Source organism: Oncorhynchus mykiss, chromosome 21, assembly GCF_057628025.1.
Source record: "Oncorhynchus mykiss isolate SJ-2025 chromosome 21, ASM5762802v1, whole genome shotgun sequence".
Taxonomy (NCBI): domain Eukaryota; kingdom Metazoa; phylum Chordata; class Actinopteri; order Salmoniformes; family Salmonidae; genus Oncorhynchus; species Oncorhynchus mykiss.
The window spans coordinates 19,616,765-19,760,943 of NC_143042.1; the positions used below are offsets into that span (position 1 = coordinate 19,616,765).

The following is a 144,179-nucleotide window of genomic DNA, read 5'->3' on the forward strand; positions in this document are numbered from 1 at the left end:
CTGTGAAAAAGAATTTGCCCCCTTTCTAATTTTCTCTACTATATTTAATTAATACGGAATGTGTATCAGATCTTCAACCAAAACCTAGTAATTAGATAAAGGGAACCTGAGTGAACAAATGACAACAATTACATATTTTATAAACAGTTATGCAACATCCAATGCCCCTGTGTGAAAAAGTAATTGCAGTGCTTGGTTTTCGCCGGACATAATGGGACTCATGTCGTCCAAAAAGTTACTTTTTTTGCTGCTCATCTGTCCGTAGAACATTCTTCCAAGAGTTTTGATGATCATCCAGGTGCATCCACATGCTTTTTTGGCAAACTAGAATCAACTTTTTGGATGACGTGTCCCAATATGTCTGGCGAAAACCAAACAATGCATTCCACAGTAAGAACCTCATACCAACGGTCAAGCATGGTGGTGGTAGTGTGATGGTTTGGGGATGCTTTACTGCCTCAGGACCTGGACGACTTGTCTTAATAGAAGGAACCATGAATTCTGCTCTGTGTCAGAGAATTCTATAGGAGAATGTCAGGCCATCTGTCTGTGAGCTGAAGCGCAGCTGGGTCATGCAGCAGGACAATGATCCAAAACACACAATCACAATCAATATTAGCAGGCTAGTAATTGGTTTGGTAACAACATGGCCTGCTATCCTGGTTTTCCACACAGTTTGACACTTTCAGTGTAGGTCAATGGGATTGGGAGATACCAGGGCCTCTCTCTCTCTTCTTCCTCTCTCACATTCTCTCTTCCTCTCTCTCTCTTTCTTCCTCTCTCTCTCTTTCTTCCCCTCTCTCTCTTTGCTTCCTCTTTCCCGTTCCTGTCGGACTCTGTAAGGTCACTGTAAGCCCCCAGCCCCCATGGGAAGGTGTTTCGTCGATATGAAGCAGGGAGGACAGGGGAAGAGTGAGGAGAGCGAGAGAGGGGGAGGATCGAGGGTGAAGACGGCGAAGACAGAGAGAGAGCGAGGGAGGAAGGGAGAAAGGGGAACATGGTGAAACAGCTGAGTCCAGTGTTCTACTCTCTTTATTCCTGATGACTCCCAGATGTTTCATGAAACTCCACTGATACTCTGTCTTGCTCTCTGGCCCTGGATGGGCTTGCAGTACCATTCTCAGGACATGTCCTCTTATTTAATCAGATATTCCCTCTTCCCCTCCTTCTCCTTCCCTCTTTCATCCTCTCAATAATATCCCTTGGATGACAGGCATGCGTTGAAATTCTTGTGGACTTTTATACATTCTTAAAGCAGAGTCTTCGCTTGAACAGAATAGATGGATGCAATGGACAGTGTGTTAGTTATTTTGTCACATTGTTGAAGCTGACCCCAGTACCGGATCATGCTCTACTGGGAGTGTGTAGTGACTGGGCTGTGATGAGTCTGCTTTGTGTGTCATGCAGTTCTCTACTCTTGTGTGTATGATGGGGCTTAGTTAAGCATACTGTATTTTTCCCCTGGAGGAACAACAGGAGGAAAAGAGGAGGTTATGGAACATATTTTGGCCCCATCACAGCTCTCATCAGGGGCCGATTCCATGTAAATGAAAACAGCTTGTCTGAAGTCTCCTGGGGTTTGAGTACAATTCCCAAAAAGCATGTACCCACACACACACACACACACACACAGACGTCACATTCTGAGGTAGCTTGTTAATATTGAAGAACACAGTCGAAGTGCTCTGCCTTTGTTTTTTTGTCAACCACCTTAAAAAAACAAAACTTCTTTCCACTATTTCTAGTTGTAGTTGTTTTTTTGGGAGCCGTATCACTAACATTTTCTCATAAACCAGCGCTGTTGAGGAATGTTTATTTCTCTGTTTCCACTGTATTGTCCAGGAGCCATTTCACAGAGCAGAAAGAGCGTTTGTCAGTACTGAGGGAGGGAGTGGGACTATAATTGTTTTCATTTTGGTAGAGGTCCGGCTCTCTAATGCTTCAGACAGTAAAAGCTCTTCTTTCCCCTCTTTTTAACAGTGGCTGCAGTTTCTGGCTCACAGCAAATTCACAAATCTGCTTTTATGAGCTTGGGGGCCTCCCGGTTTCACAGTCCTGCTCTGGAAAGCAGAGTGCACTGCCAAATGATGTTGGAGGGATCGAGGTGGTGTGTGTTTGCATGTGCGCGTGTGTTTCTTGACCTGCCTCATTATTCAAACCCCATGATGAGACATCAAGTGGATACATAAAACCAGGCAATGTGGATCAGAACTCACCTACTGCTCTTTTAATTAGTACAGTTAAGTGTGCTGTCAGAGCCAGTTGGCCCAGACCTGAGGTCATTGTCTTCTGAACGCTGTGTTTTATTATTTATTTATTTATTCATTTATTTTTTACATTCTCCACAGTCAGTAATATGCTCTGTCCCCTCATGTTACTGTTGTTGTTCTTCTTCACCATAACATGGCACTAATAGGGGAAAACAAGATGGTGGCTACCATCCCACATGGAAATACTACAGTTTACTATATAATACTACAGTACTTAGTATAGACTTCTATAGTAAACTGTAGTATACTTTAGAATACTATACTACACACGGTAGTATCCCTTGATCATGTATAGTACTTTCTATAGAATGGAATGTTGCACTATACTATAATAAGTACTACAGTATTATCCAGAAGACAAAAAATACCGTAGTAAATACTACAGTAATGTCCACAGAAACAAAACACTTCTTTAACTATAGTAAATACTACAGTATTTCATTAGCATATACCCTTCCCATTCCCCTCCCCCATATCGCAATTTGTGCCACCCATAAGTGAGAAACCTACATGCCAAGTATATACCATATATTGTGTTCCCTACAGGTTATAGAAAAGAGCAAGCTCTTTTCAATGCTATGGATAATGGCAAATTTGTAGGTGTACTATTTTTAGATTTCAGTGCAGCATTTGATTTAGTGGATCATTAAATAATTTTGACAAAATTAATGCATTATGGTTTTAAGGAGGTAACATTGAATTGGGTACAGTCATATGTAACTGACAGGAAACAGTCCACCTATATCAATGGTTATTTTTCTTCCCCTAATGTGTTAAACTGTGGAATACCGCAGGGCAGCTGCCTTGGGCCACTTCTTTATTTAATATATACCAACGACCTTCCCTATGCCTAGGTTGAAACTCAATCTACTATATTTGCAGATGATACTACAATTTATGCAGCAAGACAATCGGTTCAACAGGTACAGCAGGCTTTACAAGGAGATTTGGAGAATATCAGGAAGTGGTTTTGCCAAAACAAACTTGTTTTAAACACCAAGAAAACCAAAGTTATGTTGGTCTGTTCAACTAGTAAAAAAGGCCAAAACAGCATGGGATACAATTAAGTATGGGAGGAGTACAAATTGAAGAAGTGGCAGAAACCAAACCATTGGGAGTGCAGCTAGACAACTGCTTATCATGGTAGTCTCAAATAACTAATCTATGTAAGTAAAAAAAAAATATTAAAACAGCATGCATAATCAGAAGGATAGCTAAATATTTACCAGGAAAAATTCTTCAGCAAATAACACAAGCATTAATTGAGAGTCAGGTGAACTACTGTTCGGTGGTCTGGGGAAATGCATCATCAGGTGAAGTTAGGAGACTGCAGAATGCACAGAACAAAGCAGCAAGGATGGTTTTAAGGTGGAGATATGGTTCTTCTGTTGTAGTCATGCGCAGTGTTCTTGGTTGGTCATCAATCGACAAGGTACTGTATATAAATATAAACATTATTTTAAAACAATTTAAATATAGTATATAGAAATGTTGTGGGACTATAGTAGATGAAGAATCAATATTTTTTTAGATTGAGTATTTATTGGGTCATTATGCTAGTATTACGTATGTTTGTAATAGTGTGTAATATGTGAAAGTGTGTTTGTATTATAAATTGTATTTTAATGTTTAAGGACTCTTGGAAGATTAGTCCAAATGGGGACTAAAAGAGATCCAAATCAAATCAAAGCTCTGAGTTATCTGTTCAGACCCAAGTCATACCTACAGGTTATGGAAAATGTGTTATTTTAGTATTTCTCCAGTAGATTTCCTGAAGGAGAAAGCCCCCACTTCTATGCCAAAGATAATAAAAGAGAAACACTACAGTAATGTCTGCAAAAACTCTACTGTAAATACTACAGTCTGCAAAACTACTACAGTAAAGTCTGCCAAAACACTACATTGAATACTATAGGTTTATACCATAGTATAATATAGTATTCTTTCATTTGGGATGCAGCTGCACTTATCAAGCAAAAGAGACACACTGATCATGTTGGATTGACTGACTGACTGACAATACGCTCCAATTCTTTCTCATTGTCCCATCACATAATGCAACTCTGATGTAACATAACATACAAAAAACACCTACTCAACATCCATCAGGATTCTATTAGAAGCTCATTGACAACCCTATTACCTATGGATAGAACTACTTAGAGCCTCATATTTGGATATTCTCAATATAATGCTACCCTGTATGAATCCTGTCCACACACCCTGTCCCATTAAATGAGCTCTTACAGATCCAGAACAATCCCTAGAATTGCTGGGGACTTAGTTCGGTGAAAAGCCCCGAGGCTTTTATCCAGGACATGGTGAACACTGCTGGGTCCATCCATTACGAATCAAGGCCATTTGATCGGTTTCACCTGGTTCTGGCAGGGTCTGTGTCCCAAATGGCACCCTATTCCCCACATAGTGCACTACTTTTTAAAGATGTGTGCTATATAGGGAATAGGGTGGCATTTTGGTGGCAGCGAGAGACAGTGCTCTGGGTGGAGTGTGGCAGTAATGGCTGTGCCACAGATTCGCTCGATAAGGATGATGACTAAATGGACCAGGCTTTTCCTATCCTCCTGCCCGCTGTGCCGTGTGTGTGTCAGAGTGGGGTGGTATTTTGGAACAGGGTATGGTGTCTCTCTTCCAGCTGTGTCCTTGTAGTATTTATGGTACTCCAAAAGAACCTCATCCACCTTCCCCTCGATTTCCATCTCCTTCACCATCCCTGACTTCTCCTTCTCCTCACACCTGCACCTCTCCATAGCCGCGGGAAGTAAGGGGGCTAAGAGTTCACCCCTAAAAAATATATATACATTTTGTACTATTTTCTACATTGTAAAATAATAGTGAAGACATCAAAACTATGAAATAACACACTTGGCATTCTCTCAACTAGCTTCATAATGTAGTCACCTGGAATGCAGGACATTTTTGCAGATATATTAAAAATAATTAACAGTAATACCTTATTTACATAAGTATTCAGATCCTTTGCTATGACACTCAAAATTGAGCTCAGGTGTTTTCTGTTTCCATTAATAATCCTTGAGATGTTTCTACAACTTGATTGGATTCCACCTGTCGTTGATTCAATTGATTGGACATGATTTGGAAAGGCATGCACCTGTCTATATAACGTCCCACAGTTGACAGTGCTACCATCTCTGCAGCACTACACCAATCAGGCCTTTATGGTAGAGTGGCCAGACGGAAGCCACTTCTCAGTAAAAGGCACATGACAGCCCGTTTGTGCTTTTTGACAAACTCCATTCTCAGAACATGAGAAACAAGATGCTCTGGTCTGATGAAACTAAGATTGAACTCTTTGACCTGAATGCCAAGCGTCACATCTGGAGGAAGTCTGGCACCATCCCTACGGTGAAACATGGTGGTGGTAGCATAATGGTGTGGGGATATTATTCAGAGGCAGGGACTGGGAGACTAGTCAGGCTTGAGGGAAAGATGAACGGAGCTAAGTACAGAGATACTTGATGAAAACCTGCTCCAGAGTGCTTAGGACATCAGACTGGGGTGAAGGTTCACCTTCCAACAGAACAACGACCCTAAGCACACACCAAGACAACACAGGAGTTGCTTCGGGACAAGTCTCTGAATGTCCTTGAGTGGCCCAGCCAGAGCCCGGACTTGAACCTGATCGAACATGTCTGGAGAGACCTGAAAATAGCTGTGAAGTAACACTCCCCATCCAACCTGACAGAGCTTGAGATGATCTGCAGAGAAGAATGGGAGTAACTCCCCAAATACAGGTGTGCCAAGCTTGTAGCATCATACCCAAGAATTCTCTATGCAATAATCGCTGCCAAAGGTGCTTCAACAAAGTACTGACTAAATGGTCTGAAAACCTATGTAAATATGATATTTATTTTTTATTTGTAATGAATTTGCAAAAATGATGGAGTAACGTGTGTAAGTTGAGGGGGGGGGGGGGGGACGATTCAGTGAATTTTAGAATAAGGCTGTAACGTAATAAAATGTGAAAATGTTGAGGGGTCTGAATACTTTCCGAAGGTGTTGTGTATATATTAATAAATAAATAAAGCTTTACTAGTCCTGTGTTAGCAGACCGCCATCTGTAGCACGGGCAACAAAAATAATTGCTACCCACAGTGAAAATAAGCACCTAATATTTCTCCTTCCTCCACCACTTCCTCTTCCTCCTCCCCTTCATCTTCGTCCTCCTTCACTCTCATGAGTTATGTAAATGCTTCAGGTCCATCAAAGATTTGTGGAGGGCTCAACTCATGAGACGGGTGTGGAAACTGTTTACTTGTGTGATTGTGATCCCCGAAGATCCCTCCAGTGAGAACGAGTTCTGCTGACAGAGAAGAGAGGCAGTCTAATCCTCATGCAACCGGTGTGCACGTGACACAGAGGCCGAGTACTTATATTTAGAAGACATTGTGAATAACATACAGATAGACCTTTAAGTCTATAATGGTGTGTTGATAATGAAGGAAGAGTGGTGTGGCTCGTTGTACTGTAAATGGGAATAATTTAAGTTTAGATAATTGCATTTCTGCGTCACATTTAAGAGAACAGTTCGTTTAAGGTTGTCCTGCTGTTGTAGAGGAGATAACTATGTTAAGTGTACGTTTATGGCTATAATTATGTATGAGGAGGTTGAGGAGGTAGGGGGCGGTTTAGAGTGATGCTGGAGAGGTCTATGTTAGGACCACACAGGTAGAAAAGTGCTCCAAGGCTCACACACACACACACACATACACACACACACACAGGGCAGTACTAAGAGCTGAGATGAAAACTAGTCCCCCCTCTATATCACTCTTCTCTCTCTTTCTCTCACTCCCCCCTCTCTCCCATCTCTATCGATCAGTCTATCTCTTTTAGTTACGTAATAAATAATGAGTCAGGATTATTATTGTGGCTCTGGACTGAAGAGGAGAGGCCTGACCTTATCTCCTCTTAGTCAGATGCCATTTCTAACCTGGGAGGAGAGTGAGGGAAACCAGCCCTGGCACCCTTGGATCTTAGGTTGTTTGCTTTGTGTCCACATACTGACTCCAACTGAACGGAGAATGTATTTTCTGTTTATTTATTATCCGTCCTTCGTCTAATCAGTAGATTCCCGTTGTGATAATATTCTGATTTGCAGGGGAGCATTGACCATTGCGTCGCGTCTCGTAGCCCTCGCAGGTTAAGATGACACCAGGCAAACCGCAGACCTTACATGCCTGTCTGTGTCCCAGGGCTCCCAACACTAACCCCTGATTACCGCCATTGATTAGGAAATTCAATTCGCATAAAAACAATCCGGTGTTACAGTCAATATGTTCCTCCGTGGGACCGGAGCTTTCATACTTAATTTCCACTTTTGGCTGCGTCACAGATGCATTTGGCTAGGGAACAGAGGCCGGACGGTTCGCAGTGTTGTTTACCTTGTGTTAAGAGCAGTCACCCAGGACTGATTTAGCCCTAGAGAGCCCACACCAAAGAGCGATACTAAGGACCCTTACAACAGCGTATAGGACTGTGTGTGCTGTAGGACCTACTGTTAGGGCTCGCCCTCCTGTGCTGAATGCTTTTAAAGAAGGCACCCAGGGAAATAGGGGAAGGGGGAGGGAGGGAGAGAAGTGTGTCAACCAGAGGAGGCTGGTGGAATGAACTATAGGAGGACGGGCTCATTGTAATGGCTGCAATGGAATAAATGGAACCGTATCAAACATCAAGTGTACGGAAACCACACGTTTGACTGCGTTCCATTGATTCTATTCCAGCCGTTATAATGAGCCCATCCTCCTACAGCTCCTTCCACCAAAACAAGTTCAGTGGCTGTGTGTCCGTGTCCATGCTTACATTAGAGCTGGGTAAGGTCAGTCAGGGACAGGAGGAGAGAGGGGAGGTGAGGGAGCAGCTGTCAGCAGAGCTGTGATGTCTGGGGAACATGCTCCCCTTCAATAACGATGAGTGTCAAAGACAGCCGTTTACTGTCCTCTGCTCTGCCTGCCTCTTTTCCCCTCCCATCCACATACGGGAGCTACTGCCTGGGGGCTACACTGACCTAATAACAGGAGCCAGGAGGATTCTGCATTCCTTTTTGTTATGCTGTGTGTGCGTGTGCGCATGGTGCATGCTCTGGGTGTTCTACAAATGCTAGAACAACCTTGTTTTAAGCATGAATGGTGAATCGCAGCCAACTGATACGTTTACTCAATCAGTTGTTAAAGCAATTTATCGTCATTGGAGTGAATGACAAGGTTTAAACCAAGTCCAAATCTATCGCTAATTAATTAGCTTGTAATATTGTTGCTCACCCTCCCTCCACTGTCACGGTTCGGCCCAAAGCTTTCCGGTTCTATTCTAGTGAAGCTGGGAGTACCGGTGCTGGATGACTTTGTGTCGTTAGCAGATTTGATTAATGTCATGGTTCATTGGGCTTTTGTGTTTTATATGATTCTCAGAGTGATCACTGTACACGGAGAGGTGATAGATGGCAGGTGCAGAGAGAGAGGTCCTATGTGGGAACCAAATGAACACTGTCTTGAGACTGAGAGCTTTATGACTTGCTATATGACTGGCGGCGGTGAGCTGGGTTTGATGTTTATCAAATCTGGCACAGTTATATTGACTCGTTTGCCTTTTCTCTCTCTCTCTCGCACTCTCTCTTGTTGTCTCCCTCTTTCTCGCTCTCTCTCTCTCTCGCCTCCCTCTTTCTCGCTCTCTCTCACTCTTGCGCTCTCTTGTGCGCGCTCTCTCCTTCTCTTGTCTCTCTCAGGTATAAACTCCTCTCTTAGTTGATTCATACAAGGACTCTGCGTTTTGCCAGTTCATGAACCTAGTTCCAGGTGAATATTGTGCATGTTTTTTCTTTAATCAAACTCTTTGCCTCCGAGCCAATCCTAGCCCTGTAGAGTGGTGTGTATGTCTAGAGGTTAATGAGTACCCTGGGTGGACAGGCTGTCCACTAGGTATGAAGTCTTTACGGCTTCATAACAGCCTGTAAATGTCCTGGGGGTTGTTTTTTATCAACTCATTACTACTGCCATCCAGGCCAGAGACTGGACTTTCTCACAGTGTTTGGATGTGGCTGAAATGGCAACCTATTTCCTTTACAGTGCATTACTTTATATAGAGATGTAGGATCTTAATTTGATCACACTTTTGTGGCTGAGAATTTTCCAAACTTGTAGTGTATTCTAAGCTTAAAAAGTCTTCTAAAGTTTGTAATTTCCACTTACATTTTTATTTTATTTTATCCTCCCCTACAAACATGTCCATTTAATTATAATTAATAATATCCAAATAATAATTCACATTTCCTGTTGCCGCAGGATTATTTTCCTGCTTTAGCAAACTGGCTCAAGTTAAGATCTTACATCTGTAGGTTATAGGATAACATTTCAGACATCCTATTTGAAGATTACAGAGATAGTAAATGAGGCTTTTGCTTTTGGGAAAGGCAGGTGAAAAGGTGATTTAGAGTGTGTTGTATATGTGTCACAAAATAGCCTGGTTTCATATACTAGCCGTAACATAGTAAAAGTACATTTGGGGCACTAATTAGTATGATATGTTACGTTTGGTAGGGTTACTAAGACAAAATCAAAAGTGTGTGGTTGATCAGGGTGGATGGGTGGGCATATAATGTTATCGTATAGCAACCCAAAGGTTGTGATTTCAAATCTCATCATGGACGACTATAGCATTTTTGGTAATTAGACATTTTTCAACTACATACTACTTTTTATCTACTTTACAACTACTTAGCATGTTAGCTAATGCTAACCCTAACCTTAACCTTTTTAGCTAACCCTTCCCCTAATCCTAACCCTAATCTTAACCTTTTAACCTAACGTAACATATATAACATTTGTCATGGACATCCACAAATTAATACATACCATAACATGTCATACTAAATGGAGCGTCATGGATTTATGTACAGAATAATATGAAATGCTGTGAGATCAGGTTGCACCAAAAAATTGTCTAAGTTTAAAGTGCTAAGGGACACAATAGTTCACTGGTATTCAAAAAGCATCTCAGAGTAAGTTTGCTGATTTAGGATCAGATCACCCCACTCCATATTATCTTATTAATTACGATCTAAAATGAAAAAAAAACATCCAAGATCAGCACTCCTAAATATGGGCCCTGTTTTTGAGTGGTTTTGACTCAAGAGTCACATCAATATGAACTAGCTATTTAAATTAGCCAGCTCTAGGGTCAGCCAATCACAACTGTGATCACTTCTCATTAGCTCAAACATTGATTAATGAGGACATCACCTAATTAATCGGGGATCTGCCAGCTCCATGGAAACTGAATCTGCCTAAAATTGTGAAATATAGAGTATATCCACACCACAGAAATCAAATGACAGTATATGTGAGGTGTCCAGGTTTGGTTATTGTCATAAGAAGCCATCAAGATGCTTTGTCAAAACATTGCATGACAAATGTCCCTCCAAACCCTTATGGTAGGTGTCCACAAGTGGCACCTCAGCTGAGATGGGATTTTTTTGACTTTATAGAATGTTTGTCTGTTTATGCTCAGGGACAATTTTGATATTCCAATACAATAAATGGAATTCAACACTTTAATTATTGCATTTTCATTTAATTTCCTGAATTGACAATAGAACTCCACATGAATGTTTTTACATTTTTGTCATGTAGCAGACACTCTTATCCAGAGCAACTTATAGTAGTGAGTGTATACATTTTCGTTCTGATTCACAATAGGAATCGAACCCACAACCCTGGCATAGCAAGCACCATGTTCTACTAACTGAGCCACATTATAAAGTGAGTATGTTGTTCTGTTTGGATCAAGCCATTTAGCAGCTGAAATCTCTGTCCCAGTCCCATTTATTATAATTATTTCACCTTAATTTAACCAGGTAGGCTAGTTGAGAACAAGTTCTCATTTACAACTGCGACCTGGACAAGATAAAGTAAAGCAGTGCGACACAAACAACAACACAGAGTTACACATGGAATAAACAAACATACAGTCAACGACACAATAGAGAAAAGTCTATATACAGTGGGTGCAAATGTGGACTAGACCATTAATTAATGTCCTGAGGGAAAGGGTAGTGTTTTTATCTGTCCCAAACCATCAACGTCCATGTCAACTGATAATGACATCACCAGTGTTAGACAACGTTGACATTTCTGGACCTTCTCTTACTGATCCTGGCTGGGGCTTGGACTGACTGTGGAAAGACTGGGAATGCCGCCCTGGGCTGGCTGTTGATGGGAAAGGAACGGAAATGTTGAACATGCCCTCTGTTGAACAGAAAGGGGACCGGAACAAAGCTTGTTTTCTTCCCAACTTTCTCAAGACACATTGAGACAATCGTCCTGGACTGTAACTACAATTTGCTACTTATTTTGACAACATACAGTGCATCTATCTGGGCCGTTTCCTGTGTTTCCCACACTAGGAGGTTACGATGGCTCAGGTATTCACGCTTCTATTCACAAAGTTAAAAAAAAAAACAACACAAGATTATACTTTCTTAACGGGTGAAATGGCAATACTGAGCATTGACACGACAATCTCTTCTTTATTCAATCAAATATTGCTATGTTTGATATTGCACAGATGAAAGTCCCATACATCCAATCTGAGGATATTTAGCTTTTGTCATATGCTGTTTTGTTATGGAACTTGGACCTGGACTTGACATAATCCATCCACAGAAGTGTCAACTTTGAGAGTAATACAAATCTATCTAGTGCCCTCTGAACTCATGATGTTGATAGTCAACAAACTGCCATTAGAGAGTGATAATCTTCATAAATCTTCTTAGCTAAAGAATAAGAACATAACAATAGATAAATATCCTTACATGTCCTTGGACCTCTGCTTTATATCTCCCAAAGCATTCTGGGATAAGGTTTTCAAACAAAATAAATCCAATTCATTCTGTGTCAGTAACCTTAGCATTTAGCCTTTTGGGCATACAACAGATTTTATATATATAAATGCAGTACCAGTCAAAAGTTTGGATACCTACTCATTCAAGGGTTTTTCTTTATTTTTACTATTTTCTACATTGTAGAATAATAGTGAAGACTTCACAACTATGAAATAACACATATGGAATCATGTAGTAACCAATTGCAACAATTTGACCATGAAGGCCTGATTCACACAGTCTCCTCTGAACAGTTGATGTTGAGATGTGTCTGTTACTTGAACTCTGTGAAGCATTTATTTGGGCTGCAATTTCTGAGGCTGGTAACTCTAATGAACTTATCCTCTGCAGCAGAAGTTACTCTGAGTCTTCCTGTCTTGTGGTGGTCCTCATGAGAGCCAGTTTCATCATAGCGCTTGATGGTTTTTGCGACTGCACTTGAAGAAACTTTCAAAGTTCTTGAAGTGTTCACTATTGACTGACCTTCATGTCTTAAAGTAATGATGGACTGTCTTTTCTCTTTGCTTATTTGACCTGTTCTTGTCAAAATATGGACTTAGCCTTATTTGGTAAAAAAACATCTTCTGTATACCACCCCTACCTTGTCACAACACAACTGATTGGCTCAAATGCATTAAGAAGGAAAGAAATTCCACTAATTAACTTTTAACAAGGTGCACCTGTTAATTGGAATGCATTCCAGGTGACTACCTCAAGAAGCTGGTTGAGAGAATGCCAAGAGTGTGCAGAGCGGCTATCAAAGCAAAGGGTGGCTACTTTTGAAGAATCTCCATATACACAATTTATTTGGATTTGTTTAACAATTTTTTGGTTTCTACATGTTTCCATATGTGTTATTTCATAGTTTTGATGTCTTCACTATTATTCTATAGTAAAAATAAAGAATAAGTAGGTGTGTCTAAACTTTTGACTGCTACTGTATATATATATATATATATATATATATATATATATATATATATATATATATATATATATATATATATATATATATATATATATATATATATATATATATATATATACTGCTCAAATAACACATCCTAGATCTGAATGAATGAAATATTCTTATTAAATACTTTTTTCTTTACATAGTTGAATGTGCTGACAACAAAATCACACAAAAATTATCAATGGAAATCAAATTTATCAGGTCTGGATTTGGAGTCACACTCAAAATTAAAGTGGAAAACCACACTACAGGCTGATCCAGCTTTGATGTAATGTCCTTAAAACAAGTCAAAATGAGGCTCAGTAGTGTGTATGGCCTCCACATGCCTGTATGACCTCCCTACAACGCCTGGGCATGCTCCTGATGAGGTGGCGGATGGTCTCCTGAGGGATCTCCTCCCAGACCTGGACTAAAGCATCCGCCAACTCTTGGACAGTCTGTGGTGCAACGTGGCGTTGGTGGATGGAGCGAGACATGATGTCCCAGATGTGCTCAATTGGATTCAGGTCTGGGGAATGGGCGGACCAGTCCATAGCATCAATGCCTTCCTCTTGCAGGAACTGCTGACACACTCCAGCCACATGAGGTCTAGCATTGTCTTGCTTTAGGAAGAACCCAGGGCCAACCGCACCAGCATATGGTCTCACAAGGGGTCTGAGGATCTCATCTCGGTACCTAATGGCAGTCAGGCTACCTCTGGCGAGCACATGGAGGGCTGTGCGGCCCCCCAAAGAAATGCCACCCCACACCATGACTGACCCACCGCCAAACCGGTCATGCTGGAGGATGTTGCAGGCAGCAGAACATTCTCCACGGCGTCTCCAGACTCTGTCACGTCTGACACATGTGCTCAGTGTGAACCTGCTTTCATCTGTGAAGAGCACAGGGCGCCAGTGGCGAATTTGCCAATCTTGGTGTTCTCTGGCAAATGCCAAACGTCCTGCACAGTGTTGGGCTGTAAGCACAACCCCCACCTGTGGATGTCGGCCCCTCATACCACCCTCATGGAGTCTGTTTCTGACCGTTTGAGCAGACACATGCACATTTGTGGCCTGCTGGAGGTCATTTTGCAGGGCTCTGGCAGTGCTCCTCCTGCTCCTCCTTGCACAAAGGCGGAGGTAGCGGTCCTGCTGCTGGGTTGTTGCCCTCCTACGGCCTCCACGTCTCCTGATGTACTGGCCTGTCTCCTGGTAGCGCCTCCATGCTCTGGACACTACGCTGACAGACACAGCAAACCTTCTTGCCACAGCTCGCATTGATGTGCCATCCTGGTTGAGCTGCACTACCTGAGCCACTTGTGTGGGTTGTAGACTCTGTCTCATGCTGCCACTAGAGTGAAAGCACCGCCAGCATTCAAAAGTGACCAAAACATCAGCCAGGAAGCATAGGAACTGAGAAGTGGTCTGTGGTCCCCACCTGCAGAACCACTCCGCTATTGGGGGTGTCTTGCTAATTGCCTATAATTTCCACCTGTTGTCTATTTCATTTGCACAACAGCATGTGCAATTTATTGTCAATCAGTGTTGCTTCCTAAGTGGACAGTTTGATTTCACAGAAGTGTGATTGACTTGGAGTTACGTTGTGTTGTTTAAGTGTTCCCTTTATTTTTTTGAGCAGTGTATATATATATATATATATATCCCCAATAGTATGTTCCTGTGATTGCTACATCCTTTTCTATAATGTAAATCTCTAGAATGCTTTTTGATAAGAACGAGTACACATACATTTACATTTTATACTTTATATCCATCGTTTGTTTAACCAGGTGAGTCCCATTGAGATAGGAATCTCCTTTTCAGAAGAGCCATCCCACTAGGCATAGATGTTAATTCAACGTCTATTCCACGTTAGTTCAACATCATTTCATTTAAATTACGTGGAAACAACATTGATTAAACCAGTGTGTGCCCAGTGGGAAATGTCGAAGAAGAATATAGGTGAATATATTAAATACATCTATTGAATAAAAGTGCAGGTCACATTTTATTTGTGGCAAGGTAAGTTCTCCTGACTGTAGAGCATGTAATCTATTCTTGTTGTTGTGGGATAAACAACAGATGATACTGAATACCAATCAGGTATTGCAATTAGCATAATGTTCAAAGCAACCAGAGAGTCGAATGATGCTGCGGCTCTATGCCAGGATGACTATAAGGGCTTTTAGTCAAACACACAATGCTGATGAGTCTTGATATCACCCTCCCCCTTCTCAAGTACAGTCTGGTTTAGTGTGTGTGTGTGTGTGTGTGTGCGTGCGCACATGAGCATGTATGTGTAAATGCTGATCAGTCTTTAAGCCGGGATCTACCCTCATTTTCTACTACCTCCCCTATCTCCTAATCCACAACTCTAATACCACCAGTTGACCCCAATCTAACCATGTTCAAAGGTTTTCGTTTTCGCCAGTTATGAAAATGTTTTGATTTACATATTGATGAATGGCATGGATGGATATTGCGGTTGTGTGTGTTTGTTTGTGCATGAGTGTGTTCTGTATGTGCACACGTGTGTGTGTGTGTGTTTTATTCATCAGTCGGCATGCCTGCTGCGTGGATGGCTCCTGCCCTTATTAGGGACTTTATTTCATGAGTTGATGGGAAAACTGATTGGGTCGTCACTCCCTTGGCAATAGCCTCTGGCTGGAAACACAGAGTGATGAAAATCAGATCATTTGGGGTTATGAACACACACCGGCGATTTGAACAGACCGTTTTCTAGCTCAGGCTTCTCTAACGTTGAGCTTCAAATAACAAGTTTGTTCTCTCCAGATCTGAAATGTTCCAGTTCATCATATGAAATAATTGAAAACATGCAGTTGACTCTCAGTTTCAAGTTTCCTCAGTGCAGACTCACTCACAGGCAGTGGCGGTTCTAGCTTGTATGGCTCCCTGGGCGAACCCCCCCTTTAGGTATAGGCTGCCCATGTCGCCTATACCTAAATCCGCCACAGCTCACAGGTGTCCACCCGCCAGCCCATGTGCAACTGCTGGCATCATTGTCCAATGTCCTCCATAATCAAAATCAGACATCTTGGCTTTGTGCATAGTTATTCATTCATTGCGTCACAATTTCACTGGCATTTGGTAAAGGATACAAGAGCAGCTAAGGCCATGATTTTTTTAATTCAAAAAATCTAAGTGACCTATCAAATAAAAGTTTATAAACTATATGCTTCGATAACAACAGGTGTGGACTAACAGTGAAATTCTTACGGGCAATTCCTAGCCATGCAGAGAGAAAGAAAGTAGAGAAATAATAGAAAAGTAAAACAGATAATAACAAAAGTATTAATAGATACACAATGAGTAACGATAACGTGGCTATATACAAGAGGTACCAGTACCGAGTCCATGTGCAGATATGAAGTAAATATGTACATATAACTACGAATAAAGTGAACAATAGTAAACAGTAGCCGCAGCGTATGTGATGAGTTAAAAAGGGCCAATGCAAATAGACCAGGTAGCTTAACTATTTAGCAGTCTTATGGCTTGGGGATATAAGCTGTTCAGGGTCCTGTTGGTTCCAGACCAGCATTGGTACAGCTTTCCGTGCGGTAGCAGAGAGAACAGTCTATGACTTGGGTGGCTGGAGTCGTTGAACAATTTTAGGGTCTTCCTCTGACACCGCCTGGTATAGAGGTCTTGGATAGCATTCTGCTTCTTTCCTCTGCGTGTTTGCCGGCGGTAGGAACCCATCCCTGGCTACTTAGGTGATCGCTATAGTCGTGATGAAGGTCAGGTGAAAATCTGCTCTATAAAGAGAGAGAGTGACCAGAAAATTGATGTGGAGGAGATGGAAGATGAGGTCCACAAGGATCCACCCGGTTCTCGCTCTCTCTCACCTCTCAGATAAATTAATGTGTGTGTCACAAAGAAACATGGACAAGGACGTTTGTATCTGCAAACACATAGACACACACACACACACACACACACACTGTCATGTTCCCAGACTCCAGACTCTCTCTCTCACCTGACCTATACGTAGTGGTCTCTGAGCAGGGACACAGACAGGGATGGAGGGTGGGGCGAGCAGCCACAATCAGCTGCTGATAACCAGCCTTTTATCCCTGGATTCCTAAAGGATTAGCAGCCCTGGCTTATCTCCTGTTGACGCAAGAGAGGTCCGCACTGCAACGCACTGGGCCGCCTGGAGGAAATGCTGTTTTTTTTCTATTTAGACCAGCTAGTGAGAATAATAGGTTTTCCTTGGATTCCCTGCAGCTGTGCAGATTAGATCACAGAGTGATTGAAACGTCTGGGCTGAGAGGGGAGATGGACGTCACTGACTGAGTGGGTTGGAAGTCTCCTATCTCACTATGGGTAGTTGGGGTTGCTGATATGCATACACAGATCTAGGATCAGCTTGGCCTACCCAAAGCCTAATTTAACCATTAGGGTAGGCTACTAAACTGACCTAAGTTCAGCGTCTAGGGACTAGGGAGTTTGGACATCTCTCTAAGGAAAGGAGCAGAAGTCTAGAATGCAACTGAGCCAGTACATGGAGGACGTGGGGCAGGAAATGACCTGTTACCAGCTGTAATACTTTAGAGGTCGGAGGTCAAAATCATTAGCGTGGGTTATATCTCAATAGTCTAAAGTATTCTAAAATAACTCCATTCCCTTTCTAACAAGCCCCTAGAGCGCACAAAGAGACATACATCATGGATCAAGAGATACAGGTATTTCAGCAATCCATGGAGGACTGTCTTGCACATTACAATGTTAACCATACTGTTGGTGTGAACAGGCCTGTCTGTGTAATTTACACTGCAGTACAGGAGAGAAAATGGGAAATTGAGAATTTCCTGCTCCACCAAAGCATAAACAAAGCCCTCTATCGTAAGGAAACAATTAGCAGAGGAGAAGAGCAGAGCAGTAAGGAAGATAATAAAACAGTAATCCAGTTTAAATGTAAATCTCTACCCTCTCCTGGGGAAAAGAGTAAGCCTTGAAGCAGGAATTACTGGTGGTAATCTTTTTAAAGTGTATAGATTTAAAATCTATAGCAATGTTGAAATTGCTCTGTGATAGGTTTTATTTTTTTGTGTGAATAGTTTGTCGTTCTTATTTTTTTGGATTTGTTGGATTGAAACACAGGACAAAGCTGTCAGGGCCATAGCTATACTGAACAAAAAATATCAGTGCAACATGCAACAATTTCAATGACTTTACTGAGTTACAGTTCCTATAAGGATATCAGTCAATTGGAATAAATTCATTAGGCCCTAATCTATGGATTTCACATGACTGGGCAGGGGCACAGCCATGGGTGGGCCTGGGAGGGCATAGTCCCAACTACTTGGGAGCCAGGCCCACCCACGGTGGAGCTGGCCCAAGCCAATCATAATGAACTTTCCCCCACAAATGGGCTTTATTACAGACAGAAATACTCCTGAGTTTCATCAGCTGTCCGGGTGAAGAAGGTGAAGAAGCCGGATGTGGAGGTTCTGGGCTGGCGTGGTTACACGTGGTCTGGGGTTGTGAGGCCAGATGTATGTGCTGCCAAATTCTCTAAAACGACGAAGGTGGCTTATGGTAGAGAAATGGACATTCAATTCTCTGTCAACAGCTCTTTTGGACAATCCTGCAGTCAGCATGTCAATTGCAGGCTCCCTCAAAACTTGAGATATCTGTGGCATTGTGTTGTGTGACAACTGCACATTTTAAAGTGACCTTTTATTGTCCCCAGCACAAGCTTCACCTATGTAATGATCATGCCGTTTAATCAGCTTCTTGATATGCCACACCTGTAAGGTGGCTGGATTATCCTGGCAAATGAGAAATGCTCACTAACAGGGATGTAAACAAATATGTGCACAACATTTCTGAGAAATAAGCTTTTTGTGCGTACGGAAGATTTCTGGGATATTTTTTTTCAGCTCATGAAACATGGGACCAACACTTTACATATTGCGTTTATATTTTTGTTCAGTATAGATATGAGCACACGGGTCATTTAAAAAAAATTAAACAAATAAATATAAGTAGAGATTTTAGGAACTCCGAGTCTCAACTGTTGAGAGTGAGAATAGTAGAATACACAAGGTGCAATTTCTGAACTTGGTTGTGCATCAGCAGTTTTCCTCGTTATACAGTATGCCACTCATTGACAGTCACTCAGTTAGCCCATGTCAGTTAAATATTTTTAGATTGGGAAATTAGTCTAGCCAGTTTTCGAAACTAGTACTAATCACGTCCGAATTACGTATGCCGTACGTGCCCAGCGGCCCAGACTTCCTGGGGGCCCCCATTGATTTTTGTCACTCTAACTCAGATATCATGTTAACATGGCTTAAGACATGAGTCATTGCAACATGTGTAGAATTGCAGGAAATTAGCTGTAAAACTGCAACAACAAAAGTGATTTGTTTACCTTTTGTTAACAAAATACTGTTTCTTCAAGCAGATCCCTTTTGTATGTATTAAATTATAATTTTTAATTCTGTTTTTCCAAAAATCCTGATTCTGGAAATCGGATTTTTGAAACCCTAAACAGGAGTGTGAGAAGTTAATTGCAGAGGATATTTTTCTTGGAATGCAATTTCTAAACCGTTGTAAAAAATACCCACCACAAATCATGTTATCAAAATTGTCTCTCATAAAAAAAAAATGAGAAAGCAATTTTACCGCTTGGATGTTAAAATCAGTTCCCTCCGTTCATCTACAGGCTGAGGAACCAGGGAGTCTTTGTAGAGGTTTAATCATCTCTGCCTGTCAGCAAAGTGATGTAAAATACATCAGTATATAAAAAATTACAAAATCATAATGTAGGGAAAGACAGACATCCTAGATCTCTGGTTAGGACCAACTTCCTCTAGCAGTAAAAACACTGAATTCTTAGCATCTCGAAAATAAACAGAGAGGGTCCACTTCCTCCAGCAGTTTGAGTGGCCTATACACAAATGCAATATCGCGTCATCTATCCACAGACCTAGGCTGGATAGACAGTGCTTTGTGACCGTTTTAGTTTTCTAGGGATATGTTTGCATGTGTGATAAAACCACAAGAGGTCAAGCAAAAGGTTGGCGGTATGTAAATGGTAAAAAGTGTTTGTTGAAGCCCTCTGTTACATTGGTCAGCTGAAGCTATAGCAGTAAGATGTTGAGGCTATACACACACACACACACACACACTTACACTACGTTTGTGAATTGAGGCAGATGAGCCTCCAGCTGGTATGTCTGCCCTCTATAATTGCTCTGTCCATTAGTATGAGTCATTGATTACAGTAATATAATAACCATGCTGTTACTGGATCATGTTCTCCTCAACAGACTGCAGCATTTGAAACCCTCCGATGGAATCTGTTATCACCCGCTATCATCAGAACCCATTCATGTTTATCCTCTCCATTTATAACAATACTTCAGGGATAATTGTAGGGATACTGTAGCATAAAGGTAGATCACGATATAAATACTCCATATATACTCATAATAATGAATGCACAAGAACAATCTCCCCTTCCACCTTAGTAATAGGGACAATCCTACTGAAAAAGTCACACAATACATTTGTTCCATTTACCAGGCTAACACTTAACAGAACAAAATGCAGCAACATCGCTCAACTGCTGATTTGAGGAAATCAGGTTGGAAAATCTACGTTTTAGAATCAGGTTGGAAAATCTACATTACAGAAAAGTCCACAGAGGCTGTTTGTGGGTGACATGGCTCAGAGAGTAAAGGTGTTCTTGGAGGTTTCTGAAGCACCTTTAAGTGTGGCCCCTTGGACCACTGAGTGAGAGCATCAGAGCAGCACCTTCTAACGACATTCCTCGAGTTTAGGAAAACATCTAATCACCCCGGCAGGAACTGAGCTGAGAATGAAGTCATCTCTTTCTGGGCCCCTGGAGGCCCCTCCTCACACAGAAACGTGCACACACACACACACACACACACACAGACATGTGCCAACACAAAGACAAACACACTAACCCAGTGTGGCGTGCCCTCTCCTAAAGAGGAGGGGGATGCTGGCTGTTTGTCCTGGCAGCCATTGAGCAAACACCCGTCCTATGACGTCGCACTGGCCAGAGTGTCAGAACATAACAAATAGTTTTATGTGGTATTATTATTATTATTGAAAAGGTTGTGGCAATAGCAGTGCATTCTGAATTGACCTGAGAAGCAGTATTCCATGTACACACAGGGAAAGTGTAAATCCTGTTATAGAATAAGTGACTTGTGACCGCGAGGCAAACAGGCGGTACTCCACTACAGCAGACTAGCCCCTCCCAGGCATTCTGGTGGGTTTCAGCCTAAAACATTTGTCCATTTAGAAACTAAAAATGTATAGATCACTAGTAATACGTAACAGCATGTTAATACAATATTTTTACTAGTGTAATTACAATGTTTCTACACAGGCATAAGTGGAATTAATGTTGAGTAAGTGTAACCAAAATATTATTTTTCATATTAAGAACATTTCATCTTAATTACGACAGCTTCTTAGGAACTGACACAGCTGGGTTGATCCATTCGGAGTATGGAGATTCAAAATGTCCTCTACTTTCTTTGCGGTAGCAAGCTGAGGCTGGGAGCAGTGTCTCAGTTCTGTAGACACACAGGGGCTGATGCTGCTGCTGCTCATTCAGCAAGCTCACAGCTCACGCCACCAGTAACTCTGGATCAGGCAATATGTGTGAACACTCACTGTGTGTGTGTGTCCACTATAATGAGGAGAGGAGGGGAAGGGGGAGGAGACCCATGGACATCAAAGGGACCCTGGTAATGTATACCTGGGAATCATCCACCTGGATATCTGCCATCAACATACTGATCTGCCCATGGGGTTGATTGAGTGCTAAACTCCATTGTGAAACATTAGTGCTTTCTGAGAGTGGATCTTTTGTCTGGTTGATGAGTCATCAGATGAACTAAAATGTTCACGTTCATAGACTACACAGAGCAAGGGTTGACTGGAGCCAGAGTAACCAGGCCTTCCTCACCTCATAATGTGTTAAATTGCCCTGTGTGACCTCCAGTTCAGCGATCCAGTCTCTACACAACTAGCCTGGTTTCCTGAATGTTTATTTTTTATTTATTGAACCTTTATTTAACGAGGCAAGTCCGTTAAGAACCAATTCTAACTTACAATGACAGCCTACCCCGGCCAAACCCGGACGATGCAATTGTGTGCCGCCCTATGGAACTCCCAATCACGGCCGGATGTGATATAACCTGGATTCGAACCAGAGACTGTAGTGACGCCTCTTGCACTGAGAAGTAGTGCCTTAGACCGCTGCACCACTCGAGAGCCTAGTGACTAAAGCCAACACATGGATAAAGAAGTGGCATCGAGGCTCCTAACTACACAACAAAGCCCACACGGAGATATAGGTACATCGCCTCAGGCCTCAGTTCAGCAGCCTCTCTGCCTGACTGCTCCCAAGGTTCAAACACAGGTCAGCCTCGCTGTCAGGAACCACGGTCTAACTCAACCGTGATATGAACTCATTATTGACCCTTAATTAAACCCTGTTATGGTTATGAATCACTGTCGTTTGGGAAGGTTAAAAATTCACCGGCTGTGTTTGGAAAAATATGGGATGTTTTTAGTAGCTTTTTGCTGCATGGATGGAGGAATCTGTATCCCCTCCAAATGCTACACTGTTCCCAGAAATGGGATGTTTGATTTGTTGATCCAGTTGGAGAGGAGGTTTGAACCTTGAGCTCTGGCTGAATAGTAGGGGTTAATTAAGGTCAAAAGTAGGCTACTATGTGCACCATAACACATGGCTCATACGGTTTAGTAGTACAGTTGTACAGTCCCTCCTCTCCTCCGTTGTCCTCTTCTCTCCTTCCCTCTAATCTCTCCTCCCCTGCTTTTTCATGTCTCTCCACCACTCTCTTCTAATTTCTTATTCTCTTCTTTTTTCTTTTTCTCTCCGCCCTGTTCTTCTCTTCCCCTCTGATCGTCTCCTCTCTGCTCTCTTTTGTTTTCCTGACACAGCTTAATCAATGCCCCCTCCATCCTCCTCTCCTCTCCCAGTATTATTTTTTTTAGAGCAACAGGACAAAGGTGTGTATATATATATATATATATATATATATATATATATATATACACACACATACAGTGGGGCAAAATAGTATTTAGTCAGCCACCAATTGTGCAAGTTCTCCCACTTAAAAAGATGAGAGAGGCCTGTAATTTTCATCATAGGTACACTATGACAGACAAAATGAGATTTAAAAAAAATCTGAAAATCACTGAACATTACTCGCCTATGGTTTTGCGTTCAGAGTGCACACTGGCCGATAAGTAGGGTTGTTCCAAAAGCTCTGACCTCACAACTACAGTCAAGCACCCAAGCTAACTGGCTAACATTGGCTAGCTACTTCCAGACACATAATGAGAACACCCCACTGACCATTTTACCCGCCCTAGCAGAGCTGGTTAGGCTTTTTTCATGTTATCCAGAGCGTTGGTGACTGTACCCGTGCTGCTGGCAACAATTGAAATACGCTTTGTTGTCGATATTTACTGACACCGGACATATTCAACCGGTGTTCAGCGTTAAAAAATGCAGTAATTATTCTGCGCTCTGGCACACTAAGACAAGAGTCTTTGGTTAAGAAATGTAGCTAGGGGCCTCCCGGGTGGCGCAGTGGTTAAGGGCGCTGCTGTGCCACCAGAGACTCTGGGTTCGTGCCCAGGCTCTGTCGTATCCGGCCGCGACCGGGAGGTCCGTGGGGCGACGCACAATTGGCCCAGCGCACCAGCGACTCCTGTGGCGGGCCAGGCGAAGTGCACGCTAACCAAGGTTGCCAGGTAAAATGTGTTTCCTCCGACACATTGGTGCGGCTGGCTTCCGGGTTGGATGCGCGCTGTGTTAAGAAGCAGTGCGGCTTGATTGGGCTGTGTATCGGAGGACGCATGACTTTCAACCTTCGTCTCTCCCGAGCCCGTACGGGAGTTGTAGCGATGAGACAAGATAGTAGCTACTAAAACAATTGGATACCACGAAATTGGGGAGAAAAATTCACAAAAGAAAAAAAATAAAAGAAATGTAGCTAGATAGCCAGCTAGGTAAACAATGAATCCCAACGCATGACGTAACGTTAGTTAGCGAGCCAGCCAGCTAACGTTAGCTAGCTAACAGTACACTTTAACTTGAAATTAAAATACTTAGAGTGTAGTCTTTTGCTAAGACATGTACAGTGCCTTGCGAAAGTATTCGGCCCCCTTGAACTTTGCGACCTTTTGCCACATTTCAGGCTTCAAACATAAAGATATAAAACTGTATTTTTTTGTGAAGAATCAACAACAAGTGGGACACAATCATGAAGTGGAACGACATTTATTGGATATTTCAAACTTTTTTAACAAATCAAAAACTGAAAAATTGGGCGTGCAAAATTATTCAGCCCCTTTATTTTCAGTGCAGCAAACTCTCTCCAGAAGTTCAGTGAGGATCTCTGAATGATCCAATGTTGACCTAAATGACTAATGATGATAAATACAATCCACCTGTGTGTAATCAAGTCTCCGTATAAATGCACCTGCACTGTGATAGTCTCAGAAGTCCGATAAAAGCGCAGAGAGCATCATGAAGAACAAGGAACACACCAGGCAGGTCCGAGATACTGTTGTGAAGAGGTTTAAAGACGGATTTGGATACAAAAAGATTTCCCAAGCTTTAAACATCCCAAGGAGCACTGTGCAAGCGATAATATTGAAATGGAAGGAGTATCAGACCACTGCAAATCTACCAAGACCTGGCCGTCCCTCTAAACTTTCAGCTCATACAAGGAGAAGACTAATCAGAGGTGCAGTCAAGAGGCCCATGATCACTCTGGATGAACTGCAGAGATCTACAGCTGAGGTGGGAGACTCTGTCCATAGGACATTCAATCAGTCGTATATTGCACAAATCTGGCCTTTATGGAAGAGTGGAAAGCCATTTCTTAAAGATATCCATAAAAAGTGTAATTTAAAGTTTGCCACAAGCCACCTGGGAGACACACCAAACATGTGGAAGAAGGTGCTCTGGTCAGATGAAACCAAAATTGAACTTTTTGGCAACAATGCAAAACGTTATGTTTGGCGTAAAAGCAACACAGCTGAACACACCATCCCCACTGTCAAACATGGTGGTGGCAGCATCATGGTTTGGGCCTGCTATTCTTCAGCAGGGACAGGGAAGATGGTTAAAATTGATGGAAAGATGGATGGAGCCAAATACAGGACCATTCTGGAAGAAAACCTGATGGAGTCTGCAAAAGACCTGAGACTGGGACAGAGATTTATCTTCCAACAAGACAATGATCCAAAACATAAAGCAAAATCTACAATGGAATGGTTCAAAAATAAACATATCCAGGTGTTAGAATGGCCAAGTCAAAGTCCAGACCTGAATCCAATCGAGAATCTGTGGAAAGAACTGAAAACTGCTGTTCACAAATGCTCTCCATCCAACCTCACTGAGCTCGAGCTGTTTTGCAAGGAGGAATGGGAAAAAATGTCACTCTCGATGTGCAAAACTGATAGAGACATACCCCAAGCGACTTACAGCTGTAATCGCAGCAAAAGGTGGCGCTACAAAGTTTTAACTTAAAGGGGCTGAATAATTTTGCACGCCCAATTTTTCAGTTTTTGATTTGTTAAAAAAGTTTGACATATCCAATGAATGTCGTTCCACTTCATGATTGTGTCCCACTTGTTGTTGATTCTTCACAAAAAAATACAGTTTTATATCTTAATGTTTGAAGCCTAAAATGTGGCAAAAGGTCGCAAAGTTCAAGGGGGCCGAATACTTTCGCAAGGCACTGTAGCTAGCTAAACAATGGACCATAATCACAATGACGTTACTACCCTGCATGAATCTGCAGGTAGCTAACCTACCGGGTTCTATGGCTATAAGTAGTCAAGCAAATGTGTCTGAGATACGAAGAATAAGATCATACACATAACGTTAGCTAGCGACCCAGCCATGTAACCTGTAAACAGCTGTATGGTGTTTCCTCTGACATATTGGTGCGGCTGACTTCCTAGGTGACAGTACACTTGAAATGAAACCACTTTCTGTCAAAATTAGAAACGTGTAATATCTGAAAATGTTACTGTTATACATCATGGTTGGACGTGTCTCCTGTCTGATGCCATGCACGGTTGTCCTTAGTTTCATGAATGTAATCCAGACTGGTGTTTTTTCCATCTCCTTAGCTATCATACTCGAATTCCACTGATTTCAAAACTCGGTCCTCCAGAAAGTGGAGAACATACACATAAAGTTAGCTAGCGAGCCAGCCAGCTAACGTTAGCTAGCTAACAGTACACTTTAACTTGATATTAGGTTTATGCAGTTTTACATTGCGATTACCTAAACATACTGACTAGCTCCAATAGACTGATGCGTGCTATATGGTAGAGCAATCCAAACTCATCTCTCGGCATGTCCGGCCCACTCATTATCTCAGCCAATCATGGCTAGCGGGAAGGTTGCTCACTTTTTCTGTGGCTAAATCAACTAGGCTCTTAATTTAACCATTTTATTCCTATTTTCAGATGGCATCCAAGTTTGATATTAAGACACATGAAAGTTCACATGTTCGAGAAGGTATTTCTGCCAAAAAAACGCATTTTCATTTTTTACGTTCAAACAGCTCTCCTGTGAAGACATACGCCTAGTTTCCTGATTGGGGTCACATATTATGGCTAGAACAGCTCAAATAAGCAAAGCGGAATGACAGTCCATTACTTTAAGACATGAAGGTCAGTCAATATGGAAAATGTCAAAAACTTTTAAAGTTTCTTCAAGTGCAGTCTCAAAAACCATCAAGCGCTATGATGAAACTGTCTCTCATGAGGACCGCCACAGGAAAGGAAGACCCAGAGTTACCTCTGCTGCAGTTACCTCTTCTGCAGAGGATAAGTTCATTTGAGTTAAGACTCAGAAATTGCAGCCCAAATAAATGCTTCATAGAGTTCAAGTAACAGACATCTGAAACTTCAAATGTTCAAAGGAGACTGCGTGAATCAGACCTTCATGGTCGAATTGCTGCAAAGAAACCACTACTAAAGGACACCAATAAGAAGAGACATGCTTGGGCCAAGAAACACGAGCAATGGACATTAGACCGGAGAAAGTCTGTCCTTTGGTCTAATGAGTCCAAAATTGAGATTTTTGGTTCCAACCACTGTGCCTTTGTGAGACTCAGTGTAGGTGAATGGATGATCTCCACATGTTTGGTTCCCACCGTGAAGCATGGAGGAGCAGGTGTGATGGTGCTTTGCTGGTGACACTGTTGGTGATTTATTTAGAATTCAAGGCACACTTAACCAGCATGTCTACCACAGCATCCTGCAGCAATACACCGTCCCATCTGGTTCGCGCTTAGTGGGATTATCATTTGTATTTCAACAGGACATTGACCCAACACACCTCCCAGGCTGTATACGGGCTATTTGACCAAGAAGGAGAGTGACGGAGTGCTGCATCACATAACCTGGCCTCAACCCGTTTGGGATGAGTTGGACAGAGTGAAGGAAAAGCAGCAGTCAGTCTTGTCCCATCGCTGCAACTCCCTTACGAATTTGCGAGAGGCCAAGGTCGAGAGCCATGCGTCCTCCGAAACACGATCCCGTCAAGCCGCACTGCTTTTTGACATACTGCTCGCTTAACCCGGAAGTCAGCCGCACCAATATGTCAGAGGAAACACCATACAGCTGTTTACAGGTTACATGGTCCAGCAGAGGCAGACAGGGCCGTCCTGCTAAGGTTATAGAGACTGGTCCTACAATGCAATACATTGACTTTGTGTAGTAATAACATTGTAATAATGTAATGTGGTGTTACCATCTAGGCGACTCTTTGGGTCGGTTTGAAATGGATTTGGTCCTACTGTGAAATGGAATTGGTCCTATTTGTGTTGATTGCTAACTATTGTGTCTCGTTAACAGGAATGCTGCACCCTTTAAAAAGGGCTCTGCCCTCTGCACCACTGAGCAAAGCACGGCTAGACACAGAGGAGAGGTACTGCGCTCCAACCAGCCATCTTTATTATAACGTTGTAATACCTATGTGTTTACAGTGTAGGTATACATAACAAGACTGTCTATGAACCATAAACAGATTACACTGGACTCGCTAAATATACAGTAGCCCTTATCCAGCTATCCAGTTAGCTAAACACTCATTCAAATAACTGGGAAGCAGGGTGCCGTTTTGGAAGTTTGCTTGAATCACGGTGTGAAACTGCAACAAACACAAAAGTACATGTTTTCAGTTACAGTAGTATAGAGCATAGACTGTCTTCCACAATAACTGAACTAAATGTATGAAATAAGGAATAAGAGTACTCAATCTAGAGCCAAATATAAAATAGAGTTACTAGAATACAACTGTATGCTTGATATTACTCAACTAGGTATCCCTAGGGAGAAATGGCATTGAAGCTAATGCAAAGTAGCTGACTCAATTATTCATATTTTACAGAAACATGAAAATGATATGTGATTAACATTTATCTTGGGTTAATAAACAAATGTACTTTCAGACATTGCGTCATACAAAGCTTATGAAGGATGTTGAAGGATTGAGACTACTCTGTCACACCTGCACATCTTACACATTGCTTCACTTCTGAAACTGCTTCCTGTCACATGACACAAACAGGTCAATTCTAGACTGCTGAACTTAAACTGCCACTAGGGTGTGGTAAACAACTAACAGGTCCAGAACACCGATGATTTCAGCCTTTGTGGTAGGGCTCCGGTGTAACACTCCTAAAACTAGGCGACCAAAACACTCACAAAATGTACAGAGGTCTGTCTGTGTGTGCACACCTCCTTGTATGTTCTGATCTGGAGTCAGTCACATGTTTATTTTAGCTTGGGTTTATTAGCGGTGGTCTCTGTTTGACACATCACACTCTCTTCATCTTGGACTGCTCGGAGCTGTTTGCTTTGAGAAAGGGTCCTTGCCATGTGAGATCCATCAGCTTAGGCCTATTCCGTTCTTTTGTCCAATAAACATGTTACGGTTAAGTTGGAGAGCAGGGCTTTGCCGTTCGTATTTTAGTGTTTTTGTATAACACCTGAGTGCCAATGTACAATGTTGCCTCTGAACCTAAGCAGGGTTGGTCCTGCTCGGGCCCTGGATGGGAGACCATATGCTGCTGGAAGTGGTGTTGGAGGACCAGTAAGAGGCACTCTTTCCTCTGGTCTAGAAAGATATTCCAATGCCCCAGTGCAAGAATTGGGAACATTGCCCTATGTAGGGTGCCGTCTTTCGAAAGGGGATGTTAAACTGGTGACCTGACTCTCAGTGGTCACTAAAGATAAAATCAAACTTTATTTGTCACATGCGCCGAATACAAGTGTAGACCTTACTGTGAAATGCTTACTTACTACAAGCCCTTAACCAACAGTGCAGTTCAAGATGAGTTAAGAAAATATTTACCAAATAAACGGAAGTAAAAGATACTAAAAGTAACACAATAAAATAACAATAACAAGGCTATATACAGGGGGCACCGGTACCGAATCAGTGTGCGGAGGTACAGGTTAGTTGAGGTAATTTGTACATGTAGGTAGGGGTGAAGTGACTATGCAAAGATAATAAACAGTGAGAAGCAGCAGCGTACAAAACAAATGGAGGGGAAGGGGTGGGTGTCGATGTAAATAGTCCGGTGGCCATTTGATTGATTGTTCAGCAGTCTTATGGCTTGGGGGTAGAAGCTATTAAGGAGCCTTTTGGTACTAGACTTGGCGCTCCAGTACCCCTTGCCGTGTGGTAGCAGAGAAAACAGTCTATGACTTGGGTCACTGGAGTCTCTGACAATTTTATGGGCTTTCCTCTGACACCGCCTATTTATATACGTCCTGGATGGCAGGAAGCTTGGCACCAGTGATGCACTGGGCCGTACGCTCTACCCTCTGTAGTGCCTTACGGTCAGATGCCGAGCAGTTGCCATACCAGGCGGTGATGCAACCGGTCAGAATGCTCTCGTTGGTGCAGCTGTAGAACTTTTTTAGGATCTGGGGACTCATGCCAAATCGTCTCCTGAGGGGGAATAGGTTTTGTCGTGCCCTCTTCTCGACTGTCTTGGTGTATTTGGACCAGATGACCTGGCACTTAGGGGGTGTTAACCCTGGTGCCCTGGATAAATTCCCAATCTGGCCCTCATACCATCATGGCCACCTAATCATCCCCAGCTTCCAATCGGCTCATTCATCGCTCTTCCTCTCCCCTGTAACTATTCCCCAGGTTGTTGCTATAAATGAGAATGTATTCTCAGTCAATTTACCTGTTAAAATAAGGGTTAAATAAAAAAAGTAAATGTAAGGTCAAGCATTAACAAGGTACAATGTGACAACACAGAGCTGGTAGGGAGGGAGGTTGGATGTGTGACTGCTACCTGTGACATACTGTAAACACAATCTGAAACACCTTCCTCTCTGACTACACTGTTTACCAAAGTTGTTCTATTCTACCAAAATAGGCGAGGAGTTTATATACAAAATCGAACTTGGGTCCCAAATTCCACATATTCCCTATGTAAAGCACTACTTTTCACTATATAGGGAATAGGGTGCCATTCTTCCCACATCACAAACCGTCAGATCCAGTCTTACATCATGTGAATTGTCCTTCAGTTGCACCTGCCTGGACTCCTCTTTGATGACAATATATTTATTTGGCTTATATCCTAAAATCAATTACTTTGATAAGATCATAAAAAGTGAAAGATAGCCTAATGGTTACCCTCTGAAGTTAATTGCTTTCATAAAATACGCTATGAGAGAAGAGGTGTAAGATGAGCTCATATTTTCAGGAAATGGATTGGATGACGTGGCCCATGATGCAAGTGAGTTTAATACGCATTATTCAACCTTCCATAGAAAAAACGTGAGATCTTCTGCCAGCGGCACTGGGAATCTCACGAGCCATTTTCGACTATCATGACATCATGGTATTTATTTCCAGCATAGCCTACAGAAAATGTTATAATTTATGTTTGTGGAAATAGGCCTAACTCTATTGCATTCATTATCATAATTATAATAAATTCCATCACCATCATCATTGATTTGTTTTGTGACGCCTCTCGAGCCACCGGACCAAGCCGGGGCTCTATTTCATCTCCTTTAAAAAATAAAAAATAAACGTCAGGAAATCTCTATGTAAACATGGTTTACGTCCGGGCAGCAGTATGCCACGCTTCGGCAAATTCCACTGTTGTTTCTTCAAGGGGAGAGGAGTAGCCTAGCCTATGATGAGCAGTAGAACCGTGAGGGATAAATAATAATACGGAGAGAGAGGAACAGACGGAGCTGCACAAAGGAGAGAGGAGAGTGTTGTGCGGGAGGGCGAGATAGAGGGAGATGCAGGCAGTGGCCTAGATGTGCGAATCGCCAAGAGTTGCTCTTTCTGGTTCACTAGATGGAGGCTGTTCTCGCGCAGGGAGGACTATAGAAAATATGGGGAGGTTTTACGTGGTTTGTTGAAGGCTACACAGTGAAACGTAACTTTTTCCAGCACGTGTTTTCGTTCATTCGTGTTCTGTATTTTTATGTGGCCTACTTTATGTGTGTTTTGGGGAGAAATGGGTCAATAATTTCGAGGCGCGCAAGCAGTAGCGCACAGTCCCACACATTGCCGCGCGTTATGACTCTCTCTGTCAAACATGGTGTATGAAAATGCGCTGAACCTTTCACATTTACACACTGTGAATATATAGTTCACGCCGCTTCCTTGTGTGATGACGATGGAAGTGGAAGTTGACAGCGGCAGAGGTATATCAAGGAGCGCTCATGATAAATGCCCGCGGGCGGTGGAGCGCAACGGCTATGTGAAAACATGTGTCACCCCTCTGTATCAGGACGCGGGCTGCCAGTCGTGGCTGAGACTCGCAGATATATGGAGTTCCCTAAGACTTTCGTCCGCGGTGTGTGTGGGCTCTGTCTCGGTTATTCTTGCTTTGCTGGTCAGATTGGTGGACTGGGACGTGGAGCAGCAGAGTTGCAGCAGCAACAGCAAGAATAACGGCGAGTCTGGTTCTCTAGTTCATTTCGTGGCGACCTGTGTGGTGGAACTGTTGTTGAACGTTTGGTACCTCGTGTCCCCCGTCTTCACTCTCGTATGTGCCTTCTTTTGGGTTGGCTTGTACCTGATCCGCTGCGGGGTGCTGATCCGGACCGCGGTGTTCCTGTTGGCAGTGTGTCACTTTGGCGAAGCAGCCGCGCAGTCTCTCCTGCACGGAGCGGAGGACCAGTTGTTGTCTTTCACCGCCACGGTGGTGGTTCTATCCTGTCTAGCCGTCGGGGCGCTGATGGTGGTCAGACTCGGACAGGGTGTTTCTGTCATCGTCTTCATCAGTATCATCAGAACTGTGTCTCTCATCTCCCTCAACAAGATCCGGGCCAGCTGGAGACCCTACCTGGCGTACCTGGTAGGAGTGCTGGGGGTCCTGCTAGCGAGGTATGCTGACCGGTTCCTGACGGGCTCAGTGCCACTCGGGGCGGGTTGTAGCTACGTGACAGCGGGGAAGGAAGAGAATATCATTCCCGTGTTTAAAAGGCGACGAAGGTCCAGTTCAGTGGTCTCTTCAGACATGGCGCACAGTCACAGCAACAGCAAGTCCCACCGAAGGACCTCGCTCCCATGCATTCCACGGGAACAGGTAAAAGCTTAGCTATAATTTGAATGTTTGGCTTTTTTTCGTTTGGGTTAGAGCAAGGGAATGACGCAAAAATGTGCCCACAATTTATGCATTGTGCCCGAATGTATTACTATTAGGATTGTGACTAGTATTGTTATTATTATTATTAGGCATATTATTATTACATTAGAGGGTCCTTTGACTTACTTTGCGGGATGCCTCAAAGCTTAGCTTCTTCTCGGACAAATATTCCTATAGGCTGCTCTGAATATAGAACACGTGTGTTTACTTGTGCCGATTCTACCATGAGCACTTTATCTACGCTATTAAAGGGAAATACTCTCTGCATGCACGTTCCCGACCCTGGCTGACTTTTTTCTGTTCTATTTTAAAGTAGGCCACTGTTTAAATGGCAAGTATGTGTTTGTGCTTTTGATAAACCAACTGTGTGCCACTGTCCAAGTGGTCCGTATAGTGTATACGCTGTGTGTCCAGTCCATCCATCTAGTGAAGGATTGCTTTGCCCTTCAGGTAGTAAGTCATACCAGGGTGGGTCACCTGAGACAGAGTCAGGGCTGATAACCAGCCCTCAAACCCGGCCTTTTGTTTGACCTGGCCGGGTGGCTCTGGCTCGGCGGAATGGCTTTCACGTCAGCTCACACCAATTGTAAAAGGTTATCAGTAGTTAGAGACTGATATCAAACACATTTCCGCATGGTTTACTGTAATTCATGCAGTTTTTTTTATACGGTAAGTTACCAGGAAATGCGTTCTACAGACCGGCTTGAATGTGGTTTATGTGAACAAGGAATGAATCTTAAATGTGAAGGTACACATTCTAGAGTATATTTTTTATTGTATTCAAGTGCATTTACTGACCTTACCTGTTTTATTCCACCTCGTGCTTTGTTTATTTTATGTCTAAGGACACTGTGTATCCTGAGGAGGGTTTCCTGTCTGTAAGAACAGATTTTGTGCAATGCTGGACTTTTTTTTATACTGCCTGAAATCTTCTCTCGTCATTGAATTGCAATCCAAAGTTAGTACAGCTGCTACATTTTAAATGCAGATGTACACGTTTTGTGCATGGGGCTCCCCAAGTATACAGCCTGTATGAGCTGTACAACAGAGAAGACATGCTGTACGGCTGGCAACGTTTTTTTTTTATCCTCCTCAGCATGTATGATGTGAATGAACACATCCATATGAAGCTGAGGTACTCTAGTATGTCAACCAGACCCGTGGGTAGTGTTCATAATGCATCATCTCAACTGTGATTTCTACAACAAAGTGAATCGACGACGACCGGTCTCATAAATGTTAGATTTGTTGTCCCTTGATCTTCACGCGTAAACGTTCACAGCAGCTCTACCTCCTCCACACCTTCTCAGCAGCCACCAACCAATGTGTTGCCTCACATTGACGTTACGCCCTCTGGTGATAGTTTAGAATAAAACCAAAATAAAAAAAAAGGTATCCAAGTTGAGATAATATCCAAGCAGACGTTTTGTGTTGGCAGACGGCATGTCCCACTATTATGTGCCAGATACCGGTCTGTCTCCGAAAGGTTTCACATTTATTCGTCCCAGAGGGAAATTGGTTTTGCAGCAAAGGAGCGTAAAAAACAACAACATTGAACATATAAAATCCACATGGATATCCACAGGGATATTGTACTTTGTACTCAGGATAAGCACGCTGTCAAAAGTCTTAAAAATAATGACTTCTTTTTAAGTAAGAGGCCCCAGCTGGCCCATAGTGTCATACGGGTGTTTATTGCAACGTGTTTAGGCCATGTGTTTTGGTGTTGACTGTGACTTTGGGCACATCCCTTCTGAACTGTACACAGTGTGTTAGCGATGGGGTCGTCTGATCGAAATCGTGTTCAATGATGCTGACCAACCTCACTAACAACACACCATGACACGAGGCCTGACAAATTGGCCCCCCTCTCTCAGAGGACTTGGTTTTCGGGAGCTTTGATACTCAAGAGGCCTTGCGATTGGTCAGGGTGAGTGCTGTGCGGAGCGAGAGGCCCAGGCAGCGTGTCCTGTCCTCCACGGGCGTCTCCTTGAAGTGAGTTGCGTAAGCCTCTTGAGAGAGAAGGCTAGCTACACCAGGAGAGGCTCACTGGCTGGATCAAAACAAGTCTGTCTGAAAAACAGGGCCTGGTCGCCGGTCACCAGGGTCACTGTATGTGCTGGACAGTATAGGAAATTATCATATGTCACCGATGATGGTAGGACATTATTCTGTATTCTCTGTAGTGAGTGGTTTTTTAATGCAATGGAAATTGATTCAGGGTATCATTTTAGAAGCAGCCTTATGTTTTTCCCAAGGGTTAAAAACAACCTAATCTTGTGTGTGTGTGTGTGTGTGTGTGTGCGTGTGTGTGTGTGTGTGCGTGTGTGTGTGCAGCTCTCCTCTGGGTGCAGTTCTCGCTCAACTCAGAGAAGCATAGATTTTCATAAACCTGTCCTCCTGCAGTATTTATGAGCCAGCCTCCTCTGACTGCCTGCCAGAATGTGTTCTTGCTTTACATTGCAGCATCAAACAGATCCAATAAGTCCTCCACTGCTACTTCAAACTCTCCTGCCGCCATTGTTTTTCTCAATGTTGCCATAATGTCACGCTTACGGTGCGTTTATAGATGTGTACGGTAGGCTTTATGAACAGTCAGCTCTTAGTAAATCATTACCATCTGTATAATATAGCGTGTATAGTTTGAGGAAGACATTGTAATGTCAGATGAAACCGTTTCAGATAGGTGACTGCTTCATAAATAGCTTTTTAATGAATTCTGGGGGATTTCTTAGAACGCTAAAGCACTTCTAATGACATATCACGATATAAATCTCCTTTTAGACTGAGTGCATGCAGAGGCAGTGTGAGTAGCTGTGTGGTAGCGCTGCAGTGGACTAGCTAGCTGCAAAAGTTGTTTGTGTTTTAGCAGAGGCTTCTAGAGGGATATGATTCGAGGAAATAGCCTTTTCTAGTAAGTTCCGGGCGGATTCAATCCAAACTTTGGCTCAGTAATAGAGACGTTGTAAGTAGGACTTTTAAAAATTCCATTTTATGAGATTAGTTTCTGCCTTGGTTCTCATTTTCATTTTACCCATCCACACACACAGAGGACTGTATATTATACAATGCCACACATTATAACAATGCTTCTGCCAAAATAGCTGAATACTTGAAAAAGAGTTGGGGCTCCAACAGTCCAAACAGTTCTGGATTTTGTTCAATTTTCTAACTGTATATTACCTAATCATCAAACGTCTAAATATTTCTATGAGCGAGAGAGAGAGAGAGAGAGAGAGAGAGAGAGAGAGAATGACAGAGAGAGAGAGAGAATGACAGAGAGAGAGAGAGAATGACAGAGAGAGAGAGAATAACAGAGAGAGAGGAAAGAGAGAGAGAGGGTGTGATTCGGTTAAATTTGAAGGAGAAAAGGGTGCAGCTAGAATCTATTTGAGGGAAACACTATTCTCTCAATGACGCACATTCATTCCCACAGAGACCCGCCACATTATGCTCTGTGCCATAGATTCCTGAATTTCTGTGCCACTGATACAAGGTTAGTAGGCTGGACTATTCTATCTGCCCTCATAGGTTTAGACTATAGTCCCCAAAAGGGCCTGGATCGTGTACAGATGTAGGATCTTATTTTGATCCCCCTGTTGCAGGAGAACGTTCCTGCAATGCAGGAAATGTAAAGCTTGTAATGTATTTGAGGTTTAAAAAGGCTTCTGGAATTTGTAAATCTCAATTTGAAATTCAACTTGATTTTCCCTTAAGAAAAATTGATCAACCCCTACAAAAATGTACATTAATTATAATCCACATAATTATTCACATTTCCTGTTGCTGCAGGATTATTTTCATGCTGTAGCAAACTGGCTCAAATTAAGATCCTACATCTGTACAAAAACAGATCAACTTAGAACCGGTTTGTACTTAACGTAGTGGCTTCTTGTGTGTGTGTCACAGCTAGGCCGCTCACTCACCAACAAAATAAGCTTGGCCGTGCCGAGCTTGTGTGTGTTGAGCATATTCCTCTACATGTTGTCATAGTGTACATTCACCTGTTTTCATCTTGTCGGAAGCAGAGAGGGTGTCTTTTCTACCTGATGACTAGACATGCTGAATGTTGACTTTATTAGTCTGCCTAGCCTTCTCTGTTTAATTGAGCTTGTCTGTGTGTGAATGGACAGAGGGATCTTTTACGTACACACACACACACACACACACACACACACACACACACACACACACACACACACACAAGCTCAGCACGGCCAACCTTATTTTGGTTGTGAGTGAGAGGGGCCTAGCTGCGACTGTGAGAGGGCGTCCGAGGAATGTGTAGCTTCAGCTGTTTGATGGGCCCGCCGGCTGCCAAACCTCATTCATTTAAAAAACCCAGCGCTGCACAGCGACCCGAGTCTCAGAGAACAGCACCACTGGTACACGGTCCTGGAGAGGAAGCGAGACGGAGAGGTTGAGGTAGGGAGGTATAGAGAGATGCAGGGGAAGAAGAGAGTGGGAGGGAGAAGCAACGAGAGAGAGGGGGAGATGCAGAGAGGGAGCGACAAAGGAAGATCTAGATTGATAGACAGAGGCAGGGGTAAAGGATAGGAGAGGTAAAGAAAGATAGACAGCGAGCAAGAGAAGAGCGAGCCGTGCCCTTTTGTCACCAGGTGTGCAGCTGTAGCTCTTATGAAGAAAAAAAAAGAATGAATGGACCCCCTCATTCAGGCCAGAGGTAGGTGGAGAAGGAGGGAGGAATGGAGGGCAGAGAGCAAGTGGGGAAGAGAAGGATGGGTGATGGAGAGTGGTGAAAGACGTGAGTGAGATGGAGAGAAAGGGAGGAGGGAGAACAGTTTCCTGCCAAGTCTACCAAAGATGTCAGTCGTAACAGGACAACAGCCTAGCTGCCCTGTGAAACCTCACCACTGTTCCTATAAACACACCACAGCGTCGCTCTGCTCACTAAAACACTAACAGACACCACACTCAAATACTAACACACACTCTCTCCGAACACTTAAACATTTCTACAGTTTCTGCCACGGCTGCCAAGGCAGTGTCTCCCATACAGACAATGCTTCTTTTCCATGTACTTGTTTTTTTCTATCCAGTACCTGAAGGTACATTAGGATTTGGGTTGTTTTCGCTTTCCATTCACTAGTGAAACATAGCAGATGCCTGTATAGTCTCTTGTGTCGGGAGTTAGAGACCAGAGTCATCCCAAAGAGAAATTCTGCCTCCGGTTGTCACAGTCTGACTTATCCTCCTCATTAGGAGTTCATTATCAGACTCACGTCAACATCACTCACATGTGAAACAGGAGGGATGGGATGTGTCTGTATGCTTGCCTGGGCAGCCGAGCGTATGCTCCATGTTTGCATGATTGTGATGGCGCGTTTATGTGTGTGTGCACATATGTTTGCGTCAGTACCATACTGGTTTGCCCACATACCGGTATGTGCAAAATGTGAATGCAGAATTGTGTACCCACATGTGGATATGTGTGTGCTTGTGCATCTGTGTGAGTGTTTGAGAATTTGTGTGTATGAGTGTACCAGCGAGAGAGAGAGAGAGAACGCTCGAGCCCCAGCTCTAGCTGACTAGCTGTAGGGCTGCTAAGCCCACTGCTGAGAGGCAGCTTGTTTATTTAACCTGGACTGGCCGCTGTCCTGATCCCATCTCCCCCGCTTCTTGCTCCCTACCCCCTCCTCCTCTCTCCCCAACTTCCTACTCCCCTCACCCTGCTCCCGGCTAGCCTCTCCTCTCTCCCCTCTCCCCTCAATGTGCTCCCCTCTCCCCATATACAGAGTTGCTACCCTGCTGGCCAGCCATATGAGCCCCTGGCCCCAGACAAGGAGCGTACTGTTACCCACTCAATGGTGTGTTTTAGTTTGAAAATATGCCCGGCAGATGGGGAGGGGGGGGAAGAAAGCCAGCCTTTAACAGAAACCAGGTCTGTACATCTGTTTGTCTGTCTGAAAATGAGTGAGAGCCAGGGAGAGCGAGGGAGAGGCTAGAAAAAAAAAAGTTGAAGGATTTTGGTGCAGGGTTTGTTTTCTCTGAGTCTATTTTAATTAGAGAGAGAAGTGGGCTAACTGCTGCCGTGTAACACCGCACAGCACAATGCCATGTTCAGGAGGAGAGGCATGGAGGAGTCTCAGTCAGCGTACGAGGAGGTGGACTGATGCGTGGTCAGATTTTTTGTTGTTGAAAGGAGGCGTTTATTAAAATAATTATGCAATGGGTGTTTTTCTCAGTTCATTGGAGGGAACAGACAGCTAATGTGATCAATTGTGTGAATTCCGATGAATCATAAGTGTAATGATAAAATATGATAGATTTCTCTAAATGTCTATAATAGCGTCCTGCTATAATGGCTCAAGCCCCTATATCAGCAGCATTGGAGAACTGTCCTTGAGAAGCCTTCCAGATGACTCGAGTCCTCATAAACCATGGAGGAGTCCTCATAAACCGTGGAGGAGTCCTCATAAACCGTGGAGGAGTCCTCATAAACCATGGAGGAGTCCTCATAAACCGTGGATGAGTCCTCATAAACAATGGAGGAGTCCTCATAAACAATGGAGGAGTCCTCATAAACAATGGAGGAGTCCTCATAAACAATGGAGGAGTCCTCATAAACAATGGAGGAGTCCTCATAAACAATGGAGGAGTCCTCATAAACCATGGAGGAGTCCTCATTAACCATGGAGGAGTCCTCATTAACCATAGAGGAGTCCTCATAAACCTTGGAGGAGTCCTCATAAACCATGGAGGAGTCCTCATAAACCATAGCTCCTGTCCATCGACCACGTTACTATGGCCCAGTTGAACATGCAGCGTTATTGGGTTCGGTGTGTGTGTTTGAGCGATGAGTGTTTTTTAAATGTTCCTACTGTATAACCAGGTCTTTATTGTAAAACATAATTAGTTCTCATTGGCTTACCTGGCCAAATAAAGGTTTGAAAAATTGACTTTGCAGATTGTTGATGCTTCAGAATAAAATCTCATACATTTCTGAATTGAGCTTTCTGTGGACCAAGAGGGTTCCAGGCTAGCCCTCTGAGTTGCCCAGTGCTTCTGCTCTGTCATCAGTCTGCTGGGCTGCAGTGTTTGCCCTGCCTGACCCCTGCCTCCTCCAAGGCTCCACAGTGCCTGGTGCTGTAGTTGTCTATCAGGTAATTGCCAGCGTAATTGCATCACATGCAGCTGGTAGTGTTTTTCCACTTCCATTACTCTCCTTGCTTGTGTAATGCTGCTTTTACGCAAAACACAATGGAGATGTGCGCAATGCAGTGAATTGCACGAAGCTGTCTGTTCCTGGAGCCAAAGAGAACCTGCTGCTGGGTTACACTAGGTTTGGATCGGATCTTTATCCTGAGAAATGGTTCTGGGATTAGATAGGGACAGTAGGCTACTTGCCTGTTTCTGCTTAAGCCAAGAAGTTGTTGTCTTGTTTTGGCAAGGCAACAATGTACTAGTATTGGATGCAGATGTCTTGGAACTATTAATGAGTCATACGTTAGCTTACGTAGCTTAGCATATGGATGAAGGGATATTGCTCAGACGCATCATCTTAAAAACAGTGAATAGTATATAGGTAAACTTTGTGATGGTATTCTTAACAGAAGCAGTTTTGACCCCGGATATCTTTAAGGTTATGGGTTCTAACTATTTCTGTGGACGCGAAAGTATATACAGTGTGTTCTGAAAATATTCAGACCCCCTTGACCTTTTAAACATTTTGTTACGTTACAGCCTTATTCTAAAATTGATTCAAATGTATTTTTCCCTCATCAATCTATACACAATACCCCATAATGACAAAGCAACAATTGGTTTGTAGAAAGGTTTGCAAATGTATTAAAAATACAATACTGAAATCACATTTACATAAGTATTCAGACCCTTTACTTAGTACTATGTTGAAGCACCTTTGGCAGCGATTACAGCCTCGAGTCTTCTTGGGTATGACGCTTGGCACCTGTATTTGGGGAGTTTCTCCCATTCTTCTCTACAGATCCTCTCAAGCTTTGTCAGGTTGGATAGCTGCACAGCTATTTTCAGGTCTCTCCAGAGATGTTCAACTGGGTTCATGTCTGGGCTCTGGCTGGCGCACTCAAGGACATTCAGAGACTTGTCCCAAAGCCACTTCTGCGTTGTCTTGGCTGTGTGCTTAGGATCGTTGTCCTGTTGGAAGGTGAACCTTCATCCCAGTCTGAGGTCCTGCTCTGCTCTGGAGCAGGTTTTCATCAAGGATTTCTCTATACTTTACTCTGTTCATCTTTCCCTCAATCTTGACTAGTCTCCCACTCCCTGCTTCTGAAAAACATCCCCACAGAATGATGCTGCCACCACCACCATGCTTCACCGTACGGATGGTGCCAGATGTCCTCCAGACGTGAGTTCAATCTTGGTTTCATCAGACCAGATAATCTTGTTTCTCATGTCCAAGTGGGCTGTCATGTGCCTTTTACTGAGGAGTGGCTTCCGTCTGGCCACTCTACCATAAAGGCCTGATTAGTGGAGTGCTCCACAGATGGTTGTCCTTCTGGAAGGTTCTCTTATCGCCACAGAGGAACTCTAGAGCTCTGTCAGAGTGACCATCTGGTTCTTGGTCACCTCCCTGACAAAGGCCCTTCTCCCCTGATTGCTCAGTTTGGACAGGCGGCCAGCTCTAGGAAGAGTCTTGGTGGTTCCAAACTTCTTCCATTTAAGAATGATGGACGCCACTGTGTTCTTGGGGACCTTCAATGCTGCAGAAAATTTTTGGTACCCTTTCCCAGATCTGTGCCTCGACACAATTCTGTCTCGGAGCTCTACGGACATTTCCTTCTACCTTGTACCACCGGTGGACTACAATCAAGTTTTAGAAACATTTCAAGGATGACAATTAATTTGTAAAAATGAAATCCATTTAAAAATAAAATTGTAACATAACAAAATATGGAATAAGGGAAGGGGCCTGAATACTTTCCGAATGCGCTGTACATGTACAGTGCCTTCAGAAAGTATTCCTACCCTTTGACTTAGTCCACATTTTGTTGTGTTACAGCCTGAATTCAAAATTGATTAAATATTTTTTTTCTCAACCATCTACACTCAATACCCCATAATGACAAAGTGAAACATCTTTTTTGAAATTTTAGCAAATGTATTGAAAATGAAATACAGAAATGTTGAATTCACATAATTATTCACACCCCTCAGTCAATACATGTTAGAATCACCTTTGGCAGTGATTACAGCTGTGCGTCTTTCTGGGCAAGTCTCTAAGAGCTTTGCACACCTGGATTGTATAATATTTGCACATTATTATTTTTAAAATTCTTCAAGCTCTATCAGGTTGGTTGTTGATCATTGCTAGACAGCCATTTTGAAGTCTTTCCATAGATTTTCAAGCCAATTTAAGTCAAAACTGTAACTAGGCCACTATTTTTATTCTATACAGGCTTCTTTCTTTTCACTCTATTTAGGTTAGTATTGTGGCATACTTCCCATGTTGTTGACCCATTCCCCATATCACAGCCATTAAACTCTGTAACTGTTTAAAAGTCACCATTGGCCTCATGGTGAAATCACTGAGCGGTTTCCTTCCTCTCTGGCAACTGAGTTGGGAAGGATGCCTGTATTTATTTATTGATGTAGTGATACACCATCCAAAGTGTAATTAAAAACAGATACTTATATGTGTGGGGTACTGAGATGAGGTAGACATAGTCATATTATTGCACACAGAAGAAGTCCATGCACCTTATTATGTGACTTGTTAAGCACATGTTTACTTCTGAACTTACTTAGGCTTGACATAACAAAGGGGTTGAATACTTATTGACTCAAGACATTTCAGCTTTTCATTTTTTATGAATTTGTAAAAATGTCTAAAAGCATAATTCAATTTTTACATTATGGGGTATGCCAGTAACACAATCTCAATGTAATCTATTTTAAATTCAGTCTGTAACACAACAAAATGTGGAATAAGTTAAGGATGTGAATACTTTCTGAAGGCCCTCTATGTGTTTTATGCAAGGCCTGAAATGCACAGAGTGAAGTAGAGAAAGCACTAAGAAAGTGGCTGTTCACTCTGCCCTATCCTTCAACCAGCCTGCCAGACCTGCTCTGTTCTGTGTTGTTGGAGAAGTAGTTATTCCCTGGTATTTGGGTGGTAATTTTGCGTACACAAGTCAAGGCATTCTGAGCACAGACGTATGCAGGGACTGAATACAGTGACTGAAGGCGCTTGAAGATGACCTCATCAGGCTGGTGAACATTTGGCCTTTTTTTATTTGTTTGTTTTTATTTGCCGACACACTGCATTTTTCAGCCAGATTTTCAGGCCAGATGAATGCTCTGTAATAACAATTGTGTGTGAGTGAGAGAGATGGCTGACTGGTGGCTCGTTACCTCACAGCTGCTGGGCTGATGACGCTGTGCAGAATTAGGAGAGAGAGAGAGAGAGAGAGAGAGAGAGAGAGAGAGAGAGAGAGAGAGAGAGAGAGAGAGAGAGAGAGAGAGAGAGAGAGAGAGAGAGAGAGAGAGAGAGAGAGAGAGAGAGAGAGAGAGAGAGAGAGAGAGAGAGAGAGAGAGAGAGAGAGAGAGAGAGAGAGAGAGAGAGAGAGAGAGAGAGAGAGAGAGAGAGAGAGAGAGAGAGAGAGAGAGAGAGAGAGAGAGAGAGAGAGAGAGAGAGAGAGAGAGAGAGAGAGAGAGAGAGAGAGAGAGAGAGAGAGAAAGAATACCTGTTGTCTGAGCAGCAAGATGTCTCTGGCAGTGACGCATGATGACGTGTTAACTCTAGTGGCACAGGGAGATTGGGACTGATATGAAATTAAGAGCCAACCATCTCTCTCCCTTGCCTTCAACCAGAGTAGGAAAGGCCCTGTACCAACCCACATAAACTGCACTGGTCATTACATAAGACTCACCCTGCATGCTTAGCGGTAGATTTGTGTCTCTCTCTCACTCTCTTTCTCTCTCTAACTCTCTCTCTGTCTATCTTTCAGAAGAGTGGCGTCCTCTGAAAGATGGAGTTAGAGAGGGAGTGGCGTCCTCAGCTGCAATCACACGCTGTTATGTAAGGCAGATCTCTACCATAGCTACCTTCTTCATCTGTGCTTTAGCTATGTGCAAAAGCATTCATCCATAAATCCTATCACAAGGTTTATCCTGTAGTCTATTTTATTACCACTACTGCTCTGATCTTATCTGAAAGGATGATTTGATGATATAAATATATGCTGTCAAAACATCTCGTTAGTCAGAACATTAGGCTATTCCAATCACTTAGTAGGTCCCCGGGCCTGGGAGGGCTCATCGTAGGGCATGTACAGGAGAGTTTGCTTTGACCCCCATCGCCCCATCTGCAGGTAGGATGTTCAGCCACAACATTCAATGCCTCTCAAATTGGTTTGGATGAAATTGTTTTCTAATACTTATTGTGTCTGTCTGACTGATGTAAGCTTTGTCCGTTAGATGAGTAAGTTCACTGGTCTGGTCTACTGTTAGACTCCATTGCTCAGTAAAAACGGTGTTGCCAAACTCTCTAAATAATGAAGGAGCCATAAAGAGCATCGTTCTCTCATAAACAAAGAGAAAGCTCTTTTCATCTAAAAGCAGGGACATTTGCTCTTTGCAGCTGTTGGTTTATGTTTCATGTCCAGCTCCGAGGCAGAACACACACACACACACACACACACACACACACCGCTCTCGTCCCTCCATCGTTTTCTGCCCATCTGACATTTCAAACAGACGTGCAGAAGAGCGAACAAGACAGGCGGGCAGCCAACGGGAGGGCTGGCCTGGTCAAATAAACACAGGAGCAGTAATCCCTACCAGACCTGCAAAACACACCCTGTGTGTGTGTTCATGTTCATGGCTCGAGTCATGATCGAACATATGCACCCAGGAGCTTTGTCCTGCCTCCGTGGGTTAAACAGTGGTCCCAGAGGATGTCAGGTTGGATAACCAGCTGTAGGTAACCTCTGCCTTTAACCCTGTATGTCAAGCATAGTGTGTGCATCCCTATGGGAAGCACAACAAGGTGGTTCAAAACGCAGCTCTCTGTGCTGGGCTATCATACTGGAGCAAATCCTAGCTTGACGTGTGCCGAGATGTTTGATCATATTTAGGGAGATCACTTGGGCCCACAGGGTTGGTGTTACGCTGTGGTTGACTCATGGTTGTTATGGTTGTCTGTGGTGTGTGAGTTTACGTTCTGCGAACACTGAACATTGACAAGTGTCAAGACCCAATCACCCAGTCCAACAAGCAACACACTTCGCACTTTCATACCCTTAAAAGGAGACACCTCTCACACTTTCTTTATCCTTAGTTACCTCTCTCTGAACTCCCTCTCTCTTCTCGCCATCTCTCTGTCTCTCTCTCTCCGTCTTTGTCTTCTCGTTTGTCTCTCCATCTTCTCTTCTCCCTTTTGCTGTTTTTGTGGCTGTGGGAAAACATTGTGAGAGGCAAGGAGCGTCATCGTTAGTGCTCATCTGTGGAACAGACCAGGGGACAGACCACGGCTCTGACGTCTGTACGGGCTATTAGGAGGGGAAGACACACAGAACACACACACCATGCGCTTTCCTCTCTCACACACACAGAACACACAAACACACACACAATCGTCAGGATCATGTGGTTAGCTGTGCTGTTTGTTGGCACTGTGGGGCCTGTTACTGTCTGTGTTTATGTCAGTGTGGTCCTCCAGGCATGAAGTCTCTCTCGTCCATTCACCAGCCATTCACTGTTTCCTCCAGCCATCCAGTCACTCCTAATTCCTCTCTCTCTCCTTCTCCCCCCCCTTATTTCTCCCTTCTCTCTTATTCTGTCTCTCCCTCTATCCCCCTCTCCCTCTCTCTCCAGTCTCATTCAGGGCAGAAGCCCTTCTTATATTGGATTATGTTGTTGTGATGGGCGTTGGGGCGTCTAGTGGTGGTATTACTCAGAAGCAAAGGATTAGGGGAGTTCAGTTTTCCTAGAAGAGCTGTTTTTATCAGGGGTTGGAACCGGTTCAGGGAACAGAACCGAAAACCGGAATATAACGTAATTTTTCTAGGAACAGAATCAGAACCGGGAAAGTGATCTACAGCGCTTTCGGAAAGGAATTAAGACCCCTTAACTTTTCCCACAATTTGATACGTTACAGCCTTATTCTAGAATTGATTAAATCGTTTTTTCCCCTCATTAATTGACACATAATACCCCATAATGACAAAGTGAAAATAGGTTTGTAGAAATGTTTGCACATTTATATATATACTTTTAAACAGAAATACCTTATTTACATAAGTATTCAAACCCTTTGCTATGAGACTCAAAATTGAGCTCAGGTGCATCCTGTTTCCATTGATCATCCTTGAGATGTTTCTAAAACTTGATTGGAGTCCACCTGTGGTAAATTCAATTGATTGGACATGATTTGAAAAGACACATACCTGTCTATATACGGTCCCACAGTTGACAGTGCATGTCAGAGCAAAAACCAAGCCATGAGGTCGAAATATTTGTCCGTAGAGCTCCGAGACATGATTGTATCGAGGCACAGATCTGGGAAAGGGTACCAAAAAATGTCTGCAGCATTGAAGGTCCCCAAGAACACAGTGGTTTGGGAACCACCAAGACTCTTCTTAGAGCTGACTGCCCAGCCAAACTGAGCAATCAGGGGAGAAGGGCTTTGGTCAGGGAGGTGACCAAGAACCCGATGATCACTCTGACAGAGCTCCAGAGTTCCTCTGTGGAGATGGGAGAACCTTCCAGAAGGACAACCTTCTTTGCAGCACTCCACTAATCAGGCCTTTATGGTAGAGTGGCCAGATGGAAGCCACTCTTCAGTAAAAGGCACATGACAGACCGCTTGGAGTTTGCCAAAAGGCACCAAATGGACTCGCAGACTATATGAGAAACAAGATTATCTTGTCTGAATACCAAGCGTCACATCTGGAGGAAACCTGAAGCATGGGGGTGGCAGCATCACACTTTGGGGATGTTTTTCAGCTGCAGGAACTGGGACTAGTCAAGATCGAGGAAAAGATGAACAGAGCAAAGTACAGAAAGATCCTTGATGAAAACCTGCTCTAGAGTGCTCAGTACCTCAGACTGGGTCGAAGGTTCACCTTCCAACAGGACAACGACTCTAAACACACAGCCAAGACAACGCAGGAGTCTCTGAATGTCCTTGAGTGGTCCAGCCAGAGCCAGGACTTGAACCCGATCGAACATCTCTGGAGAAATCGGAAAACAACTGTGCAGCGACGCTCCCCATCCAACCTGACAGAGCTTAAGAGGATCTGCAGAGAAGAATAGGACGAACTCCCCAAATGCAGGTGTGTCAAACCCAAAAAGACTCGAGGCTGTAATCGCTGTCAAAGGTACTTCAACAAAGTACTGAGTAAAGGGTCTGAATACTTTATTTATTTATATTACATTTTCTACGTTTTCTAAAAACCTTATTTTTAGCGTGGTTCCGCTTAGATTTTCAGAATATTCCTATTTCAGCTATTCTCGATAAGCTTCAGCTCGTCATGTAATATTTTTCATAGACCTTTTGTTTGTTGAGTAGATATTACTTGTCTTTGTGTGAGCCATCATTTGAATGAAAACAATAGACAACTGGATGTTCATTCATTCATGTATGCAAATGATACCGGAAAAGGAAACCTCTTCCCCACTTGAGCTCATGATGTGGGCACACTTTTACCCAGTTTTATGTGTACTCTATATACAGGTCTGCTCAAATCTTTTCACCAACATGTCTCCTGTGGTTGTGCTGTTCTTGTGCCCCCTGAGGACAACACTCTGACTCTGAAGTCGAAGCCCTGAGTTGTAGCACTCAACAAACAGGCCCCTGGAGGACAAAGACAGGCAACGTCTATGGTCTCAGCACCACAACACAAAACCTCCATTAGCGCCATTAGATCCAACCCTGCATGGGTCACATAGACACACACACACACGCACACGCATGTGCATGCAGACATACACAGTCACAGTCTAGACTCTATAGGGAGATAAATAAGTACAGTGTGTTTTGTCCAGTAGAGTGATGGTGATGATGGAGCTTCCTGGTGTGTTGACATGTGGAGAAAACCTCCTTGGTTTGGCTGAGCACTGGTTGATCCATGGTCACAGCAGGGAGAGCGAGCAGGGGTAGACCCGTAATGGCATCGAGAGAGAGAGAGAGAGAGAGAGAGAGAGACCACTATTACATGGAGAGGTCCAGGACAGCCGTAGTGGTGGTCAGGGAAGTCCGTGTACACTAGAGGTCTTCACGGGTCCACCTGAATCCGTGGGCCGGGTTTGAAATTCTGTAGTTGACCCTCGGAGCTGGATTCGGATCTGATTTGATTGTCACGGGTCTGATTTGTACGGGTAAGGACCCATACAGACCCGATTGCGACTCATGCTGCCGAAATGTGACTTTTATGCATAAGGGTTTGGGCGTCTGATTCTGCAGTGAGACTGTGAAAGCTTGTTGCTCTCCCTCCTCCTTGATGCCTGCATGTTGCGCCACTCACACACACCACACCGTCTCTACCCCGCATTCTGCTAGAACTTCTGGTTCCCTCTCCCTCTGCTTTTGCATTAACAGATTCAGTTAATAAGGCAACAAAAAAATGCTTTTCTGCAGCTTCCCTCACTCGGATAGGACCCGACTGGGTCTTTACGGAGCCGGGTCTGGTTATCCTCTGGTCCGGACCGGGTTTCCATGTTTTTTAAAAGTATTTATTCGGGTAGGGTCCGGGGAGGAAAGTACCGGGTCCATTTCGTAACGGGTCCAACTTTTTGCATCCGAGAAGACCTCTAGTGTACACACAGTTTCCAGGAAGCCTGAACACTTTCCATGAATGGCTTGGGCTTTTTGACCCACTGTCTGAGTGAAAGCATATTAGCAGAGATGATTATATGCCTGTTGTTTCATCCATGTAACAATGATCTAATCATCGAAGCTAGTGTATCATTCTATTCTCCATCTCTCCGACCAGTATGCTGCTATAATGATAAGAATTTGGTGGGTTATTATATTTGTCCTATTTCACGTAGGAATTTGAAATATGTGTTTTTTTTGCATATCCCAACTCTTCCTGAGACACCCTTGGAGAGGGGTCATGGCCAGGGTCAGCCATTATCAACGGTGACCCTGGAGCAATTAGGGTTAAGTGCCTTGCTCAAGGGCACATATATTTTTCACCTTGTCGGCTCAGGGATTCAAACCAGCGACCTTTCGGTTATTGGCCCAACACTCTAACAACGGGGTTTAAAGACACCGATTGATTGTATGCACATCAATCTGTCATATGAAACATGGGTTGGTCGTTGTCTTTTGAATACAGTTTTCCAATGCAGCCACTGCATGCGACGTGTGTACAGTCCGATTTTAAAATGACCATGAACACTGCACAGTGATCGTGCAGAAATTATGTTTATATTAGTTGTGTGTGTGTGTGTGTGTGTCTGTGTAGCTTCCAGCTGTGTCTTATTAAGCTTCTCTCAGGACTGTAAGAAAACTGAATGAGTTCACTCAGGGTTTGGTGAATTATCTCTCTTTCTCTCCATCTCCCTCCTCCTCTCTCTCCCTCTCTCTCTACCTCTTGCTCTCTCTCTCTCAGCTCTCTTCTCTCTCTCTTCTCTCTCTCTATCTCTCTCTCTCTCTCTCTCTCTCTCTCTCTCTCTCACTCCCCCTTCTGTTTCTCCCCTCTCCTCCAGCGATCTAAGAAAACAGAGGCAGAGTGTTTGTATAATGCCTGGCTAAACTCTGGCTGTTCCACCAGTAGACCCACACACCCCCAGTTAAAATGTTGACACTTCCAATCCTGCACAAATTGTCCAAGAGCCATTCTTCCTCTGAACACAGCGCATTCTGTGTTTATTTAGATAATCAAGGACATATCCTCCCCTCCACGTCGGCTAAAACAGCTGTCAGACTTCAGTGGCACTGTGTTCTTTAGAAAACAGGAACAAACAGCAGAAAGTACAGTCAGAAAGCACCCATACAACCCTGAAATACAAACTGTTATAATTGCAATAGTAAATATGCTGGATGATATTGGACTATTTTATTCATCTACTGATGGATTTTGATCATTCATAATATTATATGATTCTATACTGTTTTGCAGCAAAAGGAAACGAGGGCCTACATTATGGAATAGATTTTCATCCATTCTTCGCAGAGATGGAAGCATGCACCACATAGGCCTACAGTAGGGATAATAAAGGAAATGGAGTTCCTGTGTCTCAATCTTCACTTTACATGAAAAGTCAATTACTCCACTGACGTTCACGTCACGTACCACATCAGTCATTGGGCGCTGAAAGGGGATCGAACGTCAAGGAGGATGCCGCTTTCGCGAGCCGTGACGCACGTGATGTGATGCTCTCTGACAGTAATGGCAGTAAAGAGCTACGCGACTCCAGTATCCTGAGACTGGCTTGCCATTAGCATGGGAAACGCTCCACTTAGAGGGAACCAGTGGAAGGAACTGTTTGTGTGTGTGCGTGTGTGCGTGCGTGCGCATAAAGCCAGTGGATGCATGAAGCCATTGGATTGCCTCTTAATGCGGCTTGGCAAATGAAGTGAAGGGGTGTACGTTGCGGAAATCACACATCATGATTCTATCTCCAGTCTGGCATTTTCTATGAAAATAACACTGATTCAGGGCCAATGTTTAACAGACCTTTAATTTCTCTTAGATGGACGAGCAGGGCCTTTTCCAAATGGCAAAATTCTAACACGTACATACATCTTACACGCTAGATACAATTGAATGCATGCAGTGAGACACACAACATAAGAAATACAGGCATCCAGCTGTGATACATAGTGTACATACACTAACCGTTAAAAAGTTTGGAGTCACTTAGAAATGTCCTTGTTTTTGAAATAGGCGTACAGAGGCCCATTATCAGCAACCATCACTCCTGTGTTCCAATGGCACGGTGTGTTAGCTAATCCAAGTTTATCATTTTAAAAGGCTAATTGATCATTAGAAAACCCTTTCGCAATTATGTTAGCACAGCTGAAAACTGTTGTCCTGATTAAAGAAGCAATAAAACTGGCCTTCTTTAGACTGGTTGAGTATCTGGAGCATCAGCATTTGTCGGTTCAATTACAAGCTCAAAATGGGCAGAAACAAATAACTTCCTTCTGAAACTCATCCGTCTATTCTTGTTCTGAGAAATTAAGGCTATTCCATTCGAGAAATTGCCAAGAAACTGAAGATCTCGTACAACGATGTGTACTACTCCCTTCACAGAACAGCACCAACTGGCTCTAACCAGAATAGAAAGAGGAGTGAGAGGCCCCGGTGCACAACTGAGCAAGAGGACAAGTACATTAGATTGCCAGCATCCCGGAGTCGCCTCCTCACTGTTGACTTTGAGACTGGTGTTTTGCGGGTACTATTTAATGAAGCTGCCAGTTGAGTACTTGTGAGGCGTCCGTTTCTAAAAGTAGACACTAATGTACTTGTCCTCTTGCTCAGTTGTGCACCGGGGCCTCCCACTCCTCTTTATAACTTGGATTAGCTAACACAACGTGCCATTAGAACACAGGAGTGATGATTGCTGATAATGGGCCTCTGTAGGCCTATGTCGATATTCCATAATAAATCTGCCGTTTACAGCTACAATTGTCATTTATAACATTAACAATGTCTACACTGTATTTCTGATCAATTTGATGTTATCTTAATGGACAATTTTTTTTCTTTTTTCTTTCAAAAACAAGGACATTTCTAAGTGACCCCAATCTTTTGAACGGTAGTGTACCAATGCATGCGCAAAGACACGCAATTCACACTTAGAATGCGTAGGTCCCACTCACCCTCGGGCGACCATCGCAGCACAGTGATGACTTGTATGTAATTGTGCACAAATTCAAATCAAAGTTTGTTGGTCGCGCGCAGATGTTATTGCAGGTGCAGCGAAATTCTTATGTTTTCAGCTCCAACAATACAATATCAATATTCATGTAATCCAAAGGTAAAACAAATAACATAAAATAAAGAACAAGAAATGTCAGAGTGCAGAATATATATAAATACAGTACCAGGCAAAGTTTGGACACACCTACTCATTCAAGGGTTTTTCTTCATTTGGACTATTTTCTACATTGTAGAGGTAGTAACCAAAGTAGTGTTAAGCCAATCAAAATTATATTTTATATTTGAGATTCTTCAAATAGCCACCCTTTGCACACTCTTGGCATTCTCTCAACCAGCGTCATGAGGTAGTCACCTGGAATGCATTTCAATTAACAGGTGTGCGTTTTTAAAAGTTAATTTGTGGAATTTCTTTCCTTCTTGATAAGTTTTAGCCTATCAGTTGTGTTGTGACAAGGTAGGGGCGGTATACAGACGATGGCCCTATTTGGTAAAAGACCATGTCCACATTATGACAAGAACAGCTCCAATAAGCGAAGAGAAACAACAGCCCATCACTACTTTAAGACATGATGGCCAGTCAATGCGGAACATTTCAAGAACTTTGAAAGTTTCTTCAAGTGCAGTCGCAAAAACCACCAAGTGCTATGATCTTGCCCATAGTATGGACTTGGTCTTTTACCAAACAGTGCTATCTTCTGTATACCACCCCTACCATGTCACAACACAATTGATTGGCTCAAACGCATTAAGGAAAGAAATTCCACAAATTAATTTAACAAGGCACACCTGTTAATTATTTTAAATGCATTCCAGGTGACTACCTCATGAAGCTGGTTGAGAGAATGCCAAGAGTGTGCAAAGCTGTCATCAAGGCAAAGGGTGGCTACTTTGAAGAATCTCATATTTTAATTTGTTTAACACTTTTTATTACGACATGATTCCAAATGTGTTATTTCATAGTTGATGTCTTCACTATTATTCTACAATGTAGAATATCAACACTTGAATGAGTAGCTGTGTCCAAACGTTTGACTTGTACTGTATGTATGTGAATGGTGTATAGACAGTATGCAACGAGTGCGCTGAGACTCGGGGATTGTGTTTTAATAAATAAAACCTCATCCAAAACACGAACGCCGCACAGAAACAGAAACAATGACGCCTGGGGAAGGAACCAAGGGGAGTGACATATTTAGGGCAGGTAATCAAGGAGGTGATGGAGTCCAGGTAAGTATCATTATGCGCGTAACTAGAGGCAGGAGATGGAGCACACGTGACACAGTATGGACAGTATATGAGTAGAAAAGGTGTGTACACCAGTAGTTATATAGGATGCGCCATGACTAGAATACAGTTAATACATATAAAGTGGGTAAAACAGTATGTTAACATTATTAAAGTGACCAGTGTTCAATTACTATGTACATAGGGCAGCAGTCTCTAGGGTGCACGGTAGATTACATAATCATGTTCCATGTAAGCACGCACGGAGTTGTGTCTGAGGCTGTGACCTCGGCCCACACACATGTCATCATGGTCGGCAAACCAGGTTTCCCTAGTTTACTGAAGGTGACCTTTTCTCCCCCCTTCCTCTCCCACCTCTCAATCTCTCTCTCTCTCTCTCTCTCTCTCTCCTCAGTCTGTTTCTCTCTCTCACACTCTCTCTCTCTCTCTCCTCAGTCTGTTTCTCTCTCTCTCACACTCTCTCTCTCTCTCTCCTCAGTCTGTTTCTCTCTCTCTCTCTCCCCAGTCTGTTTCTCTCTCTCTCACACTCTCTCTCTCTCTCTCTCTCTCTCCTCAGTCTGTTTCTCTCTCTCTCTCTCTCTCTCTCTCTCTCTCTCTCTCTCCTCAGTCTGTTTCTCTCTCTCTCTCTCTATCTCTCTCTCTCTCTCCTCAGTCTGTTTCTCTCTCTCTCACTCTCTCTCTCTCCTCAGTCTGTTTCTTTCTGTTTCTGTCTGTTTCTCTCTCTCTTCATCTCCCGCTCTTTCTCTAGCAGGTTTATGTTTGCTGTCATGAATCTTGTCCTGGAAAACAAAACTGTTAGGGTTAGGCATTAGGGTTAGCAGTATGGTTAAGGTTAGGGTTAACGTTTGGGTTACTTTTAAAATCCGAGTTTGTGGCGCTGCCAGCTATTGACCACTCTGCAGAGCTGCCTCCAGAACATGACACAAAACAATAACCTGCATTTCTCTACCTTCCTCATCCTCAGTTTTTTTCTTTCTCTCTCTCTCTCTCTCTCTCTCTCTCTCTCTCTCTCTCTCTCTCTCTCTGTTTTTCAACTCCTTGCTGCATTGTGGGATTGTGTGTTTTTCATTTGGTCTGGGTAAAGATGTTTAAACTGTGATTCAGACTGTTCTGTGACAAGTGAGAAACGATCCATTGACGTATGTATGTGGTGCACCGCAGCAGATGGGGCCGACTACACCGTCCAACCTCTTTCTTTGTGTTTCTGAGGTCGGGAGGGTAATTGTTTGCATCTGATGCACAGTGGGACTGGTGTTGATGACGCAGGCAGCTTGGGAGAGGGCGGAACCATGGGAAATGTAGTTGATATATATAGGACCACAGGGAGTCTGTCTACTTTAGGTGTTTTTCAGCATTGTCATGGAAATGAATCCAAATCAAATCTGATGAAAACAGAAACCACTTTTTGAACCAGAGGGCAGAAACTCTATCTTTGGACTAAGTTTAGACCGATGTATCCGTATCTGGAGCTGAGATAATGACTGTTTGTCAATGTGTTCGTCCCTGTAGACCACTGATTCCTGCTGCTTGGGTGTCTGCTCATCCTGATGGAAGTGATTTAGGACACCAGACACGTCCCTATTACCGCTCACAATGTAATCAGTGGTGTGTCCAGGCAAGGGGTAAGAAGGGTTAATGTCGCTCCTCAATAGCCAGACCATTAGATCTGCCCTAACCCAATCACAGTCATCCAGAGCCCCTCTCTGCCCTTCTCAGTAGCCCTGCCACAGGGAATGTACCTGCCCCAGGGGACTGGACAGGGACAGAGGGCTTCCAGACACACACACACACACACACACACACACACACACACACACACACACACACACACACACACACGAGACTGATGTCACTCACACTCACTCACAGGAAGCAACAACATGAGTCATGGTCCAGAGGGGGATAGAGAGTCAGGCCAGTGTCAGAGAGTGAAGCACCTACAGTGCATCATCTTCCGTTGGTTCACCCAGCTTTGATTCTTTAACACGTCTGTTTTAGTGCATCACTATACTTCAAATGTTCCTGTGTCTTGTCTAGTGTTCCTTGCTTAAAATGGGCTTGTCCTATTCTCTGTGTACGTTTCTGCCTGTCTGTCCATGGGAGTACACTACATTCGTGTCAATCCAGGCCTTTTTCTAACTTGGTGGTTCCAATTCAGACATCAATGGGAGTAGTGCCAAATAGCAGACTTTTAACCTGCCTCTGTGTGTGTCTGTCTGTCCGTCTGTGTGTAGTGATCTGATCTGACCTCTGTCCCTGGTTCATCACGGTTCTCATGGAGCACTAAGAGCCAGTGATTTGTCTGGTTCTGTTAAATTCATCTGTGGAGTAATACCCTCTGTCATAAAAAGTGAACATTTCCCAGATGGAAAAAGGTGCCCACTTGCCCAAATATGCCTGTTTCAGGGTGGCCTCCGTCTTTACAACGTTAATGTGGGCACGAGCCCATATGTCAAATTTTGGTGCGTTTTTCCTGGATATGTTTTGAAATTAATTCATATTTTTTTAAACTTTAACCCTTATTTTACCAGGTAAGTTGACTGAGAACACATTCACATTTACAGCATTGACCTGGGGAATAGTTACATGGGAGAGGAGGGGGGTGGATGAATGAGCCAATTGGAAGCTGCCCTCTAATTTCTGCCTACTGCGTACTTTGCAGTTCACTACCTCTGAGACAATGTAACAAAGAAATGAAATGATTTTAACTGGCGGGCAAGGTCAGGAGAACACACCAGATGCACTTAGAACACAAACTTCTCTTTAATTCTGTAGAGTAAATTCGATTTATACTGTAGTACAATAGCCTTTCAATGTTCCACCTCTAGCAGCCTGTTACTGACTCTACACTAATTCAGAGCATTGATTGAGAATCATTCAAGTTTAATGGGCCTGTAGGTTGGTAAGTTTTCAAACTGTAAATACCCCCAGACAGATGACTACGATCTGATGTTCTCAGGCTCTGAGTTCAATGCCTCTTCTGACCCAACAGATGCTTTACCTAGATCCACATGCTCCTAACGTGTGTTCTACCCACTCCTCCTCCTTCCCACAACCTCTCCTCCTCCTTCTCCCGCCGTCGTACCAAGCTCACCCCTGTACCTCACCCTTCACCCTTCACATCCCATTTCCCTCTCCCTCACCTCACCCCTTCTTCCTCCCCAACCTTTCCATCTCTTTTGTCTCTTTGTCACCGTCCCCCTCACCTCTCCCCTCCCTCCCCCAGTACACAGCAGGTCTGTGAGGTACTGAGTGACGCAAGAAGATAATGTGATCAATAAGCAATCCCAGAACAGGCTCCGTGCTGATCGACGGACAGACGGACAGGCAGCCGGACACAATTAGCATCAGTAAGCACAGCTGATGGCCCATGGGGACGTAGATGAGTGGTCTCTCTCTGTCATAGTCATCAGCCTGTCCAAAGGGTCCCTTCAACGCAACCCATCAACATGACTTCCACTGTGAGTGAGAGAGTGATGGTGAGAAGGAATAGATGCAGAGTGAGGGAGGAGGAAGAGCGAGAGTGACATAAATGATGTGAAAGTGAGGTAGGGGAGTATAGATTGAGTGAGAGTGTGGGGGACAGGGAGAGTAAGAGGGAGAGGGAGGGAGGAGAGGAGTTGTGATGTAGTGAGTATGTGTTCCAGCATGATGACTGAACCCAGATCAGATGTGCAGGATCAGGTGTTTCCTCCAGGGAGAAGAATGGTTTAGATAATCCCACCGGGGACACCGCGTGCTGTCTCTCTGCAGACTCTCTCCCTTCTTCTCTCTCCCACCCTCTCCGTCTTGTCCCCTGTTCACGCTCACCCTCTCTAAGGGTGGCTGAGATATAAGATGTATTCTTCAGAAGAAGAGGTCAATGGTGATGCCAGCTTCTAGGAAGGAAGCTCCCAGTGGTCCATATTTTCTTGGGACCCCTCAGTCTCTGTCAAGAAAAATCTTGACCCTGAAATGAAACCAACAGACCACACACACACACACACACACACATGATTAGATAAGAACGCAATGCACTGAAGAATGGAGCAGGGAGACCGAGGATGGAGGAGCCCTAGACAGATGGTAAATCAAGGAGGAGGCCTGTGGCGTATAATGCTCTTAAGGTACAGAGTCAATGTGGCAGTGAATCAACGTTTTAGATTTATTCGGGTTTAGATGTTTTAGGATCCCCGTCAGCCTACGCCAATGGCGAAAGCTAGTCTTACTGGGTGCCGACACATAACGAAAAAGACATTACAGACACAGGTTCATTTGAAGTTGAGACAAATAGTTTCTTGAGACCTTAATTGGTTAACAACTGCGCTCGTGAGATGTAGCTAGCTGTCTGATGTACAGTGCCTTGCGAAAGTATTCGGCCCCCTTGAACTTTGCGACCTTTTGACACATTTCAGGCTTCAAACATAAAGATATAAAACTGTATTTTTTTGTGAAGAATCAACAACAAGTGGGACACAATCATGAAGTGGAACGACATTTATTGGATATTTCAAACTTTTTTAACAAATCAAAAACTGAAAAATTGGGCGTGCAAAATTATTCAGCCCCTTTACTTTCAGTGCAGCAAACTCTCTCCAGAAGTTCAGTGAGGATCTCTGAATGATCCAATGTTGACCTAAATGACTAATGATGATAAATACAATCCACCTGTGTGTAATCAAGTCTCCGTATAAATGCACCTGCACTGTGATAGTCTCAGAGGTCCGTTAAAAGCGCAGAGAGCATCATGAAGAACAAGGAACACACCAGGCAGGTCCGAGATACTGTTGTGAAGAAGTTTAAAGCCGGATTTGGATACAAAAAGATTTCCCAAGCTTTAAACATCCCAAGGAGCACTGTGCAAGCGATAATATTGAAATGGAAGGAGTATCAGACCACTGCAAATCTACCAAGACCTGGCCGTCCCTCTAAACTTTCAGCTCATACAAGGAGAAGACTGATCAGAGATGCAGCCAAGAGGCCCATGATCACTCTGGATGAACTGCAGAGATCTACAGCTGAGGTGGGAGACTCTGTCCATAGGACAACAATCAGTCGTATATTGCACAAATCTGGCCTTTATGGAAGAGTGGCAAGAAGAAAGACATTTCTTAAAGATATCCATAAAAAGTGTTGTTTAAAGTTTGCCACAAGCCACCTGGGAGACACACCAAACATGTGGAAGAAGGTGCTCTGGTCAGATGAAACCAAAATTAAACTTTTTGGCAACAATGCAAAACGTTATGTTTGGCGTAAAAGCAACACAGCTGAACACACCATCCCCACTGTCAAACATGGTGCTGGCAGCATCATGGTTTGGGCCTGCTTTTCTTCAGCAGGGACAGGGAAGATGGTTAAAATTGATGGGAAGATGGATGGAGCCAAATACAGGACCATTCTGGAAGAAAACCTGATGGAGTCTGCAAAAGACCTTAGACTGGGACGGAGATTTGTCTTCCAACAAGACAATGATCCAAAACATAAAGCAAAATCTACAATGGAATGGTTCAAAAATAAACATATCCAGGTGTTAGAATGGCCAAGTCAAAGTCCAGACCTGAATCCAATCGAGAATCTGTGGAAAGAACTGAAAACTGCTGTTCACAAATGCTCTCCATCCAACCTCACTGAGCTCGAGCTGTTTTGCAAGGAGGAATGGGAAAAAAATTCAGTCTCTCGATGTGCAAAACTGATAGAGACATACCCCAAGCGACTTACAGCTGTAATCGCAGCAAAAGGTGGCGCTACAAAGTATTAACTTAAGGGGGCTGAATAATTTTGCACGCCCAATTTTTCAGTTTTTGATTTGTTAAAAAAGTTTGAAATATCCAATAAATGTCGTTCCACTTCATGATTGTGTCCCACTTGTTGTTGATTCTTCACAAAAAAAATACAGTTTTATATCTTTATGTTTGAAGCCTGAAATGTGGCAAAAGGTCGCAAAGTTCAAGGGGGCCGAATACTTTCGCAAGGCACTGTACATGATGATGTAAATGTTCCCTGGCCCTGTGTCTGTTGTTTACAGCTGAGGCCACTCGTAGCAGCTGCTGGCCAGCCGGCTTTGTCTCACCTCGTTATGCAGATGAGCCCCGGGTCCTCTTCAGGCCTAGAGTGGTCCAGTCGTGACGTGCAGGGAGGGCAGAGGGGAGGGAGCGAGGGCTATCTGCCTGTCACTCAGCCAAGGGCTCTATCTGTCTATGTCTCTCTCTCCTGCTTTTTCTGTCGCTCGCTCACTCCCTCTCTCACAAACACTCTCTCTCTCTCTCTCTCTCTCTCTCTCGTTCTTCCATAATGTAGTGGTGTAGTCGTGACGTGCGGGTGCGGGGTGACGCAGGCCTGTCCGTCATGTCATTCAGCCAGGGGTCCTTTCAGAGCAGTCTAGAGACACTCCTACAGGGGCAGGCCATTCACAACATATACCCTCTTCTCCAAGGCCTTTATTCCGTACCAAGGACTTGTTTATTTGGGTGACGCACACACCTGTTCCCTTGATTTCGTCCCATCCCCTACACACCAGCCCTAGCTCCAGTCCCATACACCCCAGTTTATTTCTCCTGCTTCAGCCCCAGTCCCGACTCTGGTGCTTCCAGCAACCAGGTTTTATTGATGTGTCCATTGTAGTCCATCCGTTCTCTACAGTCGTCTGTGGGATTTCCTGTCCAGTGGCTGGTGTAACAGGGGCGGGGTTGTGCTGTTGCTGCATGTATGTCTCCTAGTGTTTCACAGCTCTGTCCGTGTATGTCTCATATCTCAGCAGGTATATCTCTCTGGTCACCCCCAAAACCAATTATTTCTTTGGCCGCCTCTCCTTCCGGTTCTCTGCTGCCAATGACTGGAACGAACTACAAAAATCTCTGAAACTGGAAAACACGTATCTCCCTCACTAGCTTTAAGCACCAACTGTCAGAGCAGCTCACAGATTACTGCACCTGTACATAGCCCACCTATAATTTAGCCCAAACAACTACCTCTTTCCCTACTGTATTTATTTTATTTATTTATTTATTTATTTATTTTGCTCCTTTGCACCCCATTATTTTTATTTCTACTTTGCACATTCTTCCACTGCAAATCTACCATTCCAGTGTTTTACTTGCTATATTGTATTTACTTCGCCACCATGGCCTTTTTTTGCCTTTACCTCCCTTATCTCACCTCATTTGCTCACATGGTATATAGACTTATTTTTCTAATGAATTATTGACTGTATGTTTGTTTTACTCCATGTGTAACTCTGTGTCGTTGTATGTGTCGAACTGCTTTGGTTTATCTTGGCCAGGTCGCAATTGTAAATGAGAACTTGTTCTCAACTTGCCTACCTGGTTAAATAAAGGTGAAAGAAAAATGTGGTCCCTCTTCCCTCAGGATTTCCATTGTTCACCCATCGCTCCAACATGTAATCATGTGGTGTGTGAATGCGGCTGTGGTGACACTGATTTTGTTGAATGGTGAAATTGAGGAAAACACATGGAGTCCCTTTCAGAGCTGCGTTTCATTGAGTGTTTTTGCATGGACATTTACGGTACAGAACCACTGGTTGGTTTCAAAGGTCTTGGTCGATACAGGATATACTAGCAGTCAGTCAGACCTGCTGGTGCTGTAAAAGATTTACACTGGGAATGTAACACACAGGCCTGTAGAGTGTGTGTGTGTGTGTGTGTGTGTGTGTGTGTGTGTGTGTGTGTGTGTGTGTGTGTATGGAAGCAGACTGTAGTAAACACCAGTGGAATGTGTCAATATTCATAACATGTATGAGAGCTGCTAAAACATCCATGGCAGACATATTGGGATCAACCTCACCTGTCATTTCTGAGACATTTATAACTGTCATTTACCAGACTGTTTTATTCAAAGGGACTCATATTAACTTGATATATATTCAGTATGTGTGACCCGTGCAGGAATCGAACCCGCAACATTGTCATCATCTTCACCAGTTGAACGTGTTACATTTTCACACAGGGAAGTGTTGGACAAGACCGATATGTGTGAATCACAGAAACACCAACCCCATGGTTGCAATTACTGTCACGCTAAGTATTTTCTATGGGCAGCACGAATGTGCCATTATTTCTTAATGGGCTTGGAAGGCCTTGAAACTCTCAGGGGGGGTAACTAGCAAAGCAGCTAGATCCTGTTTAGTAGCCAACACTGTTAAAACCACCTCCAGATTGTGTGTGTGTGCTTGTGCGTGTGCCCATGCAAACGCAGGTGCACGTGTGTGTGTGTGTGCGTGTGTGTGTGTGTGTGTGTGCACATCCGTGTGTGTCTGAATGTGAGTCTGATGATATAGCATCCAAAAGTGTTAAAAGCAAACCTCCAGCAGCCCCCCCCCCCCCCCCCCCCCCCCCCGAACAGGGTTAATGAATCTATGCCAGGAGTCTAGCAGCAACAGCCCCGTTTCTCTTCCTCCCACCTATAAAGTGTCAGGGTTTCAGGCTTCAGGCCCAATTCTCACTGGAGCAAGGAGGCCTGACGAGGGTCCAGGGGATTGACTGGCAGCGTCTGTCGTCCAATTCCGTGTCCAGTTGGCCTTTCTCCACAATAACAGGTAGTGGAGGGAGTCTGTGAGCTCTGGGTTGCATTTCATTGCAAAATGTTTTGTTGCATTGTAGATTTTGCCCTCGTTCACATCCCTATGTAGATCTAAGATGACTGTATTGGTGAAAGGGGAGGGAGTAACTATCTGGAATGAAATGCAGCCCAAGGCTCAGGTCCGTGACTGGTCTTTTCCAGAGTCCAGAGAGAGAGGAGAGGAGTGCTCAACTATCCGGCGAAGAGTTTCGCTGCAATACAGGGGTAGTTTACAGTGTCTAACGCCCTGAGAAGGAGTCTGGAAAGAGGCAGCAAATTCCCTGCTTTATGAGTTGTTTTCAAGCTGGGTCAGAGGAGCGTTTGACTGTTACACTAATATATCCCAGGGCACGTATTCATAAACCATCTCAGAGTATAAGCTGATTAATGTTATTCATAAAATGCAAAACTGATCCTAGAATACAGGCCCAGGTCAGGATAACAGCTCCACCTGCAGGTGTAAAGCAGCACCCCACATCGTTAGCAATCTCCCCCAACGAGGAGAAACTTAAAAAGTAGAGAGAAAGTCATCGCAAGTCCTGGAATGGAACTGATTGAAAAACAGAGCTTAAATGGAGAGAGCGAGACGAGCGAGTGAGTGGGTGGCAGGCAAAGTCACCAAGGGGTAGTTATCCCTGCTGGCACTAGGTCGGAAGTGAAAATGTAATCGCCATGAGTTTCGACAGTCAAGGAGCCTACATTGATATAAAGCTATCGATAGAGCATGATATTACCGTGGCCCCGGGCATCATAAAACAACTATTATGCTGGTAATGACTGAATCATAGAGCCGTGAATGGTAATCTGGCATAGCACTGCATTTAGGCCCCAGTGGTTTCCTACCCTCCCATAGTCTTTACGTTATTAAAAGTGCATTAGAGCCGTAATGAAGGCCATCTGAGGGAGCAGTGGGGCTGAGTGGAGGGCCCACATACCGGTTTGACCAGGTGGAGATGTGTGTGTTAGTGATGTGTGGGTCAGCTGTTTGTTCACCCACACCCAACTGCAATTGCTAATAACCCATCTGCAAACACCCAACTATATGTGATCAAGTGAAAATGTGATGCCCCGTCGCTATCCCGCTAATATATAAAATGCGCTGTACAGTCAGAGATGATGAAGCGCTTCGACGTGCCTTTTCAGATTCCTGACATGTCGGTAGGCTGTTTGTTAGTCAACGTGTCTATAGTTAGATGCACTGCCGCTTCTCTTCTGTCATTACTTGTTGCCCTAGAATACTAAATGAGTCCTTGCTCACCAGAATGTCATAAATCGATAGAATGAATGAATGATTCAATCTAGATGACACTGGTAAAGGTTTCCCTTTCTTCTCTGCTTGTCTCACGCTACAAAGATGTTTAGGGACCAGGGATAAAATGCAATAACCCTCAGAAAAGTAAAACATTTTCGTGCAAAATTTCCAAATGACATCAGTTTGACCCGTTTTAGAGACATTAAAAGCTGTGAAAACTACTCAACATGTTTCTGATATGATTTTGGCTTGTATGCATATTTTATGTATTTGATAGTACTATCAGCTTTTATGATGCTCATAAAGAGAGCACCTTTATAATAGACCTGTATTCTTTCAAGATGCTGAAATAAGTCAATCATATTTCTCCACTCTTGTTCCCGAGTCAAAATGTACATTTGGTCTAGAATCTTACTGCAAGAAATCCTTAATTCTGCAGGAGTTAATATTATATTAGGCTTATGTGAGGTTGTAGATCTACAGTCAACTGTCTATATTTCAGTTACTATTCCATTTAACCCATCTGAACAGTAGCCTACAGTTCCCTTGACATGTCATTGTGAAGTCCCAGTCTTGTGACTGTCGAGTTTTGTATAGCACCTCATAATTATCACACATAACATAGCCAGCACTGCTACAATCCTCTTTTACCCCTTCATTAAATCTTTCCCAAACTGTAACGACAGATCTCTTCTTCGTCTGAAGAGTAGTAAGGATCGGACCAAGATGCAGCGTGGTAAGTGTCCATAATGGTTTTAATACAGACAAATGAACACTCGAACAGAAACAATAACGTGAAATCTACAACAACCGAAACAGTACCGTGTGGCGACAAACACACACATGGAAACAAACACCCACAACCCAACAGTGAAACCCAGGCTACCTAAGTATGATTCTCAATCAGAGACAACTAACGACACCTGCCTCTGATTGAGAACCATACTAGGCTGAACACAAAAACCAACATAGAAAAACAAACGTAGACTGCCCACCCCAACTCACGCCCTGACCATACTAAAACAAATAATAAAATAACAGTACTATGGTCAGAACGTGACACAAACATTAGGCTACTGTTCTGGCCTTCCATCTATTTCTTTTCAACTCTCCATTTCGCAGCTTTTCTCTTATTGAACTCGACTCCGACATTGTCCTTTTTGTCTCTCAGTGGATCAACGTAAATCCTTTCTGCCCACGTTACCAAAAGCAATCGGCGTGTATTTGTTGAGCGTAAAGTTAGGCCGTAAAGATTAGGCTTAGGCTACGCCCTAACGCTAGATACAAATAATGAATGAAAAACCTAAATGTAACCTAATTGCGCAGAATTATACATTTATGGATTTTTAATGCATCGTTTTCTCTTTATTCAACCCGCCACCTGCCCTTCGTCCACACAATATTTCCTGACCCAATATTTTATGAGTCTAACCCCGCATCACTATAGTATATGACACCAATGAGCAGGGCGGAGATAGATAAGGAAGACACAGAGAGAAGAGGGCAAGATGAGATATATATATATATACTGAAGACAGCGAGAGAGACCGAGAGATTCCGAAGAAAGAGAGAGGTACTGAAGAGAGAGCGAGAGATACTGAAAAAAGAGAGAGCGAGATCGAGGCTGTAGATACACAGAGAGAGAGAAGAGAGAGGCATTGCCAGTGGCGGTGTTTCATTCATGGTAAATTAAACACACTGCATCATCATCCTCTTATTAGGTAGATTTCCTCATCTGTCATTTAATAACACACAGACAAACAGAGTTCTGGTTTGCAGCCCTGCCTCCCCATCGTCCGTCATCTGTCCTCCTTCTCTGTCATCCTCTTATCATGCTCCCTTCAACCTTTGTCATCCTCCCTGAGAGTTTTTACATTTTCTATTTTTCTCTTTCTATCTAAATGAACAAAACACTGAGAGAGCTAGTTAGTTAGTTAGTAGGAGGACATATCAGGCTCTCCGTTTGCTCATTAGATTTTCATGAGCTGTACACTCACCGCTTACTCACCCCCCTCTGGTTCAGTGGTGGTCCGATTCATCCTGTTCTTCTGCCCAGGGACTTATTTTTAACATTTGAGTCATTTAGCAGACGCGCTCCAGAGTCACGAGTCAATGCATACATTTTCAATACTGGTCCCCCGTGGGAATTGAACCCACAACCCTGGCTTTGCAAGGGCCCGTGCTCTCCCATTACGGGACTCAGACTGAGCCACATGGGACCCAGTTACTCTGTTACTGGTAACTTGTTCAGAACTGGATGGTTCTGATGGCTCAGTTGATTAGCGTGTAGTGACTAGCACAGTCTCTATCACCGGAGTACAGTGGGTTTGATTCCTTAGTGGGCTACCGTATCATGTGTCAACTATAAGTCACTTTGGATAAAAGTGTCTCCTAAATGACTGTTATTTATATGATACATTAAAGCTGTCCCTGGATAAAATTGTAAACAGTTTAAAATCCCGAACCATGGAAAGGAACACTGCTCGGTTTCAAATGCTACTTCTCTGATGATTTTACCAGAGAACTCAATAAAATGAAAGGTACAGCCCCGGGCCTCTATTTTTACTGAACGTTGCTCTTGCTGTACTTCTAGGAAAACAGCCCAGCCAGACCATAATATAACATATAGACCTGTAGGTTTTTAATGGAAGCCCAGGAAAATAGCCATAAACAATGTGGACGATTGAGAGAAGTCTTTGACAGATGAGAGAACCTCAAAGCTGTCGGACATAGCGTACATTGTAGACTTGGTTAACTAAATGGGTCCTTGGCCACGACTCACCATCCAACCATGGAGAAGATCAGGAGGTTCTCTCTCTGATCATTAGCCTCTCTGTATGTTTCATGGTATTAAAACCTATGTGTATATATATTGCAATGACCTACGTAGCTAACTACAGTGTGGTCAGAGGGAGAGAACGCATATGTGGACTAGAAGCAGAATATACATTAATTTTTCGGCTGTATTGAGTAGATACATCACCTGTCTAGTTAACCAGGATGTTGAGTGGTGGTAGTGGGCTTGACTGTCGTTGAGCTGTAGGGGTTAGGGTAAGGGGACTCAGGACAAAGACACAAATTGTGGTCACTGTTATTGAGGGAGGGAGACGACTACAGTACCATCCTCTGCGCTAGAGGACGAGAGAGTGGAAGAGACAACAACAACAAAAACACCCAGAGAAAAAGGATCTGAGTGATCCTTTTATAGATCATGTTTCCGTTGGCTCCCTCTCTTGCCCTCTTTGAAAAGGTTCTGTTGAAAAGAACCGTGGTTGAGTTTGTGGCTCAGTGGGAATCTGGGTGAGGACCCCACCAAGAAGTGTTACGTAATGTTACTGTATGTGACATACAGCCAGCCGTCCACAGAGTGTCAGCCAGTCAATGTAGGACTCATTCTCAACAGCTGAGTTAAGTCGCCCCATCAGATTGTAAAAGACTGGACACTTATTCTATAATACTAGGGCAGAAACTCAAATCAGAGACAATGTAACTGATTTTAGAGGGACTCTTTCACTTTGTTGTACATCGGTTCAAACCGTGAGAATATTCAAGCTACTGTACACTTCAGTCAATTTGTCGAGTCCCTCTTCTCCTGCCCCTGCCTTACCATGAAGATTATGCCAGGGTAAACTAGTCTCTGCAATGTGAGTCCAAAATGGCAATGATGCTTTAATGCCTTGATGTTGATCCTGCGTCGCTTCCTGCCTGCCGACGCGAGTGTAAACGAGCCTGCACTTAGCATGGCGTGCCTTCGGGACGGAGGTTAGTGTGTGTGCGTGCGTGTTAGTACTGTATGTTGTTTATTTGCTAATTAGAGTGATTAAAGTTGTAGCCTGGCAGAGGCCATTATGCTGTGCTGAAAGGCTCAGTACGCCCCAGCCTCACTGTGAAATTACAGCCTACATTACAGCCTAGCCTTGTTGATCAAAATAGAACAGGTTGGATAGAGGAATAGAAGGGAGGAATGAGAGGGGGATAGAGGGATGTGTAGATGAAGCCCGCAAGCGTAGGTGATGCACTCTTTTCATTCATCAGCACCGCCTCGCATGTATTTTTAGCCCTAGGCAGAGAGGGGGAGGAGGAGGAGATAGTGGGGGATGATAGAGAAGAAAGCTTAAAGATACTGTAGTAAACTGGAGGTGAATGTCCTCTAAATTGGTGTCTCCCTCTCGTCCCCAGATGATCTCACAGACTGAATGGGACCACAAGAGGGGTGCCCGGGGATCCCAGGTAGGACAGAGAAGGGGAGAAAGGGGGAACATGCTTCTTTTTCTAACCCTTTATTGAATGAACACTTCAGGTCAGTACAGAGAGGGGGCAGGAGGAGGGGGAGAAAGGATGGGGGATGCTACTTCTTTCTCTAACCGTACTGAATGAACACTGACGGAGCGAGAAATCAATAATGCTACTTCTCACTTCTCCACCTGACTGACCAATGCTTGTGTGCTTTCCCCCTCTTCCCCCCTCTCCCTCCCCCTCTCCCCTGGTCAGATGGGGCTACTGCTGTCTGTCTGAATAGGAAATACTTAAATACTTTCCTTTTAGGTGGCTGGTTTTCCTTTAAGACCCAGGCAATTATGGAGCAATATAAAATTGCATGCCTAAACAATGATCTAAGGTTGGTGGTTTTCTCCCCTAGTGGTTAAGGTTAGGGTTAGGGGAGGATAAACTCATTCTAGATCTGTGTCCTCAGTAACTACAAAGTTGGTGGTTCAAATCCCGAGCTGGCAAATTGGAAAAATCTGCCATTGAGCAAGGCAGTTAACCCCCAACAACAACTGCTCCCTTGTCACCGATGATGTTGATTATGGCAGGCCCAAACACACCTCACTGATTCAGGGGGATTGGGTTAAATGTGGAATACACATTTCGGTTGGATGCATTCAGTTGTACAACTGACTAGGTCTCCCCTTTCCCTTGTTATTATTAGAGATGATGGTGATGCTATAGGTATACACTAGGATATTACAGAACCTTTTAGACCGCAGTAAATGGTGAATAACTGGAGATTATTGTCGAGGGATTTCCATAATTGATTGTGAAAAGGACAGATCAGAATTGTGGGTAAACTACTGTAGACACACACACACACACACATACAAATACACATACACATACACATATACATACACACACACACACACACACATACATACACACACACATACACACACACACACACACACAAAACGTTTTAATTTTCTAAAGTCTCTATAGTGTACAGACATGCTGGCACTGTATGATGCATTCAGACTGATGACAGTTTGTAGGAGAAGCGAAGCCTTTACACACACGCACACACACGCACACGGACAGTCAGACATGGACACACTGATCGACCAGTCAATCACAACCTTCCACAATGTGTCGTGTCTGTGAGAGATTGTGTTGGCAGGAGGAGAATGTATTGAGCCCTTGTAGAATCTGGAGGCTTGGTACTGATAGCAGGAACAATGACACTAGCACTGGCTGAACAATGTGTGTGTGTGTGTGTGTGTGTGTGTGTGTGTGTGTGTGTGTGTGTGTGTGTGTGTGTGTGTGTGTGTATGTGTGTGTGCATGAAACATCTTGGTTGTGCACCTCTCATTGATTTTATAGAAAAATGTTTGGAATGTATCCCTATCAATGGAAATGTGTGTAAAGAGGTAAATATTAGGTTATTGACATTATTCCATTCTTGTCCCATCTGGGAATGGGAGTGTGTATATGTGTCTATTTTAGTTCAGCAAGAGTAGGTCTCAGGGGAAGAAGAGAATGTATCACTCATCCCACAGTGTCTCTTCATTCCCTGATATGAATGCTCGGCTATGAAAAGCCAACTGACATTTAGTCCTGAGGTGGTAAAAAAACTGTTGACGCTGCTGGTCATCTATGAACATTTGAACATCTTAAGCAACGATCTTGCCTAAATGACCTACTCTTATAATCACCACCCGGCACAGCCAGAAGAGGACTGGCCACCCCTCGGAGCCCGGTTCCTGCCTTTCTAGAGAATTGTTCTTAGCCACTGTGCTTCTACATCTGCGTTGCTTGCTCTTTGGTGTCTTAGGTTGGGGGTCCAGCCAGGTCACTCGAGATCCAAGGCAATATTTGACGTTCGTCCAGATCCCCAGGGCGTCGGGCAATGCCTTCAAAACCGGCCACTAGGAGCAACAGTAAGCACTATTACCATTTAAGTAGGCTTGCGGCTTGCTAGGGCATTGCGGATGGGGATAGTGGATAGGCGTAACCAATGAGCTCGGGCTCTGAGGGTTGTGTGTTCAATCCCAGTACTAGGCACTATGTTTTTTAAATACTTTAAAAACTCTTACCGTACCCATTCGGACTGAATCCCTAAACCTGGAAAAAAAGTTGAATACCGAAGTCTTATCTGCATAGACCTTTGTGACAGCTGCTGCTCGAAAAAAGGGCTTTATAAAAAACATTTGATTGATGAATGCACTGCCATGCTCTCAATAGTCTAACGTGGCTTCCTCTCCTCATCTCTTCTGCTCATATCCTCTCCGTCATCACGCCTTCCTATTCATTTTTTACTCACGAGAAAGAGTTGTACTGGTGGAAGCAAATGCCTGGTGAAAGCCTCGTCCCATTGCTCTCAGCTGTGTCTTCAGTGTCACTGCAGATGAAAGAGAGAGGACACGAGGAGAGGATGAAGCCAGTTTAGGCTGCTGAGCCTACTGTGGCGTGTGGGTAGCACTGTACTAATGCAAATAACCCACTTCCATTCTTTCTCGTCTTTTCACATCTTAATAATAAAAGGGAAACGCGTAGGACGGGATGACGCGTTGCTGCGTCCAATTGAACCCAAACAACTATATTGTGTAGGACTCACTTTGCTCTTTGCCCCTGCGTCTCCTAGCAACAGGCTATTTTCTATATAAATGCTTCCTGTCTGTCTGCCCACCTTGGCGGAGCGACGAGTGGAGGAGCACCTAGGAGCATTCTCTCACAGGATTGGCTGAGGCAGGAGCAGGCGAGGGCCAGAGGGTTATTGGGACTGACTGCATATGTGGTACAGTGGGGCAGAGGAGAGAAGGGTGTGAGGGAGGAAGGGAAAGAGAGAGGGAGAGAAGAGAGGAGTGACAGTTTACTTTCTGAAGAGGGAGGACAGGCACCATAGGAAGACTGCGGCTGAGAGGAAGAGATAGGAGTCGGGTATCGGGTGTTTGATGTTAAGCATTGGTCGCTGGTTGTGTGCATTGTGGCTGTGATGAACAAGGGGTACACATCGTGTACCATGAGACGCCATCAGGAGACCACCCATCCTCCCAAACAGGTGGGCTCATTACCACTGTGTGATGTTGTGAGGCAGCATGTATGTTTTCATCTGTGTACACAATTGTTGTTGTTGTTGATTCAACTAATTCTGATTTAGTAACTGGTTCCACAGTCTTTTATAGTTTACTAAACTTTTCAGTCAAAGTGTTACCTAAACATAACATTTTTGTTTGGCCCAAACTTAGCTCCAACTTGAGAACTTAGGTTATGGACACCCACGCATTACAATGGTGCTTTTAACATAGAATGGTTTCAACATATTTGACACACGACCCCTTGTGCCTTTTAATTTACAGACAAATGATTACTCAACACATCCTCACCTGGGATTTGAACACACAGCTGCTTGGTTCATAGCATGCCAAGCTTACTGCTACTCCACCATGTCTGTGTCAATGACTGATTTCACCTGTATTTCTATATTTCAAAGTGAATTTCAGCTCTGTTAAAAGTAAACTCAAGAAAAATGATTTTATTTATCAAAGTGATTATGGATTGTGAGTTCAAATCCCCGGTAAAGGAAACAATACTGTTTAAATGAACATAGAACAATGTCAAATTTAATTTGTCACGTGTGAAATGCTTATTCGCAAGCCCTTAACCAACAATGCAGCTCAAGAAATGGAGTTAAGAAAATATTTACTAACTAAACTAAAGTTAAAAAAAATCTAATCAAATCAGAAAGTAACACAAGAAAATTACATAACAAAAATGGTCAATGGGGTCAATGTAAGTAGTCCGTGTGGCCATTTGATTAATTGTTTAGCAGTCTTATGACTTGGGGGTAGAAGCTGTTAAGGAGTCTTTTGGACCTAGACTTGGCGCTCCGGTACCGCTTGCAGTGCGGTAGCAGAGAGAACAGTCTATGACTAGGGTGACAGGAGACTTTGACAATTTTATGGGCCTTCCTCTGACAGTGTCTAGTATATAGGTCCTGGATGTCAGGAAGCTTGGCCCCAGTGATGTACTGATGCACTGGGCCCTACGCACTACCCTCTGTAGCGCCTTACGGTCAGATGCCGAGCAGTTGCCATACCAGGCGGTGATGCAACCGGTCAGGATGCTCTTGATGGTGCAGCTGTAGAACCTTTTGAGCATCTGGGGACCCATGCCAAATCTTTTCAGTCTCCTGAGGGGGAAAATATGTTGTCGTGCCCTCTTCACGACTGTCTTGGTGTGTTTGTTGGTGATGTGGACACCAAGGAACTTGACTATTGACCTGCTCCACTTCAGCCCCGTTGATGTTAATTGGGGCCTGTTCGGCCCTCCTCTTCCTATACGTAGTCATAGACTTTTTTCTCTGCTACCACACGGCAAGCGGTACCGGAGCTCCAAGTCTAAGACCAAAAGGCTCCTTAAAAGGCTTCCGAGTGGCGTAGCAGTCTAAGGCACTGTGTCTCAGTGCTAGAGGCATCACTCCAGACACCCTGGTTCAAATCCAGGCTGTGTCATAACCGGCTGTGATTGGGAGTCCCATAGAGCGGCGCACAGCGTCGTCCTGGTTTGGCCGGTGTAGGCCGTTATTGTAAATAAGAATTTGTTCTTAACTGACTTGCCTATTTAAATAAAGGTTCAATAAAATATATATATATATATTTTTTTATAGCTTCTACCCCTAAGACTGCTGAACAATTAATGAAATGGCCACCAGATTATATACATTGACCCCATTTGTTTTTTACACTGCTGCTACTCGCTGTTTATTATCTATGCATAGTCACTTCACCCCTACCTACATGTACAAATGACCTCTAACCTGTACCCCCGCATCACTGACTCGGTACCGGTACCCCCTGTATATAGCCTCGTTATTGTTATTTTATTGTGTTACTTTTTATTATTTTTTACTTTAGTTTATTTGGTCAATACTTTCTTAACTCATCTTGAACTGCACTGCTAGTTAAGGGCTTGTAAGTAAGCATTTCACGGTAAAGTCTACACATGTTGTATTCAGCACCTATGACAAATAAAGTTTGATTTGATTTAGTTTTTGCTAGTAAGCAGGAATCAGGATAGAATTATGATCAGATTTGCGAAATGGAGGGCGAAGGAGAGCTTTGTATGCGTCTCTGTGTCTGGAGTAAAGGTGTTCTGGTGTTTTTTTCCCTCTGGTTGCACATGTGACATGTTGGTAGAAATTAGTTAAAACGGATTTAAGTTTGCCTGCATTTAAGTCCCCGGCCAATAGGAGTGCCGCTTCTGGATAAGCATTTTCTTGTTTGATTATGGCCTTATACAGCTCGTTGAGTGGGGTCTTATAGTGCCAGTATCAGTTTGTGGTGGTAAATAGACGGCTACAAAAAATATAGATGAAAACTCTCTTTGTAGATAGTGTGGTCTACAGCTTATCATGCATGAGGTGATCTACCTCAGGCGAGCAATACCTATCTTAATATTAGACATCGCACACCAGCTGTTATTGACAAATAGACACACAGCCCCACCCCTCGTCTTACCTATCTTACCTATCAGCCATAAAATGCTATTCCCTCTGAAAGTAGGCTAAACCACCCTTCGTTGGAGGATGACTTTACTACAAAGCTTTATCATTGCTCTTCTATTTGACACATTTCTTCCGATTGTAGCTGTTCTGTCCTGCCGATGCATGGAAAACCCAACCCAACTGTATGTTATCCATATCGTCGTTCAGCCACGACTCGGTGAAACATAAGATATTACAGTTTTTAACGTCCCGTTGGTAGGATAGTCTCGAACGGAGCACATCCAGTTTATTCTCCGGTGACTGCACGTTGGCCAATAGAACGGATGGTAGTGGCGGGTTACCCACTCGCCAACTAATTCTCTCAAGGCACCCTGATCTCCACCCCCTGTATTTCCTTGTTTTCTTCATGCAAATAACATGGATTTGGGCCTTGTCTGAGAGCAGCTTTATATCCTTTGCGTCAGACTCACTAAAGAAAAAAAAATCTTCATCCAGTTCGAGGTGAAAAACCGCTGTTCTGATATCCAGAAGCCCTTTTCGGTCATAAGAGACAGTAGCATCAACATTATGTACATAATAAGTTACAAACAATGCGGGGGGAAAAAACACACAAAATAACACAATTGGCAAGGAGCCTGTAAAACGCCAGCCATAAAATGCTATTCCCTCTGAAAGTAGGCTAAACCACCCGTCGTTGGAGGATGACTTTACTACAAAGCTTTATCATTGCTCTTCTATTTGACACATTTCTTCCGATTGTTTTGTAGCTATCGGAATGTGTGAGTGTTGTGCCGTAGCGTTACTGTGACGGTGAGTGTTGTTTACCATCCTGTAGGTTTTCGCTGGTTGATAAACTGCATCGGGTTAGTTACAACTGGGGTTGGATTGAAAACCTACAGGAGGGTAGCTCTCCAGGAGCAGGGTTGGAAAACCCTGGTGTAGAGTACTGTGATCATACTGTTTTAGAGTATTGTTGACTGTAGTAATACTGTATTAGAGTAATATTTACTGTAGTTGTAGTGTAGACTTGAGTGCTGTGGTAATACTGTATTAGAGTATTGTTAACTGTAGTAATAGGGTAGATTAATGTAGTAATGCTGTATTATAGTATTGTTGACTGTAGTAATACTGTGTTAGAGTAATGCTGATTGTAGCAATAGTGTAGAGTACTGGGGTAATACCGTATTAGTGTATTGTTGACAGTAGCAATAGTGGAGTGCTGCAGTGGATGTCAGCCAGTCTGTAACTGTTGGGCTGTTCACTTTCCACCTGGCTAACTCAGTTCTGCCTGTGGACTCAGCTCACCATCTGTACACACACACATACAGGCACGCACGCGTGCACATAGACACATACATGCATGTACACACACAACCGCACACACCCACACATTACACACAGCCGTGCTTACGCCTGAACTGGTCTCATGTGCCTTTCAGTGTCTGAGGAGGAGAAGGGATGAGAAGAAAAAGAGAGAACACGTCCAATTTCGATGGAAAGAACAAAAGCTGCTCCATAGTGTACTGGAAAATGGATTCCTCTAGTTTGCATAGCTTTTTCCCCCTCTATATGCAGTTTTAAACCTGTATGCAAGATCACATAGGTCATGTAGTTACTGTGAAATAAGGGCCTGGGTTTACAGTGCTACTTCTACAACCCTAAAGCTGTTCCATCAATGACAGATATTGACACCCTGTTCCCTTGGGTCTCTCCTGTGTGTGTGTGTGTGTGTGTGTGTGTGTGTGTGTGTGTGTGTGTGTGTGTGTGTGTGTGCGTGCACATTCAATGACTCCTCTCTGTGTTCTTGGTCTGTTTGCGATCGGTCTTTAAACCCATCAAGATCAATACTTCTCCACTCCCTGACCTCTGTCTCCGCTACAACGGCTCCCACTATCACTTGCTTGGCCTAAATACACAGGTACTCACGTAAAGAAGCTACACACAGGCCCACACTCTCTACCTTGTTATCTACAGTATCTTTCTCTCCCCCCCCCCCCCTTTCTCTCTCCCAGGGACATGAGCCAACCACACAGAGTCCATTACTGCCAGGTAATGGTTGAATGTCACAACCACAGGATGTCGTAAAGACCTGAGTGAAGAGAGCTCTAATGGGTTTTGTTCAGGTTGAGCTGATTTCGCACAGCAATAGAGAGAGGTTGCGTCTCAAATGGTACCCTATTCCCTATGTAGTGCACTACTTTTGACCAGGGCCTATAGGGCTCTAGTCGAAAGTAGTGCACTACAGTGGGAATAATGTGCCAATTGGGGCCCATACCCTAGCTGTTCCACATCTATCTGTATCAGAGCATCAGGCTACTTTGAGGAATCTATTAGCTCTCTCTTTCTGCATTGCTGTTAGATCTGTTTGGTGAGTCAGTCATCAGGGTTCCAGTGTTTGAGGAGTTAATATGAGGTGTTTAAGTAAACAAGATGGTCATGATGAATCATTTGTACTGATTACATAAGAGTTTCTGTACGGGAGTGGGACACTGGTGTCTATCCCTGTTTCAACTCTCTGTAACTGCTATAAAACATCTCCAAAGTGCAGTTTTTGAATCTGTGTGTGTGCCACTGCTAAAGAGAGCGAGAAAGAGTGTGTGTGTGTGTGTGTGTGTGTGTGTGTGTACTCCCCTGGCTGTGTCCATGCATGTTCATGTGTGTCTGTGTATTTATTTATCTGGTAACTCATCTGATCACACAGCAGTTTGACCTGAGAATGTGGGAAATGTCCGTCCTGTGCTCTGCTGCGGTCGGTTGTTTATGATGCTGCTCTGTTTACCGAGCACTAGGAGGGAGTATTATTGGAGGCCGACAGAGACATGAGAGGGGAGAGAGATGGAGCCAGCGGAAGCCTCCCACACAAAGGAGTTGCAAGGTCTCCCGTCCACTTACCCTCTCTCCTCTCGCTCACGCTCAAAATAAATCACTCAATATAGAGTCACTGTCAGCTCTCTTATGTTTGGCCACATCTAACCCTGAAGCCTGTGATGAAACACACAGACACACGTAGACAAAGTCATACAATTTGTGATTTACATCAATTCTATGAAAACCCACACTAAGACACGGTTGTCACGCCCTGACCATAGAGAGCCCTTGGTTCTCTATGGTGTAGTAGGTCAGGGCGTGACTAGGGGGGGTGTTCTAGTATGTCTATTTCTATGTTGGTGCTAGTATGGTTCCCAATTAGAGGCAGCTGTTTATCGTTGCCTCTGATTTGGGGATCTTATTTAGGTAGCCATTTCCCCACCTCTGTTTTGTGGGATATTGTTTGTGTTTAGTTGCCTGTGTGCACGTCATGACGGCACGTTTCGGTGTGTCTTTTATTGTTTTGTTTGTTTCACGGAGATTAAAAATATGTGGAACTATACTCACGCTGCGCCTTGGTCCGCTCATTACGACGATCGTGACAACGGTTATATTAACAGTATTGCACTTTTCATGTATCATACTTTTGGCATAGCCTGTCCACCAATCAAGCAACATTTATAGACTACACGTTAAAATCCGGTTGTTGCGGGATTTATTTTGCTGTGACAATATAGGTAACGTTAAAATCCAACATCTGTAGGAAGGAAAGTAGATATGGAAAGGATAACACTTTAGACAATTGAGATTTACCCTATGAAGCACAGTTTATTGTGGCTATGTACTTTCCCAGATTCCTTGGTTGAAATGGCTCCACCATGAAAAAATGAATGGTAAAAAATCTCTCCTCTCAGTTGCAAAGGTGTGAAAAAAGTTCCAGAGGAATCAGTGGTCAGAAAGAAACTCTACAGTTTGTGTTTTTGCAGTAATTCAGGGAAGGAAATACCAAATACCAATGTTGTGACGCTTTCCCTTAGCACTGTGTAATTTACCAAGGCTGTTAGGGGAGTGTGTGTGTGTGTCCGTGTTTTTGTGTCTGTTATTGCCCAGGTCTGTGGAGATTCTTGGTGCTTACAGCGGATTCTAATGATATTGCTTACAGTAATTCCAGCTTTGCTCTGTACAGTAAAGGAAAGGGGGATAACCTAGTCAGTTGTACAGCTGAATGCATTCAACTGAAATGTGTCTTCCGCATTTAACCCAACCCCTCTGAATCAGAAAGGTGTGAGGGGGGCTGCCTTCATCGACATCCAAGAGTTTAGCCTATTGCTGTGGACGTGCCTTTCCTAAACTAAACCGTTTCCCCCTAACACTTAACACGTCTGCTGGTACGGGTACAGACCGGAAACGGAGAGGAGAGAGAACGGGACTGAAAAGAAAGAGAAGTAAAAGGAAAAGAGCTAGGGCCTCCCAGGTGGCGCAGTGGTCCAGGGCACTGCATCGCAGCGCTAGCTGTGCCCCCAGAGACTCTGGGTTCGCGCCCAGGCTCTGTCGCAGCCGGCCGCGACTGGGAGGTCCGTGGGGCGATGCACAATTGGCCTAGCGTCGTCCGGGTTAGGGAGGGTTTTGCTGGTAGGGATATCCTACCAGCGACTCCTGTGGCGGGCCGGGCGCAGTGCACGCTAACCAAGGTCGCCAGGTGCACGGTGTTTCCTCCGACACATTGGTGCGGCTGGCTCCAGGGTTGGATGCGCGCTGTGTTAAGAAGCAGTGCGGCTTGGTTGGGTTGTGTATCGGAGGACGCATGACTTTCGAGTTGTAGCGATGAGACAAGATAGTAAATACTATTTTTTTTAAAGGAAAAGAGCTGTAGGGGGGCAGGAAGATTGGAGAGCAGCCTGATCACTAGAAATAAACTTCAATTTCGGACATTTGAAAACGTCGATATATGCCTTCCTCCACACTCACAAAAAAGATTAAAAGCGATTGCCCAGCACTGGGTGCAAACTTATGATGCTGGAGCTTGCTGTGCCACTGCAGTTCACAATGTTCTAGCAAGACGTGAGTATACTTAACATTTTTTGACCTTTATTTAACTAGGCAAGTCAGTTAAGGACAAATTCTTATTTACAATGGCAGCCTACACCGGCCAAACCCAGATGACGCTGGGTCAATTGTGCACCGCCCAATGCGACTCCCAATCACGGCCGGTTGTGATACAGCCTGGATTCAAACCAGGGTGTCTGTAGTGATTCCTCAAGCACTGAGATGCAAGTGCCTTAGACCGCTGCACCACTCGGGAGCCCGAATCAATGGAGCAGAGAGCTGATACCCACATACCACTGTGTTTGTGTGCATGTGCGTGTGTTCCTGGTAATAGCACGTTGTTTTTAATGATTTCTTTTAAGTCTTCCCCAAACCATAGCCCTAACCTTAACCAATCGGAATGAATGCCTAAACACCTCAAACTCAACTCTGGACCTCAATTTTTTTTATTTATTGTTCCCCTCTAATCAGGGACTGATTTAGACCCACCTGGGACACCAGGTGTGTGCAATTAATTATCAGGTAGAACAGAAAACCAGCAGGCTCTGGACCTCGTAGGGTAAGAGTTGAATACCCCCGGCCTAAACTGTTACCCTTTGAGTTGTTTCTGTGTTAACCCTATAACCATGTGGAATTAATGCTTCAAAAATAGACATCATAATACGTTGAATTTCGAAGGGAAACTATGAGATCTTGTTGCAGCGAGAGCGGCATGTTGACATTGACAGGCAACTGGCGTCCAGGCGTCCATTATGGCCCAACTCTGCTATGACAGGAGGTGCCCATTATGGGTCTGCTCTGACATGGCTTGGATGACCTGCATGCGCTGCATTGGTTACCAGGTCAACACATTGATCCGCCCTGGCGACTGCTGTCGGGTGGTCTCAGGCACGCACAGAGAGGAGCACACACACAGTGGTATGTGGGTCTCTGCTCCATTGATTTTTGATCGGAAACTCAACGTGGATTTATTGTAAGGTTTTGTCTAACGACTGAAACAAGAAAAAAACACCATCTGTCCCTCTTGTCTTATTTGTGATATATAGAACAGAGTTCCACAACCCTCGGTTCTAGAATGAGATGTTGCTGTGTGGTCCCTCAGATTGCACAAGTGACGGATACAGGGGGTTTCGACATAAGACACCAGCTCTTCCATTCTTCCACTGAATGTCTCAACACTCATTGGGCGGTGCACAGGTTGCTGTGGAGTTGTCATGTTGTGTTATTGTGACTCCCTCTACTGTCCCTGTGTGATTGAGATGGTCACTGCTATCCAGGCTGCTCTCATCCTCTCCCATCACTCCCTAGGTTATTTATACAATTATCACCTCTGTAGGAGTTAGAGCAGTCACACACACGTAAACAGACACACACACACACACACACACACACACACACACACACACACAGCAACAGAAGCATGGTCACAAAGCGGGAGATGTTCCAGACAGCAATGATCAGTACTCTTAACAGTGTACTGTTATGATGTGTTAGTTTAGTCCAGTCTCCAGTGACTCCACCACTCTCTTACTCCAAGGGGCTCCTGAGTGGCGCAGCCATCTAAGGCACTGCATGTCAGTGCTAGAGGCGTTGCTACCGACCCTGGTTCGATCCCGGGCTGTATCACAACCCGGGCTGTGATCATGAGCCTCATAGGGGGGTGCACAATTGGCCCAGTGCAGTCTGGGTTAGGGAAGGGTTTGCGCTGTTAAATACATGTGTTTTATTTATTTGTTAACTACTGTGATCACTACTAGCTGGAGTGTATTATCCCCTTAAGAACAATACAGTGCTACGTTGACTAGAGTTGTTTTGTTTTCAACGTGGAAAGACACGGGAGGCCGTGCCATGTCGTGGCAATCATCGTTTCTTCAATCGCTTTGGTACTATATGTGGTTATTGTTCTAAATGCCAAAATGGTAGCACTTGTAGCGCAGCCCGTCTTGCATTCAAACCCTTTCATTGTGCGTTCATTTTGTTTGTCGACATCTTTCGTCACACCAGCACCGATTCAAAACGTGTTTTCTGTGAAATATAAACGAGCACATAGGATCCCTCACCAAAACACAGCATAATGATATCTTCTCAATGTAGTTATTTTTAACAACCAGTTCATCCAATAGCAAAAAAAATGACCCTTTGAATGTAGTATGTTACAGTACTGTAAATGAAAGTACATTACACTGTTTTCACATTAGGCAATACACTAGCACTCCCCATTATAGACTGAACATCACATTTCCAAAATGTATATCCCATGTGTGATCATTGAAGACATATATGTCGCAATGTTATCAAATGAAATATTTGATATTTATATTGATATTCATATTTAGCAGGCGTTAGTTGGCATCAAGTCGTCTTGAGCATTTGGCCGTAGGTTCTCATCGAAATCACAGTAAATATCCTCATTGTTTATGCACCTGGGGATAAACCTTTTGGCATGGCGAATCCAAGCCTGACATACTGTAGGTCTGAATTGATATCATTCCATTCCTCATTCATGGGGCGGCAGGTAGCCTAGTGGTTAGAGCGTTCTGCCCCTGAACAAGGCAGTTAACCCATTGTTCCTTGATAGGCCATCATTGTAACTAAGAATTTGTTCTTAACTGTTTTGCCTAGTTAAATAAGGAGGGTGGTAGACTCATGGGGATGGCATGTAGTGGTCCTGTACGTGGCTCAGTTCATTCACTAACAACACCATAATTGTTTGTTCAATTCCCAATGGCGTCACATACCAAAATGTGTGGACTGTTGTCAATTTGGGTAAAACTGTCTGCTACGTAAATGGTATATATTACAGTACTGCATTAGCCAATGCAATTTTATTAAAGCATGCTATCTATACTTTGGATACATGTTTACTGTATAGGAGATACAACTTTTTTTCTTGTTTTGGACTTTCTGGATGATTTGTAAAGTGGTATTGGGTTGATGTTGTATTACTACACTGTAGGAGCTAGAAACACCGAGCGTTTCGCTGCACCTACTGCAATCTGCTAGTCTGTGTATGTGACCAATAAACTGTGGTTGGATTTGTTACATCCAGCACATCGCTGATCTTATTAGTGTTTACTTTGAAGTCGAATCCTAGTCATCATCATAGCAGTACATTTGAGTATGTATCATACTTGTTTCTACTAAACATACATTTTCATTATGTAGTTCTCAATGTCTGCAGTAAGAATCTGCGCTCACAAATGCCCTGCCATTTGCAGAATGTTTCAGAGATCTCAAATTACCATGTGTGTATTTCATCAAATGCCCGCAGTCAAACAACCAATAATAATGCGGAACTTTGGTTCTTATCCCGTGTTTGGTCCAGACTGCGTTCTCAACTACAGTGAACCGCACCGCGAATTGAATCGGGACCAAGACAACCCTTTTGGAGTGAACCACGGTGCGTTGTTTAGTGCGCTGGATAGAGTGTGGATAGTGCTCACACCAGTCCAAATGAACCAAACTAAGATATATATTTTTTTTAAGTTTAAAACACATCAATCCAATTTGGTGTGAAAGCCCCTTAAGTAATAGTAAAATGTATTTTAACAAAAGAGAAGAGTGTGTGCGTGCGTGTGTGTGTGTGTGTGTCTCAGAACACACAGCTGTATGGATTCGTATGGAGTTGTCTTGGATAAGATTAGCTGCTTCCATGCTTAGAGACTAAACAATGTCAGCTGCTCTTCCATCATCTTAATACAAGATCTACAGTATCTAAATATTATTTTTACTAGTGCTAGCACCAGTGTGGTAGCCTGGCTTTTGGTCTGAACGTTCTATGCCTTTTCTTTATATGTGTCTCTGTGTGTTGAGCAGTAGTTTTGTATTGAGCTATAGCTGTCTTTTTTAGTTCCGGCTTTACACTGGCAAGATCCCACCTCCACGGACTCCAAAATGGATAACGTGTTGCAGACGCAAAGACATCCCATTGAAGAGCAGTGTCCTGCTGTGAAACTGTCTCCCCGACATGGCTTCCTGTCTGCTTTAATGTCAGATATCAGAGTGGATGCATCTGGCTGCCAAAACATAGAGGCCCCTGTCACAAACATCTTGTTTAGTGTGTGTGTGACCCACAGAAGCTAGTCTGTTGCCACAGCAACCACTAGCCTGACTATTCTATCATGACCTTGCCAATACCCAGTTTTCAATGGGAGCTGGAGTGACACAGACGCACGCGCACACACACACTGTCCTGGGATATGTATGGGATGAATGTGGATTCCAAGGAATGGCAGGATGAATCACAAAGATTGAGACAGCCTTCCTCCTTACCCACTGGTTGTGTTTTCTCTGACACTCTTAGAGATTCAATTAATTAAAGGAGGATATCATGTCCCCTCCTTCTCCCCTTACTCCCTTTCATATCCCCCCCCCCTCTCTCTTAAACTCATTGTTGGCCCTCTCTGTCTCTCCTCCTCTGCAATCTCCCCCTCCCCACACACAGGTACAGTACGTATCAGGGCAGAGGCAGAATCGGTGTGCGTCAGCATGCGGTGACGTCTGCCTAGCATAGTGATAGCGTCACCTTTGCACCGCGTCAGCTTTCCTGAACAGGAGATGCGCCAACTGACTCTCTTTCACCATCTTTCTCTCCTCTACACTCCCTTGCTTCTTGTCCCTTCTCCTTCCCCCCCTCTCTCTCCACCCCCACCACCCCCCTCTCTCCCTCTCTCCTTCTCTCTTCCTCAAGTCGTCGGGTACCGGTGTGGTGGTGGACATAGCGGTGATGGGGGAAGCCCATGGATTGATCTCAGACCTGCTGGCAGACCCCTCTCTGCCCCCCAACACCTGCAGTTCCCTGCGGGCTGTCAGTAACCTGCTCAGTACCCAGATCAGTTTGCAGCCGCTGCACCGGCCTCGAATCAACCCTCTGCAGGCACTCAGCGACACACACACCTGCTCCGACTCCGAGGACTGGCCAGAGAGAGAGAAACTGGCCATCCCAAAGGTAAAGGCTACTGTACTTTTATAGACATGTGTACGTATGTACGCATACACACATACATACACAGGTTTTGTGCGTGCATGAAAAATCTGTACATTTTTCATTCTGCCGATTTTAATTAACTACATTTTCAATGAGAACGCCTTGAATGTTAATATTTTCTGTTAGTTAGCACTTCTCTCTCTCTCTCTCACACACACACACACACACACACACACACACACACACAGTCCTCTCAACCTCGTCCACACACATACATCCCCATTTCACCTCCCCATGCTGGACAGACCCTATCATGTAGTGAGCATTGACAGACATTCCCACAGAAAGCTTTTAATGTTTTACAAGGCCAGCACTTCAAAATGCATGCAGGCACTTAGTGCAGAGGTGAGACTAAATAAAGCGTGTGTGATGCTATGCAGGATACCCAGAGAAGCTTAAACAGCCTCATTGAACTCTTTATGGATTCCACTGATGTAGTTAGAGTTATGTAGGCTGTAGCTAGGGCCCAGTTTTTCGTTGTTTTCAGGTCAGGGAAAAACATTGGGCTCGTGGCATGGCTCATAGACATCCAAGCATTGCACTAGTCATTGTGGCTAGTCAACTATGAACATCGTTATAATGCACAGTGTATGCTGTGTATTAGAGGTGGGCCGATTAGGAGTTTTCAACGCCGATACCGATACCGGTTATTGGAGGACCAAAAAAAGCCGATACCGATTACTCGGCCGATATTTATGCATATATTTGTAATACTGACAATTACAACAATACTGAATGAACAATGAACACTTTTATTTTAACTTAATATAATACATAAATAAAATCTATTTAGTCTCAAATAAATAATGAAACATGTTCAATTTGGTTTAAATAATGCAAAAACACAGTGTTGGAGAAGAAAGTAAAAGTGCAGTATGTGCCAAGTTAAATAAATGTTTAAGTTCCTTGCTCAGAACATGAGAACATATGAAAGCTGGTGGTTCCTTTTAACATGAGTCTTCATTATTCCCAGTTAAGAAGTTTTAGGTTGTAGTTATTACAGGAATTATGACGAGTCGAATATTTCACTCTATACCATTTGTATTTCATATACTTTTGACTATTGGAAGTTCTTATAGGTACTTTAGTGTTGCCAGCCTAATCTCGGGAGTTGATAGGCTTGAAGTCATAAACATCGCTGTCCAGACTGCTCTATCAAACATCAAATCATAGACTTAATAATAACATGATAAACACAGAAATACAAGCCTTTGGTCATTAATATGGTCAAATCCGGAAACTATCATTTCGAAAAAGCAAAATGTTTATTCTTTCAGTGAAATACGGAACCGTATTTTATCAAACGGGTGGCAACCCTAAGTCTAAATAGTTCTGTTATATTGCACAACCTTCAATGTTGTGTCAGAATTATGTAAAATCCTGGCAAATTAGGCGGTTCAAACTGTTGCATATACCGGGACTCTGCTTGCGTTGAACGCAAGAGAAGTGACACAATTTCCCTAGTTAATAATGCCTGCTAACATGAATGTCTTTTAACTAAATATGCAGATTTAAAATACAAAAAAATACTTCTGTGTATTGATTCTAAGAAAGGAATTGATGTTTATGGTTAGGTACATTTGTGCAACGATGGTACTTTTTTCGCAAGTGCGCTTTTGTTAAATCATCACCCATTTGGCGAAGTTGAAGTAGGCTGTGATTTGATGATAAATTAACAGGCACCGCATTGGTTATATGCAACACAGGACAAGCTAGTTAACCTAGTAATATCATCAACCATGTGTAGTTAACTAGTGATTATGTGAAGATTGATAGATTTTTTTATGAAATAAGTTTAATGCTAGCTAGCAACTTAACTTGACTGCCACGCCGTTTCCTCGCCGATTGCAATGTAATCGGCCATAATCGGAGCCAAAAAGGCCGATTATCGATTGTTGTGAAAACTTGAAATCGGCCCTAATTAATCGCTCATGCCGATTAATCGCTCGACCTCTACTGTGTACCCATTAAATTACATCTCTGGGGTCATTATATCATAACAGCCAGGTCTTTACAGACAAATAGCTCGTTATATCACGTGTATCGGTCCCCAAACCCTTACCCTACTCCCTATAACTGCTACCCACGCCTATGTTTAGCAGTCTAGACCCCACTACCCCTTAACCCCTCTGTCTCATCTCACCATCTACTGTATCTGATACTGTAGCGCTCTACTCTCCTAGCTAGACTGTTGACCACATTTCTGGTCTCCACTCACTCTGTGAATTAAAGGTGACATTCTGTCTGTTTCTGAGTACAGACAAACACCACTGAGAGCATCTGGTTCCTGAGCTGCTGCTGTTTTATCTGGGTTTCTCCACAGCTGTGTCAACACAGTCTATCTGAATAAAACAGTGTCCGTCCAACTTAAGTGTCCGTCTCCCCCCCCCCCCCCCCTTTCTCTCTGATGGTTAAAAGTAATCAAAACACAATTTAGAGAAGGTCGTAGTGAGGAGGTGAGGCCCTTACATCTGCTACCCAGTACACTGCCCCTTTACTTCCTTACTTCTCCCCTCTGATCAGAAAACGGGTTTGTTTTTGGGGATGTCTGGTTGTGCAGTTCCATCTCTGTTTCTTGTATAAAAGCCGTCTTCGACGTCGTGAAGCTCGGTCTGCTAGACGAAACACTTTCTGAAATTCCAGAGAAGAGATGTGCTACTCCGGAATATTGGAGTTTTCTTTTTTTGGATACCCCTTCTGAGTGTGTGGGTGTGTGTGTGTGTGAGTGTGTGGGGGGGGGGGGGGGGGGGGGGGGGTTGTTAACTCAGTCTAAGGGCCTGAGACAGAGAGAGACTTGCTAAATGCAGTGTGTACCTCTGATGATAATGGTGTTAGATTAGAGAAGTTATTTAAGCTTGAATTCTCCCCAAAACCTTTTCCTCTGACAAATGCAGCCAAACCAATGTTTTGTATTAGACTGTAGTGAAAAACAGCATCCCAGGCGTATATCTCAATGGCATAATATGGAAAATGTCACCTGAAATGGATGAATTGTATTAAATATACTGAACAGAAATATAAACGCAACATATAATGTGTTGGTTGCACTTTGTGCTGGGGACAATAAAAGGCCACTCTAAAATGTGCAGTTTTGTCTCACAACACAATGCCACAGATGTCTCAAGTTTTGAGGGAGTATGCAATTGGCATGCTGACTACAGGAATGTCCACCAGAGCTGTTGCCAGAGAGTGTAATGTTAATTTCTCTACCATAAGCCGCTTCCAACATTGTTTTTAGAGAATTTGGCAGTACCTCCAACTGACCTCACAACCATGCCAGCCCAGGACCTCTACATCCGGATTCACCTGCGGGGTCATCTGAGACCAGCCACTCGTACAGCTGATGAAACTCAGGAGTAGTTCTGTCTGTAATAATGCCCTTTTGTGGGGAAAAAGTCATTCTGATTGGCTGGGCCTGGCTCCCTAGTGGGTGGACCTGGCTTCCAAGGGGATGGGCCTTTGCCCTCCCAGGCCCACCCATGGCTGTGCCTCTGCCCACTTATGTGACATCCATAGATTATGGCCTAATGAATTGATTTCAATTGACTGATTTCCAAATATGAACTGTACCTCAGTAAAATAGTTGAAACTGTTGTACTGTGCGTTTATATTTTTGTTCAATATAGTTTAATTTACTAGAACCTTATGCATAGCAAAGTAGTATTGCCATGCTTTTAGACCCAGATAGATTTCAGAATAGATTCAATGAGGTAATGTTTAGAGCCTATTAGACACAAACCAGGGCTGATATGAGGAAGTGGGCCTGACCCTGATAGGACGAGACTTGACCCCTCCCCCTTGGCTGTGACACAGACTGTCTTTGTGAGTAACTGGAAGAGACATGGCTCACCTCGATAGCATCAGACATCTGGACCTCTGTAACCCTTTAAATCCTGCTCGGAGACGCTGAGTCTGTGAGCCAATCACACTGTGTCCATCTCACCATCAGGTCATGTAAATGTCATAAGGACGACAATGACTGTACTCATGTTATAACCAATGGAAATACTAATCCATGGTCCTGAGAGAGAGGCTTTAGAAAGAGTAGGGTGACAAGGCTGTCCCGGGAGGCACAGGGTGTGTGTGTTTCAGATGGATTAATATGCTGGGAGGCACACACACACACACACACACATACATACATACATACATACAGTTGAAGTCGGAGGTTAGGACATCTACTTTGTGCACGACACAAATTATTTTTTCCAACAATTGTTGACAGACAGATTATATCACTTATAATTCACTGTATCACAATTCCAGTGACCATTGTTATGTTTGGAGGGAAAAGGGGAGGCTTACTACAAGAGTTTAAATGTATTTGGCTAAGGTGTATGTAAACTTACGACTTCAACTGTACAGTTTTTCACAATTCCTGACATTTAATCCAAATAAAAATTCCCTGTTTTAGGTCAGTTAGGATCACCACTTTATTTTAAGAATGTGAAAATGTCAGAATAATAGGAGAGAAGGATTTATTTCAGCTTTTATTTCTTTCATCACATTCCCAGTGTGTCAGAAGTTTACATACACTCAATTAATATTTGGTAGCATTGTCTTTAAATTGTTTAACTTGGGTCAAATGTTCCGGGTAGCCTTCCACAAGCTTCCCTCAATAAGTTGTGTGAATTTTGGCCCATTCCTCCTGACAAAGCTGGTGTAAATGAGTCACGTAGGCCTCCTTGCTCGCACACGCGTTTTCAGTTCTGCCCACACATTTTCTATAGGATTGAGGTCAGGGCTTTGTGATGGACACCCCAATACCTTGACTTTGGTGTCCTTAAGCCATTTTGCGACAACTTTGGAAGTATTCTTGGGGTCATTGTCCATTTGGAAGACCCATTAGCGGCCAAGCTTTATCTTCCTGACTGATGTCTTGAGAAGTTGCTTCAATATATCCACATAATTTCCTACCTCATGATGCCATCTATTTTGTGAAGTGCACCAGTCCCTCCTGCAGCAAAGCACCCCCACAACATAATGCTGCCACCCCCATACTTCATGGTTGGGATGGTGTTCTTCGGCTTGTAAGCCTCCCCCTTTTCCTGCCAAACATAACAATGATCATTATGGCCAAACAGTTCTATTTTTGTTTCATCAGACCAGAGGACATTTCTCCAAAAATTACGATCTTTGTCCCCATGTGCAGTTGCAAACCGTAATCTGGCTTTTTATGGCGGTTTTGGAGCAGTGGCTTCTTCCTTGCTGAGCGGCCTTTCAAGATATGTCGATATAGGACTCGTTTTTACTGTGGATATAGATACTTTTGTACCTGTTTCCTCCAGCATCTTCACAAAGTCCTTTGCTGTTGTTCTGGGATTGATTTGCACTTTTCGCACCAAAGTACGTTCATCTCTAGGAGACAGAACGCATCTCCTTCCTGAGCGGTATGATGGCTGCGTGGTCCCATGGTGTTTATACTTGCGTACTATTCTTTGTACAGATGAACATGGTACCTTCAGGTGTTTGGAAATTGCTCCCAAGGATGAGCCAGACTTGTGGAGGTCTAAAATTGTTTTTCTGAGGTCTTGGCTGATTTATTTTGTTTTTCCCATGATGTCAAGCCAAGAGGCACTGAGTTTGAAGGTAGACCTTGAAATACCTCCACAGGTACACCTCCAATTGACTCAAATTATGCCAATTAGCCTATCAAAGCTTCTAAAGCCATGACATAATTTTCTGGAATTTTCCAAGCTGTTTAAATGCACAGTCAACTTAGTGTATATAAACTTCTGACCCACTGGAATAGTGATACAGTGAATTATAAGTGAAATAATCTCAGTAGACAATTGTTGGAAAAATGACTTGTGTCGTGCACAAAGTAGATGTCCTAACTGACTTGCCAAAACTATAGTTGGTTAACAAGACATTTGTGGAGTGTACATACATACACACACACACACACACACACACACACACACACACACTCTTCTCAACCTCGTCCACACACATCCCCACTTCACCTCCCCATGCTGGACAGACCCTATCATGTAGTGAGCATTGACAGACATTCCCACAGAAAGCTTTTAATGTTTTACAAGGCCAGCACTTCAAAATGCATGCAGGCACTTAGTGCAGAGGTGAGACTAAATAAGGGTGTGCACAGGGTGTGTGTGTTTCAGATGGATTAATATGCTGGGAGACACACACACACACACAGCCCAGGAAAGAGTGAAATATTAATGTTCCTGTCAGCAAGGCTTTTCTCTGGTTCTGTTCTCTCTCTCTTTAGTCAATGAACAATGGTGCTTTTATCCACTACTTTAAAACATATCTACCAAGTTATGGATACAATTAGTTTCATTAAGATTAAGTTAATACTATACTATACAGTATGCTTTGTATCATCACAAAATAAAATTCATTCAAACTAATCTCTCAAGCATGTGTTATGTTATTTGAACTGATAATAATGAATCATGCAGTCATTGGAAGATTTGACCTGGCACAGATTTGTTTTGCCAAATTTGACTGTGGTTGAAAAGTAACACTTTTCCGACCAAATGATTCTGAGGACATTCCTCCAGGTCTTCCATCTGTCACGTTCCCTTATCAACCGGAAAACCATCATCTGCCTACCTCAAATGTTCTTCTCCTTTCATAATGTCTGTACTGTAGTGGTTGACCTCTGGTCTCCCGTCCAGGATGTTGTCGGTGCAGAGTAGAGAATCAAATGTTTACAAGTAGATGCATTTTGCTACACCCGCAATAACATCTGCTAAATGTGTGTATGTGACCAATACCATTTGATTTGATTAGCTGTTCAGAGAGCTGGACCGAACCCACAACATTGTGTGTGTTATAGCGTCTGCGACGGAGCCTGCCTCCAGGCCTGCTGAGAAGGATCTCCTCTACATGGACCACCACCACCTCAGCTACAGGTCTTCCCACCATAGAACCAGGACCTGTACGCAGAGACCGCTCTGCCAGCATCAAACCCCTCCATGACAGTCCACCATGCAGGTATCATGCACTATCCTCTACTACCCTTTTCTCTCCATCTCCCTCTCTCCATCTCTCTCTCTCCCTCTCGCCATCTCTCCCTCTCTCCATCTCTCTCTCTCCCTCTCGCCATCTCTCTCCCTCTCTCTCTCACATTTCCTTCGTCTTTCCCTCTTTTTCTCCCTATCTCACTCTTAGTCAACCGCCATGCAGGTAGCAGCCCCTCTCCTCCTCGATAGACTCCCTCTCTCTCTCTCTCTCTCTCTCTCTCTCTCTGCTCGTCTTTATTTCTCTCCACATCCAGACGTCCGACTTGCTTCCTGCTGCTCGAGTAACTTCCCGTAGGGGTCATCCTGAGGCCAGCACAAGGCCCTCCCCAGCTGTAAACCCTCCTCCTTTACGGCCCGTCATAGTGAAATATTAGACCTATAATGCACGTGCAACACTGATATATTTTCTTAAGTGGTGAATGATGGATGGGTCATGTGGGAGTTTGAACTGGAGAACGTAGGATGTTCTATGTGTATGCCTGTCTTTGAAGGAGACTGTTTGTGGCTCCAGTCCTGTGGAGTGCTCCTCCAAGGCAGCTGGCCTTCATCTGTACAGAGACTGCGTTTTTAGCATCCAGCAGTCTGAACTGACCCTAGTCCTCTACTTCCTACCTTATACTCTCTAACCCCTACCTCATAGCACTTTGTAGATCCTAAAGGTTTGGATATGGGTAAGAAATATGCAGAATAAACCACCTAACCTGAGATGATAGGATTGTTTGAGACATACAGATGATAATGCACACCAGTTTTGTGATTCATTCCATTTCCACTCTGTGTCAGGCTCAGAACTGGCTGTACTCTCCGGGGACCAATCTTGTGTTGTTCTGGCCAAAACAACATCCCTTTTGCTGCTATTATTTATCATCTAAATTGTTCCTCTTTTTGAGATATTGGTTGAAGCTCAGAGTGTAACAGTTAATCCTGAAGTCAGATCGGTATCTGCAGACTTCAGTCTGGCTCTTTGGCGGCTTCCTGGAGACAAAACATTCTAGAATAAATGTCCCAGGGAGATTTTTATCCTGTATGTCAGAGCAGGATTAAAATACTGCTGGGGTCACCACCCAGTACACTCTCAGGAAAAAGGGTTCCTAAAGGGTTCTTCGGCTGTCCCCATAGCAGAACTCTTCTTGGTTCCAGGTAGAACCCTCTGTGGAAATGGTTCTACATGGAACACAAAAGGGTTATTCAAAGGGTTCTCCTATGGGGACAGTGGAAGAACCCTTTTAGGTTCTAGATAGCACCTTTTTTTTCTAAGAGTGGAGGGTTCATGTTGTGGAGGTGATTGTGTTATGGTAGTGTCTGATCTGCCACTCTTCAGGGACAATGGAAGTTGAATAGATGCTCTGTTTAATTGCGAAAAGCAACACGGTTCACCATAACAGCATTCAACAGACAGTGCAGACAGACTGTGGTTGTGGCATCCTGTGTGTTAGAGCATTGTGACTTACTGAGGTTTTGATATCCCGTTTTCCAGCATGGTGAACAGTGAGTCGTGGAACAGCTCTGTAATGCTCACCATCTCGAAGAGTCGCTCCATGTCTGCCTCCTACTCTGCTTCAGCCACCTCCAACCACCTCTACAACAGACGCATGACCAGACCAGGTGTGTGAGTGAGTGTGTGTAGACTTTGCGTGACAAACAGAGAGTGATATGTTTAGTCCATCAGAAGAGAACAGGTCATTTAGAATGATTCTAATGTTATGGGGCCATGTAAGAGATGCAAGAAATGGGTCAAACCATTCTCTGTCCATTCAGTGTGTGCCTGTGTCGGTGCATGTGTGCAAGTGTGTGGGCCGTATGTGCAATTTCTATTTTGTCTTTGTTTAAATCGTGATCTGATTTGTTACATTTAGTTGAACATGTTTCCCTCCTAATAACCCTGTTCTATCTCCAGGTTACCCCCCCTCCAATATATCTCCTCTGGCCTCTCCCTGCCACTCCCCTCCGGTCCAGGGGACCCCTGTCTCCAGCCCCACCACCAAGTCCTGCTCTGTGGACCTACCGGACCCTGCGGACAGCCAGGGAGAGAGGCCCGTGGACCGCCAGGCCCCACACAGAGCATTAACACACAGCATCAGTGCACCTAGCTCCACCACACCGCACTGGGGGCCACCATCTCTCTGCATCAGGTAGCACGTACACGTACTTACAGATATACACAACACAGACACTGCCCTTTTTGCTGTCACAAAGAGGTACAGAACATACACACAGAGAAAAGCTTGAATGTGGCATTCTTGCCCGTTACTTCACTGATCATTGGCAGCGCTGTCTAGAAGACACGGAAGCAGAGACTGAGGAAGTCGTGCATGTAGCTTTAAGCTCAGCCTCGCTGAGTCGGAGAAGAGACGTTGTTTAACGGCATCATGCTGCTTCATCGTCCTGTGTGTGTGTCTGTTCCGTGTGCATGTGTCTTACAAAGGGTGAGAGATGAGTAACCAGAGAGAGAGAGAGAGAGAGAGAGAGAGAGAGAGAGAGAGAGAGAGAGATCATCTGAGGCACATGGACTCACGCCAGAGAGAGATGGGTGAGACAGTCAAAGAGAGAGAGAGGGAGGGGGAGAGAGTCAAAGAAAGAAAGGAGGAGAGAGTCAAAGAGAGGGGGAGAGAGTCAAAGAAAGAGAGGGGGAGAGAGTCAAAGAAAGAAAGGGGGAGAGAGTCAAAGAAAGAGAGGGGGAAAGAGTCAAAGAAAGAGAGGGGAGAGAGTCAAAGAAAGAGAGGGGGAGAGAGTCAAAGAAAGAGAGGGTTAGAGAGTCAAAGAAAGAGGGTCAAAGAGAGAGAGGGGGGGGGGCGAGGCATATGGAGGGGGAGCGAGGCGCATGGACTCACACCAGAGAGAGAGATGAGACAGTCAAAAGAGAGAGAAATAGATAGAGACTTTCTCTGAGGCATATGGACTCACGCCAGAGAGACATGGGAAGGGAGTACTGCGGTGTATTCACTAGGAACCAAACGGAAACTAACAGGGAGGGACCTATTGTACCTGAACTTGTCCGATAGAAACTCTCATTTCCATTGTGAAACGTTTTGTTATGGTTTGCACGAGTGGATATGATCTGCTGAGAGAACTTGATGATAAAAAGATTGTGGGAGCTGTTTTGTTAGACCTCAGAGTGGCTTTTGACGTTACCGATGTCTAACAGAAGACAGAGGGTGTTCTTTAATGAAAGCCTCTCCAACATAATCTAGGTTGAATCAGGAATTCCCCAGGGCAGCTGTCTGGGCCCCTTACTTTTTTCAATCTTTACTAATGTCATGCCACTGGCTTTGAGCAAAGTCGATGTATGCATATGACTTAACACTATACACATCAGCTACTACAGGGAGTAAAATTACTGCAACATTTACCAAAGAGCTGCAGTCAGTTTCAGAATAGTGGCAAGAAATAAATCCTAATATTTCAAAAATTAAAAGCATTGTATTTGGGTTAAATCATTCACTAAACCCTAAACTTCAACTAAATCTTGTAATGAAAAATGTGGAAATTTAGCAAATTTAGGTGACTAAACTGCTTGGAGTAACCCTGGAATGTAAACTGTAATTGACAAAACATGTTAATGTAACAGTAGCTAAGATGGGGAGAAGTCTGTCCATAATAAAGCGCTGCTCTGCCTTCTTAACAACACTATCAACAAGGCAGGTTCTGCCTTGGCAGCAGCAAATGGGGATCCTTAATAAATACAAATATACACCCTTGGCTCTGGCTGTGTTGAGAGGAAGAATGTCGTTGATCCTGGTTCAGCTAGAACAGCTGGTCTGATGATGTGAGAAGTGATCACTGACCTGGACTCTTTGGCCTTTTATCTGGCCTTGTTTCCTCTAACGCTACTGATGTGGTTAACTCTTCGCTTATCCTCTTGTTCTCTTTTCTCCTCTCCCATTAGATATAAATGTAGAGCCTATTTTCATATCGTAGTTGTTTACATGTTTTGAATATCCTTTGTTTATCTGTCCTTTGTCCCTCTCTCAGCTGTGGTAGACCGTACAGCAGGCTGAGCCATGGGGAGGGATCTATGGACAAAGGGGACAGAATACCTCACCCTGGTAGGTAGTAAAAGGACACTTATCTACTTCTCCATATATGAATTCTCTCTTAGTGTTACATTTCTATTTGCCACGTTGTGAGCGTGTCAACCACCTGACTTAACCCCTGACCCCTGATGTGTTCTGTCCTATAAGATGACCCGGCAGTGGCGTCGTCAGACTGTGAGAGCACCTACGAGACCAACCACAGTGACAGCAGTGACTTTGCACAGAACGAGGAGGACGGGGAGGGGGCCAAGAAGCCCTCGGACACCCAGGACGGATGCAGGTTGTACCAGCCTGAGGGCATCGTCTTGCAACCCCTAATGCCACCTCTAGAGGTAGGTTCCTCGATAGAAATGCATTGAGTGGAATGAAAATGGGTCTACAAATATGCTAAACATTTCATGGCTGCAATATCAATAAATCAACACATTATGAAATTATGAATTTGATTCGAAGAGCAAATACCAAATAACATGCTATTTCCCTATAAAGTGCACTACCCTACTTGTAACATACTATTACCCATAGCCACTTGAAATTACCCTTGATCCTGACCCCTGACCTCTAGGACACACAGCATATCCTGGACCCAGAGCCTCTGGTGATGTCAGAGCTGGATCCTCTGATGACTCAACTCAACAGCTGGAACTTCCCCATCTTCAACCTGGTGGAGAAAACACACGGCCGCTCAGGATGCATCCTCAGCCAGGTGAGAACAGGCCTCAGCCAGCTGAGAACAGGCCTCAGGCAGGTGAGAACAGGCCTCAGGCAGGTGAGAACAGGCCTCAGGCAGGTGAGAACAGGCCTCAGTCAGGTGAGAACAGGCCTCAGGCAGGTGAGAACAGGCCTCAGGCAGGTGAGAACAGGCCTCAGGCAGGTGAGAACAGGCCTCAGGCAGGTGAGAACAGGCTTCAGGCAGGTGAGAACAGGCCTCAGCCAGGTGAGAACAGGCCTCAGCCAGGTGAGAACAGGCCTCAGCCAGGTGAGAACAGGCCTCAGCCAGGTGAGAACAGGCCTCAGCCAGGTGAGAACAGGCCTCAGGCAGGGAGAACAGGCCTCAGGCAGGTGAGAACAGACCTCAGGCAGGTGAGAACAGGCCTCAGGCAGGTGAGAACAGGCCTCAGGCAGGTGAGAACAGGCCTCAGGCAGGTGAGAACAGGCTTCAGGCAGGTGAGAACAGGCCTCAGCCAGGTGAGAACAGGCCTCAGCCAGGTGAGAACAGGCCTCAGCCAGGTGAGAACCAGTGAGTACAGGTGAGAACAGCACATCTTCAACCTGGCGGAGAAGACACACTGACAGTCTGGCTGCATCCTCAGCCAGGTAAGGATAGATACAGCCTTAGTCAGGTGAGAACAGGTGAGACTTAGCTAGGTGAGGATAGTTTTTAACTGGGTGGAGATTAGGCTGCATCCTCAGCCAGGTAAGGTTAGCTACTGCAGAGCCAATTGATAAAAACCCAGACCCATCCAGGTAAGGATAGGTAAACAAGTCAGAATACTGTGGTGAAAACAGTCTATCGTGAATCAAGAGAGAATGGCTCAGACTTTAAACCAAACTGTATTTAAAATGCATTTAAAATCGCAACACAATTAAGAAAATACATTACGACAATGCAATGAAAAGTAGTTAAAGCAAACAGGAAGCAGTAAAAAGTATGAATAAAAAGAGCATAAAACACATATGATGTTTAAACAGTCACTGATTAAAGGCCAAGCTAGAAAGGTGGGGTTTTAAACGTGATGTAAAAGCCTCAATGGTGTCTGCCCCTCTTACCTGACAGGAACAGCTATTCCAAAATGTAGGGGCTTTGATAGACAGAGGAATCCGCTCACCGATTTGGCCATCGAGGGATGCCTGTGAATAAAGCACTGTGAGATATGGGTGGGATTACACTGCCATCTACTGGTTGAAACAGGAGTTACAAGTAATTGGAATTGCAGTGTACTGTAAACCAAGACGGGAGTAGGGTCGTTCCACGAAATGAGTTCCATTTCGGAAGTGTATCTTGGTGAAAAACAACTTTCTATTTCACCTGATTTTAACATTCTGTCATGAATAGCACATGTTCAACTTAATAAAAAACATGTTCTCATCTCAAGAAGTTCATAAAAAATGACTATAATATCAAATAAAATGTTATTTGTCACATGCGCCGAATACAGCAGGTGTAGACCTTGCAGTGAAAAAGGCTTACTTACAAGCCCCTAACCAACAATGGAGTTTTAATAAAATACCTAAAAGAAAAGTAAGAGATAAGAGGTAAATAATTAAAGAGCAGCAGTAAATAACAATAATGTGGCTATATACAGGGGGTACCGGATAGAGCCAATGTGCGGGGGCACCGGTGTCAAGGTAATTGAGATAATATGTACATGTAGGTAGAGTTATTTAAGTGACTATGCATAGATAATAACAGTGCCAATTAAGTGCCAAATAAAGTAACAGGGTTGACCGTAACAGGGTTGACCGTAACAGGGTTGACGATGTGTTTTTCTTCTCCAATTGATGCTTTGCCCACAAATACGAGTATAGGATGAGTCAGCAACATGAATTGGTTATGAGGGAACAGATTATACACTTAAAAGGGAGTTTTTCACTGGAAAGTTATTTTAAAACACGTCTAGCCTGTCTGTCTATCTGTGGGTAACAGGGTTGACGTGTTACGGTCGACCCACTCAGTTTCCTACCACAAAACACCAGAAATGGCCAGAAAGAGTAGGACCAGCTCACTGTTTTACGCTATGATTTGATTATTAAATGTTACATTTTTCTTTTGAAACAAATTTTTAAAAGGAATAGTTTCACCACATTAAAACGAGAATTCGGGTTCACTTAGCAGGGCTGACCTTTAATCACATGAAATAAATAAAACGCTTGAGAAATGACTTTATCGACGCGCCAAAGTTACCACGGTTTTACGATGATGGTGAACATTTTGGGATTAAGTGAGTTAAAATCTTGCTAGAAGTCACAGACGGTGCACAGAGGCATAGCCGCAGGGAGTAGGGGTGCTGGGGTTGTGCACTGGGCCTTTACGAGTTCTGTATTAATGGACCTATATGGCCTTATATAACTTTCTCCACCCACCCCTCCCTCGTCGACCCAAAGTTCTCACACGGTTATACACAGAGGGACATGTCAAAAGGCAAAATTTTTCAGAAAGTCGTTAATCATATAAACCAATCAGATGTATGGAATTTTTCACTTGGTCTATATTAAAGTGCACTTCATTTAATATAACAGGCTTTTAATTCAATATTGGTGCACGATTTCTACTTAAAATATCAAAGGGACGCAAAGGGGACTCATTTCGGGGAAAGATCCATGAGCAGGATCACAGCTTCAGGTGTGAAGAGGCCAACTAGGTGGATGGGATAAGGCTGCTCTATGTGTGTTCCAGGTTTCCTACCGCCTGTTTGAGGACACGGGACTGTTTGAGACGTTCAAGATCCCTGTCAGGGAGTTCATGAACTATTTCCATGCTCTGGAGAACGGATACAGGGACATCCCATGTGAGCAAACGTTACCATCAATCCTCGATGTGAATATGCTTTGAAAATACACACACAGTTACATCAAGTACTCGAGAATATCAAAAACATTTGATTGAAGCTACCGTAATCCAAACTCTGTGCAGCTGTGGTGGTAGCACTGCCTATTCTATCCACAAGAGGGAGTGGTAGGCTTTCTCAATGCAATCACAGCACTAGTTCTGTTCCCTCTACCTCCACCTGTCTCTGTATGGTTTGTGAGGCATCATTATCATCCAGTGGACTAAGTTAGTACTACAGTTGGCATTTCCTCTCCCTCCCCATGCAGACCACAACAGGATCCATGCCACTGACGTGCTCCATGCCGTGTGGTACCTCACCACCCAGGCCGTGCCAGGCTTGCCCAACCTCCTCACAGACCACAGCTCTGACTCTGGTGAGGACACACACGCGCATATGCAAATACAAGCACACACACACATGCACGGACACACACAACCACACACACGCGTGCGCGCACACTGCTTTCCTCCATTCTCCGTTCCTTTGTGTTCTGACGGAGGCTAATATCCTATGTCTATAAGCCTACTGTTGTATGCTTGTTGCTGATGGCATCCTTCTGGGGCTCAATTAGCTGCTGTATATTAATTCATACACACCAACCACATCAGTAGCTTATGTGAAATGGCATAATTACATCAATCAGCCTTACAGTTTGCAGACCGGAGGCTGTGGAAGTTCCCAGAACAATGTTTCCAGTGAGATCAGATGACCGTTAGTTCATAGTCATCAACAGTTCTTTTACCTCTCGCTCTCTATGTAGAGCTGTTTCCATAGAAGCCTATCTCTTCCAGAGGAACACAACAGACACCAATGTCAACACGCTGATCTTGATCTGTTTGTTCTTCACAAAATCTGTCTGACTGGGCTGGCAGATGGCCTACTTTGATGGCTGAGGGGCAGGGTGGCTGGCTGTCTGTCATTCTTGTTGTTTGCTGATGCTCATGTTATCCCATATACACATTTGCCCACACATTAGCACGCTAACGCGCACACACACAACACCCATTGACCCAAGTGTTTTGTGCTAAGGTTTCTGATTTGTTACGACAATGACCGTCACCCCTCACCTCATTTATCTCTCTGACCCTTCTATCCCTGTGTGTGTGTGTGTGTGTGTCCAGACTCTGACAGTGGGCTCCTCACCCCCAGCCATATAGGCCATACAGGGTTCCTGGTCTCTAAGATGTCTGCGGTGATGGAGGAGGGTTATGGATGTCTGTCTGGCCTCATCCCATCCCTGGAGCTCATGGCTCTGTATGTGGCTGCAGCCATGCACGACTACGACCACCCTGGACGGACCAACGCCTTCCTCGTGGCGACTAGCGCTCCTCAGGTAGGAAGGGAGAGAGGGAAGGAGGGAGGAAGAAGAGGGAGAGGATGGATGGATGGATCTATCTAAAGGAACTGGAAAGGTGAAAGCAAAGTCCCCGGTAGATGTCCACCAATAATACTTTCTTATCTTGTGTTCTTCTCAGATCACTGAAGAGATAAATGGAGGAAGACAAAAGGGACCACTGAGATGCACCAATGATAACTAATGAGTGACGCGTTGCTCTCTGTCTCCCCCTGTAGGCCGTGCTATATAACGACCGCTCGGTGTTAGAGAACCACCACGCTGCGTCGGCCTGGAACCTGTTCATGTCGCGGCCAGAGTACAACTTCCTGGGCAACCTGGAGCATGTGGAGTTCAAACGCTTCCGCTTCCTGGTCATCGAGGCCATCCTCGCCACCGACCTCAAGAAACACTTTGACTTCCTGGCAGAGTTCAACGCCAAGGTAAACACAACCGATGGTCATGAGCTTCTAATCTATACATTTCTCTTTGATGTACAGCGCATCTACAGCTGAATGGACTGAGGCGCTGTGTCATTTTCTCTGGCGATGGACAACTTACAGTATGTCAGTAACGAGCCTGTAGGAGAAGATCTGAGGTTTGTTTGCTCTTACGCTCTCCTGGCTTCTCTCTGATAGGTTGAAAGGAGGTAGGGATAGAGGATGTGAGGACACGAGGAAAGACATTTGAGATTCATTTAACCCTTGCTTCTCTCCAGGTGGGTGATGATGGCTGCTCGGGCATCGACTGGTCCAATGAGAACGACCGGTTGCTGGTGTGTCAGATGTGCATCAAACTGGCGGACATCAACGGCCCACTGAAACACAAGGACTTGCATCTACAGTGGACCGAGGGCATCGTCAATGAGTTCTATGAACAGGTACATCTATTAGGTCTAGGTTTTGCCAGAAGATACCGACCCTACCGTTACGCTTGTTTACACTGAGCTGCACTGGGGTCAGAATGCAATCATGGTTACAGTAAGACACCGTGGAGCCGGCATGAGATGTGCATCAGAAAACATACCTCAAATGCAGGAATTGCACTTTTCGTCCTCATGCTAGCGAGCAGTAGCCACCGCTAGGGTGACCCGAATTGAATTAAATAAACGTCATTGATCCCCAGAGGGGAAATTGGGTGAATGATGCATCTTGCCATGCAGATCCGACATTTGCATAATTACAATGATTGGTCCAAGGGGGGCGCTGCATAATTTGTGGGGGACGACATGTATACAGTTGCCTTGTTGTTGCTGTCTTTCTTGATCAGGCAGTTTCCCCCCATGAAACTGCCTGATCATAAAATGGTCATTACACTACCTTCTGCATAAATAGCTATGACAGACTTGAGAGGGTGTAGAGGGGCAATTATATTTCTTCATCAAATGACATTGAAATGGGTTCCTCTTGGGAATAAAATAGAAGGCAGGCCACTTCATGAGTCCATCACAGTACTGCTCAGTGTGAAGAGGTACAGGTGCCTGGAAACAGCCCACTCTCCAGTAGCAATGCTGCTCATTGGTCAGAGATGGACGAGTGCCTAGCAACCACACCGCTGATCAGGAAGAGCGACTCTTAAGATGTCAGAAAGCGATCAGTGTGTAGGCTGATATATTAGAGAAAGGAGGAGATAGGAATCGTATTGGGCAATGAATGGAGGAGCATATAACGCCCCACTCGGCAGACTGTCGACCAATCGCGTTCACGTGTCATGCTGTGTCGCGTGGTTGCTAAGCTAATCGTCATGCAATCCCTTCTTGGTATGAGTCGACAAACCTGCCTATTTTCCTCAAAAGTACGAAATGTCACGATTCCAAAGCTATACGATATTGCAGGGACAAAGTAAATTATCTCACATCTCGGAAAGATTTGTAATGTTGTACTTATTTATGCTTATGTTGGGTTTTTGAACTAGCGCCCAATTGACTCCCATCCACTCCTTGAAGGAGTGCTCTTCTTGTCCCAGAATTGCCCAGAATGCACCACGTGGCCCATTGACGATGCATGGGCAACGTAAACAATGGGCGTTAATACAATTCCCATCAGAATAGATAGAACCAATGGATACTCCCATTCAAATCAAAGTTCTCTGATGTGGAGTCGTGGCCATACTGGGTCTACCAGTTCTGGAATATTCTATGCCAGTGTTTCCCAAATCCATCCTTGGGTACCCCAAACCAGTCCACTTATTTGACGTATTTCGGAACTAACACGTTTAACTAATGAGTGGCTTGATGATTAGTTGACCATGTAATACGTGGACTGGTTGGGGGAACTCAATGAGAGGTTTTATTTATTGACTGAAATGTTGAACTACTTTTGTTCTTCTGTGTCTTCATCATTAACGTTGATGTAACACATACCGTCCTTGTATGTAGGCAATGTACTGCATAATGCATCATCTATTCAAAATGGGAACCCTGGCATTGATGGAGAGACAATTAGATTGTTGATGTGTTGACAAACAAAATGCACAATATGTCACTCTACAGTGATCGGGGCACCAAAAGGGTGTAGGGTCTCATCAGTGCTACTGTGATTGACAGCGCAGTCTGTCTGTCTCTTCAAAGCCTGAGCTCACTCAATGATAAAACCCAAACCCTCGTTCAAATGTCAGATCTGCTTGTGTCTTTGGAGAGAGAGGGAGGAAGAGAGAGATAAAGGGGGAGGGAGGTGAAAGACACAATGACAGTGAAAGGGAGAGGGGGAAAGACGGCGAGGAGAGAGAGAGGAAAAGATAGGGAGGGAGAGAGAGAGAGAGAAGAAGTGTTGTTGTACTGCAGTTTTGCTGACCTACTTGTGTCATCAGTGACAGCCCTCATTCACATAGACGGAGATGCAGCAGTAGCAACACATCAGATCACAGAGCATTCAACTGCACTGACTGCACTATACGTCAAGGCATGCACAGGTATAACACACACACACACACACACACACACACACACACACACACACACACACACACTATGGTCAGAAGGAGCATACCCACAATCCTGACGCTGACCATTAACACAGTGAAAACATCTTAAAGATCTGACCCTGTATCAGTGGTTGAGTTGTAACTTTACCTTCTCCTTGACACCTGTCTTTAGAAGACGTTTTAATGGTTCAATACGCCCCTCTAGAGTAGCGCATCTTTCTCTTTTTCCCTCTCTCCCCCTCTTCACTTCAGACACTCATTTCAGTCCACTGCACTGACTGACGAAAGCTCCACTGGTTACTATGGCAACAAGAGACCTTGCCTGCTGCGGTCCACTTCGAGTGTATAAGCCCCTGACGTCAACAGACACATATATATGTATTCGGCTATGTATTACTTTGCTATATATACGTGATCTTGTCAGTCAGCCAATACTGGACCTATAGATGAACTTGTAGGCTTCCTCGAGCTAGATAGACGTGTGCCTTTTGCTGTATATGTTCTTGACCCAGTTTGAAGCTTTGATTATTCAGTTGCTAATCCCACAGGCTCTGCGCGCTGTTGGTTTACCAGTTTAGAGACTGAGACGGGCTGGTGAACAAAATGAGAGTTACAAATTTTGATGTGTTTTCTACCATCAGCTAGAATGCAGTTTTTACATCATTTCTGAACGTCATTTTCTCTCTCTGTGTATTAGTACCTTAGCTGTGACTCCCTGCATTTGACTCTAATTTCCCTCATGTCATTGGCTGGTTGATTGATTGATTGATTGATTGACTCACTTTCCTCAGTGCCAAATGGTGACGTAAAGAGGTCATTCATAGTATATTTACATTAGTCATTCAGCAGAAGTGCTTACCCAGAGCGACTTAGTGCACTGCATTCATCTGAAGATAGCTAGGTGAGACAACCAGATATCACAGTCATTGTAAGTACATTTATTCCCAGTAAAGTAGCTATCAGAAAAGTCTGTGCTAGTATGAAAAGACAAGTACAAGTATTTAATAAAATCAAGGTTATAATAAATTTTTTTGGGGGGGGGGGGGGTGAAAGGGGGGTGCTGTGGGATGGATCAAAATACTTTGTGAAGAGGTGGGTTTTCAGACGCTTATATCTAACATTCTGCCATGTTTACCCATAATGCACCACTCCTCAGGGCGATGAGGAGTCGAGTCTGGGCCTTCCCATCAGCCCCTTCATGGACCGCTCTGCGCCACAGCTCGCCAAGCTCCAGGAGTCCTTCATCACGCACATCGTGGGGCCGCTCTGTTCCTCCTACGACTCCGCCGCCCTCATGCCGGGGAACTGGGTCGACCCCACCGACGCACGGAGGACGGAGGGAGAGGAGGTGGGGGAACGAGAGACAGAGGAGGAAGAGGAGGATACAGCAGAGGAGGATGCGTCGACTAGCTCTGAGAGTTCCCGTAAGAGCATGTTGACGTTCATGTTGAACTTCTTTGAGTTGAAAGAACTCCATTAACAGAAACCTGTTGAAATCAAAGCTCAGCTTGAAATGGCCCAGGTATTGAGTTGTTGATATAGTGCCCATCAATAATGCATGTGGTGGATTTAAGAAATAAGGTATATTGCCCATATTTCACAAACACTGCGGTGCCTTAATGCTATTATAAGCTGGTTACCAACATTAATAGAAGTAAACCAAGTGAGCCAATAAGCATCCAGGACCCAAACGACCCGGTTTATAATTAGCAGTAGATGCAGAAGCCTCAAATACACGAGGCTACCTGGTCTGCCTTAAGTGCATTTGGTCTTCCCAGGTTATCAGACCCTGCTTTGTAAGCCCTGTCCACAGGTTGTATTGATAAGGGTTTGCGTGTACAGTATAAGGGGATAGAGATGTAGTAGGTTTTGTTCTGAGGGATTTTTTTCCACCCCCTACAGAGAAGCACGTGGTGAAGCTTAAGAAGAGCAGGAGGAGAGTGTTCTGTCCCATCACTCAGCACCTTCTGGACAACCACGAAATGTGGACAAGAGTCATCGCCTTGGAAACCCGGGACACACCGGACAGAGAGGCGCCTAACTGCCTCAGCAACCCCGCCGAGCCAATCACAGCCATCCACGAGGAGGAGGATGAGCCAGCCAGTAAGGAGGAGCCAATAGATGGCCAGGTAGAGGAGACAGAAGGGGAAGAGATGGGGCTTGAAGAGGAAGTGGTCGAGCAATCGGAGACTGCAGAGAAAAGGGAGGAGGAGTTGGAGTGAGAGGATTGTAGTTGACCTTAAGATCAGGAAACGGAACGTTTATCCAAACTCATGCCCTCTCCCAAATATACTTTCTGACTCATGTCAGAAATTATGCCCTATTCCTCATGTGGTGCACTAGCTGGCCAAAAATAGTGCACTATACAGGGATTGGGGTGTTGTTTGAGACGCAGACCCTGATATTTGGTTGCCAGCAAATCACTTAGACACAACACTGTAGAAGTTTGGAGTAACATGTGCCTAAAGAAAACAAGGTGGAGGGAGGGAGCGGAAGCTGAGGAGGAGGTGGGATTTATTGTTTTACTACTATATTGGATCAGGTTTCCATTTCAGAATCCCTCTCCCTGACGAGGTGCCCGCAACGCAATACGGGCCCACAGAACACTGACCCCACTGCCAGCCTCAAGACACAGCCGGCCATACAAGTGGTCCGCATCCACCTGACCGCCCTCACAGAACCAGGGTGTACAACGTGGACTGTACTGAATAGACAGTACAAACACTAGCTCCCGAGGACAATGAGATGAAAGGGCGGGAAAAAGCTGTGTCCGCTCTGTGTTGGTTCTCAGGAGAGGACTGGGGACTAGGGAGAGGAGGGCCAGTGTTGATACAGAGTGTGCTCACACACACGCATGGAGGCAAACACACACTTACACACACACACACACACACACACACACACACACACACACACAAACCCATCAGAAGATTTGCTAGCTACCCCAGGAAGAGGGAATGGGAAGTCTAACATAGAACCCTGTAGCTCTGAATAAAAGCTTCATACTCAGTCATGGAAAATAATAATCTCTTCATATTCTTCATCTCTCTCCTTTCTTCTTTCTTTCTTTCTTTCTTTCTGTCTTTCTTTCTTTCAATCTCTCCACTTTTGTGTCGGTCATTCAGGCTCTTTTTTTCCCCCTCTCGCTCCTTCGCAGTTCCACAGGACCCAGGAACACTGACACACCCCACTGGGCACACTGGTTGAATCAATGTTGTTTCCACTTCGTTTCAATGAAATTACGTTGAACCACAGTGAAATTGGTATCGAATTGACGTCTGCCCAATGGGACCCAACGCAGACCCCTCATCACAGTGTCCTTGTGCCCTTTGTCATTATTGCTTCAACCAACACAAGTGATTGTTCTTTCCTTTGTGTTATTGGTTTGGGGTTTTACTTTCTTTTTTTTTTTTCTTTTTTTTTAACATTGGCCGTAAGATATTCGCTCTCAGTGGCGTTTGTGTTTTTTTAAACATGGCGTGGGGACTTTTTATTTTGTTGCCTCTCTTATTTTATGTACCTTGTATTTTGATTCTCTGCACACTACAAAGGGAATCACTTTGAATCTGAATCACACCGTTTCTTATAGAGTTAGATCTTTCTTTTATTCGGAAGCCTCCGTTACGTATTCCAATGTAAGATGTTTGATAAGTGCAGAATCTTTTCTCTCTTCATAGCCTTGACCCAGTAGATGAGGTCATGTACCGCCTCGCTGGAGAAGAAGCATTCATATTTGGATTCATCTGTGGATGTCAATCTGACCATGACACTGAAAAAGAGATTCGCCTTTTTCAAAGGTTCTCTACAGCCGTCTTCATTGATAAACTATTTTGTAGAACTCTCTCGTAAAACTCTTTTGATGGTACACTGACCTCTAGCCTGTGTTTCTGTGCTCTCTCACAAGGGGATCCACCACCCAATACCCTGACAGGAAGTTCAGTCAAGAGAGCCAATGTCGAAAGTACACAGATTCTCTTTCAGTATCTTCAGCGATTCCCCATCGAGTGAGCAGTCTCACTCAGTTCCTTCAGAGAACCACGGTTACAGTCGTAACCAGGCATTTTTGAACTCTGGGAAATCATCTATTTCTCCATCAGGCTGAAATGATAACAGGCCCTGGGCTCCAATATCTTTCAGCTAGTCAAGTGATCAAAGAAAGCTAATTGCTGAGTGGCCCTTGGAAAGCCTTGAAGGAGATGTGGAGGAGCCCAGAGGTTCAACCAAGAGAACACGGTTACAGATATACTCCACATACCCACAGAGAGACTGTGCTGCTCCATAGAACATGGTGAATCACGCATGGGGCTGAATGCAAAGCAAACAAACAAAAAAATATCCATACCATGAAAGACCATACCAAGTATATCTGTCTGCTTAGTGTGTGTTTGCTGACTCCCACAAAGAAGTTATGTATTTATTAACTTCCTGATAGTTTCAACATTTCAGCCATAGGTCTAACATGGTTGAACTGTAGCTACCCCATTGTAGCTATCACATGATACATCTCCCTGCAGCTATCCCATCTCTCCCTATCCATCCCGCTCCTAGCCCAGGGCAGCTCCCATGACATGACCAGGCAGATCAGGCCTAAGCAGGTGTGTGTCCGGAAAGGCACCCTATTACCTACATAGTGCACTACTTTTGACCATCGTCCTATGGACCCTGGTCAAAGTAGTGCAGTAAATAGGGAAAAGGGTGCGATTTGGGACACAGCCCTGGTGGACTAGCCAGCCAGCCTGAGCCAGGCAGCATGCTGCAGTCAGCACATGGACCAGTGCTGGGCTCCCTGTGGCTGTCCATAGCCCCATTTGATGTCTAGAGAGAGATAAATTGGTGGTGACAGAAGGATGAGAGGGAAAGGTAGAGGAAACAGGAGAGGAGAGAGGGAAGTGAAGAGGATATGAGAGAGAGAGAAGCGGATAAGAGAGAATGGTAGAGGAGAAGGAAGGGGATGAGAGAGAAAGGGAGATGAAGAGGGGCAGAAGAGAAGCGTTTGGGGGGGGGGTCTCTGAGGTTGGTCAGATGTCTCTTTTCTGTTCACTGATGGTCTCTGTGAAAACGTCACTTTGAATGAGGAGCCAATTAAAATGTCTGTCTGTCTCTCCGTCTTTCTGTCTGTCTGGTTCTCCTTGAAGATTCTACCCTTAACAGATTGTTGTAGCCGGTAATATTATCAGGAAAAAGTATTTGTGGGGTGACAATGTTTAAAGCAATACTGACACTTAATCTGTATCTGGAGCATTTGAGTTGCGCTCCGTGACCTCTCTCTCTGTCTCTCTCCTCTCTCTCTCTCGCTCTCTCTCTCTCGCTCCTCTCTCTCTCGCTCCTCTCTCTCTCGCTCCTCTCTCTCTCGCTCTCTCTCGCTCTCTCTCTCTCTCTCTCTCTCGATCTCTCTCTCTCTCTCTCTCTCTCTCTCTCTCTCTCTCTCTCTCAAACACCAACCTCTTTGTTGTGTGATCTGTTATGGGTCATTATTTAACAGTGGCATTTAGTGTTGTAGCTGACATAACATCTTGTGATGGGCTAGGGGCCAGGTGGTTGAGGGAATCATTAAAATAGTTATTGGCCCATATTAAACGATACAGAGAAGAAGAATCAGACATTGCTAGTCAACCCCTGACCTATACATCTGCTGAGTCACTGCCTCATCTGAATAAGGCCTTTCACGATTTCAGCGTGGCCTAGGGGGAACTGAACAGTAACCGACCCAATGGAGTGAATGCAAAAGCAATATTCACAGCCTATGATGACCTGTGCGTGCGTGCGTGTGTGGATGCGTGCTTGTTCTGCGGGATCATTTGGGGGGGTATTGTGAATGTGATTTGGTGGCCAAAGTTAATAATCTACTGTGGGAGGACAGCAATATATTGCTCTTCCTAATATGTATGACTAGTCCATCACTAATTCCTCGATGTGACCACACTTCCACTGTACCTATTCAAGTCTTGACAACACCTAGCCAATGAGTTCCGTCACCAACTGTGATTTCAGATAGCTTTTGGAGTGGTATATATCTCAACATGGATTTCTAGAAACATCCGTTTCGCCACTGTTTGGTTTCCATGCAGACCAGAGGTGGATGGGAGATGGAGAGAGATAAGAGTCGGGAATTCTACGCTGTTCCTTAATTGAGCTGTGGACAAAAGGAGTCCACGCGTTGGGAAAGAGGGTTGGGGCCTTTCAGATGCTGGGTCTTGGAACGATGTCATCCTTTACACGTTGTCCTCCACCTCCCTCCTTCTCGTCTATTGTTGCATGCTAGCTTCCCTCTGTTTCGGTAAACACAGGATTGATATGACCCTTGGCAACAGCACTGTGCGTGCCTGACACACGGATACAGTGTAGAGAGGCAGTGGGAGAGTGGAGGGAGGGACAGCAGCAGGAGAGGGAGAGATGAGAGAGGGCTGTGTGTCATAGCGGATAATTGGTTTGTCTTTAAGTGACACTCGCTGTGTCTCAAATGGCACCCTGTGTGTGTGTGTGTGTGTGTGTGTGTGTGTGTGTGTGTGTGTGTGTGTGTGTGTGTGTGTGTGTGTGTGTGTGTGTGTGTGTGTGTTTGCCAGCTTGACAGCACGGTCTGACAGTCCTCTGAGCGCCTAAAGAGAAAAACCCTCCAAATGTTTGTCCTCCAGAGCATCTCTTCCTTCTTCATCTCTCTCTTTTTGTTTATCCCTCTATTTCTACGTGCATGTTGTTCAAAACACACCCAGGATTTATATTTGAAACTTATGTTTCCATTGTGTTGTTTTGATCACATTTCACATGTCTGTAAAGGTTAGTTATGTGGGGATTTTTGTTTTGCGGTATAATCGAAGGGCTGTGTTTATTCCTAATTTGCAAAAGTCAGCTATGTAACTGGTATGTGATGGAGATTTTACAGTATGTGTCGCGGTTAGATGTGTGTGAGAACACGGTTATTCATGTAACCACCTATCAGATGAGAGGTTAGCTCTGTTTGCTCCGATTCCATCTGTCTGAGCTGGGGGTGGGGGCTCATACACACACATGCGCACACACACACCAACTGTAGACTGCCTCGTGCAATTACAAAGTCATGTGCAAGTGGAAGCTCACTTGCATTTAATTCCAAAGTGTGTCATAATACATCCTATTCAGAACAGAACCTTGGATTAAGAATAACATCATGGCATTTAGTAATTGACAAGGACGTGATAGTGGTCACATGCTCGTGTTGACATTTTTCAGAGTACTACTATTACCATAATTCCACCCTATCAGTAGACAGCAGCAACTGTACAATAGGCACCAAACATGGGCAATTGGGCATTGAAAGCATTGAGCCCCCGTGGTTTAAACAACAGCAGGCACGGTTTGAAGCCCAACATCCTTCCTCATGTTTTAACTCTGTCCTGTGTGATGTTTTTTTTCAGGCTATTACCAGATTCTGTCTGCGTCCTAAAATGGCTCCCTATTGACCTGGGCCCGTATGGCTTTGGTCAAAAGTAGTGCACTATACAGTATAGCGAATAAGGTGCCATTGGGAATGAACAAAATGTCTCTCTCTTTGTGGGCATATGTCTGATTTACCACAATTGTCATCGGCTCACATATTAGCCACAACGAGAACCAAACAAGCTTTACACCTTCTTAAACGAGACACATGAGACTTGTTTTATATATTTATCTTTAGCGGCACTTCACAAACGGAATAATTATTACTGTTTCTTCTCTCTTGTATCTTGCACTTAACACATGTAGCAATACCTATAGGACGGGGAAAACAGACGTGTGATTCACCAGTATTTGTGAAGTATTTCATTTTATTACTGGTTTATTGTTCCACTTTGTACAAAATATATGCTGTACAGATATAACAAATTAAAACGACAACAAAAGTCTTTTAGATAAACTTTATTTATTTTTACTGTTTTTGTAATTTAGACACTATACTGTAGCTCCTTTTTGGCCAGACTTACTGAAAGTGCCTCTTGGTATAATGTATTACAAAGTAAATATACAGTATATTGAGATTATTAGAAACTGTCACTAGCTGAACAATGTGGATGTTGTAATGTGAATACTGAATAACATGAGTTAAATGCTGTGGTAATTGTATGTGTGGTCTCTTTGCCTCGACTTACATTTATTTTCTTCATCATCATCTATTTCATATAACTATGTCAACATGAAGTATGTAAATGCCTTTCAACTTCTCAGGTACGTCCTCAAGGTTACTGATACATTCAATATTTGATTTGATTTATGCCTTCCCGGTAAGCCAACAGTCATAGTTGATTAGGGGTGGCAGGTGGCCTAGTTGTTAGAGTGTTGGGCCAGTAACTGAAAGATTGCTGGATCGAATCCCCGAGCTGAGAAGTTTTTAAAAATCGTTCCGCCTCTGAACAAGGCAGTTAACCCACTGTTCCCCGGTAGGCCATCATTGTAAATAAGAATTTGTTCTTAACTGACTTGCCTAGTTAAATTAATTAATTTTTGGCAACATCATAGCATACTAGTGATAGTTTTGGTTTTTGAGCTTTAACTATTATGAATCATTAGTTCTAAAAGAGACATGAGGGGTGCCATAATGAAGTTTGGGAGGGGCTGAGTGCAGGGAAAACGGTCACACGTGGCAGTATTGATAAAGGGAGGAACCGTTTAAGGCCCATATCTCTTAGCTCCCTGCCTAGCAATAAGGATGCAATGTGTAGCGATGAGGAGGAGACTCCGCCCAAGGTGGGGTATGTATACACTACCACGGGTGAGGAGGAGACTCTGCCCAAGGTGGGGTATGTGTACACTACCACGGGTGAGGAGGAGACTCCGCCCAAGGTGGGGTATGTATACACTACCACGGGTGAAACCATGTCTTTGTCTAATGCAGCTGTATTGGCCCTCTGGGCAGAATAAACTTGGTTTAAAGCTTGCATAGTGTCTGTTGAGTTTGTACTCTGAAAACTAGAACCTAACACTAGAAAGATCCCATTCTTTTCCCACCCTGTTATAAGATGTTATTGAGATATAAACAGTAGTGACGTGTCAGTATGGAGGGATTAAAAGAGAAAAAAGCTGGCTATGTTACGAGCTTATGCCTGACTCATTAGTTGAGGATTTGTCTTAAAGCGTAGCTTTATACTCTGACGGCCGGGGTTTAACACTTTCTATACCAGATTAGCCACCATCCACCAGACCTACCTGGGTTCCAACAGTATTGGTTTTCCGTCAAGTAGTCTTTTGAGCGTTGGATTGAGTAAGCCTGGAGTGCGAGATGCCATATGGGTTGGTTTGCACTTTTGAGACTATTTCATTGGCTCCATTGCATCACGCAAGCTCAATGAAACTCAGCTAATGTATTTGAAAAAGAACAGACATCATTTGAACCCAGGTCTGCCAAACACACTGGTCTCTGTCTTTTGATCCTGAGACCTGAGCTATGTGGAGCTGAAGGTAATTAACATCAACAGGTCTCCCTTCCACCATAGGGATCAGCCAGATCAGCCAGCCATGGGTTGAACCCTGACCTGTAACCCCTTCACATCCTCATTCACTAATCTAAAATAATGGTGATCTGGCAGTTTTTAATGCGGTTTTGTTGTCTCGACTCAAAGACAAAGGGATTGAGGCAGCACTTAACACCAAGTTACCCTCACATGTTCAGTTCCAGACAAAAGTTTGGACACACCTACTCATTCAAGGGTTTTTCTTTATTTTTTACTATTTTCTACATTGTAGAATACATTGTAGAATAATAACTATGAAATAACACCTATGGAATTATGTTGTAACCAAAAAAGTATATTTGAGATTCTTCAAAGTAACCAACCTTTGCCTTGAGGAAAACTTTGCACACTCTTCTCAACCACCTTCACCTGGAATGCTTTTCCAACAGTCTTGAAGGAGTTCCCACATATGCTGAGCACTTATTGGCTGCTTTTCCTTCACTCTGCGGTCCAACTTATCCCAAACCATCTCAATTGGGTTGAAGTCGGGTGATTGTGGAGGCCAGGTCATCTGATGCAGAACTCCATCACTCTCCTTCTTGGTCAAATAGCCCTTACACAGCCTGGAGGTCTGTTGGGTGATTGTCCTGTTGAAAAACAAATGATAGTCCCACTAAGCGCAAACCAAATGGAATGGTGTATTGCTGCAGAATGCTGTGGTGGCCATGCTGGTTAAGTGTGCCTTGAATTCTAAATAAAATACTGACAGTGTCACCAGCAAAGCACCACCACAACATCACACCTCCTCCTCCTCCTGCTCCATGCTTCACGGTGGGAACCACACATGCGGAGATCATCTGTTCACCTATTCTGCATCTCAGAAAGACACGGCGGTTGGAACCAAAAATCTCAACTTTGGACTCATCAGACCAAAGGACAGATTTCCATCAGTCTAATGTTCATTGCTCATGTTTCTTGGCCAAAGCAAGTCTCTTCTTATTATTGGTGTCCTTTGGTAGTGTTTTCTTTACAGCAATTCGACCATGAAGGCCTGATCCACGCAGTCTCCTCTGAACAGTTGATGTTGAGATGTGTCTGTTACTTGAACTCTGTGAAGCATTTATTTGGACTGCAATTTCTGAGGCTGGTAACTTTATTCTCTATTCTACCACGCCCAGAAATCTGCCCCTTTTATTCTCTGTTCCCAACGCACTAGACGACCAGTTCTTATATGCTTTAGCCGTACCCTTATCCTACTCTTCCTCTGTTCCTCCGGTGATGTAGAGGTCAACCCAGGCCCTGTATCCCCCAGCATCACACCTATTCGCCAGGCACTCTCATTTGTTGACTTCTGTAACTGTAAAAGCCTTGGTTTCATACATGTTAACACCAGAAGCCTCCTCCATAAATGTGTTATATTCACTGCTTTAGCACACTCCGCCAACCCTGATGTCCTAGCCGTGTCTGAATCCTGGCTTAGGAAGGCCACCAAAAATTCTGAAATTTCTATCTCCAACTACAACATTTTCCGTCAAGATAGAACTGCCAAAGGGGGTGGAGTTGCAATCTACTGCAGAGATAGCCTGCAGAGTTCTGTCATACTATCCAGGTCTGTGCCCAAACAGTTCAAGCTTCTACCTTTAAAAATCCACCTTTGCAGAAATAAGTCTCTCACTGTTGCCATTTGTTATAGACCTCCCTCAGCCCCCAGCTGTGCCCTGGACACCATATGTGAATTGATTGCCCCCATCTATCTTCAGAGTTCGTACTGTTAGGTGACCTAAACTGGGTTATGTTTAGTACCCCAGCCGTCCTACAATCTAAGGTAGATGCCCTCAATCTCACACAAATTATCAAGGAACCTACCAGGTACAACCCTAAATCCCTTAACATGGGCACCCTCATAGATATCACCCTGACCAACTTGCCCTATAAATACACCTCTGCTGTCTTCAACCAGGATCTCAGCGATCACTGCCTCATTCCCTGCGTCCGTAATGGGCCCGTGGTCAAACAACCACCCCTCATCACTGTCAAACGCTCTCTAAAACATTTCAGCGAGCGGACCTTTCTAATTGTATCCTGGAAGGATATTGACCTCATCCCGTCAGTAAAGGATGCCTGGTTGGAATTTTAAAACTGCTTTCCTCACCATCTTAAATAAGCATGCCCCATTCAAAAAACGTAGAACAGATATAGCCCTTGGTTCACCCCAGACTTGACTGCCCTTGACCAGCATAAAAACATCTTGTGGCGTACTGCATTAGCATCGGATAGCCCCCCGCGATATGCAACTTTTCAGGGAAATCAGGAATATACACAGTCATTTAGGAAAGCTAAGGTTAGCTTTTTCAAACAGAAATGTACATCCTGTCGCACTAATTCCAAAAGGTTTTGGGACATCGTAAAGTCCATGGGGAATAAGAGCTCCTCCTCCCAGCTGCCCACTGCACTGAGGCTAGGAAATACTGTCACCACCGATAAATCTACGATAATCGAGAATTTCAGTAAGCATTTTTCTACGACTGGCCATGCTTTCCACCTGGCTACCCCTACCCCGGCCAACAGCTCTACACCCCCCGCAGCAACTTGCCCAAGCCCCCCCCCCCCCCGCTTCTCCTTCACCCAAATCCAGATAGCTGATGTTCTGAAAGAGCTGCAAAATCTGGATCCCTACAAATCAGCTGCGCTGTACCCTTTCTTTCTAAAATTATCAGCCAAAATTGTTGCAACCCCTATTACTAGCCTCTTAAACCTCTCCTTCTTATCGTCTGAGATCCCTAAAGATTGGAAAGTTGCCACGGTCATCCCCCTCTTCAAAGGGGGAAACACTCTAGACCCAAACTGTTATAGACCTATATCCATCCTGCCCTGCCTTTCTAAAGTCTTTGAAAGCCAAGTTAAACAGGTGTCCCTTGTTAAATGTTATTTGTAGATTTTCTTTCCTTCTTAATGCGTTTGAGTCAATCAGTTGTGTTGTGACAAGGTAGGGTTGGTATACAGAAGATAGCCCTGTTTGGTAAAATACCAAGTACATATTATGGCAAGAACAGCTCAAATAAGCAAAGAGAAATGACAGTCCATCATTACTTTGAGACATGAAGGTCAATCAATCCGGTAAATTCCAAGATCTTTGTCAGTCGTAAAAACCATCAAGCGCTCTGATGAAACTGGCTCTCATGAGGACTGCCACAGTAAAGGAAGACCCAGAGTTACCTCTGTTGCAGAAGATAAGTTCATTCTTTTTTTATTTCACCTTTATTTAACCAGGTAGGCCAGTTTTTACAACTGCGACCTGGCCAAGATAAAGCAAAGCAATGCGACAAAAACAACAACACAGAGTTACACATGGGATAAAACAAATGTACAATCAATAACACAATAGAAAAATCTATGTAAAGTGTGTGCAAATGTAGTAAGGTTAGGGAGGTAAGGCAATAAATATGCCATAGTGGCGAAGTAATTACAATTTAGCAATTAAACACGGGAGTGATAGATGTGCAGATGATGATGTGCAAGTAGAGATACTGGGGTGCAAAAGAGCAACAACAACACAAATAACAATATGGGGATGAGGTAGTTCGGTGTGCTATTTACAGATGGGCTGTGTACAGGTACAGTTATCAGTAAGCTGCTCTGACAGCTGATGCTTAAAGTTAGTAAGGGAGATATAAGTCTCCAGCTTCAGTGATTTTTGCAATTCGTTCCAGTCATTGGCATCAGAGAACTGGAAGGAAAGGTGGCCAAAGGAGGTGTTGGCTTTGGGGATGACCCATGAAAAATACCTGCTGGAGCGCGTGCTACGGGTGGGTGTTGCTATGGTGACCAGTGAGCTGAGATAAGGCGGGGCTTTACCTAGCAAAGACTTATAGATGACCTGAAGCCAGTGGGTTTGTAGCGAATATGTAGCGAGGGCCAGCCAACGTGAGCATACAGGTCACAGTATATGGGGCTTTGGTGACAAAACGGATGGCACTGTGATAGACTACATCCAGTTTGCTGAGTATAGTGTTGGAGGTTATTTTGTAAATGACATCGCCGAGGTCAAGGATCGGTAGGATAGTCAACTTTACGAGGGTATGTTTGGCAGCATGAGGCAAAGAGGCTGGTTGCAAAATAGGAAGACGATTCTAGATTTAATTTTGGATTGGAGATGCTTAATGTGAGTCTGGAAGGAGAGGGGGGATTCGAAATGGCCGATGATCTGTTTGTTAATTGAAATGCATTCTAGATGACAACCTCATGAAGCTGGTTGAGAGAATGCCAAGAGGGTGCAAAGCTGTCATCAAGGCAAAGGTTTGATACTTTGAAGAATCTCAAATATTTTACAACATGATTCCATTTGTGTTATTTCATAGTTTTAATGTCTTCACTATTATTGTATAATGTAGAAAATATTACAAATAAATAAAAACCCTGAAATGAGTAGGTGTTTCCAAACCTTTGACTGGTACTGTAATTGCTCTGTAATTACTTTGGTAACTAAAAAGTAATTGCCGAGACATGTTACTGGCCGTGCTGCCCTGCCTGACACTCACTGGAGGACTTTCCAGAGGTTAGGTAAAGCCCTTAGGCAGCTGGCACAGATCTAGGATCAGTTTACAATCCCCAATTACTAACCCTAACCATTAGGGTGGGGGTGAGCAAAACTGACCTAAGATTAGCTTCTAGGGTTAACGTAATTATTCTTGAAGAACGTGGAATAATGAAAGCTGTGTCTGAAGATCAAATTTAGCCTGCAGTGAGACATCACATGACTCTCTGTCTACCACTCTCTCCCTAGCTCTCTCTCTTCTCTCTCTGTCTCTCTGGTCTGCTCTCCCTGCCCTCTCGCACTCTCTTCTCTCTCTGTCTTTCTTTTTCTCTCTCCATGTTTTTTTCTCACCCTTCTGCCCCCCTTTCCCTCTCACTCTGTAGCCCGCTGCTCTCTTTCCCTTCCTCTCTTCCCCCATTCTCTCTCGCTCTCAGATAGTTTGTGTTCCTCCCTTCATCCTCTGCTCTAATCTCTTCCCCTCTTCAGATCTAGCAGAAGTACTGTTAATGACCATGGGAATGGGCCCGGCAAGAGATGGAGAGAGACTGAGAGATGGGAGCATCAGTCACGAGATCACATATGCCTGGTAATTAAGGACTCACACATACAGTGCCTTTGGAAAATATTCATCTTTTTTCACATTTTAGAAAAGTGTTCATGTATTTATTTAATATTTATTTTAAAAATGATTTTTTTAAAATCCTTATCAATCTACACACAATACCCCATAATGACAAAGCAAAAACAGTTTTAAACCGAAATACCTTATTTACATAAGTATTCAGACCCTTTGCTATGAGACTCAAAATTGAGCTCAGGTGCATCAATGTTTCCATTGATCATCCTTGAGATGTTTCTACAACTTGATTGGAGTCCACCTGTGGTAAATTCAACCAAAACATTTCTGCAGCACTGAAGGTCCCCAAGAACACAGTGGCCTCCATCATTCTTCAATGGAATAAGTTTGGAACCACCAAGACTCTTTCTAGAGTTGGCCGCCCGGCCAAAATGGGCAATCAGGGGAAAAGGGCCTTGGTCAGGGAGGTGACCAAGAACCCGATGGTCACTCTGACAGAGCTCTAGATTTCCTCTGTGGAGATCGGAGAAACTTCTAGAAGGACAACCATCTCAAAGATGAATTGAGCAAAGTACAGAGATATCCTTGATGAAAACCTGCTCCAGAGTACTCAGGACCTCAGACTGGGGCGAAGGTTCACCTTCCAACAGGACAACGACCCTAAGCACACAGCTAAGACAACACAGGAGTGGCTTCGGGACGAGTCTCTGAATGTCCTTGAGTGGTCCAGATCGAACATCTCTGGAGACTTCTGAAAATAGTTGTGCAGCAATGCTCCCCATCCAAACTGACAGAGCTTGGGAGGATCTGCAGAGAAGAATGGGAGAAACTCCCCAAATTAGTTACACTCGCATAAATGTCTGCTAACAATGTGTATGTGACCAATAAAATTGGATTTGATTTAAATACAGGTGTGCCAAACTTGTAGCGTCATACCCAAGATGCCTTGGTGCTGTACATTAAACAAAGCATGTGTGTCAATGTATGCTGATGATTCAACCATATACTCATCAGCAACCACAGCTAATGAAGTCACTAAAACACATAACAAAGAGTTGCAGTCTGTTTTGGAATGGGTGGCCAGTAATAAACTGGTCCTGAACATCTCTAAAAACTAAGAGCATTGTATTTGGTACAAATCATTCCTTAAGTGCTAGACCTCAGCTGAATCTGGTAATGAATGGTGTGGCGGTTGAACAAGTTGAGGAGACTAAATTACTTGAAGTTACCTTAGATTGTAAACTGTCATGGTCAAAACATATACAGATGAAGTCGGAAGTTTACATATACCTTAGCCAGATACATTTAAACTAAGTTTTTCACAATTCCTGACATTTCATCCTAGTAAAAATTCCCTCTTAGGTCAGTTAGGATCACCACTTTATTTGAAGAATGTGAAATGTCAGAATAATAGTAGAGAGAATGATTTAATTCAGCTTTTATTTCTTTCATCACGTCAGAAGTTTACGTACACTCAATTAGTATTTTGTAGCATTGCCTTTAAATTGTTTAACTTGGGTCAAACGTGTTGGGTAGCCTTCCACAAGCTTCCCATAATAAGTTGGGTGAATTTAGGCCTATTCCTTCTGACAGAGCTGGTGTAACTGAGTCACGTTTGTAGGCCTCCTTGCTCACACACACTTTTTCAGTTCTGCCCACACATTTTATATAGGATTGAGGTCAGGGCTTTGTGATGGCCACTCCAATGCCTTGACTTTGTTGTCCTTAAGCCATTTTGCCACAACTTTGGAAGTATGCTTGGGGTCATTGTCCATTTGCAAGACCCATTTGCGACCAAGCTTTAACTTCCTGATGTCTTGAGATGCTGCCTCAATATATCCACATCATTTTCCTACCTCATGATGTCATCTATTTTGTGAAGTGCACCAGTCCCTCCTGCAGCAAAGCACCCTCACATCATGATGCTGCCACCCCCGTGCTTCATGGTTGGGATGGTGTTCTTCAGCTTGCAAGCGTCACACTTTTTCCTCCAAACATAACGATGGTCATTATGGCCAAACAGTTCTATTCTTATTTCATCAGACCAGAGGACATTTCTCCAAAAAGTACGATCTTTGTCCCCATGTGCAGTTGCAAACCGTAGTCTGGCTTTTTTTATGGCAGTTTTGGAGCAGTGGCTTCTTCCTTGCTGAGCAGCCTTTCAGGTTATGTCAATATAGGACTTGTTTTACTGTGGATATAGATACTTTTGTACCTGTGTCCTCCAGCATCTTCACAAGGTCCTTTGCTGTTATTCTGGGATTGATTTGCAGTTTTTGCACCAAAATACGTTCATCTCTAGGAGACAGAACGCGTCTCCTTCCTGAGCGGTATGATGGCTGCGTGGTCCCATGGTGTTTATACTTGCGTACTATTGTTTATACAGATGAACATGGTACCTTCAGGCGTTTGGAAATTGCTCCCAAGGATGAGCCAGACTTGTGGAGGTCTACAATTTTTCTTTTTGGGGTCTTGGCTGATTTATTTTGATTTTGTCAAGCAAAGAGGCACTAAGTTTGAAGGTAGGCCTTGAAATACATCCACAGGTACACCTCCATTTGACTCAAATTATGTCAATTAGCCTTTCAGAAGCTTCTAAAGCCATGACATTTTCTGGAATTTTCCAAGCTGTTTAAAGGCAGTCAACTTAGTGTATATAAACTTCTGACCCACTGCAATTGTGATACAGTGAATTATAAGTGAAATAATCTCTCTGTAAACAATTGTTGGAAATATTACTTATGTCATGCACAAAGTAGATGTCCTAACTGACTTACCAAAACTATAGTTTGTTAACAAGACATTTATGGAGTGGTTGAAAACTAGTTTTAATGTCTCCAAGCTAAGTGTATGTAAACTTGTGACTTCGTCTGTAGATTCTGTGGTTGTAAAGATGGGGAGAGGTCTAGTCGTAATTAAGAGGTGCTCTGCTTTTTTGACACCACACTCCAAAAAGCAAGTTCTGCAGGCTCTAGTTTTGTATAATCTTGATTATTGTCCAGTCGTGTGGTCCAGTGCTGCAAAAGACCTAGTTAATCTGCAGCAGGTCCAGAACAGAGTGACACGTTTTGCTCTTAATTGTAATCAGAGGGCTGATATAAATACTATGCATGCAAGTCTCTCTTGGCTAAGAGTTGTGGAGGCTGACTGCATCACTTCTTCTTTTTATAAGAAACAATGTGTTGAAAATCCCAAATTGTTTGCATAGTCAATTTACACACAGCTCTGAGACACACATTTATCCCACCAGACATGCCACCAGGGGTATTTTCATAGTCCCCAAATCCAGAACAAATTCAAGAAAACATACAGTATTATATAGAGCCCTTATTGCATGGAACTTCCTTCCATCTCATATTGCTCAAATAAACAGCAGACCAGGTTTCCAAAAACAGATAAAGCAACACCTCGCGGCACAACGCCTCTCCCCTATTTGACCTAGATAGTCTGTGTTTATGCATTGATATGTAGGCTACGTGTGACTTTTTAAAAATGTATGTAGTTCTGTCCTTGAGCTGTTCTTGTCTAATGATGTTCTGTATTATGTCATTCTGTATTATGTTTCATGTTTTGTGTGGACCCCAGGAAGAGTAGCTGCTGCTTTTGCAACAGCTAATGGGGGATCCTAATAAAATACCAAATACAAACAAATTACTGAGTAAATGCTTATATAAATGTGATATTTCAGTTTTTTATTTGTTATACATTTGCAAAAATGTATAAAAACTTGTTTTTGCTTTGTCATTATGGGGTGTTGTGTGTAGATTGATGAGGGGGAAAACATTTCTTTCATCAATTTTAGAATGAGGCTGTAATGTAACTAAATGTGGAAAATAGTAAAGTGGTCTGAATACTTTCCGTAGGCACTGTGTACACACACTCATGTACGGAGGAAAGCACATATGCACAGCCACACATGTACGTGTATGGCCGCGCACACACTTGCACCCACCTATGCCAACAAGATTTGTCTCGCTGCAGAATTAGACTTTCATCCACATTCTCCAACTGTCAAATTTAGAAGTTTCTCCTGAGTGGCGCAGCGGTCTAAGGCACTGCATCTCAGGGCAAGAGGCGTTACTACAGTCCCTGGTTTGAATCCAGGCTCTATCACATCTGGCCGGGATTGGGAGTCCTACAGGGTGGTGCACAATTGGCCCAGCATCGTCCGGGGTAGGCCGTCATTGTACATAGAAATTTGTTCTTAATAACTGACTTGCAAGTTAAGTTTTTGTTCAGATCTGGGTCAAAAAGGTATTCGGTTTCCACCACAGGAGGACGGCTCATAATAATGACTGGAACGAACTTAATGGAATGCTATCAAACACATGAAAACGATGTGTTGATGCCATTCCATTCATTCCATTCCAGCCATTACTATGAGGCCATCCATCCCAAGTAAGGTACCGCGCCTGTGGTTTCCATCTCATAATAATCTAGACGCATGTTGAAGGATTTTTATCAATAATGACTAAATAATGCATACATTTGGCGTTGAGTTAAAACTAACCGAAGATATATGCTGTCTGTTGAAGAATATGTTTGTACATAGGCCAAGAGGAAGGTTTAACAGACAACTTGTGATCACAGTGAAACTAACAACAGGAAATATGTCTGGTCCCCAACCATGGAGGGGAGAAACCATTGGGCGTGCAGTAGATTGTGAAACATATGGTAGCATAAGATAAGCAATATGCATGTGTTGGAATTGAATTGAAAAGCAGCTTTGTCATTGTCCAAGAGGAGGAGGGACATTTCGTACGACATGACGCTATGTGTGATATATAAACTAATGTACATGTGATTATGTTCAGAGCTCTCGAGAACAAACGCTATTGATTCATTTTGATGGCTGGTCTCTGTCCCTTTTAGGCAAATAAGAACCTTACAAATTCTTAGAAACGGACAGTGTTTTAATTGAATTGATTAATAAACACATATGAACTAAATTCGTCTAACAACGCACCTGGTTGAGCATAGGCCTATAGTAATCTCCAGATGTGTACTAAATGTCACGTGCGCTTGCCAGATCCTCCTGTTCACTCTGTTACGAGATACTAAGCATTTCCTAATTAAGTTGTGGTCTGGAAAAGGGCAGTGGTGGTGGTGGGTTAAAAAAAAGAAAGAAAAACCACAGAGCTGACAGAAGGTGGTTGTTGACTTGTCTGGAACAGAGCGTCATTGTCCCCACAGAAAGTCATTATGCTGTAAAACACAAGGGGCCCAAGATGCTTCTCTTCTCTTGCAACATATGTGGAGGAAGTGGGAGTGAATTGGGACTCCGAACATATTGAGATTATCATGCTATATGAATAATAGAACTTGGTCACATACAATTCATTTCAAAAACTTGGGGTGCACTTGATTTATCTATTGGACCCACGTATGGTGAATGGGAGTATTTGGCCACAAAATGACAATTTGCAGCTTGATCAGGGGTGATTAACATAGAGTTTGTATTCAGTCAGTATGTGCTGAAACCTGTACCTATCTAATAATTTGGATTTGTCTGCAAGGTATGAAGAATAGGCTATATCTCTAGGAGACAAATTACCCTACAGTATATAGAAAGATCCTTATCGGATTTCAGCAATCAGTTAAATAACCCACAATTAGTAGTGTTGTCGGTAGGAGACAATGACTTACATCCTTGTCAGAATTCAAGGTTGAGTGAAAGCACAGAGGGGAGCGGAGGAGGGTGGGAAATTAGCTTTCTTCTGTATGGCTGCTGGCTGAGGGGAGGTTATTCCTCCAGTGTATTGTAGAAGAGAGAGGCAGGTTTAATCTCTGCTCAAATCCTTCTCTAGGGATCCCTGCTTAATGCACAGCAGAGCGCCTTGATAACCACACAACTATAGCCACACCGGTGCACGCCCTGAATACAGATTTGCATATCATGCTTATCCCCTCTGAATCTGGCATCGTAAAGATAGGCCAACATGGATAAGAGTCAGTGAATACATTAAGGGTGGTGATCATGGATCGGCAGGAACAGAAATGCATCTGATGCACTTATTCCAACCCACCAAATTCTCACTCATTCCTTACTACTGCTACAGATGGTCGCCATGGCAGCAGAGAAACACAGGACACAATTGCAACTCCACAGATGCGGTAAAGAGGTCAATGGATCGCAGTCCATGGTGGATAGAAGGATGCCGGGTTGGCGCACATTCAACAAACTGATATATCTGTCAAATCCGTCATGATTGATTTATTGTAACAGGCCCAAAATGGTTACTAAAGTCAGTTTTTGATATATTTGGCTGTTTTAAATGCGTAACATGTAGAAGTAGTCCCATTTGATTAAGCCGGTAGCTTAGCGAAATCGGTGGTGGTAGTCAGTCGTTTTTAACTGTAATGCAGCTGGTCCTATTTTTACCTGAACATAGTAGGAAATACACATATATACAATAGCCTAATTTTGCTGGGGGGAAGTGAGGATAGTCAGGATCTTTCCCCTACAAGTTTCCATTGACCTCTTTTAATTGAACCTTTATTTAATTAGGCAAGTCAGTTTAGAACAAATTCTTATTTACAATGACAGCCTAAGAACAGTGGGTTGACTGCCTTGTTCAGGGGCAGAATGACAGATGTTTACCTTGTCAGCTCGGGAATTCGATCTAGTAACCTTTCAGTTACTGGCCCAACACTCTCACCACTCAACACTCTCACCACTAGGCTACCTCTTTACCACATCTATGTGATCCACATTGTAAGACCTTCTGTAAACAGCTCTGGTTCAAAACAATAAATCACAAGTATTTGAGTGTAATGCCTATAGGACTGCCTACAGTAGCATGGGATGGTGGTCCCAAATATGTTTGTGCTGTCTTGGCCTAGTGTCGCCGGGGTAGGCCGTCATTGTAAATAAGAATTTGTTCTTAACTGACTTGCCTAGGTTAAAAATATATATAATAATATACTGATAAATTATTAGGAGGTGGTGAGCCCTATGTGATTCAATATAAATAACTTTTATTTCCTAAGAGTTAACTTCATATGTGGTTGGGTTGTGTAAGATACATAACAACATACACTCTCAGAAAAAAAAGGTACGGTTAGTGTAGAGTATTGTTCGCAGGTATACAAAAAGATCTAAATGCACATACATAATGTACACATCTCAGATTGTATTATTCGGTACCTTTTAGGGTAGATGTGTGGATAATCTATTCAATACATTTCTATTTATTTTTTTATTATTTTTTTTACCCCTTTTTCTCCCCAATTTCGTAGTATCCAATTGTGTAGTAGCTACTATCTTGTCTCATCGCTACAACTCCCGTACGGGCTCGGGAGAGACGAAGGTTGAAAGTCATGCGTCCTCCGATACACAACCAACCAAGCCGCTGCTTCTTTAACACAGAGCACATCCAACCCGGAAGCCAGCCACACCAATGCGCCGGAGGAAACACAGTGCACCTGGCCACTGCGCCCAGCCCGCCACAGGAGTCGCTGGTGCGCGATGAGACAAGGACACCCCTACCGACCAAGCCCTCCCTAACCCGGGCAACGCTAGGCCAATTGTGCCTCGCCCCACAGACCTCCCGGTCGCGGCCGGTTACGACAGAGCCTGGGCGCGAACCCAGGACTCTGATGGCACAGCCCTTAACCACTGCGCCACCCGGGAGGCCCCCTATTCAATACATTTCTATTGCTTCGGTGATACAGATTGAATAGGGCCCCAATATTTCTAATATAAGCTTTTATTATCAAGCTTTTATTTCCATTTGTTTTTAGATTTTTTTTGTTGAATTTCGATTCAGTTTCAGTTAGTTTTCCGACTTGATTTACTATTTTCTGTTCAGTTTTAGTTTAATAAAAACATTCCTATTTCATTTTTGTAATTTTATCAGTAACTTGCTGTATTAATCAACAGTATAATGCTGTTCAAACTGAATATAGTATATTACTGTAGAATGCACAGAAAAATAGCATACATTTGTTTTACAGCACATTGTAAGACCTTCCGGCACTTTAACAGTAAAACACTGTAGAATGCACAGTAAAATACTGCCAGTGATTTACTGTAAATCAGAATACAGTACCATACCGCATTTTTTTGTGTGCCTTTTGAACAGTAGGGGGTGCGTGGTATTGTTGTTTCTCACTTATTAACATATTTTGAGACGTCTTGTAAGAGGCTATATTTGTTGTACACTTCAGTGCTGTACCAATTAAAGTGATATGTGGTAGTGGTTCCCTAGCAATTACATTTATGTAGAAGAAGATCAGAGAGGCAGCAAGTCTCAAAACTTTAAGCAAACCATATCCTTTTGCTCTTTAGTCACTGTCAGTTTAGAAGCCTTTGTTAAGGCCTAATTTGCAATATCAGTTGGTGTGCTGTAATATACAGTTAAATATTCACTTTTAGCAATTGGTGATTTCATTTTGAATACAATTAAACAATAAAGTTCTGTATAGTTGTTTTGCTATAAAGTATTCGGCCCCCTTGAACTTTGCGACCTTTTGCCACATTTCAGGCTTCAAACATAAAGATATAAAACTGTATTTTTTTGTGAAGAATCAACAACAAGTGGGACACAATCATGAAGTGGAACGACATTTATTGGATATTTCAAACTTTTTGAACAAATCAAAAACTGAAAAATTGGGCGTGCAAAATTATTCAGCCCCCTTAAGTTAATACTTTGTAGCGCCACCTTTTGCTGCGATTACAGCTGTAAGTCGCTTGGGGTATGTCTCTATCAGTTTTGCACATCGAGAGACTGAAATTTTTTCCCATTCCTCCTTGCAAAACAGCTCGAGCTCAGTGAGGTTGGATGGAGAGCATTTGTGAACAGCAGTTTTCAGTTCTTTCCACAGATTCTCGATTGGATTCAGGTCTGGACTTTGACTTGGCCATTCTAACACCTGGATATGTTTATTTTTGAACCATTCCATTGTAGATTTTGCTTTATGTTTTGGATCATTGTCTTGTTGGAAGACAAATCTCCGTCCCAGTCTCAGGTCTTTTGCAGACTCCATCAGGTCTTCTTCCAGAATGGTCCTGTATTTGGCTCCATCCATCTTCCCATCAATTTTAACCATCTTCCCTGTCCCTGCTGAAGAAAAGCAGGCCCAAACCATGATGCTGCCACCACCATGTTTGACAGTGGGGATGGTGTGTTCAGCTGTGTGCCTTTTACGCCAAACATAACGTTTTGCATTGTTGCCAAAAAGTTCAATTTTGGTTTCATCTGACCAGAGCACCTTCTTCCACATGTTTGGTGTGTCTCCCAGGTGGCTTGTGGCAAACTTTAAACGACACTTTTTATGGATATCTTTAAGAAATGGCTTTCTTCTTGCCACTCTTCCATAAAGGCCAGATTTGTGCAATATACGACTGATTGTTGTCCTATGGACAGAGTCTCCCACCTCAGCTGTAGATCTCTGCAGTTCATCCAGAGTGATCATGGGCCTCTTGGCTGCATCTCTGATCAGTCTTCTCCTTGTATGAGCTGAAAGTTTAGAAGGACGGCCAGGTCTTGGTAGATTTGCAGTGGTCTGATACTCCTTCCATTTCAATATTATCGCTTGCACAGTGCTCCTTGGGATGTTTAAAGCTTGGGAAATCTTTTTGTATCCAAATCCGGCTTTAAACTTCTTCACAACAGTATCTCGGACCTGCCTGGTGTGTTCCTTGTTCTTCATGATGCTCTCTGCGCTTTTAACGGACCTCTGAGACTATCACAGTGCAGGTGCATTTATACGGAGACTTGATTACACACAGGTGGATTGTATTTATCATCATTAGTCATTTAGGTCAACATTGGATCATTCAGAGATCCTCACTGAACTTCTGGAGAGAGTTTGCTGCACTGAAAGTAAAGGGGCTGAATAATTTTGCACGCCCAATTTTTCAGTTTTTGATTTGTTAAAAAAGTTTGAAATATCCAATAAATGTCGTTCCACTTCATGATTGTGTCCCACTTGTTGTTGATTCTTCACAAAAAAATACAGTTTTATATCTTTATGTTTGAAGCCTGAAATGTGGCAAAAGGTCGCAAAGTTCAAGGGGGCCGAATACTTTCGCATGGCACTGTATTTACTGCAGCATACTGTAAATGAGGAAATATTGTGGGAAATATTGTGGGAGGAGAAAGAATCGCTGACTCATAAACATATTTTAAGGCGTGCCTTGTAAGTGGTTATATTTGTTGCACCCATTAGTAAGAGTGCTGTAACAATTTAATTGATATGTGTTTGTAGTTCCCTAACAATGAAATGTATACTGAACAAAAACTATAAATGCAACATGCAACAATTGAAAATATTTTACTTAGTTACAGTTCATTGAAGGAAATCAGTAAATGTAAATAAATTCATTAGGCCCTAATCTATGGATTTCACATGACTGGGCAGGGATGCAGCCATGGGTGGGCTTGAGAGGTCCTAGGCTCACCCACTGGGGAGCCAATCAGAATCAGAATGTCTTTCCTCACAAGGGCTTTATTTCAGATAGAAATACTCCTCAGAACGCCCCCTCCCCAGACGATCCCGCAGGTGAAGAAACCGGACCTAGAGGTCCTGAGCTAGTGTGGTTACACGTGGTCTGCAGTTTTGAGGCTGGTTGGACGTACTGCCAAATTCTGTAAAATGACGTTGGAGGCGATTTATGGTAGACAGAAACATTACATTCTTTGGCAGCTATGTTGGCCATTCCTGCAGTCAGCATGCCAATTGCACCCTCCCTCAAAACTTGAGACATCTGTGGCTGTTACGGTGCGTGAATGAGGACCCAAAAGCGAATTAACGTAAACAGAGCTTCTTTAATGACAAAACATAGGTAGGCTCAGATGGACCGGCAGATTCCGACAGGACAGGACAAGGTTGCAGCAAACATGACGATAGTCTGGTTCAGGCATGAATAACACAAACAAGAATCCGACAAAGACAGGAGCAAAAACAGAGAGAGATATAGAGGACTAATCAGAGGGAAAAAGGGAACAGGTGGGAAAAGGGGTGACGAGGTAGTTAGGAGGAGACAAGGAACAGCTGGGGGAAAGAGGGGGAGAAAAGGTAACCTAATAACGACCAGCAGAGGGAGACAGGGTGAAGGGAAAGGACAGAAACAAGACACAACATGACAATACATGACAGTACCCCCCCACTCACCGAGCGCCTCCTGGCGCACTCGAGGAGGAAACCTGGCGGCAACGGAGGAAATCCTCGATCAGCGCACGGTCCAGCACGTCCCGAGAGGGAACCCAACTCCTCTCCTCAGGACCGTACCCCTCCCAATCTACTAGGTACTGATGACCACGGCCCTGTAGATGGGTGCGCCCTCGACAAGGATGGGGGGGGGGGGGGGAGACGAGCGGGGGCGCGAAGAACGGGCTTGATACAGGAGACATGGAAGACCGGGTGGACGCGACGAAGATATCGCGGAAGAAGAAGTCGAACTGCGACAGGATTAATGATCTGAGAAATACGGAACGGACCAATGAACCGCGGGGTCAACTTGCGAGAAGCGGTCTTAAGGGGAAGGTTCTGAGTGGAGAGCCAAACTCTCTGACCGCGACAATATCTAGGACTCTTAGTTCTACGCTTATTAGCAGCTCTCACAGTCTGCGCCCTATAACGGCAAAGTGCAGACCTGACCCTCTTCCAGGTGCGCTCGCAACGTTGGACAAAAGCCTGAGCGGAGGGGACGCTGGACTCGGCGAACTGAGATGAGAACAGCGGAGGCTGGTACCCGAGGCTACTCTGAAAAGGAGATAGCCCGGTCGCAGACGAAGGAAGCGAGTTGTGGGCGTATTCTGCCCAGGGGAGCTGTTCTGACCAAGACGCAGGGTTGCGAAAAGAAAGACTGCGTAAGATGCGACCAATAGTCTGATTGGCCCGTTCTGCTTGACCGTTAGACTGGGGGTGAAAGCCGGAAGAGAGACTGACGGAAGCCCCAATCAAACGGCAAAACTCCCTCCAAAATTGAGACGTGAATTGCGGACCTCTGTCCGAAACGACGTCTGACGGAAGGCCATGAATTCTGAAAACATTCTCGATGATGATTTGTGCCGTCTCTTTAGCAGAAGGAAGCTTAGCAAGGGGAATAAAATGAGCCGCCTTAGAGAACCTGTCGACAACCGTAAGAATAACAGTCTTCCCCGCTGACGAAGGCAGTCCGGTGACAAAATCTAAGGCGATGTGAGACCACGGTCGAGAGGGAATGGGAAGCGGCCTGAGACGGCCGGCAGGAGGGGAGTTACCGGACTTAGTCTGCGCGCAGACCGAACAAGCAGCCACGAAGCGACGCGTGTCATGCTCCCGGGTGGGCCACCAAAAACGCTGGCGAATGGAAGCAATCGTACCCCGAACGCCAGGGTGGCCGGCTAACTTGGCAGAGTGAGCCCACTGAAGAACGGCCAGACGAGTAGGAACGGGAACGAAAAGAAGGTTCCTAGGACAAGCGCGCGGCGACGGAGTTTGAGTGAGTGCTTGCTTTACCTGCCTCTCAATTCCCCAGACAGTCAACCCGACAACACGCCCCTCAGGGAGAATCCCCTCGGGGTCAGTGGAGGCTACTGAAGAACTGAAGAGACGAGATAAAGCATCAGGCTTGGTGTTCTTAGAGCCCGGACGATAAGAAATCACGAACTCGAAACGAGCGAAAAACAGCGCCCAGCGCGCCTGACTCGCATTAAGTCGTTTGGCAGAACGGATGTACTCAAGGTTCCTATGGTCAGTCCAAACGACAAAAGGAACGGTCGCCCCCTCCAACCACTGTCGCCATTCGCCTAGGGCTAAGCGGATGGCGAGCAGTTCGCGGTTTCCCACATCATAGTTACGTTCCGACGGCGACAGGCGATGAGAAAAATACGCGCAAGGGTGGACCTTGTCGTCAGAGAGGGAGCGCTGAGAAAGAATGGCTCCCACGCCCACCTCTGACGCGTCAACCTCGACAACGAACTGTCTAGTGACGTCAGGTGTAACAAGGATAGGTGCGGATGTAAAACGATTCTTGAGGAGATCAAAAGCTCCCTGGGCGGAAACGGACCACTTAAAGCACGTCTTGACAGAAGTAAGGGCTGTGAGAGGAGCTGCCACCTGACCGAAATTACGGATGAAACGACGATAGAAGTTTGCGAAGCCGAGAAAGCGCTGCAGCTCGACGCGTGACTTAGGGACGGGCCAATCAATGACAGCTTGGACCTTAGCGGGATCCATCTTAATGCCTTCAGCGGAAATAACAGAACCGAGAAATGTGACGGAGGAGGCATGAAAAGAGCACTTCTCAGCCTTCACAAAAAGACAATTCTCTAAAAGGCGCTGGAGGACACGTCGAACGTGCTGAACATGAATCTGGAGTGACGGTGAAAAAAATCAGGATATCGTCAAGGTAAACGAAAACAAAGATGTTCAGCATGTCTCTCAGGACATCATTGACTAATGCCTGAAAGACAGCTGGAGCGTTAGCGAGGCCGAAAGGAAGAACCCGGTATTCAAAGTGCCCTAACGGAGTGTTAAACGCCGTCTTCCACTCGTCCCCCTCCCTGATGCGCACGAGATGGTAAGCGTTACGAAGGTCCAACTTAGTGAAAAACCTGGCTCCCTGCAGGATCTCGAAGGCTGAAAACATAAGAGGAAGCGGATAACGATTCTTCACTGTTATGTCATTCAGCCCTCGATAATCTATGCAGGGGCGCAGGGACCCGTCCTTCTTCTTAACAAAAAAAAACCCCGCTCCGGCGGGAGAGGAGGAGGGGACTATGGTACCGGCGGCAAGAGCTACAGACAAATAATCTTCGAGAGCCTTACGTTCGGGAGCCGACAGAGAGTATAGTCTACCCCGGGGGGGAGTGGTTCCCGGAAGGAGATCAATACTACAATCATACGACCGGTGTGGAGGAAGAGAGGTGGCCCTGGACCGACTGAACACCGTGCGCAGATCGTGATATTCCTCCGGCACCCCTGTCAAATCACCAGGCTCCTCCTGTGAAGAAGAGACAGAGGAAACAGGAGGGATAGCAGACATTAAACATTTCACATGACAAGAGACGTTCCAGGAGAGGATAGAATTACTAGACCAATTAATGGAAGGATTATGACAAACTAGCCAGGGATGGCCCAAAACAACAGGTGTAAAAGGTGAACGAAAAATTAAAAAAGAAATGGTTTCGCTATGATTACCAGAAACAGTGAGGGTTAAAGGTAGCGTCTCACGCTGAATCCTGGGGAGAGGACTACCATCCAGGGCGAACAAGGCCGTGGACTCCCTTAACTGTCTGAGAGGAATGTCATGTTCCCGAGCCCAGGTCTCGTCCATAAAACAGCCCTCCGCCCCAGAGTCTATTAAGGCACTGCAGGAAGCTGACGAACCGGTCCAGCGTAGATGGACCGACAAGGTAGTGCAGGATCTTGAAGGAGAGACAGGAGTAGTAGCGCTCACCAGTAGCCCTCCGCTTACTGATGAGCTCTGGCTTTTACTGGACATGAAGTGACAAAATGACCAGCAGAACCGCAATAGAGACAGAGGCGGTTGGTGATTCTCCGTTCCCTCTCCTTAGTCGAGATGCGGATACCTCCCAGCTGCATAGGCTCAGCACCCGAGCCGGCAGAGGAAGATGGTAGTGATGCGGAGAGGGGGGCAACGGAGAACGCGAGCTCCTTTCCACGAGCTCGGTGACGAAGATCAACCCGTCGCTCAATGCGAATAGCGAGTTCAATCAAGGAATCCACGCTGGAAGGAACCTCCCGGGAGAGAATCTCATCCTTTACCTCTGCGCGGAGACCCTCCAGAAAACGAGCGAGCAAAGCCGGCTCGTTCCAGCCACTGGAGGCAGCAAGAGTGCGAAACTCAATAGAGTAGTCTGTTATGGATCGATTACCTTGACATAGGGAAGACAGGGCCCTGGAAGCCTCCTCCCCAAAAACAGATCGATCAAAAACCCGTATCATCTCCTCCTTAAAGTCCTGATACTGGTTAGTACACTCAGCCCTTGCCTCCCAGATTGCCGTGCCCCACTCACGAGCCCGTCCAGTAAGGAGAGATATGACGTAGGCGACACGGGCAGTGCTCCTGGAGTAAGTGTTGGGCTGGAGAGAAAACACAATATCACACTGGGTGAGGAACGAGCGGCATTCAGTGGGCTCCCCAGAGTAACACGGCGGGTTATTGATTCTGGGCTCCGGAGATTCGAAAGCCCTGGAAGTGGCCGGTGGATCGAGGCGGAGATGGTGAACCTGTTCTGTGAGGTTGGAGACTTGGGTGGCCAGGGTCTCAACGGCATGTCGAGCAGCAGACAATTCCTGCTCGTGTCTGCCTAGCATCGCTCCCTGGATCTCGACGGCTGAGTGGAGAGGATCCGAAGTCGCTGGGTCCATTCTTGGTCGGATTCTTCTGTTACGGTGCGTGAATGAGGACCCAAAAGCGAATTAACGTAAACAGAGCTTCTTTAATGACAAAACATAGGTAGGCTCAGATGGACCGGCAGATTCCGACAGGACAGGACAAGGTTGCAGCAAACATGACGATAGTCTGGTTCAGGCATGAATAACACAAACAAGAATCCGACAAAGACAGGAGCAAAAACAGAGAGAGATATAGAGGACTAATCAGAGGGAAAAAGGGAACAGGTGGGAAAAGGGGTGACGAGGTAGTTAGGAGGAGACAAGGAACAGCTGGGGGAAAGAGGGGGAGAAAAGGTAACCTAATAACGACCAGCAGAGGGAGACAGGGTGAAGGGAAAGGACAGAAACAAGACACAACATGACAATACATGACAGTACCCCCCCACTCACCGAGCGCCTCCTGGCGCACTCGAGGAGGAAACCTGGCGGCAACGGAGGAAATCCTCGATCAGCGCACGGTCCAGCACGTCCCGAGAGGGAACCCAACTCCTCTCCTCAGGACCGTACCCCTCCCAATCTACTAGGTACTGATGACCACGGCCCTGTAGATGGGTGCGCCCTCGACAAGGATGGGGGGGGGGGGGGAGACGAGCGGGGGCGCGAAGAACGGGCTTGATACAGGAGACATGGAAGACCGGGTGGACGCGACGAAGATATCGCGGAAGAAGAAGTCGAACTGCGACAGGATTAATGATCTGAGAAATACGGAACGGACCAATGAACCGCGGGGTCAACTTGCGAGAAGCGGTCTTAAGGGGAAGGTTCTGAGTGGAGAGCCAAACTCTCTGACCGCGACAATATCTAGGACTCTTAGTTCTACGCTTATTAGCAGCTCTCACAGTCTGCGCCCTATAACGGCAAAGTGCAGACCTGACCCTCTTCCAGGTGCGCTCGCAACGTTGGACAAAAGCCTGAGCGGAGGGGACGCTGGACTCGGCGAACTGAGATGAGAACAGCGGAGGCTGGTACCCGAGGCTACTCTGAAAAGGAGATAGCCCGGTCGCAGACGAAGGAAGCGAGTTGTGGGCGTATTCTGCCCAGGGGAGCTGTTCTGACCAAGACGCAGGGTTGCGAAAAGAAAGACTGCGTAAGATGCGACCAATAGTCTGATTGGCCCGTTCTGCTTGACCGTTAGACTGGGGGTGAAAGCCGGAAGAGAGACTGACGGAAGCCCCAATCAAACGGCAAAACTCCCTCCAAAATTGAGACGTGAATTGCGGACCTCTGTCCGAAACGACGTCTGACGGAAGGCCATGAATTCTGAAAACATTCTCGATGATGATTTGTGCCGTCTCTTTAGCAGAAGGAAGCTTAGCAAGGGGAATAAAATGAGCCGCCTTAGAGAACCTGTCGACAACCGTAAGAATAACAGTCTTCCCCGCTGACGAAGGCAGTCCGGTGACAAAATCTAAGGCGATGTGAGACCACGGTCGAGAGGGAATGGGAAGCGGCCTGAGACGGCCGGCAGGAGGGGAGTTACCGGACTTAGTCTGCGCGCAGACCGAACAAGCAGCCACGAAGCGACGCGTGTCATGCTCCCGGGTGGGCCACCAAAAACGCTGGCGAATGGAAGCAATCGTACCCCGAACGCCAGGGTGGCCGGCTAACTTGGCAGAGTGAGCCCACTGAAGAACGGCCAGACGAGTAGGAACGGGAACGAAAAGAAGGTTCCTAGGACAAGCGCGCGGCGACGGAGTTTGAGTGAGTGCTTGCTTTACCTGCCTCTCAATTCCCCAGACAGTCAACCCGACAACACGCCCCTCAGGGAGAATCCCCTCGGGGTCAGTGGAGGCTACTGAAGAACTGAAGAGACGAGATAAAGCATCAGGCTTGGTGTTCTTAGAGCCCGGACGATAAGAAATCACGAACTCGAAACGAGCGAAAAACAGCGCCCAGCGCGCCTGACGCGCATTAAGTCGTTTGGCAGAACGGATGTACTCAAGGTTCCTATGGTCAGTCCAAACGACAAAAGGAACGGTCGCCCCCTCCAACCACTGTCGCCATTCGCCTAGGGCTAAGCGGATGGCGAGCAGTTCGCGGTTTCCCACATCATAGTTACGTTCCGACGGCGACAGGCGATGAGAAAAATACGCGCAAGGGTGGACCTTGTCGTCAGAGAGGGAGCGCTGAGAAAGAATGGCTCCCACGCCCACCTCTGACGCGTCAACCTCGACAACGAACTGTCTAGTGACGTCAGGTGTAACAAGGATAGGTGCGGATGTAAAACGATTCTTGAGGAGATCAAAAGCTCCCTGGGCGGAAACGGACCACTTAAAGCACGTCTTGACAGAAGTAAGGGCTGTGAGAGGAGCTGCCACCTGACCGAAATTACGGATGAAACGACGATAGAAGTTCGCGAAGCCGAGAAAGCGCTGCAGCTCGACGCGTGACTTAGGGACGGGCCAATCAATGACAGCTTGGACCTTAGCGGGATCCATCTTAATGCCTTCAGCGGAAATAACAGAACCGAGAAATGTGACGGAGGAGGCATGAAAAGAGCACTTCTCAGCCTTCACAAAAAGACAATTCTCTAAAAGGCGCTGGAGGACACGTCGAACGTGCTGAACATGAATCTGGAGTGACGGTGAAAAAAATCAGGATATCGTCAAGGTAAACGAAAACAAAGATGTTCAGCACGTCTCTCAGGACATCATTGACTAATGCCTGAAAGACAGCTGGAGCGTTAGCGAGGCCGAAAGGAAGAACCCGGTATTCAAAGTGCCCTAACGGAGTGTTAAACGCCGTCTTCCACTCGTCCCCCTCCCTGATGCGCACGAGATGGTAAGCGTTACGAAGGTCCAACTTAGTGAAAAACCTGGCTCCCTGCAGGATCTCGAAGGCTGAAAACATAAGAGGAAGCGGATAACGATTCTTCACTGTTATGTCATTCAGCCCTCGATAATCTATGCAGGGGCGCAGGGACCCGTCCTTCTTCTTAACAAAAAAAAACCCCGCTCCGGCGGGAGAGGAGGAGGGGACTATGGTACCGGTGGCAAGAGCTACAGACAAATAATCTTCGAGAGCCTTACGTTCGGGAGCCGACAGAGAGTATAGTCTACCCCGGGGGGGAGTGGTTCCCGGAAGGAGATCAATACTACAATCATACGACCGGTGTGGAGGAAGAGAGGTGGCCCTGGACCGACTGAACACCGTGCGCAGATCGTGATATTCCTCCGGCACCCCTGTCAAATCACCAGGCTCCTCCTGTGAAGAAGAGACAGAGGAAACAGGAGGGATAGCAGACATTAAACATTTCACATGACAAGAGACGTTCCAGGAGAGGATAGAATTACTAGACCAATTAATGGAAGGATTATGACAAACTAGCCAGGGATGGCCCAAAACAACAGGTGTAAAAGGTGAACGAAAAATTAAAAAAGAAATGGTTTCGCTATGATTACCAGAAACAGTGAGGGTTAAAGGTAGCGTCTCACGCTGAATCCTGGGGAGAGGACTACCATCCAGGGCGAACAAGGCCGTGGACTCCCTTAACTGTCTGAGAGGAATGTCATGTTCCCGAGCCCAGGTCTCGTCCATAAAACAGCCCTCCGCCCCAGAGTCTATTAAGGCACTGCAGGAAGCTGACAAACCGGTCCAGCGTAGATGGACCGACAAGGTAGTGCAGGATCTTGAAGGAGAGACAGGAGTAGTAGCGCTCACCAGTAGCCCTCCGCTTACTGATGAGCTCTGGCTTTTACTGGACATGAAGTGACAAAATGACCAGCAGAACCGCAATAGAGACAGAGGCGGTTGGTGATTCTCCGTTCCCTCTCCTTAGTCGAGATGCGGATACCTCCCAGCTGCATAGGCTCAGCACCCGAGCCGGCAGAGGAAGATGGTAGTGATGCGGAGAGGGGGGCAACGGAGAACGCGAGCTCCTTTCCACGAGCTCGGTGACGAAGATCAACCCGTCGCTCAATGCGAATAGCGAGTTCAATCAAGGAATCCACGCTGGAAGGAACCTCCCGGGAGAGAATCTCATCCTTTACCTCTGCGCGGAGACCCTCCAGAAAACGAGCGAGCAAAGCCGGCTCGTTCCAGCCACTGGAGGCAGCAAGAGTGCGAAACTCAATAGAGTAGTCTGTTATGGATCGATTACCTTGACATAGGGAAGACAGGGCCCTGGAAGCCTCCTCCCCAAAAACAGATCGATCAAAAACCCGTATCATCTCCTCCTTAAAGTCCTGATACTGGTTAGTACACTCAGCCCTTGCCTCCCAGATTGCCGTGCCCCACTCACGAGCCCGTCCAGTAAGGAGAGATATGACGTAGGCGACACGAGCAGTGCTCCTGGAGTAAGTGTTGGGCTGGAGAGAAAACACAATATCACACTGGGTGAGGAACGAGCGGCATTCAGTGGGCTCCCCAGAGTAACACGGCGGGTTATTGATTCTGGGCTCCGGAGATTCGAAAGCCCTGGAAGTGGCCGGTGGATCGAGGCGGAGATGGTGAACCTGTTCTGTGAGGTTGGAGACTTGGGTGGCCAGGGTCTCAACGGCATGTCGAGCAGCAGACAATTCCTGCTCGTGTATGCCTAGCATCGCTCCCTGGATCTCGACGGCTGAGTGGAGAGGATCCGAAGTCGCTGGGTCCATTCTTGGTCGGATTCTTCTGTTACGGTGCGTGAATGAGGACCCAAAAGCGAATTAACGTAAACAGAGCTTCTTTAATGACAAAACATAGGTAGGCTCAGATGGACCGGCAGATTCCGACAGGACAGGACAAGGTTGCAGCAAACATGACGATAGTCTGGTTCAGGCATGAATAACACAAACAAGAATCCGACAAAGACAGGAGCAAAAACAGAGAGAGATATAGAGGACTAATCAGAGGGAAAAAGGGAACAGGTGGGAAAAGGGGTGACGAGGTAGTTAGGAGGAGACAAGGAACAGCTGGGGGAAAGAGGGGGAGAAAAGGTAACCTAATAACGACCAGCAGAGGGAGACAGGGTGAAGGGAAAGGACAGAAACAAGACACAACATGACAATACATGACAGTGGCATTTTGTTGTGTGACAAAACTGCACATTTTAGAGTGGCCTTTTAATGTCCCCAGCACAAGGTGAATCTATGTAATGATAATGCTGTTTAATAAGCTTCTTGATATGCTACACCTGTCAGGTGGATGAATTATCTTGGCAAATGAGAAATGCACACTAACAGGGATGTAAACAAATTTCTGCACAAAAATCGAGAGAAATAACCTTTTTGTGCATATGGAACATTTCTGAGATAATATATTTCAGCTCATGAAATATGGGACCAACACTTTACATGTTGTGTTTATATTTTTGTTCAGTACATATAGAGAACAGATCACATTGATAGCGGGTCTTACAACTTTCAATGGTTGAATATTTACCCATGTCCATTCGATCTGTTTTGCTCTGTAATCATGGCCAGTTTGGAAGCCTTTGTTTAGGCCTCTAGAAGTATAAGTGATATAAAACACCTAGTAATCGTTAATATGCTGTAAAATGCAAATGCCAACCTGCTTGCTCTAATCACTTGTAATTGCAGTAAAATACTGTATAATTATTTTTCTTTCAGTTTACACACTGTATTATACTGTGTTTCATTGCTCTGGTATGAAGTTACCATGAATATCTCAGTATTGTATTGGCACTATCCAGAGATGGTCAGAGATATATAATAAGATATCTTGTTGTAAATACAATTATTTTGTTGACCAATGTATTCTTAACTACAGCAACAGCTGCATTCAGTAATTCCAGTAATAGACTATACATTTGATTACAGTTAAAATGTTTGTACATTAACATGGATTACCGTAAAATGGATTACAGTAGCTGTAAAATAAATTACTGTTACTTACTGGCTAATTGCTGCCAGTAAATTACTGTACATTTTACAGGAATTTTTTTACAGTGTAGAGGCAGAATGTAGCCAATGTATGGGAAGCTAGGAGCTATTTATGTATTGTAGGTTGTACTTCTTCCCTGTTAGCTAGTGATAGATAGTGGTCTCTGAAATCGCAGACCTAGAGCAACATCACTAGGTCTGGGGAGGATGTCTGATTCTCTTGGACGTTTAAAAAAATAAATAAACAATTGTTCCAGGGAGACAGCACTTCTTTACAGTAATCTACTGTTAAACCAAAGTTTCTTTGGAATTTACCGTAACATACTGTACTTTTTTTCTTACAGTATCTTAAAGGGAACTGTTTGCCAGTATGTTACATTTTTTTACTGTGTGGCTAACCAGAATAAGAGCCACTGTATGGTTCTTTAAAAGGTTATTTGTAGAACCTTTGATGTTGAGATAGGTTCTTAATAGAACAATTCTCCATTAAGGATTTATAAAGATTATTTAAAAAGGGTTCTCTGTGGCACCAAAAAGGGTCGTAATGATACCAGAACCCTTTTTGATGCTCTAACCTTTTCTAACCTTCTTTATAGAACCTTCGGAAAGGGTTCTTTATAACTCCATAAACAGATCCGCTATCGTAAGAACTCTTATTTGGCGCTATACAGAACCATTTGTTTTTAGTGTGTATGATAGATTAGATTAGAAGCAATCGATGCAATCTCAGGCTATATATACACATACAGTGCCTTGCGAAAGTATTCGGCCCCCTTGAACTTTGCGACCTTTTGCCACATTTCAGGCTTCAAACATAAAGATATAAAACTGCATTTTTTTGTGAAGAATCAACAACAAGTGGGACACAATCATGAAGTGGAACGACATTTATTGGATATTTCAAACTTTTTGAACAAATCAAAAACTGAAAAATTGGGCGTGCAAAATTATTCAGCCCCCTTAAGTTAATACTTTGTAGCGCCACCTTTTGCTGCGATTACAGCTGTAAGTCGCTTGGGGTATGTCTCTATCAGTTTTGCACATCGAGAGACTGAATTTTTTTCCCATTCCTCCTTGCAAAACAGCTCGAGCTCAGTGAGGTTGGATGGAGAGCATTTGTGAACAGCAGTTTTCAGTTCTTTCCACAGATTCTCGATTGGATTCAAGTCTGGACTTTGACTTGGCAATTCTAACACCTGGATATGTTTATTTTTGAACCATTCCATTGTAGATTTTGCTTTATGTTTTGGATCATTGTCTTGTTGGAAGACAAATCTCCGCCCCAGTCTCAGGTCTTTTGCAGACTCCATCAGGTTTTCTTCCAGAATGGTCCTGTATTTGGCTCCATCCATCTTCCCATCAATTTTAACCATCTTCCCTGTCCCTGTTGAAGAAAAGCAGGCCCAAACCATGATGCTGCCACCACCATGTTTGACAGTGGGGATGGTGTGTTCAGCTGTGTTGCTTTTACGCCAAACATAACGTTTTGCATTGTTGCCAAAAAGTTCAATTTTGGTTTCATCTGACCAGAGCACCTTCTTCCACATGTTTGGTGTGTCTCCCCAGGTGGCTTGTGGCAAACTTTAAACAACACTTTTTATGGATATCTTTAAGAAATGGCTTTCTTCTTGCCACTCTTCCATAAAGGCCAGATTTGTGCAATATACGACTGATTTTTGTCCTATGGACAGAGTCTCCCACCTCAGCTGTAGATCTCTGCAGTTCATCCAGAGTGATCATGTGCCTCTTGGCTGCATCTCTGATCAGTCTTCTCCTTGTATGAGCTGAAACTTTAGAAGGACGGCCAGGTCTTGGTAGATTTGCAGTGGTCTGATACTCCTTCCATTTCAATATTATCGCTTGCACAGTGCTCCTTGGGATGTTTAAAGCTTGGGAAATCTTTTTGTATCCAAATCCGGCTTTAAACTTCTTCACAACAGTATCTCGGACCTGCCTGGTGTGTTCCTTGTTCTTCATGATGCTCTCTGCGCTTTTAACGGACCTCTGAAACTATCACAGTGCAGGTGCATTTATACGGAGACTTGATTACACACAGGTGGATTGTATTTATCATCATTAGTCATTTAGGTCAACATTGGATCATTCAGAGATCCTCACTGAACTTCTGGAGTGAGTTTTCTGCACTGAAAGTAAAGGGGCTGAATAATTTTGCACGCCCAATTTTTCAGTTTTTGATTTGTTAAAAAAGTTTGAAATATCCAATAAATGTCGTTCCACTTCATGATTGTGTCCCACTTGTTGTTGAGTCTTCACAAAAAATCTATAAAAAAAATCTATTTATATCTTTATGTTTGAAGCCTGAAATGTGGCAAAAGGTCGCAAAGTTCAAGGGGGCCGAATACTTTCGCAAGGCACTGTATAAATACAAACACAAATAAACATATCCAAGGCTATTTATTCCTACTTATTCCTCACTCATTTTCTTTTATAGATGTCACTGAGGGGTCAGTGTCACATGTGAGGGAAGTATTTTAACAAACCTAGAGTTGATAAGACCAATAATCGCTCCCCCAAGGGAACTAGCTTTCTTGGAGCAGGTCCAGGTGTCAAAAGCCGCTGCCCTGGACAAAGCAACCCGGTTCACGCCGTGCTTGAGGACACACTCCCGCTGACACGCTACAATGGTGTCAGAAGTGAAGAGAACCTGGTAAGATGACCTTGTCATGTCAGACATGTGAAGGGACTTGAAAGAAAGTTTGTTGGGGGAAGGTAGCTTTTTTAGGGGTAGCAAGCCTAGTGTTTATAAAACCGATAACCGTTCCATCAAACAAGTTAGGTTTCGTGGAGCAGAAGTCACGACTCCTGCCCTCGCTCATGGTGACCAAGGTTTGAGCCACGCTTAGGGATCTTGCACTATAAAATTCTGCAATTTGATGAGTTGATTTAAAGCAACTTGATGGCAAAACACACTCATTTGGTTTCTTGGATGTAGATTTTAAAAAGCCACCTCTCCTCTGGGAATACCTCTGTGTCCAGGTACAGTAGGTTTAATCTGGGTCGAGTGACCTGTGCCTCAGAGACATGGCATAATGCCTGCATCACACCTACAGCGTTATTGCGCAAAATGGTACGCAGCATCATCTGGAAATACAGTCCCAATCTAAAGTTTGGACACACTTACTCATTCAAGGGCTTTTCTTTAGTTTTTACTATTTTCTACATTGTAGAATAATAGTGGAGGCATCAACACTATGAAACAACACATATGGAATCATGTAGTACCTTCAAAGTGTTAAACAATATAATATATTTTATATTTGTATTTTCTTCAAAGTAGCCATCCTTTGCCTTGATGACAGCTTTGCACACGCTTGGCATTCTCTCAACCAGCTTCATAAAGAATTATTTTCCAACAGTCTTGAAGGAGTTCCCATACATGTTGGCTGCTTTTCCTTCATTATGCAGTCCAACTCATCCCAAACCATCACAATTGGGTTGAGGTCGGGTGATTGTGGAGGCCAGGTCATCTAATGCAGCACTCCATCACTCATCTTCTTGGTCAAATAGCCCTTACACAGCCTGGAGGTGTGTTTTTGGTCATTGTCCTTTAGAAAAACAAATGACGATGCCACTGGCGTATCGCTGCAGAATGCTGTGGTAGACATGCTGGTTAAGTGTTCTAAATAAATCTAAATAAATACAATTCTAAATAAATCACTGACAGTGTCACCAGCAAAGCACCCCCACACCATCACACCTCCTCCATGCTTCATGGTGGGAACCACACATGCAGAGATCATCTGTTCACCTACTCTGCATCTCACAAAGACATGGCGGTTGGGAACCAAAAATCTAAAATTTGGACTCATCAGACCAAAGAACAGATTTCCACCAGTCTAATGTCCATTGCTCGTGTTTCTTGGCCCAAGTAAATATATTCTTCTTATTGGTGTCCTTTGGTAGTGGTTTCTTTGCAGCAATTTGACCATGAAGGCCTGATTCACGCAGTCTCTTCTGAACAGTTGATGTTGAGATGTGTTTGTTACTTGAACTCTGTGAAGCATTTATTTGGGCTGCAATTTCTGAGGCTGATAACTCTAATTAACTTATCTTCGGCAGCAGAGGTAACTCTGGATCTTCTTTTCCTGTGGCGCTCCTCACGAGACCCAGTTTCATCACAGCGCTTGATGGTTTCTGCGACTGCATTTGAAGAACATTTCAAAGTACTTAAAATGTTCTGCATTGAGTGACCATGTCTTAAAGTAATGATGGACGGTTGTTTCTATTTATTTATCTGAGCTGTTTCCTGCCATAACATGGACTTGGTATTTTACCAAACAGGGCCGTCTTCTCTATACCATCCATACCTTGTCTCAACACAACTGATTGGCTAAAACTTTTCTGATGAAGAGTTTTCTGATGTACCAAAATACAATTACTCTGTAGGTGTGATTGAGGTGTAAATACTAAGCCTATAGAGCATCTGGTATAGCACCCTTCAGCACAATTCAGAGACAGTCTTTTGGTCTAGTGTTGGTAGAAATAGAACCATGTAGGGGATATTTTCAAGACATGGCTAGATCTGATGCAGATGACTGCAGATTAATGACCAGGAGATGAATACTGCTTCTGTTCACGCTGAAAAAAATATCTAGGCCTATTTAGAACCTTTATCTATTTCACATTTTCTACAGCTTGGTCCCATTGACGTCAGAGTTGCTTTGTGGACACATTTTCCAGACACGTCTCATTGAGTCAAAATTTAGGAATGTAATTTATCTCCAGCATGAGTAAGCCCTACATGTCCTTTAGAATACTGGGGTGAATTACATTTAGGGTCATTCCATGAATGTGCAGTGCATTGCAAATCAGTTTAATGATAAGGCATAACATATCGACAACACAGGAAACACCATTTGACCTGCGTGTGTGTGTGTGTGTGTGTGTGTGTGTGTGTGTGTGTGTGTGTGTGTGTGTGTGGTTTTACTATCATTGTGGGGACCAGAAGTCTTCGCAAGGACAATTCTGACAAGTGGGGACATTTCATGGTTCCCATGAGGAAAACAACTACTTTAGGCTTACACCTTGACCAAACCGTCTCTGACCAAATCGTGCGCATGTTGATTTTTGCCTATCCCCTCCAGATGTTCTCATGACACGCAGGTTAAAATACAAAAAATAATTGTGAACCAACTATTAATTTGGGCCAGGTTGAAACACACATGAACCATTCATGGACATTTACCTAGCTTGCTGTTGCTAGCAAATTTTTAATTGGCCCTTGATCGTGAGTCTCCGTTCCATTATATTGGACAAAGTCTTTTGTACAAAGTTTTGTTAAAGCCCCAACACAAGGTCTGAACATTAACATGCAACGCTTGCGGTACGGTTTTGGAAGAATAAGGACCTTATCTTTCACATCAGCAAGAAATAAAAAGGTTAAATTGATACACACCTTTAAAGGGTTAGGTTTAGGGTTACAATTAGGGTTAGGGAAAATATGATTTTTTGGTCCCCACAAGGATAGTAAAACAAAGATGTGTGTGGATTGGGGAGTAACTGATTACATGTAATCTGATTACAATGTAATGGATAACTGTAACTGATATAGTAATTTGGGGTATTATCAACAGTAAAATATCCTGAAACATTTTACTGCAGCATTCTGTAAATGTTGGTGCGTTGTGGGAAAAGTTGTGGACGGGGTAAGAATTGCTGTATTTGCGATGGTACTGTAATACCACCCCACAGAATACAGTACTGTATCTTTAGAGCACCAAAAACGTTTCGACCACTAGGTGCATGGTGGTGTTGTTTCTGGCTCATTAACATATTTTGAGGAGTGTCTTGTAAGAGGATACACTGTATTTGTTGCACCCATGAGTGAGAATGCTGTACCAATTTAACTCGTATGTGATTATGGCGCCCCCCATCAATTTGTGTAGGGGACAGATTGGAGTGGCAGCAAGTCTTAAATCTTAAATGATTGAGCATTTTTCCATGTCCTTTTGGTCTGTTTTTGCCCTGTAGTAGCTGCCAGTTTGGAATCCTTTGTTATAAATCACCAAATATTCATTCATATACTGTAATGTGTAAACACTTTACCTACCAGCCAACCTGTGTGCACCAATCCCTTCTAATTACAGTAAAATACTGTGAAAAATAAACCTCTCCCCTCAATAAATGGCCATTAATTAATTCATTCTGATTATGGTTGCATGTACTTTTATTTTTATTTTTACAGTATAATACAGTCAATTTTACTGTATTTTACTGTCTATCATTACATAATGGCACACATTACATAATGACACACATCCAACTTCTAATATACCATGCTGTCTGTAAGCTACTGGGTCGTTCCATGTCATTTCAGCAAGCCATGACACCCACCATGTCAGATTGGTGCTGTTCCTGCTATTAGGGATTGTTCACCCAAATTACAAAATGACATATTGGTTTCCTTACCCTGCAAGCAGTCTATGGACAAGGTATGACAGCAACCCATGCTTTGGTTTTCTCTGGCCACTTTGTCCAATGCAAGTCAATGATACCTTTATTAGCATTGTTTTGATTCATTTCCAAATCATCTATGAGTAACATGATTGAGTTACACAATCAATTTTTAGATACTTTCATGATGATTTGAACATGAAGCTTGAAAATGCTAATATACAGTGACACATTTTGTTACATCACCGCCTTATTCTAAAAAGGATTAAGTACAAATATTTCCTCAGCAATCTACACACAATACCCAATAATGACAAAGCAAAAACAGGTTTTAGAAACGTGTGCAAATTTATTAAAAATAAAAAACAGAAACACTTTATTTACATAAGTATTCAGACCCTTTGCTATGAGACTCTAAATTGAGCTCAGGTGCATCCTGTTTCCATTGACCATTCTTGAGATGATTCTTCAACTTGATTGGAGTCCAACTGTGGTAAATTCAATTGATTGGACATGATTTGGAAAGGCACACACCTGTCTATATAAGGTCCCACTGTTGACAGTGCCCGTCAGAGCAAAAACCAAGCCATGAGATCAAAGGAATTGTCCTTAGAGCTCCAACAAAGGATTGTGTCGAGGCACAGATCTGGGGAAGGGTACCAAAACATTTCTGCAGCATTGAAGGTCCCCAAGAACACAGTTGCCTCCATCATTCTTAAATGGAAGAAGTTTGGAACCATCAAGACACTTCCTACAGGTGGCCGCCCGGCCAAACTGAGCAATCGGGGGAGAAGGGCCTTGGTTAGGGAGGTGACCAAGAACCCGATGGTCACTCTGACAGAGCTCTAGAGTTCCTCTGTGGAGATGGGAGAACCTTCCAAAAGGACAACAATCTCTGCAGCACTCCACCAATCAGGCCTTTATGGTAGAGCGGCT

General features: G+C 44.1%; 1 protein-coding gene across 2 annotated transcripts; it reads left to right on the forward strand.

Annotated features, from left to right (window-relative positions):
• The first annotated feature begins 31,384 nt into the window (after positions 1-31,384).
• On the forward strand, positions 31,385-104,344 carry LOC110501052 (cGMP-inhibited 3',5'-cyclic phosphodiesterase 3A). Of its 2 annotated transcripts, XM_036957576.2 has the most exons (16): positions 31,385-32,798; positions 66,924-66,974; positions 82,010-82,267; positions 89,115-89,272; positions 90,779-90,906; positions 91,199-91,433; positions 93,274-93,347; positions 93,483-93,667; positions 93,901-94,041; positions 96,733-96,844; positions 97,152-97,259; positions 98,008-98,219; positions 98,459-98,662; positions 98,938-99,099; positions 102,298-102,565; positions 103,044-104,344. In XM_036957576.2, the coding sequence occupies exons 1-16, from the start codon at positions 31,878-31,880 to the stop codon at positions 103,361-103,363; spliced, it is 3,537 nt and encodes a 1,178-aa protein (XP_036813471.2). In that variant the 5' UTR covers positions 31,385-31,877; the 3' UTR covers positions 103,364-104,344. The 2 variants fall into 2 exon arrangements, with proteins under 2 accessions (XP_036813471.2, XP_036813472.2); XM_036957577.2 differs by lacking the exon at positions 66,924-66,974 and having other exon boundaries at positions 31,391-32,798.
• Positions 104,345-144,179: the final 39,835 nt, after the last annotated feature.

What these genes read in the sequence shown, in the direction of transcription:
- LOC110501052 (XM_036957576.2), top strand. Translation starts at nt 31,878, where the DNA reads ATGACGATGGAAGTGGAAGTTGACAGCGGCAGAGGTATATCAAGGAGC. An exon ending in CGGATACAGGGACATCCCAT is followed by an intron (nt 96,845 to 97,151) that starts GTGAGCAAACGT and finishes CTCCCCATGCAG; the next exon opens with ACCACAACAGGATCCATGCC. An exon ending in TCAATGAGTTCTATGAACAG is followed by an intron (nt 99,100 to 102,297) that starts GTACATCTATTA and finishes ACCACTCCTCAG; the next exon opens with GGCGATGAGGAGTCGAGTCT.